The sequence below is a fragment of the Glycine max genome, chromosome 6, assembly GCF_000004515.6.
Source record: "Glycine max cultivar Williams 82 chromosome 6, Glycine_max_v4.0, whole genome shotgun sequence".
NCBI lineage: Eukaryota > Viridiplantae > Streptophyta > Magnoliopsida > Fabales > Fabaceae > Glycine > Glycine max.
Window position 1 is genome coordinate 16,858,112 of NC_038242.2, and position 144,179 is coordinate 17,002,290.

Consider the following 144,179-nt stretch of genomic DNA (forward strand, 5'->3'; position numbering starts at 1 on the left):
TTCATTATTAATAGTTATAGATTATTATTATTATTATTATTATTATTATTATTATTATTATTATTATTATTATTATTATTATTATTATTATTATTATTATTATTATTATTATTATTATTATTATTGCAAAAATTAAATGTGGTTGTCTTCTTATTCCTAATGATTTTGTTATTTATTTTGATTGGTTGTAATTTTAAAATTTGTTTTTTTGTTTTAATGGAAAATAATATTTAATTACGCAGGATATAATTTAACCATTAATTCGCTTCATCAGGTTAGATAATCAGACAAAATATGAGATATAAGATTGAACTAGTAAATTTGAAGGGGGATTAAGTGTGAAGAGAAGGAAAGAAGGAGATACGAATCTAAATTCTTCCATTAACATTTTTAATAAAACTATCCGATTAATTTGCCGATAAAAAACCCGAAATAAACAAAAACCAACGAAAAAGCAAATTGCATAAATAAAGTCAGATTATTGATATTGTTAGAAAGGAAACAAACCCAGTCTCGTGTAGTCACATAGAAACTCAATGATTATAATGCGAAAAATCGCATTTTCAAAGGAAGTGGGTTCTTCAAAGAAGCAAAGGAAAAATATAAAATTTTAACAAAGTTTAAATATTTTTTTATTCCTATAATTTAATTTTTTTTTCATTTCCGTCCTTGAAAAAAATTTGTTTTAGTCCTTTAAAAAATAGTTTGTTGTGTTTTTTCATCTTAAAGAATTTCAAATGGCATTTTTTTACTGTTTAAAATATTATCTAAAACACTTTTAGGACAAAAAATAAAATAAATATATTTTATAATGATTAAAATTAAAAAATTATAAAGACAAAAATATAAAAATACTAAATTGTAAGAAAAAAAATATTTAAATCTTTTAACTATTATACCTATTATGCAAGCATTATGCCAACTAAAATCACCGGGGAGTTCATTAGCAAGGGAAGATGGACAGAATGTTGGGCATAGCCCGTACAAGTGGTCTAGGATTGGGAGTTCTACGTGCATCCAACATTATTGCTGGGGCACCCAGCAAACAGTGAAGTGGCGAAATTGCCCTTCAAAAATTCTTCTTCCGGAAAAAGTTTTTTCGGAAAATTTTCGGAAAAAGGTTTTCCGGAAAGTTTCCGAAAAAAAACTTCTTCCGGAAGAAGAATTTATGACTTCCGAAAGTACCAGAAAGTACTTCCGGAAGAACGTCATCCGGAAGTTTCTGGAAGAACCTTCTTCCGAAAGTTACCTTTTTAAAAAAAATTATTTTGTAATAATTTAATTTTAATGGATAAACTAAATTATAAAATAATTAATATTATTATACATAAATAATTAAATAATTAGTGAACGTATGTAATGACGAAATGAAGAAAAAAGAAATTTTATTTTATAATAATAAGTAAAAATAAAATAATATTTAATGCGTATGTAATGACGATTTTGCCCTTGTGTAATTTTCTTTAAATTAACGCGTACACGCTTCTTTTTACTGTGCTTTCTTCTCTGCTTGTTTCTTCTCTGCTTTGTTTCTTCCATTTTGGTTGCTTGCTGTTGTTTCGGTGGTCCCTTTTGCAGTTTCCATTGGTGGTCCCGTGAAGTATTTGGAGATTCGGTGGTCCCGTGTTCCGTATTTGAAGTTTTGTTAGTGGCTGTTCTTCCTATTTCGTCGGAGGTACGCTTTTATGGGTATTTTTTTTTCTTTTTCGGCTAGTATTTAGAGAAGAAAAACAGTAAAAAAAGTGTATCCGGAAGAAATTTTAGGCACAACTGAGGCGCATTCCGGAAGAAGTGCTATTTGAAAACACTTCCGGAAGACCTTATTCTAGAATGGGTCTGAGTAACTTCCGGAACCCATTCCGGAAGAAGGTCTTCCGGTCAGTAACTTCCGGAAGAAGATTTTCTGGAATGTTTTATAATTTATATATATATATATATATATATATATATATTTCTGTTTTATAATTTTTTTTATTTCTGTTTTATATATGTTGTGGATTATTGATTTAATTAGGTATAATGGTATAATATTAAATGATTTAGGTAACTTAAATGTATAATGGTACAAAAATGTTTTATTAGTTGTTTATTATAGTGATAAGTTTAGTTTAAGTAAATAATATAGTTATAAATTTAAAATATATTTGTATTAGTTGTTAGTTAATAAGTAGTCAATTTATCGATGTGGTTATATGATAATTTTAATATAGTCGTGTATAATGCATATGTGCTATTAATATGTTTGTTATTTAAGGTGTAGTAAATTTTTGGATGTGGTTATATGATAATTTGAATGTACTTGTGTATGATGCATATGTCCTTAAGATGGATGAAGATCAATGGAGGTATGACTTTGCGATGTCACAAGAAGTTCATATGGATTATGATTATGATAATCAAGAAGAATGTGGAGTGAATGAACCACATGTCGATTGTTCAAATGCTTTTAATACATCTCAGGTAATCATAGATAATTTGAGTCATTGGTTGAATTGATGGTTTGTATGAAAATTAATATGTTAGGGTTGCGTTGTAGGTATTCGCTACTCGAGATGATGTTTTGCAATGGGCTCGAACAGTTGTCCATGAAAATGGATTTGTTGCAGTGATTATGAGATCTGACACAGAGACCGGTAGCAGAGGAAGAAGTTCATTTGTGTTAATTGGGTGTGAAAGGAGTGGTACGTACAAGTGTAGAAATAAAGAATTCGTTAGAAAAGACACCGGGAGTAGGAAATGTGATTGTCCCTTCAGGCTTCGTGGGAAACCAGTGCATGGAGGGGAAGGTTGGATGGTGAAGTTGATCTGTGGGATTCATAATCATGAGTTGGCGAAGTCCTTAGTTGGACATCCATACGCCGGGCGATTGACTAAGGAAGAAAAAAAAATTATTGCTGATATGACAAAGTCGATGGTGAAACCGAAAAACATCTTGCTAACGTTGAAGGAACACAATGCCGACAGTTACACCACAATAAAGCAAATTTACAATGCAAGAAGTGCATATCGTTCTTCAATAAGAGGAGCTGATACCGAAATGCAGCATCTGATGAAGCTTCTCGAACGTGATCAATACATTCATTGGCATAGATTGAAGGATGAAGTTGTGGTGCGTGATCTGTTTTGGTGTCACCCAGATGCAGTAAAGTTATGCAATGCATGTCATCTGGTATTTTTTTTATAGACAGTACCTACAAAACAAACAGGTACAGACTCCCACTACTTGACTTTGTTGGAGTGACACCAACGGCGATGACATTCTCTGCTGGGTTTGCATATCTGGAGGCTGAGCGTGTTAATAATATTGTATGGGCTTTGGAACGATTTCGAGGCCTATTTTTAAGACACGATCGCCTCCCTCTTGTTATTGTCACTGACAGAGACCTAGCACTGATGAATGCAGTGAAAACTGTGTTTCCCGAGTCTACTAATTTGTTGTGCAGGTTTCATATCGATAAAAATGTGAAGGCGAAGTGCAAATCTTTAATCGGGGAAAAAAATGCGTGGGACTATGTAATGGATAGCTGGGGTACTTTGGTTGATTGTCCGTCCGAATACGAGTTCCATGAGTCACATCAGAAGTTTCAAGTTGTTTGTTCGCCTTGGCCAATGTTCGTTGACTATGTTAACGACACATGGATTATCCCCCACAAGGAAAAATTTATTACAGCATGGACGAATAAGGTCATGCACCTAGGCAACACAGCAACAAACAGGTATTAACAACTGATTTTATTTGTTAGTAACGATTAGTATTTAATTGTTGTATATTTTCATGTTTGTTGTGTATTTTAAATGTAGGGTTGAATCAGCTCATTGGGCTCTCAAAAGAGTACTACAAAATAGCGTTGGAGACCTATGTAGTGTTTGGGATGCCATGAACAACATGATCACGCTGCAACACGTCGAAATTAAAGCATCCTTTGAAACCAGTACGCATGTGGTTGGCCATGTATATAAAAAAACCTTATACAAGAGGCTTCTTGGGATGGTTTCGAGGGATGCTTTAAATCAGATTGCTTCTGAGATTGACCGTCTACGTTATCTCGGCAACAATCTCTCTTCTTGTGGTTGTGTGATGAGAAGCACGCACGACCTTCCTTGTGCATGTGAGCTTTCTAGGTATACTGCTGGCAGCATCCCATTGGAGTCAGTCCATCTTTTTTGGAGGAGACTTTGCTTTTCAGACCAAGGGTTATGTGAGATGGAAGTCACCATCAAGGAAGAAATAAAGGTCATATCTAAAAGGTTTGATGAACTTGATGTGGCTGGCAAAGTAACTCTGAAGAGTAAACTTCGAGAAATTGCATACCCTGATCATAACTCTATGTGCCCTCCTCCGTCAAAGGTGAACACTAAAGGTGCACCGAAGAAATCGATGAAAAGAAGTCAAACATCCACAAAGCGTGATCCGTCTTACTGGGAGTATGTTGATGCTTTTCATTCTGTTCAAAGCAGCAACTCTCCAGTGAAACGAAGTGCATCATGTTCTCAACCGCGTCAGCCAACAAGGATCATCCCGATGTTGGATCAATTTGCGTCATTCTTTCAAGGTTTCATTCGTGACGTTGTGGATGTGAAAGCGGATGGTAACTGTGGATATCGGTTCATTGCCGCTTTATTAGGTATGGGGGAAGATTCGTGGCCGTTAGTGCGTAATGAATTGCTTAAAGAACTTGGCAGGTGGTCGCATGAGTACATGAACCTCTTCGGTGGCACAGAGAGATTTGAACAATTAAAGTTGTCCCTACTTGTTGATGGCTTTTCAAAGGTATGTTTTTAGGTTAATTTTTTTTAATAACAATGTTTAAATTACTTATATGTGTATGTTTGGTTCATTCAGGTTAGTGTGGACAAGTGGATGGATATAACAGACATAGGATATGTGATTGCTTCACGGTATAACGTAATCCTTGTATCGTTGTCCCAACAACAAAGCATGACATTTTTCCCTCTTAGAAGTCAACCACCACCTGACTCTTCTGGCCACTGCATCATATGTGTCGGTCACGTGTTTGGAAATCATTTTGTTCAGGTACATTGAATATAGTTAGTGTAACAATTATGCAATGACTTCGCTGGTTTGTTTGGCACGGTCAGCGCATGATATAATGTTTGTTCATGTACAACAGGTTTATTTGAAAGACCATTGTCCGTTGCCGCCTCCAGCGCTGTTGTGGTCAAGCAATTTTTATTCTCAGGCAAAGCAGTGGGCAATTCCATATATTAGTAGAATGCAACAATACACAAGCTTGATGTCATTCAAAACACACTATGTAGACCTAAATGAAGACTAAACATGCATTGTTTATGTAATTGTATTCATTATGCGATATAATTTGTTGTAACCCGTTACTAACCAATTAATATTATCAAGTACTCGTTTGGTTAAGCAAGGAAATTGTTGGTCCAACAAAAATCATTTACGCGTGCAGCATACATCATTGTCATAATTGACAACACATAATGACATGCATGCGTATTACAGTTTGAGCGTGACAACACATTGGCTGACTTCAGTACACATTCTGAAACTAGCAGTCGCTTGACAACACATTGGCTGACTTGACTAGACATTACCGACAACACATTGGCTGACTTGACTACACATTTACGCGTGTCTATTTTTTTGTAAACAAAGTTAAACAAAGGCTCGGTCACAACCATCTATATATATGGCAGACTAGGCTACTAAATCACACATTATCTTGCTTTCAAATAATCTCCCAACTGATACACAAACTATGGCATTTCTAGGAGAAACTAGCAGTCAGACGATTGTCAACTCAAGATTGGCTTTCATTTATCCAAATGGATCGATTATTCACAATGATACTGGGGTTTACTTCCAAACTTCAACTCCGGTGCCCATTCGAGTACCAAATAGGTGTGATTTTGCAAGCCTAAAAACCAGAATACACAATACCCTTCAGCTATCCGACAAACAATTTTTGGATGAAATTCACTACCGGAAGCCATTCACCGATACAGGTAACCAAATTCGCTTTGAGTGTATCAAATTGATAAATGATGACGATGTCAACACAATGTTAATGTGTAATGATCAATTTTCTTGTGTTGGTCCGATTGAGTTATTATGCACCGTTGGAAGAACACCAGATGGAATAATAAACTTACTTGAACGCACTATGCCTCGTATTCATGACGCGATCCTGTATTACAACGGGAAATGGAACATGCCACCGCAGAACAAATTTGTTGGATGCGCGTTCATAGGAAAAAATCCTAAGAAATTTCAAATTCCTTCAACATGTACCATCGATGAACTGAAGAATTTAATCAAGCAAGTTGCACCTAAAGGGATTCCTCCTCTTGGAATTCACGAATCACAAACGGTAAGACGATTGTTTTTTCGCCAACCAGCTCGGTTTGAGTATTCAGATACGGTTATAAAATATGAAATAAAGGAGCTGATCACCAACGAAGAACTGCTGAAGGTCTTAGTACAATCTAACTACTGAAAAATATGGACCAATAGAAATTTTAACTGTCTTTACTAAATATGTTGAAGACGAGGTCAGTGGGATGTCGCTAAACAACTGAATGTGATGTTTAATTTTTTGTTTTTTCGTTGATGTAACCTTTATCTGTTTACGGCGTGTTTAATTCCCATAATAAAGTTGAATGTGTTGTTTCAGTGGTCCAAAAAATTACTTGTTAAAAGGGTCCATTTCCTATTTTTTTTGGATTTTGAGGCTTTGTTTTGATGTGTTAGTTGACGGAACCGGGGAACGGGACTATTTTTTTTGGGTTCTTTGACATCCAAACATGACAAATGGCTGCCCTCCATTGTCTCAGGGCACTGGCACACCCACGCAAAAAAATCCCAAACATGGGTACTTGAACATGGAAAAAGGGTCCATTTCCTATTTTTTTGGATTTTGAGGCTTTGTTTTGACGTGTTAGTTGACGGAACCGGGGAACGGGACTATTTTTTTGGGTTCTTTGACGTCCAAACATGACAAATGGCCGCCCTCCATTGTCTCAGGGCACTGGCACACCCACGCAAAAAAATCCCAAACATGGGTACTTGAACATGGAAAAATGATCCATTTCCTGTAATTCTTACAAACAAAACTCATGATTCTAAAAACTTATGTTTTTTATGTAATTCTTACAAACATGGAAAAAGGGTTCATTTATGTAATTCTTACAAACATGGGTACTTGAACATGGAAAAAGGGTTCACTTATGAATTATTAATCATTTAAAAAACTTTTATTTTTTATGTAATTCTTACAAACAAAACTCATGATTCTAGGTTCCCTTTTTTTAAAAATAAATTTAAAACAACCGTAAACTTCGCTTAAGGACCACAAACAATCGAAATAATAAACTATATTATAAAATAATAAACTGTGCAAAACACGTCTACTATATTAAACAAAAACTGTAATAATTACAAATATTCATATCAACTACAACACAACAAAATAAATACAATGATCAATGGTCCGTGCGGCGTCTCTGACGAGCCCTGACCGTCCTATCAGCACTGGGTCCCCCTCTAGCGATCGTCAGGCAGTCCTGCATAATGTCATATAACTTTGTGCCTGCAGTGACTATCCTAAGGTTGAGCACACGCTCCAACCTCTGTGCAATCGCCTCATATCCCTCGTAATCATCCTGTCAAAGTCATTAAAAATATTTATTATGAAATTTAAAATAAACAACAACTCATAAAACATTAAACGCGCAAATATACTTACCACATGTGGAGGGGGGTCAAATGCCACTGGAACCTGGGGGCTGGGCGGCTGTATGTAGTCCTCAGGGTCTACAGCTGGTGCACCCCTCTGCTGGTCACCTGCCTGGGTCGGTGTCATGAAAGGGTGAGATATGCGGAAAAACCACTCCATGTAATCCGCAGATACCTGCCCAGGCACTAGACAAAGCTGACCCGCAGGTAGTAAGTGATCCGCAAACTCCATCCACTTGTCATCTATCTGATCGTGTGACAATCGTGCACTAACAGGCGGCGGAGGGATGCTCTGGATGTAACCGAACTGGCGTACCACCCTCTCCGGTCGAACTGTGACGATCATAGGACCCCATCTGAGTGGACCCTGGAACGATGAAATCTCCTGAAATGCCCTAACCCCCCGATGCTCAGTGTACGGCAACCAGGACACATCTGTGACAGTCAAACCATCACAACGTGCCCTGTAGGGTGCTCCTGTGATGCCCTTCATGTGCGCCTTCGACGTCAACCACCGGGAAGCACGTGGGGACGTCTCCTGGTATGTATCGTCAGTCACGCACTGGTGCACACTAGGGAAGTGCTCATAGATCCAGCACTACACAATAATTGAGGTTAACATAACATAAAAACATGTTTAAATCATAATCGAACCTAACATATTAATAAACATAAAATTTACCTGAAGTAGCGTCAAGTACCCCGCAAGCTGTCGGGTGGTGGTCGTACAAGCCTCATCTAACTGGTCATACATATGAACCAGCGCGGCAACCCCCCAAGCGTAACCACCACTATGAGCGAGGTCCCGGAAAGCGTCAAGGTGGACCACATGCACGTATGTTGCACTCTTATTAGCAAAAAGAGTGCAACCGACAAGGTGCAGCAGATAAGCGCGAGCTGCGACAATCCACCGCCGGGCCTGACATCTGGTCTCATAAATGTCACGAACCCATCCTAATCGTACATATGCTCCACGTGTGAGTGCTGTCTCGGCTCTGACCTCCTCGGCAGACACTTCCAGCAACTCCGTAAGCAAGAATCTGGCCTCCTCCGTAGAAAGAGCGTGGAAACTGTGCAAGGCGCCAGTGATGGGCAAATGTAGGATGGACGACACATCATCCAATGTGATCATCAGCTCTCCTACAGGAAGGTGGAAGGTGCTAGTCTCACTGTGCCACCTCTCCACAAATGCGGATATAAGTCCAGGATCGCCAGTAATAACTGAACAATCTATCAGTGGACTTAATCCTGTGGCAGCCACCAGGCCTTCAATCTCAGGCACTGGCCTCCCAATCAGTGTCACCTTCCTCCCATGTGACACTAACTTCAAATCAGGACGTTCCTGATTTGAAGTACAAATTATACAATTATTAAAAAAAATTAATCATAAACAAATAAATAAACAATGACAAATAATTAACAAATTAAAATACCTGTCCACTCCACACGGCATGTGCAACATGCTCGGCAAATGATGTGAGCACTGACGGGTCACGTGGACCACCAGGGAATCCCTCTGCAGCATCATCACCATCTGACCCCTCACCACTATCAGCACCCTGTGCATCCGCACGCATCTCAGGTGCCTCCGTAGGCTACTCAGGGACATCATCAATCATGTCAGCGACGTCCTCAGCCATATCACGTCCCTCCGTAGTCATCTGATGAACGCGTAGCCTACGGGCTGAGGCAGTAGGCCTACGACTCTCGGGAACATCGCCAGCATCCTCGTCAGCAGCTCTATCTCGGCCTACAACTCTACCTATGGCACAACCTAAACCTCGTGTTCTGGCCATGATCTGTAAATCATGTCGAACACGTATTTTTTTCGGTCAAAATATACACAATTTTCTTTATAAAAAAAACAACTTTATTTATAAACAAATAAGACTAACTTAAATCAAATTATTTTCACACATACACAACCTAATTTTAAAAAAAAAATAAACAACTTCATTTATATAAAAAAAACAACTAATGTAAAAAACATTATTAATAAACATGCACAACTTAATTTTTTTAAAAAAAATTAAACAACTTCATTTATAAAAAAACACAACTAATATAAAAATAATTCATTACTAAACATCCACAACTTAATTTTTTTAAAAAATTAAACAACTTCATTTATAAAAAAAAAAACACAACTAATGTAAAAAAAAAAATTAGTAAACATCCAACTCTTAATTTTAAAAAAAAAATAAGAAACTTCATTTCTAAAAAAACACAACTAAATTACTTAGTAAATATCCACAAGTTAATTTTTTTTTAAAAAAATAAACAACTTCATTTATAAAAAAAAAAAAACACAACTAATATAAAAATAATTCATTACTAAACATCCACAACTTAATTTAAAAAAAAAAATAAACAACTAATGTAAAAAAAATTATTTAGTAAACATCCACAATTTTTTTAGAAAATAAAATACTTCATTTATAATAAAAAAACTAATTAATTATAAAAAATTAGTATTTTTATAAAACTTCCAAAACACACAACTTTAATTATAAAAATAGACAACTTCATTTTTAAAGAAAAAACACTAATTTAAAAAAATAAACAATAAACAAAAACAAACACAACTACTTTTATAAAAAAAAATTTACAAATTAATATTTAGTAAAAATACACAATTTAAATTATAAAAAAAACATGATATCAAAAACCCAAACCTCATTTTTCATAAAATCTAAAAAACAAAATAACCAAAATAAATACAATAATTCATTTAAAAAAAAACAAAACAATTCCTGTTTAAAAAAAAGAAAAAAACAAAAAACAAAAAAACCACTTCCGGAAGAAGTGGTTCTTTCGGAAAGGTCTTCCGAAAATTTGAAAGTTCTTCCGGAAGAGCGCGTCTTCTGGAATTCTTCCGGATGAACCACTTCTTCCGGAAAGATTCCGGAAGAGGTTTTTCGGGAGTCTTCCGGAAGAAGTGTTCTTCCGGAAAATGTTCTTCCGGAAGGCTCCGCCGTGAGCCTCCTTTCCCCATTTTTTTGGGCGTCCTCTCCTCTCGTCTTCTACCCTAAGGTTACTATCCTAAGGTAACTATCCTAAGGTTCCACTGCTACAACAATGTAGTATCATACAAGCAAAGGGGAGTTAGGGAGACTAACCTCGTTCGCGGAGAAGAAGAAGACGAGGTTCGCGGAGAAGAAGAAGCAGTTCGCGGAGAAGGGAGAAGAAGCAGTTTGCGGAGAGGGAGAAGAAGCTTCGCGGAAGGAATGAGCAGGAAAGTTTCTTCCGAAGAGGGGGGGCTTTTTATAATTTTTTATTAAAGGGCAAAATTGCCCATTCCTAAAAATTGTTGGGTGCACCAGCAATATTGCTGAGTGCACCTAGCATCTCCCTCTAGGATTTCATGGTACAAGAGAATAAAACAGCCCAATATTGAGTAGGCTTTGAGGTCAATGAAGCCCAATACCATCTTGGGCATTATATATTTCCCTCTTTGATATTTGGAAATTCTGAATTCATCACATCACCCTATTGTAAAATACATTATTTGTTGTCCAAACATTTGAAACCTTAATAATCATGTAACAGTTGGATTAGAAGAGTGTAACATGTATCCTACCAGATCAATGCAATTTGACTAATTGAATTAGAAATGGACACAAAATGTCTAGCTTTGTTGGTTGATCAAATTATTAGAAAATTCTTCAATATTTATTTTCGATTCTTATAAATAAATAAAAAATTAAAAAGTGAAGTCATTGGCTCCTTTTTGCATGCAATTTCACTTTTTTAAAGATACTATTTTTGTGTTTTTATAATTTTCTGCAAAATATTTTTTTCATAAATTATTTTTTGGAACTTATTTTTTATAATAGGTAGGCATTTTGAAATCTAATTTTTGGATTTAATATAAGTTTAATTACTTTTTGTCCCTATAGTTATAGTCTAAAACTGCCTAACTTTATTGCATCTAGATCCTTCAAAACTACTACAAAACTGAAACTGAGAGTGAAAAACCTGCTAAAAAATTTAAAAAGTTCCAATTTTGTGGTGGTTTTAGCCAATATATGCATAGCTATATTATACGGATCAAAATGCTTAATTAGAGGCTACCGTATTCGTGATGGAATTCCACGTGTCAACACGTACGATAGAGGGGATTTCTTCTATAGTAGTTAGTGATGATTAATGATTCCTTTCTGTTTACTACGAGTCCTACAATTTAGGGCTATTTATAAGTTCACGCAATAAATATGCGTACTTAACTATGACCAAACATTAACCAAAGTACTTAGAAAAAAGTTGCCAATTACTGTAGCAATATTTGTTTTTATATCTCTATTCTCTCGAGTATAATCATCAATCTCCAACTATATGGTTTGCTTTTGTCCATTTCCTAGCCCCAAAATAAGTGAACACCTTCACTAGTCAAGACTTGGGATCGAATCCGCTTCCTATTGCAAAAGGAAACTTGATAGTTCCAATGGGGATCGTTAATTATGCAACCCTTCTTATTTGATGCTAAAACGAAAGCTGGCCAGAATAGAATCTAACTGTCAAATCCCCTAGTGAGACAAGACTTAGAAATTTTTTGCATGATTCTGATTTTGCGTGCGTGTAAGCATTCTAAGGACTATACATAGAACTAATATAAGCTACGATTTTATTTTTCTTTTTCATTTTTGTGTGACTAAAAAATATGAGGCTTTTTATTTGATATTCAACTAATTATTCTTCCCCTAAATTAGTTCATTTCAAGATAAATTGATATTTCCAACTACGGTTTTATGTTCAAACTTAAGATCAGATCTTAATTAAGAAACCTAAATGATCAATTACTTAAGTCAACAATTTTTTCTTTCAAAAAAGAACTAGATGCTTTTATTCTTGATTCTTGAATGATAATAATTCCTCTATTTTTTTTTTCTCTTTTGGCTTTACCCCGATAGACCATCACAATAATTGTAGCTTGTAGCTAGATACTATATATACATCACTAGTTCGTTGGACTCATACTGTTTCATCTTTCTTTCTATAGGGCAATGTCACTATCTTGTTGTGGCGGATACGCAACCATATTCAAAAATACAAGATTATTCTTTTTGGTTAACAAGTCCAAGATATATATCACATCATATAAATTCCCATGCATTTAGTACCCTTTATTTTTATTTTTCCAAGTCATGAAATATGAATAGTTGAATGCTAACTCAACGGAGCATCATAGCCATCACCATATCTCTTATAGACACGGTTTGTTATTCCCATCAAAGCATGCATTTAAAGAATATATATACACAACTCATTGAAACTTTTTCCACTACGTACGTGTGCATTTGCTTCAACTACGTACCAAGTTGGGATCATAAGCAGGAATGAAATTCTCATGCTTTGATTTCGTTTTCTTCACAAACGCAGACACGTAATTAAGAACATTAATTAGTTGCTTCCTAGTTGGCTGGTTTCCCATGTTCACTGCCGATCTCTCGCGTGCTCAAGAATGTAAGTTATGCTTCTTTTCTTTGTGACTAAAGAAGATTCTCTGCTCTTGCTTAACGATGTCGTGAGGAAATTATTCTTGAAAGTGTTTTGTTTAAGAGAAATACCAATCAGTCCCTTAAGAAATAAAAAGTAGAAAGATTTTTATTAAGATGTATAAAATTGTGTTGTTTATAATTTTTTATTGTGTTCTTTTTTAATTTTTATAATAAACATTTTTCTTTTATAATTTCTTAACTATGGTACTGATTAACAAGATTCTTTGTTTATTTCAGGTATATATTTACAATATTGAAAAGTTGTCGATGAAAAAACAATATTGAGAATTTGGAATATTTATCAATTGTTTGGTTTAAAAGATAAAAGGTGAAGAAAGGGATTTTAATGGAGGAAATGCAAGGGAAAGGAAAAGAATTTTAATTAAAAGGAGGGAAATAACTCTCTTTTTGGTTTAGTTCATGAGAAGAGATAAGGGATTTTAAAATTAATTTACTTTTATAGTCTTGTAATTTTAGATTTCAAAAGATAATACACTTAAAATGTTTTAATCTCCTTCTTTTCCCTCCAACCCACCAAATATTAGAGAGAAACAAAAATTAGATGAGAAAAATTTATACTTTCCTCCATTCTTCTTTTTTCTAAAAAAATTAACCAAACAATTAAGATAAAGATTTAAGAAACCCCTCTTCCTTCCCATTCCCTCCCATCAAACATTATGTTAATATTATTAAAACATTTTTACCAAGTTTTTCTTATAAAAATATCATATATACTAATTCATAATTAGTCATTTTCTTAATTTTAAAAAACATGATATATATATATATATATATATATATATATATATTAATAAATAATTTTATCAATGTAAACATTTTTTACTTAACGGAGAGTTAATAAACAAAAGAATATTATCCTCTTGGTTGGACTTTTTCCCGTGACCCTCTCTCTTTACCTTCTTCGTGTTGATTATAGATGTTCTCTTTCCTCGTGCTTAGCTAGTTTTGTCTTTTGTCTTAGTCGTTTTTTTTTCCTTTTCTCTTATTTTTTTTTATTTTTTATGATAATATTGGTAAAAGTAATTTTTATTAAAAGTGGTGATTATTTTTTTTAAATAATGAGTACACGTAAGATAAATATTTTAATTTATTGTCTGAACTATTTGGTTAAAAAACAAAAATTACTACTACCACTAGTCAATCATTATTTGTTCCTTTACGCTTTTTCTATTATGTAACCAAAAAAATTAATATTCTCACGTTGGACAATATCTAGATTTCATCACAAACCTAATGTTATAGCTGAAATAAAGCGAAAGAAAATAGAAAGGATAGAAACGATTTAAAAATATAAAATTTCTATCATTTATTTGAGGGAAAAGTAAGGAAGATGAGAACTTATTTGTGAGTCTCACTAGGAAATAGTTTCCCCAAAATTGAGATAAAATAGGAGAGAAATAATCTATCTTCTTTTTTCTATTTTTTGTTTTAATTTCTTAAAAACAAAATGTTTTTATAACAAATTTAAAAATATTAAACATTTTTTATGTTAAGCAAAAATAATGAAATAAAAACTTAAACTCTTCAATTAGTATAAAAAGTACTTTTTATTTAATTTATTTATTTATTTCCAATCTCTTTTCTATCCATCCAACTAAGTGGAAAGAAATATCTCCACTTATTTCTCCTATTTTTATCTAATAAAACAGCACATTTTTTTGTTTTATTATTTATCTTATGTAACCAAAAAACACATTTTTACTTTATTTATCTTCTATTTACTTTATAAGAAATGCTGAAAACATACTGTTATGAACACTCTCTCTCATTAGTTAGTTAAAATTTATTAAACATTATAAAATTTAATGGTCTCACATCTTATTAAATGAATTTTCTCCTGATTTTATAGTTTTCAACTAAAAAAAGAATAATTTTTAACCAATAAAAAAGTGTGTTAAAAAGATTTTACTAGAGAGTATTTCTAGCAATTGTATTTATAACTTTCCTATTTCTTGCCTCTTTATTTCATTCCGAATCCAAGCAAAACATAAAGAAAAAACTTACCATGCAAAATAGTATTTTTTTTTTCTCAAACCACTCTATTTAAAATCAAAGATCAAATTTATTTGGTTTAAATATGATTTTAGTTTTTATAAAATTAGTGAGTTTTTTTGTCTCTATAATTTTATTTTTATTTTTTTTCCTTATAAATTTGCCATAACTATTTTTTATTTCTGTAAAATAAGTGATTTTTTATTCTTGTAAAATAAGTGAATATTATGTATTAAACTCTCAATTTCTAAATATGCATTTTTATAATATAAAATAAAATTTATGAAAGTGAAAGACCAAGCCACTTATAATTCTAATTGAAAAAAAAAATATCAAAATAATTATAGGGATACAATCTTCATCTAAAACTAATTTATGACTCACTACATAAATAATTTGTTTGTTATCCATAAATTATTGACAATCACATTTTTCATCTTAGAAATTATTTTAGACTAATTATCATGTTGACTTTCACGCAACATTTTAATGTTAATGTGGATTGTTAATTTAGTATCACACATGACATTAACATGAATCACTCACATGTTGACATGACATTGACATAGAGAGAGTTTATGATTTGGAAAATGATAAAGGTGGTAAGAATGGGCTTTAGAACATATGACATCCTTTACCTTGTTTTTCACCATTGAAACCACTAAATCATTTGGCTTTTTGAATTACAATACAAACATTATTTTATGAATTTAGTTTTTAACATTTTTTAATAGTTGAAAATTTAATTTGGTTGTTCGATAAACAAATTGTTTTAGTAGTTTCTCAATAAATTGTTTTAGTAGTTTCTCAATAATCTCTAACGTTTTCTGAAACGTTACTTGAAATAGTATTTTTAAAACGTTAACTTTTAACTTTTTATATTTTCTTTCACTTTTATCTTGGATATATTTATTAATCTTGTTACCTTTTTAAAATAAATCATGATATTATTTATTGTCATTTTACACTTTTCAGTTATTTCTACAACTAGTTTTACTGAATACATATTCTAATAAACTAGTTTTTCAACTTTTATCTTTTGAGCTAGCTTTCAATTTCCAACTAGCTTTCCGGCTAGCTTTTTAGCTTCCAACTAGCTTTCCAGCTAGTTTTTCAACTAATTTTGTCAAATATAACCTAACATTCATTAATCATGGTTGTTGTTATGACTGTTAAGATAATTTCATAAAGGTCAAAAAACTTATCATACATTATAGTTTATGATTGGATGAAACTGTAAAAATATTTAATACGGCCAATGTATAGTTTTTTTTCTCTCATCTTATGTATAACAATATATTATATATAACATTCTAGACAAGTTAATTGCATTTTTAAAATATGTCAGATAAAAAACTATATAATTTATTTATTACTTTTTATATAAATTTATTATTTTTAAACTAGATTTAACATTAAATAAGTATTTTAAAAATACAGTTAACTCATGCAAGAATGTTATGTATAGTATAATTTTTATATTATAACTTAAAAGACTAAAATTTGTTTCAGGTCTTTGATAAACTAGTGAATTTTATTTTGAGTGTTTGATAAATGCCTTATATGCTTATATATCTTGGCATTTATCTTATATTTTCATGACATAGAAATTTGTTTAGTAGCTTTTACGTTAATCTAGCTATTAATTAGGAGTATGTTTAGTATTTTTAAAATTTTAGAACTTTTATTAGCTTTTTTATGTTTTATTTTAGGAAAAGAAGAAGAATCGAAGATTTTCAAATTTGGAAGTTCAAGGCAAACATGCTTGGAAGCATATTTTGAAGCCAAAAGCCAACAGTTTTCCCTTTTGCTTGGTGAGGTTGGGCTTGAGAAATTTGAGGCTGAGCTTGAGAATGAAGAAAAGTTTCTTTGCTTGAAGTCAACTTGAGGTTGTGCGTAAGGACCTTCATGTTGTACCCTTGATACCAACTTGAGGCTAAGCATGAGAAAACTTCAGACTAGGCGTGGAGTACTGACGTGTGTCCTTAATGAGGCTTAACAAATGGGGATAAAAACCTAATTTGAGGGGGATTTCAAACAACTTTTGTTTGGGGAGCTATCTAGAACATTGTGAGAGGTTGAGAAACTGTCACTTTTTCTCTATGGCTTCCCTATCAATTCTCTTCATTTTTTGCTTCTTCTTCTTGTAGTTATGTAGTTAGGTTCACCCTTGTTGGGGTTGATGTAGTTAAACCCATCTTCATGTCTACATTCTAGTTATTAATCTATGTTTATTATTCATTATTAAGTGTTTTTTCTATGTTTAATGCTTGATTTAGCTTGATCACCCTTTGCTTAGTTTTGTAGTTTGAATATGATTGAAAAATATATTTAAACCTGTCAGACCCTAATTTCGTTTGGGGACGATCATTTGCTAAAGTTGTGATCCTTGCTAGCCGAATTGAGCTACTTGACACCAGTTGTCGCGCGATACGAAAGGTTTTTCGATGTTTCGGTAAAGAATGCGGAAAATACTCAAATGGGAGGGCAAAAGGGTCATTTTTGAACTTTTTCTTACCCCTGGCTCGCCTAAGCTAGCCTCTGGCTCGCCCAGGCCCCCAAATAACTTAGGGGTGAAGTAACCAGCTCGCCTGGGTGAGCAAGGTTACTTCAGGTTGAAGCAACAGCTCGCCTGGGCGAGCTGCAGATCAACCAAGTCCCCTCATTTCCTATAAATAGGCGTGAGGGGGCTGAAGGAAGGGGTTCGGCCTTCATAGATTGAAAGGATTTAGTGAAATTAAGGAGAAGAAGGAGAAAGAAGAAGAAAAAACGAGGGCGAGGTGCTTCCGAATCGCAATCGTGACCGATTCCTACATTGTTCTTATTTCATCAACTGGTTAGTATTTATTTTAAGGTTTTGAATTCGCTCTATGCACCCTTAGGGGTCCTCCTTGTTTCCTTGCACCTCTTCATCTCATTCTTCTACCATCAATGATCTCATTTCTTCACGTAAAGCGAATTTCAACTGATCATTTGTGTTGTAATCTCATTTTATCCTTGAAAAATAAAATTTCAACCGATCATTTACCTCACAAGTCGTCTTTTAATGAGATTGAAAGTAAATAAGCAAAGCCAAGATAAAATCAACATGTGACCAAGCTTTCTATCCACGAAAGTCGCTTGAGTCTGTTCAAGGTCCAACGCCTTAACGGTCTCTTTTATTTTTGTTGGTTAAAATGAACCTTTCAAAAGTTTAAAATCAACTATGAACATAACTTTCTTGCTTTTAAAGAACTACGTAGATCTAAGTTCCTTATCACACTTGAGGATACATAGGAGAAAGGGTCACGCTCTTGTCGACCCCAAAAAGTTAAAAACATAAAAAGGGAAAATAAATAAATATTGAAGTCATGATTTTGCACACTCGATTAAAAGTTGTTGTCCCTTGTGACGGACGCGTAGGGTGCTAATACCTTTCCCGCACGTAAACGACTCTCGAACCCTTATTCTTAAAATATGCAAGCTCCCTTTTGGTTTTTTAACGTTTTCCTCGAATAAACATTAGTGGCGACTCCCGCGTGTTTTCTTTTTTGGGAAGACGCACCCTTGAGTCTCGTGTCGCCCTCCCGCAGAAGGGTAAGTTGCGACAAAACCTAAAAATGGGAAAAAAAAACACCTAATGGGGTTGGTTGCTAGGAATATAGCAAAGCTTGTTAGTCATCTTTTAACTCGGGTTCCTAAAGTAAGTCATTTGGTTAGACTATGCAAGGGATTGATAGTTTAGTTAAGAAACTTAGGCTCTATCCATGCAAGGAATTGGGATTTAAGAATTTTATTAATTGATGATAATAATTGAATCTTAAACTAGATGAGTGACCTTTGTGTGTATGACAAGATGGTTTGGTGAAGTCAACTCCAACACTTTTATCCATTACTGTTTAAACCATTTTTATTGTTCCAAGTGTTTGTAAAAATTACCCAAAAAGAATATGTTTATGCCTATGTTTATGTACATGTCATGTTTTATGTATGTTTTGATGAGTTTTATATTGTTTGGACTTATGTGGATGGGCCTTGAGTCAAGAGAAATGGTGTGTGAGTTTAGTAAAGTATGGGCTGTGAAGAGAAGAAATCTAGAAAGTCATAAAACCTCTCACAACCCCTTGTAAATATGAACCAAACTCTAGACACTCTTATTTTGCCCTTTTCTTCCTCTTTAAGCAAAAATCCCATTGAAGAGCTTGAGGTCTTGAGTTCCTTTGCTCAAGACACCATGTGAATAAGTTTCCTTCAAGTTGTGGGCTAATTAAATGGTAAAGAACTCTTCTTTTCCCCCGTCTCATCTTCCATTTTCGTTTTCCTTCCATGAGCATCTTTGGGAGCTTACAAAAGTACTCACAATGAGGTTTTGATGTTGATTCTACTTATTTTTGGGGTTTGGGTGTTGCTGCTTGGTGTGTGTTGTTATTAGGGTAGAAGAAAGCCATCATCTTGGATCCAAAGCCTTCTCCTTTTCACTTTCTCCTTCTCAAAGTTAAATCCTTGGTTTGTAGAGATAAGGAAAGCTTTACATTGATTGAATGCTTTGTTTGACTGGTTGGTGCTTGAAATGTTGTTTTTGGGTGTGGAATAACTTGTATGTATGATATATGATGTATAATTGATAACGGTTAATTATGAGTATATTTTGGGGTTAAATTATATAGAATTTTGCAATTTTTTTCTCTTAATTTTTCCTTTTTGAACAAATAATTGTTAAATTAATATCATTTAAGTTTTTGTGCAGAGAATATTAAAAGTGATGGATTTATGATGCTTGGTGAGTAAAATAAAGCCCAAAAAATAGGATAATTCAGGAAGACAAGAATAATTAAAGAAAACGAGTAAATTAAGGAAAATGTGGCTAATCAAGGAAATGAGGCTAATTAAGAAAAAGAAACTAATTACGGAAAACAGACTAATTAAGGAAAGCATGACTAATGAAGGAAAGCAGACTAATTCAGAAGCCCGCTAATATGCACATATAAAAGAAGAAGAGAGTAGAAGGAAAAAACATACAGAAATTCCAAGAAAATACAATTCCTTATAAAAGGCAAAGGCTAGAAGAATGAGAATACAATCCCTTCATTCCCTTTCTTATCTTCGTCCCCTTTACTAAATATTTCCCGCTTGCAATTATAATGGCTCCATGACAATGAGAGGCTAAACCCCATTTGTTGGGAACTTGACAACCAACTACTCTTGATTTAATTTATCTTCCTATCTATTTCTGAATATTACATTTGCATTATCTTTTTTTATGCTTAATATTATTGTTTGTGGCTTGATCACCCATTTGCATGGTAAGTTTTAGGAGTAGCATTGGAAAACATTATTTTCTAATAGAACTGGGAAAGAGTATCTAAATAAAGTCATCACTAGGGATAGATTGAGATTTGTTTAGCCTGTTATACATCTTTATTCTTAATGCAACTTACTATTTTAGTTCTACAAAGGGATTTGGGAGAGAAAATAGATAAATTAGGTTATTTCATGCGGGGGATCAAAGTTAGAGTATACTAGTAGATATAGATGTAAATTGGAATAATTATAAATAGAGAAAAATTATTAACATTACATCAAAGATTTGATCTGGTAAACTAAGTTCCCAACATTCTCATCTTCTGAATTTCCTTCTACAATAATATTGGATTTTCTCGTCTTTTCTATCTTTAATTAATCAATTTAAATTCTTGTTTAATTTATTCTCTTGTTTGATTTAATTTTCTATCAATTTAAATTATTATTTTTCTCATAACCTTTTCAAGTCAATTTTCTTTAACTTCTGTTATTAATAAAATATTCATCTACCTAAGTACAAACAAAGTGTCTGTGGATTCAACACCTGGACTTCCATTTTAACTTTACTACTTGGGACGAATTGATACACTTGTCAATCCATCAGCAATAATTTGAATTGAGTTTAATTTAGAGGCAATTTGAGGTCTTACTCAAGAAATTTGAAGTTTTGCAAATGTTTACACATAAACCAATAGTGATTTTTATTTAAGCGAAAATGTCTATAAAGAAAATGTGATTGATGGATTTTAGGCTTAAGCATAGATGAATCTAAGCTTAAGAGTGATTAAGCTTAAGCATATGTTGATCTAGGCTTAAGTATGAACTAGGCTTAAGCATAATGTAGGTGTTTGACAAGTTTCCTTTGGTGCATTTCAATTGAAATTCAATCTTAAATGCTTCTTGAGGTGTATGTGAACCTTAAATGGAAGGAATGGAGTTGATATATCTTGTTATTCTTATCTAATTCTCATGCATATGTTGATATTGGTGTGCGATTATGAGAACTTGTGGTGTGAAAAGTCTCATGATGTTTAGATTAATTATGTGAGAGTTTATGATTGGTGAATTGATGATGAATTGATAATAAGTTGAATGAGATGTTGTTTTATGATTAGAGTTGATTTTATGTTGAGATTCACATTCATGAGTTTTTGGTGAGTTGCTTGGAAGAATTTAATATGTTGAAATGTCTTGCTATACTTATTGAACTAAAGGTGGGATCATGAGTGTGATGAACATATGAATGTTGAATTTATGATATTATAACCTATTATGGTGTTGAGATTGACGAATGAATTTGTGATGGCGTATAATTCTTGTGGATGATAATCTTGTTTTGAAAACCATCCATACATGTGAAAAAGAGTTAACAATATCCTTTGAGATGTTTTTACTATTGTTGGGAAATTTTATTCTTGGGAGGGTGATTTTCATGCCAGGACTTTGTCTCACTAAAGCGACCTGGGGGTCTCTCCTAGTGGGGTATCTTCTTGAATATCACCTCTATGTTTTGAATTTGAATGACATTTTGAGGTGTTGAGAACTAATTCCTAGGGGGATTAGTGACCTTTTAATGTATATGAGATGAATTATTGTTGATGGTGAAACTTGGATCCTTGAGATCTCAAAACCTCTAAGAATCTAAGTTTAGTTTTTGGTTGTGAATAGGCTCATAAGTTGAGGGTGTTAAGAAGTTCCTTAACCTAGTGTTGGAGGTTGTCGGCGATGACTAACGGTCAAAGAGCCTATAAAATGGATGGGTGAATGAATCCCTAAATAAGTTAAGGTCTTTGTAACCCTGGTCAAGGTAAGACACTACTCACACTCCTCCATTTTCAATAAAATCACACTTCCTTCATAAGGTTAATTTGAGTTTCCTTAAATGGTCAATGTGTAACTATGTTAAGGGATGTACTCGGGTTAATTGCTCAAAAGGTGAAATCTTCATGGAGTCAAGTATATTTTTGTTGTAGATGATTGATGGATTGAATCATGGTGATAATGATTGATTGACTGATGATGTTTGATGGTTGATTCATGGTGATGATGATTTAACTGTTAAGTTGCATATTGTTTTAGTATGCTTATTTTTTGTAAGTTTATCCTTGCATTGTTACACGTGCGGGTCGTGCTTGTGATGATCCTATATCTGACATACATGGGAAGCAAATGGATAGGAGGTGAAGCCGCATCTTTAGAGACTTCATGGATATGCATATCTGACATAAAGACGTATTATATTTTTTTTTTCCTCTTTAGAGTTATGTATAGTGTTGACCAAATCAAAATTTATGTAATTTATCCTTATAGTTTGATTTATGTTTATATTTGGTTTACCCTTTGGCTTTTGAAACGTGGAAAATTTGCAAATACTTTTATAAATAAATAAATTAAAGAGTTTTATATGAATTAAAATAAAGTTTTTTGTTTGAGTTAGTTTTTAGTTTCATATAATGGAGGCGGATCCTTATACAAAAACAACAATATTTTTATTCCATTAAATATTCACTACTACAAAAAAGCATTTAACGACGGTTATTAAAGGCCTTCAACGATGGTTAAGAACCGTCTTTATATCCAACGTCGTTGAAAGTCGAGATCTTTCACGATAGTTCTCACAATAACTGTCATAGAAAAGTCAATCTTTCTAAGATGATTCTTACGGAAGAACCGTCTTAAAAGACATCTCTTCTAAGACGGTTCTTTCACAAGAACCGTCGAAAGAACCGTCTTAGAATATATACCTTCTAAGATGTTTCTTAGAAGAAAAAAAAACCGTCTTAGAAAGCATGTAACAATAAGATATTCGAAACTATCTTCATATGCACAATAACCACTTAAATTGAAAACACATGTAACAAACATATTGGAAATAAAATTTCCTAAGCATAGTATAGTCCAATAAGATACTTGAAACTATCTTCACATTTCACAAACCTACTAATTTCCTAAGCATAGTATAGCCAACAAATCTGGTTTCGTTTTATCTTTTTTGCTAAGTACTTGAAACCAAAGAGATCAAGATTAACGTTGAACCATATAAAGCTAAGGTGGGTTTCTGTCTAGTGATTAAGATTTTTTTTTTCTTTTTGGACAATCATCTAGATATAGGGGTCAATAATCTCTATCCATTTATATGAGATTTAACTTGCTAGTAATGAAACTTGTTCTTGGAAGGAAACTCAAGATAATTATAAGTTTCCTATTTTAGTCTAGGTCTACAATTTAAAATATTTCTCCTATATTTTCCCTTACCAGGTTATGCTTACAGTTTTGAGATGCTTGGAGTTGGGTGATGTACAATATTTGCAGTTACATCCACAAATAAATATAACTTGCACATTGAATTTTCACAATGTGCATGCCAAACTCACAATATGTAATCTTAACAATTTCTACAATTTTAATTTGAAATTAGCTGAATATAAAATTGTGATAGTAGACTATATGAAAATTAACAGGGTAAATCAAGATACAGAATACAAATGGAATACACTTTTTGTTTCCCCAACAAGTGGTAACAGTCCATGGCTCCATGCAAAATCAAATTAACAAATGACAAGAAACAGATTAAATCCTAGCCAAATAAATGGTAAAGATCCACAAGCAGGAAGTAATAGAGAAAGTTAAATAATAACCCATCTAATTGAATTTTATTCTTACAGAAACATCAAAAACCAACACATTACCTTCCAAATAACTTTCTCGTGGCAAGTGTTTTTCCTTGAACATAGTAGTCCACACTTTCAGTAACCTCACTCAGAAGATCAGTAGTTTCTAGTACCTAATCACAAATGGCCAAAAAACATGTTAATGTATCTTCGTGAGTAAACAATAACATATTACCATAATTTAATTTCCAATATTTGTGATGTGAGCAATTCCATTGAAGTGTTAGAATATAGAAATCAAGCACACAGAACCACCATTAAAAAATATAAGATAACGATCAAAGAAGCATGAAGACAATTAAAAAGGAACAAAGATAACACATGGGGGGAGCTGCTAAGCAAGAATGAAGCCTCAGTCTAGCAAACTTTTGTAGTTAAATTTGATGTTGATGCTTGTTGTGCCAATGTTATCAATCATAGGATTGTTTTATTAGTTTTGTATTATTGCCCAAAAATAAGGTATTTGGTTGTGCCTATGATTGAGTCTTCCCTTCAATTTACCATAAATATCAAAACCCAAATTTCACTGGCACTGGCAGACCAATTGAATGCCTTTCCTATTGCCAGAAAATGGATCTTTCCTAAAAACTCACAAGTTGATTTTTAATTGCCAATCTTTCAACACTTAATAGAAACTCAAAACTAATGGTTTGTGACATATGGCCAAAAACCTTGTTTTTCAATTTAGATAATTGCAAATGAACGTTAACCCACTTATTAGTACGTTATTTTTTTTTATAGAAACCTATTAGAAAATTACTCCCATTTTTTAAGACTTCTTAATATCAATATTAAATAAATTAAGAGTTATAGCTAATATTATTATTTATATATTTTTAATATATATTTTTTAAATTAGTATATATTTTTATTCATCAATTATATATAGTTATTATCGGTGCATTAAAATATACAAAACATTTAAAATATACAAAACATTTGAAATTAATTAATGTGCATCATAAGAGGATGTCAAATCAGTGCATGAAAAGTGAGAGGTAATGTCAAATAATTGTAAAAGTCCATGCCTAGAATTATTTCATTTTATATGAAGAGTACATGAAAGAGAGAAAGAATCACCACCTACTATCAAGTGTAACAACATAATTGTTCAAGGCCAATGCACAAGAAGCAGACTGCAAAAATAACCTATATAATTAGCTTATTCCCTATCTCTTGTAAACCAAAAACAGTAAAATGTAAGAATGCACACAAAACTACAATTAAATATCTTTTCAATTTAATAGAAACTGAAAAGACATTGCATGATTATGCCTAGGCAACATGCTTACCTAACTGTGATAATGAATAGTGTTAGCACTAATTACAACAATGCCACCTATTGGTGCAGACATGTTTGCCAAAGATGGTTTCTATTTCATTTTGTTGCTTTTGGATTAGGCCCCATTTTCATCCCCCTCCAACACACCACAAAATTAAAAAAGAAATAAGAATACTCATATTTTTAAAGAAACTTTTAATATTGATGTTACTAGCAACAACCATGATTCTATTTTTTTTTTTTATCAAAAACTAAATCCAAATTCCATCTCATGAAAGCTAGTATTTTTATTTTTTTACCATATATAAATACATACTTAAGAGACAAACAACAACAACAACAAAACTTTATCCCACTAGGTGAGGTTGGTTACATGGATAACACAACACCATTCAGCACAATTAAAAATCAAAGTTATAGAAATACATACTTAAGAGACAAGATGATAAATATTAATATTCTCTTAAACTCACCATGAACAAACGTAAAATATTTTACATGCCTCATATCCAAGTCACATAGGTTTATCATATAAGATGACTCAATACGAGCAGCAACTGCTCTTGAAGATCCCAAGGCATCATCCTCCCCAACTAAACCAGAACCAATCTGACAACAATAATACATGGATAAAAAAATTAAAAGAATTTTTTCCAAGAGTAAATACACTAACAAAATGAATCACAATTGATTTATAATCAATTAGATTTTAGAAGTTGGGTGGATTACAGAATGCAATGCTAGGTTACAACATTTGCAGTTAAGAGCATTCTGGCTATGATGTAGCTTAAGCAATAGGCATACATGTATCAGATCTTTTCTATAGTTGTTGACCATTCAAAGAAAGATGTGATAGATCTGCACAGTCAAGAAAATTTATTATTATGGTTCAATAAAGTCTTTGTCACTGATCTTTAGTTTCATGGTCAAATTTTATACAATAGCTCCATGAGTATATGCAATGTATTGCAATATGAGAGGAAATAGTTATGATTAATTTATACGATGTAATTTCATTTTGAAAACAGTAAAGTTGATTGGGTCATTAAACTACATACAATTAGTTGTATTGAGGATGTGTAACATATTTGATTTTAAGATCTCTTGATTCTTGAGAATGTACTATTAGTATTATGGTAATTTGAGTCATAGCTTCGCTTTTCAAAATTAGTAAACAACAGTTCAAGTAACTATCCTAAAAAATTATGGCATTCCTCTCTAACCAAAAGCATAGTACCAAATAACTGCTCGTATAGCACACTAATGGGATCTTGCTATCTTAACTCCTAGTCCAATCAAAACCACTAAAATGGCATGAGAAATTGCTCTCAAAGACCTAAATCCTTTCTGGAAATCCAGTTTCCCTAATTAAATTAAAAGTTTAAAACTAAAATGTCTGCACCATAAATGTCTTACTGCTGTACATATATTTTTTTGATTAAAATAGATTTCTTAAGAAAAAAGGAGAGATACATATGCAAGAGGATAAGAAATTCTCAAAAATTATACCAAGTTCCTAGACCCAAACCTCCTCCTTTATGGGGATTGCAAAATTCCCAACTAAGAAAAGAAAGAGAGACATAAAAACAAAACAAAGATGTCTCTAATTAACCCATTAACCCCCTACCAAAGAAGACCCTCATTACTTTCTCTATACATTGTGCAATAACAACTGGTATGCATAAAAAGAGAGACATGGTACAGTAGGATACTATATAGAGAAACCTGACCAGTGAAAGAAATTTACAAAAAGAAAGCACCCTTCAATATGTGAAAAATGTAGCATACTTTATCATAACTAACATGTTCTCTCATGCATTAAAATTCTGGATTCTAGCATGAATAATTCTTATTGTCGTCTAGCATGAATATTAAAGCTGCTATGCTAGTGTCCTTACAAATCAATTGAATCATAGATTATTGCTTTGTCATAAAGTTATGCTCCCGATGGACCTGTGGCAGTAGGTTCAACACTCTGCTCAATATTCTTGGTAGAACAGGAAAAGGAAAGAATCAAAAGCATGTTCGCGGTCATAAGTCTATAATGTCAAAAGACATAAGAAAGAATCAAAAGCATGCTCATGGTCCAAATGGCTTTCTCTTCTTTATTAGGTAGGAATTAAAAGAAGGAATTACACGTTTTCTTTCTTCTTCTTTTTACTATCTTTATAAAGAAAGGAGATAAATAATGTCGGTGAGACCACATGGGTAATGGTATCTCATGAGTGCATGTTGTTTGGAATGTTTGCTCGAGAAGCATAAGCTTCAGAAACTTACCATTTACGATTACACTTCACATGACCCTCTTCCAATTAAACAATCCTCCCCCATTGGTTAATTTATTTAATGTTAATTAAAATGATACCACTAATAATAATACACTAACACACATACTACCCACCCCCATTATCATCTTGGAAAGCAGCCCACTTCCCACATCAACGCTAATCACACAACTAACACTTCACTATAATATCAGCAATACTATTAAAATAATATTCCCAGCCTTCAAATTAAAATAATCTAAATTCCACGACAACAACAGCAAGAGCATTAATTCAACACCCACAAAAATTGAATATTCAATTCCCCTAATGAACACAATGAAATGCCTGAAAGGCAAGAGCAAATTAAATACAGTATTCCTACACCAGAACAATCAAATTGCATGAATTCAATAATTAATTAACTATAAACTCACACAATTAAGTAGCAAGGAAAATTCATCAAACAGATAAATGAATTAGGGATTTCAACAACATCGTACCGTGTAGTAGCGCAGACAAGCTCCCAGCGGACATGTAATCATAAACGAGCAATTTCTCGTCCTTGGAAAAGTAAAAGGCTTTGAGAAGAACCACATTCTCGTGCTTAATCTTCCCCAGAACCTTCATTTGCATCTCAAACTCTTTCTTCGTCACCACAACATCCTTCGGCCTCTTCACCACCACGGTGGTTCCTTCCTCCAGCACCGCCTTATACGAAGTCCCCACGCTACCCTTCCCCAACACCTCCATCGAAGCCCTCAACAAATCCTCCAAAACAAAACTGTAAATTCCCCCTTCGAAGAACATGAGCTTGTTCCTCTCCGCCTCCACCAAACCCCCGGTTATATCCTCCTTCGACGACAACGTCCCCGCCTCCGCCGGCGTGGCAACTCGCGCAGCCACCACCGACTTCGGCGACTTCACTAGTTGTCTCCACCGCCACCTCAGACACAGCAACAGCAGCAACAACGCCAAGCCGAGAACAGAGCCCACAACGATTGCGACGTATCCATGGCTGCAGACAAGTTTGTTGGTTCAGAGTTAGGGTTGATAAGTATAATAGCTGCAAATAAAGGGAAAAGAGGGAGCAGTCGTGACTTTATTTCCCTAACGTTTAAAAACAAAGATGGTCCTATATAAAATCTGTCATTGTATGCGTCCGCACAAATACATCCTAAGGCGGTTTTATAAATAACCATCTTAGAATAGCTCATTGCCTTTGTTTTAAATCTCAATATTTATAAAAATGTCACCAACATACTTTCTAAGACGGGTCTATAACAATCATCGTTGGAATCGCGTCGTACAAAATAGTTTTTTTAGTAGTGATTTCTTAATTAGTGTGCATTAACATTAAACAACTAAAAAAATGGGATGAAAAGAGTAAAACATAGTTGTTTAAATTTTTTAATTAATTTAGTTGACAAAAATATTTTATCAGCAATATTTATATGTATTTTATTATATTTGATGATGATTATATGAAATATTATTTTAATTTAAATTAAAAATTTAGAAAAGGAGTTATAAAGTAAAAAATATTTAATTATATGAAATTAATTAATAATATATACACTGTTCATTACCAAATATAAAAATGCAAATTTATTACATAAAAATAAGTAAATAAAATTATGTTTTAAAATGGAAATTTTTTAATGGAAAGTTTTCCAAAAAAATAATTTAAAATTACATTTATGCAATTAAGATTAGTTTGTTTTAAACAAAATGAGTAAGAGTACTATAAACTAACAGTCTGATTAATTTTGAAAGAAAAAAAAAAACAAACTGATTAATTTATCTACAAAGTAGATAAGAACAAACAACGTTGACATTTCTTTGTGGAAAATAATCATTAATAGTTAAGTAGATCTGTATTGGTACGTTGCTTTTCTATTTTCTTCTTTAATTCACAGAAGTTGCTTAAATATACCAATTCTTATGATTGTGACGGTTGAAAGGGAGCAAAACCTGCGATATATATTTTAAGTACAACATAAACTGAAACAATAGTATTTTTTTAACTTGTAGTAAAAAACAATAGTGATTTTAAGTAGGACTTAAATTAAAATAATAGTTCCTTCAAAAGATAAATTAAAATAATAGTAATTATTTTATTTGAAGAAGCCGATATTAAAAATAATCTAACACTATAATATTTGGTAAATAGAAAGTAAATTTACACATAAAATATTAGATAGAAGATATACAAAAGATTCAACAATTTTGGAAAAAAAATAAACAACACTTTTAGAAAAAACTTAAATGTGTTTGAGGTTCCAAATAAATGATCGATTTTATTTTGGGTCTTCAATAAAAAAAATTTATTATATTGAATTCTTGATATATATTGATTCTCAATCGTCAATTAAATGATGATGTAATATTACCTCAATGACTAATTTATATTGGAGAAATTTGTTTTCAAGGTTACACGTTAAATTGCTTATATAAAGACTTTTACCTTTAAAGACCTAATGAAATCATTGTGCATTAGGACATGCCCAAAGGACAAACTAAAATCCCATGAATAAGTTGTTATATATCCCTTAAGTGAACAAAGCATCTCATGTGGATATGTTGTTACACTCCTTGAGAATTAAACTAACTCATGTGGATAGGTTGGTATATCCTTGAGAACTAAATCAACTCAAGTGGATAGATTGTTATATCTCTTGAGAATCAAATCAACTCATGTGGATAGTAGTTTATATCCCTTGAGAAATTTTCTTACCTCTCGTGGATAGGTTGTATCCCTTGAGAAATGAATAAATTCCATATGGATAGACTATCACATCCCTTGCTAAGGGTGAACAAGCACCCATCACCCATGTATCCCTATATACTATTGAAATAGTATAGACTATAGAGTAATATAATAGTGGTAGAGATTACATGCAAAGCTTTTTTTGTCTAACCTTTGTTAATGTGAATGACCAATAATGTGTTTTTGTTATCCTTCCAAGGCTTTATCTTGTTGAGTGTGTGCGAGATGATATTATAATATTTGTGAATTATTGCCTAGGTAATGTCTTTATTTAAATTGTTGTACATTGTAATGAGCTATGGATAAGATAAATATATGTAAGATTCGAAAAATTGATGTATGCATAGAGTGGAGGACTATAACTTGTGCTAGCATACTTTTGTATGTTCTTGGGTCTTCTGGTTGAGTTTGTACGTTTTGTCATAGTGGAAATGTTTAGCCACGTATAAAGAAATTGTATGGATGTGTGAGAGTTGTCACCAAAGAAAAATGGTCTCTTTCTAAAGTTGTAATGTTAAGTTTTCTCTTGTTTTTTTCTTCTTACCTATGGCCTTACATTATTAGAAAATAGAGCTTCTAAATTGATTTTATAACACATTTTATGACGGTTCAAAAATCGTCTTTGAAGTCATTATCAACTTAAAAAATCAATTTTCTAAGATGATTTTTTAACAACCGTTTTAGAAAACATTTTTTTCATTCAATACACCAAAATCATAACCAACCAAAAATACCTACTATCATTTCATTTGGGTTATTAACTCAAATAATATCTCACTTTTGTATACAATGTTTTACACTTTTAGAGATCAAATCATCAAAATAATAGTTTACTCAAGCTTGAATTAAGTTGCAAAGATACTAAGTACTAACCAGAATCAGGTCCTTCTTTGTCATCGGTGACAATGTACTGTGATGACCCTGTGATTCCAGGCACTCACGTATTCCCAATGCACCTTCTACACATCCAACAAAATTTGGATTCAATTTAGCATATTCATTCCCTTTGTAGAACACCCCCTCAATCTTCTACTTTTCACCTGAGGCTTGTTCTCAATCATAGTGGAAAAAATAAAAATTAATCACGGTTATCATGCATAAACAAAGTTTTGAAGAATTAAATATTAATCATAGTCACGTGTACAAATAATTAAATAATTCAGGGTGTATAGTTATGGTTGTGTGTGGTAACAACTGTTTCGTGTGTTGTTGTGTGGACTTCGACTAGGTGCGGTTGTGCTAGTGTGGGATCACTCATTTTGAGGGTAAAGTTTGATTAGGATATAGCAATAAAAATGATACAGCAGAGAAACTAAGAAGAGTAGTAGCTAGTGAAATATTTGTTATTGGAGTGAGTGTTGGAGAGGAAGTGTGTTATATAGAAAATTGGGGTTGCTGGGTTATGACACGTACATGTGAAATGGTGAGTAGGCCTTTGCACGATGAACATGTTTCAGTTAGGCCCCAGTTAAATACATCAAAAAAACTAAAATAGATGACATAAATAAAGACAGACAAATGAGAATAATATATTTTTTAATACATTTTTTGCTGAGTGAAATTTGATTTAGAAGTATAAAATTATGGGAATTCAACTCTTTATTTAATCATTCCCTGACTTTTAATAAATTTTAAATCCCTTGGTTTGGTGCTTGCAGCCTCCCCTGAACAAATGAGAATAATAATAGGGTCAGTTTTTGGTGCCTTTCAATGTTAGAAGTATAAAATTATGGGAATTCAACTCTTTATTTTCAATACCCCTGGACAAATGAGAATAATAATAGGGTCAGTTTTTGAAAACATTATTTTAGGCAGCATGATTCTTGTTGGGGTATTGAAAATAAAATACATTATTTTTAATCTATTTTTTTAATAATTTGTACACAAAATAATGTTTTCATTATTTCCTCTCTGTAAAATCATTAAAATTAGGAAAGAGATTAAAAACAAAGTAACGGTTTTATAAATTTAAAATAAAAACAGAAAATAATGTTATCTAATGTTTATATACAAAAAAATGATAATAAGAAGAAATATTGGGAGACGGAAGAACACAAAAGTGAGAGCATACCTCGCTTCGCTGGCTTGAGAAGGGATGAACTAACCCTTTGAATCATTATCAAGAACCCTTTGCAAGAGAAACTTTACTCGCAACCCCAACATATAAATGAACTATATAAAAAAAACATATAAAATGAATAAAGCCAAAGACTCAAATAAAGAGTCATGAATTTTATATTTGTCAAGACCTTCTAATTAAGTACATTTCCTTTGAAAAGTCCATAGGGCACCTAACATCAGTTACCACAACACTGGCAACATTATCTCATATCTTCTTGCACTCACACTTTGTAAGTTCCGCGAATATCTTTATGTCTCTTTCTTGTTGAATAGTTTATTACAATAAACAACACCAGCTACAGCTGTGCCCTCTGAGAAAAAAACCAAGACAAACTTGATTATGATCACTTTTAAGCTCATTTATTTCCCTTATTCTCCCGACAATATGACTGGTCTAGTGACCTTTTAAGATTTAATCATCTTTAAACCTCCCAAATCGAATAACACTTGAGAATTTGAAAGTGAATAAAAAAGATAGATCAAAACAAAAAATCAGAAACCAACCTGTTCTAGGAACATAATTGTGATTGTTGCAAAAAAAAAAAAAAAAGAACACCTGAAAATGGCTATAAATGAATATAAAAAAATTGTCTAAAATTTTAGGCACATATCCCATAGATGAACAACACAGGCCTTAAGTCTCCATATGTTTGTTTCCTAGATTCACGTCCTTTACCAAATAAAAAACATTTATTTTAGGCAACTCCAAACATAGTAATTAACCTCACACTGCAATTTATCAATTGATTTTTGGCAAAATTCCAACTACTTTAGAGTTTGAAAACAATGGCTAGAATAACATATTGAATGTATTGTATGCCTGTGCATGTTCATGAAATAGAAACCTTAATCACAATAAACATCTTTTAGCCTAATTCAATAGATAGATCTAAGAAGAGTAAGATATGATAAGTATCATTTCCAATAAACATTGCCCAACCTAATCGATAGATTAAAAGCAAGATACAATAGACATTATTTTCAATAAACATAGTAAATTATAGCAAAACCAATACGTGTAGGCTAAAGTAAAAAATAAAATTATAATTATGTCAACTATATAAGGAAAACTTACAATTTCAATCCAATGATTTTTGTATTTACCATACCCATCTTTATCACCCCTTGCTCTCTCTTTCTTCAGAAAGAGTTGAACCCCAAATCCTCCATATCAACATAAGCTACAAAGCTTTTGCAGACATCAACAATTGGTTTACACCAAGAAACATGCATTCTTAAAATTAGAGACAGAGATAAATAAAATAGAAAAGTTGGATAATGGCCTTTGACTCAACAAAACAAAAGTTACGAAGCAACTTGAAGAATGGGAATGAGACCGTGCAACCATGGCAGCCACAATAGCGAACCCCAAAAAATAGTCAGAAAGCACAACAACAATAACAACATGAGATAAATCAAATCCAAATTAAAACTGAAAAAAAAAATAGCCATATTACCTGAAGAAATCAAAGGGAAAAAAAATGAAGTAATAGGTACACAAATAGAAAATAACAAAGTTTACAATGATAATTTAACACACCTCTAGGGTTTTGCATAATTTTTGTACTGAGTGCCACCGCTTCTTCCTCTTTTATTCTCCTTATCCTCCTCCTGAGCACCAATGATGTCATTTCTCTCATTTTCGTTCATGTTGTTGCCGATGGCGCATCACAACCATGCATGGAGGAGCACCACACTCCCAATCTCACAAATCCCTCTCCCTTTCACCTTGCCCCTTCCAATTTAAGTTAACACTTCAGCAAAAATAGTTTGAGAGAAAACTAACCCGCAATAGCGTAGAGCCCCCGAGAGAGGAAGAAAAAAAGTGGCGCGAGAAAAGGAAAACACAAAGCCTTGCTTCCTCTGCGTCTTTGCGGATCTGAGAACCAACACAAACCTGCAATAAAAAAGGTGAAGTAAGAAAGAGTGAAAAATAAACATTCGGAGAGAAAACAAAGAGAGAGAGAGAGAGTGTGTGTGTGTGTGTGTGTGTGAAATCGAACTTAGGTTTGATTGAATAGTGAGCTAGCGAGTGCGCAAGATGCGGTTGACATCGAGGAGGGTGTGGTAGGGCTCTGGCGAGATGTTGAAGGCCAACGGGAGCTCTGATAGGATGATGATGATGTGGTCCTCGTTGTCGTAGTGTGCATCGTTGTTGCAGGTGAAAAACATACAAAGAAATTAATTAAAGAGTGAGAGAGAGATAGATAGACAGAGAGGGATACAAATAGGGTTTTAAAGCATTCGACAACAATTATACAAATAATCGTCATTGAACACGACCTTCTAAGACGGTTTCTTTAGAATCATCATTGTTGAAGTTGATCATATTACAAAATTACCACCACACACACATTCTAAAATGGTTATTGAGAATTATTGTCGTTTTCCAATCATAGAATATAATTTTTTTAGTAGTGCTACTTGACAATAAGTGGTGGATGGAAGGAAGGCAAGACATCCGAACTACCCTAGGAACACCAAAGGTGAACAAGGTATAAGGCACAATGAGATCATAATGGGGATAGTGGAACTATGAAAGGTTAATACAACTTCCCTAGTATTCCCCTACTTTAGTGACTCTATAATGTTATATATTGAGAATACAAATGTCACTTTTCCTAGCCATTGAGGTTAGCAATGAAGGTCATAGTTTAGTATGCATATTAGGAATGATAAAGATGTCACTAAATATTTATTATATCTTATGTATCATCCTCTATTGGGATGGGTCTAGTAGTTATGTTGAATGGTTGAATTCGATTTCAAACATTATAATTACTTAAATACTTCATTTGGTCGTATATTTAAGAAACAAACAATTAATTCATTAAGATCAATAAAAGTATGTAAGTTAACTAATTTTCATTAATAATGTTGGAAAGTTAAATTTTATCCCAAAAATATCCATAGAATTAAATGATTTAAATAGTGGTAATATTTAATGACACTATACATAAATTTAAGGGATGATTTTTATTCACCAATGAATGTGGCTTATATTGCTAATGGGTTAGCAAATGCATCCACCTCCATTAAGAATGAGTGAACACCTTATTAATAGAATTCACAATAAATTAAAGGATATAAAAAGAGAATTAACCATTAATACATTTAAAAGTGTGTCCATGTTTCTTATTATTAGACTTAATAATAGAGTCAATTGTTTGGTATAAAAAGGACCGAAGGAAGTATCTATCTATAAACCTAATACTATTTATTCACAATTGGAGCATGCATATAATCTTTTGTGTTTTTGATAAATGTATATTATATGTCCATTCCCTAATATCTCATACAATTTCTTATCAAGTAACAACGAATAGGAGATTTATGTTTTACAATATTTACAAATTTACATTTGAGAAACTTCTTTTACTTTTTTTTAAAATTGAAACACACATGTGTGTAGATTGCTAACCTACTCTCATCTCTTTTTTATTTGAAGTATGTTAGCAATCTACACCTAAAGTTTAAGACCAACAAATCAAAATCTCTTTTATTTTAATTAATTTATTTCAAGGATAATACAAAAATTTAATTAATACTGTCTTTATTTCTATTTATAAGACTTAACTTTTTAAATCTAGTTATTCTTTTATATAATACTCAATCAATATTAACTCATGCATTAATTATTCCGACTAAAATATCTCTAATTAAAAAAAAAAAAGAAATTGTATTGATAAACATTTGGATAAGAGATAATAATATTAATTATAATATAGTTTTAAAAAAATGTATAAATTTAGGACATATTTATTACCATAAAGTATATTAATTATTTTTCTTAATATCAAAGAAATATGTAATATAGAAATAGAGGTAATATTTAATTTTAAAGAAACGGATTTCACTATTTTGTCTCATATCACGATGCCATCAACGGCCCCAACACGTCGCTTGCTACCATTTACGAACCTCACGAGTCTTTATTCATCTCATACCGTTGTGCATCCGGAACGAACCTCACACTGCTAACACCCTGCAACCAGAGCACCATTCATCCATAACATAGAATAACCAGAGCCAACAAAACCACTAATGAATTTATCACTACCATTTTTTATTTATTTATTTTTTGTTTTCGTAAATTAAATATGAATCTTATTCTATTGGTAACATAAATGGAGACAATAGAAATGATCGAAAACCAAAATTAACGTTTTCACAGAGGATGATTTTTGCTGGTATTAATTTCAAACACTATCACAAACTCTAAATTTGATACTATAAAATCAAATTTCACAGATGTGGATAATGCTTAGTGTGTTGCTCATTCAGCTCCTAGGTGGGTTTCTTGCATGTATTTAGTCTGCAGGGTCTCAAATTACTCTTCATGTTGATGGTAGTTGTCAAGGCAATCCAGATCCTACTGGTTATGAAGGTTTGTTGCATGACTCTAATGGGGTCTGGATTCGCGGATTTTTTTTAAGGATATAGGGATTGCGGATATTGTTAAAGCTGAGTTGATGGCCCTGTTTCAAGGGTTGAATGTTGCTTGGGAGTTCGGTTATGCTGACATTCTGTGTCTCGGAATCATTGCTTGTTATTCATCTTATTAACCTGCCACTTCTAGGGTTTCATCATTATTCTACCATTGTTGAAAACATTATAGACTTCATGAAGGAGGATTGGAGGATTCAGTTGGTCCATTCCTTGAGAGAGAAATATGTGTGCTAACTTTTTTTTATTGAAGTTGTAAATTCTCCCTTGTACTTGCATGGTTTGCTTGTAGCGGATGCTATGAAGATTCCTATCCTTAGGGAGTAGTTTTGCTTTCTTTGGTTTTTTGTTTGCACCTTTCTCTTATATTACCCGGAAAAAAAAGTTTAGCAATTCAAAGCAAGCAAACTACAATCATGAATATCGAAAGTAACAGTAAAACTAATATTAAAACAATTACTCTCTTTCTTTCTTTATTTTTATTAGTGCCCACATTAACAAAAAATAACAGGTAAATTGTTTTTAATGTTTTAGTGGTCGATGGCATCGTGAGAGAAGAGAGAATAGAATGAAGAGTGAAATCAGTTTTAAAAAAATTAAATATTGGTTAAATTACTTTATTATATATCCCTAAAATACATTAATTAGAATAAAAGAGATTGTGATTTTTCGGTACTTTTAGTAGAGGTTGCTAACATACTCCAATTAAAAAAAAAAGGTGGAAGTATGTTACAAACCCCATACATGCCCGCGTGCGTGTGTAAATTAACTATTAGGTACTTGCAAATGTAATCACTAAATGTGGTCAATCCTTTGTTTTTCTTTACGCAAAAGCACACAAGCTGAACTTCTTTCAAAAGGTTCCATGTTTTATAAAATATAACTCAAGTCTACATAACTTGTGAAAATTTTATTTGCATTTTCATTAACTAAAAAATAATAAAGGCTCATTTTCTTTACTTTTTGAATCAAAGATAAGTTAGGTTCTATTCGTGACTTAACGTTGTGTTTGGTAGGAAGAGAACAAACGAAAAAGGAAGTTGGTAGATGAAAAAAAAAGTGAGAAATAAAAGTTTTTTTGTTAAAGAAAAATAAAGTAAAAATGAAGGGGTAAATATTTAAATTAAATTTGTTTGATATGTAAAAAAGGAAAAAAAGAGAAATAAATTTATAATAAAAAAACAGTTTTACCTTCCATAAAAAAATAAAGTTTTTCCTTTCAACATGTGTGCCTTAATTTTTTTTTAAAGCATAGTTTGACTCTACAACTTGAAAATAGGTCATATAATTGATTATGTATATGCTATAATCAGTTATATGACTTTGATAGAAAGTTTCAAAGTTTTGCAATATCAAAAATTAAAAAAAGACACAATTTCAACAAATAAAAATTGACTATGCTGCAAAGCATAATTGATTATGCTCAAGCATAAGCATAATTGATTATGATGGGGGCAATATCTACAAGTAACATCATGAGGGAATAGGTAACAAGAGCAAATAAGTAATCACACAAAAATTGTTTTCTTTGCATTTTGGAGTAGATATGTTGTAGTGTGGGACTCACTATTTTTTAAATAATTTGATCCAATTTCAATGTTGCTAAACGATTGAAATCTTGTCATTCTCTACTCTTCCTTATTATTCATTTTTCGTTCTATTTCTCTCAAAACAAACAATGTTAGGGTGCTAGAATATCGCAAGGTTTTATTAAAGTATGTTGGAATACAAATATGAGGTGAAGTTTCATATCAGGTAAGAATGGAAAGGTTGAATACTATATAAGTGATAATAAGACCCATAAACACGAGTCTTAAGGTTTTGAGTTAAAGTGTGATGTCAGATTCATTTATGTGGTTATCCGATGGCTCATTGGTAAAAATTTCTCTGATGTTTAACTCCCTTCAAAATTTATAACAATTGGTATTAGAGTCGACGATTTGACTTGGTGACTGACTCAGACAAATAAGATGGTGATTGTGGATTCATGGACATGGGATCTCTTTTATCGAAAGTCTTCCTAGTGAATGAATCCATGTATGGAGGCCAAACACCGTGTCCTGTGGCTATAGCTTGGTGGAGAGCACAGTGACACAAGGTACTAGGGCATGTTGGCGACAGTGGCCAAACGAATTGGGCAACCACGATTAACCTTTAAGGGTTACCATTTTGATACTTATGATTGAAAATGATTTCCACTGGAGGGGAGGATTAACCATGGTCCTTTGTTTGATGAGAGAATTGTTAGGGTACAACCAAAGTCTCACATCAGATAAACAAGGGATGAAACATGAGTTTATAAGCACAAATATGTTTTAATTAGTATGAGGCCAATCATGATGTTTTTCATTCAAAGTAAACAACATCATATAAGTGAGGATAAGGCCTACATAAATTCTTAAAAAAACTTAAATTGTGATGACAAAAATACTAAATTTTTTATTAAGAAATAAAAGTTAAGGGTGATGAAGTTGTAGAAGAAGGAGGCAAAGAGGAGTGAGAGAGAAGGGAAGGGAAGAGAGGAGAGAATGAGGATATTGTTGGAGGGAGAAAAAAGGTAGGAGAAAAGAATACAGAGAGCAAATAGGACGAAAGGGGGAGTTTGGCAACAACACGTGCCATAAAACAGCCGTTAACTTTGCCATCCCACCAGGTCAGGCCGCAATCCAAACGGCGACTCCCACCCATCCCAATTACCACGTACACCCAACCTTCGCTTTATTTTCTTTTCTTTGTCTTTTTTATTTTATTTTTCTTTTTATTATTATAAATAAACAAACAAATCTCACCCTTGCATCGAGTGTTCTATTGACACAACACGAAACACACACATGACACAGCAACAACAGCATAGCCACAACACAACCAAATGACACCCACAAAGGAGGAGAGAAAGAGAGACGCTACTACTACTACTACTACTACTACTTCCCCCTCTCTCGCACAGCCCTGAAGCTCCAGAACCCCGTTTTGGAATTAATTCGCTTCTCTTTAATCTAAATTCGTAAGCTTTTCTTCTCTGTCTTTGCTTTTTTTCTTCTAATTTTTTAGGTGGGGATGTGGGTTAATTCATGTGTTTTTTTTTTTTTGGCTTTTGAGTTTTATTTTGTTGGGTTCTTTTTTTCAGTCTTGGAACTGGAAAAGGGGAAAAGGGTATATGGGGTTGCTGCCAATTTAAATTAGAAGTGATCTTCTTTACTTTCTTTTCAATTTTTTATTATTTAATTTTCTTATGTTGATTTGTTGGAGGGTGAGAAACTTTGTGCTTTGAATTTGGGCATGCACGCTGTCATCTTGATTCTGGTTTTATTTTTATTTTTTTCAATTCGATTAATTCTTAAAATTTTACCCTTTTTTTCTTAGATTTTTATGCCGATTCGTCTAATGAGATCTGGTTCTTGGATGTGTTGTTGGAATTTTCTTTCTGGTGATCGTGTGTGGTTGGATGTTGTCAACGTTTTCTTGTTCATAGTCTTGTTTCTGATCTGTGTTCATGCTCTAAATTTTTGTGCCAAATCATGATGGACCAATAGGGTGTTTGTGATTCAGTATACACTTTCAATTAATGGGTGAAGATTGTTAATCTGTCATATTTGTTTGATTATTTGATTGTTGTGAGATGTGCATGTCTTGTTAATGGATATTATTCTTTGTGGCACATTGAAAATTGATGTTTGTGGTTTCAGCTTAAAATTGTCTTATGGTTTTTGGAAGTATTTTTGTCATCGGTATATTGGAGTTGTCCTGCTTATTAGTTTTAATTTTGATGGATGAAAATTGAAAAACAAAAATTTTTTTGGTAACCAGGTTGATTCTTTCCGTTGACATGTTGGAGGGTCCAACCTTTCTTGTTTCGAGGGACTTACCGAGCTCATGTGAGCAAGAGACCAGGTGGATTTACAATTCCTTCTGTGTGATGGAGCTCGCGAGCAATAAGCGTCAACTGGAACTAGAGGAAGAAGCTGTGCTGACAAAGTCATGCAAGCTTTCAGATGCTCCAGAGGAAGGAGAAACGAAGATGAACTTCCAAAATCTTTCCCTATCAGTCAACCAAGCAAATGATCAAAACCATTCAAGTGATCAGTCTGACTCAAGTTCACTTATCTTCCAACTTGGTCGGGACATCTCAATTAATTGTCTCCTACGATGCTCAAGGTCTGACTATGGTTCGATTGCCTCATTGAACCAAAGTTTTCGATCTCTTGTCCGAACTGGAGAGCTTTATAGGCTGAGGCGACAGATGGGTATCATAGAGCATTGGGTTTACTTCTCTTGTAATCTCCCTGAATGGGAGGCATTCGATCCAAACACCCGTCGATGGATGCGCTTGCCTAGAATGCCCTCTAATGAATGCTTTATCTGTTCAGATAAGGAGTCATTGGCTGTTGGTACGGAGCTTCTTGTCTTTGGAAAGGAAATAATGTCTCCTGTCATATACAGATATAGCATTTTGATGAATGCGTGGTCATCTGGTATGATAATGAATGTTCCTAGATGCTTGTTTGGTTCTGCCAGCCTTGGAGAAGTTGCCATATTAGCCGGAGGTTGTGATCCACGTGGCAACATCTTGAGCTCAGCTGAGCTTTATAACTCAGAAACTGGAACGTGGGAGCTTCTCCCAAACATGAATAAAGCAAGGAAAATGTGTTCTGGTGTATTTATAGATGGGAAATTTTATGTCATTGGTGGGATTGGAGTAGGTAACTCAAAGCAGCTAACATGTGGTGAGGAGTTTGATCTGCAGACAAGAAAATGGCGAGAAATACCCAACATGTTCCCCAGGCGACATGGAGGAACTGAGGCGACTGAGGTATCGGCTGCTGCCGAGGCACCTCCTTTGGTTGCAGTTGTAAATAATGTATTGTATTCTGCTGATTATGCCCAACAAGAGGTAAGGAGATATGATAAAGACAATAATTTGTGGTTCACTATTGGAAGATTACCTGACCGAATAGTTTCAATGAATGGCTGGGGATTAGCTTTTCGCGCATGTGGAAATCGCCTAATTGTTATTGGTGGGCCAAGAGCTTTAGATGGAAGGGTAATTGAAATCAATGCTTGTGTCCCAGGTGAAGGTGTGCCAGAGTGGAACCTGCTTGCTAGCAGGCAATCGGGGAGCTTTGTGTATAACTGTGCAGTGATGGGATGCTGAGGCATTTGCTTTTGGTGAATAGTGTTATATGGATTTATTCTGAATGGAAATTAACATTCTTCAATTTCAAGGAGAGATGATTCTGGCTCTTGGGTAATCAGCCCACCTTTTGGGGTAAATGTTTAGTCCTATTTAGAGTAACAGATACAGTTTTAGAAGGTTCACAAAACTGAGTCTTTTCATTTTAAGTTATCATGATGGTTTTTCAAATGTTGACACCATGACTGGTGAATAATTAGCTCTTGGTACATGTTGGGGTTGCAATCACCTTTTTCATAAGTTCAATTGAAGTGTTGCAGAATTGTAACTGGTCTCAGTTTTTGTCTTTTTTTTTTTTTTGCTTTCTGTTACCCCTTTTTAAATATGTATTCTAATTGTCTTCAGATCTTCCCAAACCCTGTTTGTGTTGCCTGTTATTCACCTTCTCCTCCCTAAGTTGCAGAAGAAAATGAGACATAAGGAATAACCTTTTCTTTCTTCTGTCTTTTGACTTTTGCTTTAGTATGTCTTGATTGTTTCAGATGACAGTGCTTAATTGCACCATCCAAGCCGTATCATTCTGTTTGTCTTAATTTGAGACAAACAGAACTCAATCAAGATTGTGTGTGCTTCTATTCTGGTAAATCTAGGTGAATCAATGATGTTATTTTCAATTTAATTAATCATAAATAGCCCCACAAATTGTAGGTTATAGAAAGCAAATAAGGAGATTTGGGGGGTGTATTTTATTTTTGAACATTAATTATCAAGATGAGGGCCAATGAAGTTAGTTGTAGGCCATAGCACTTACACGCTTCAAAGATATAAAGCTGAACATGGAATGTATTTTGGATGAACATAGATTGATATTATTCATACATGATCATGATCGTGATCTTGAGTTCATAATTGATAAGGGATTGTAATTTTGGGTTATGAGGACAACAATCTTCTAGAATTTGTAAACACTACTTTGGCTTTCTTCCTTGCTATCTAGAGATTGCGTTTATAGAACGTATTTGATGATTTTCAATGAAGTTTGTGCTGATAGGATTGAATTTCAATAAATGTAATACACTGGCTGGTTTGTAGGAATAAGAGTTAAATGCAGTTAGATATTTTGAAGAGAAAGTTTTTCTGTTAACAGTTGAAGCAACCAAAATATAGTTTATTCAAATCATCTGGATGTAGAATGATCTGTTTTGAAATTAGCAAATAGATTGATACCATATGTCTATTAGCATCAACCAGACAGAGTTCATTGAATGGTCGAGTCAATAATTATTAGAAAATATAAGACTTAATCAAATTTCTGTGAAGATTCTATTTTTCAGTTCGAGCTAATACTAAGTTTGTTTAAGTGATGGTTGTTTTGTTACTGACTCAAGCAGCTTTTTTATTATGTATAACCTGTTATGGATGTAGGATTAAATGCCTGAAAAAAGGTCTGGCATGCTGGAAATATACTTATCATTGATCACGTACATTTCTGTGCTGGATGATAATCCATTGTACATATTGGAAAGCATTATTTTAAGCTAATTAGTAATAATTACATTAAACATGATAATATAGGTACCTAAGTTTATTGATTTTTATAATATATATAATTTCCTTTAAACATATACGGATGATTTTTTATTGGTTGATAGTGTAAAATCTTTTATATCGACAGTATGTGTCTATTAAACTATTTTCACTAATGCTTGCTTTCTGTAGAATTTCCTATCTATTACTTGAGTTCTTGATTTGCTGAATTTATTTTGGTTCCATGTAATTTTTTTTGGTTTCCTCTTGATTTTCTGAATCGGTTGATTTTATGGTGCACCTCAAATCCAAGCACCAAGTTTGAAAACATAAAAATTCTTATATGAAGTTACACACACCCACATATCTCTTTTTCCTTTTGCTTTTTGTTTTCTTTTTTCCTTTTACCGGGTTGGATAATGTGTGAAATGAACAATTCCCGCATACAAAAAAATAGTAATAAATAATATAGTTGTTGCAGACAACATGGGAAGTACATATTGTACAATGCAACTATGCAAGTAATGGAAACAGACGGTGATGTGTGCCCCATCTACATGTGCACAGACCCATGATGAAACTGTTACAGTGACACGTGGGAGGGGGGTGGTTGATTATCATCTAATGCTTCGCTCATGTTGTGAACCTTTTTTCTCTCTACTATCGTACTAGCTTTTGTATTTTGTACTTCACTATCTGGGAGGTGTTGTTTCAGATTTTGTCTAAGGCTGATTCAAATTTTATAAATATAATAAAGAAAACAAGAAGAATAATAAGAAACATGCAAAACACATAAAAAGAAGGAAATGTAAAGAGACAGCACATAAACCCAAAACCAACAGGAAAATTGCATTACGATGCCTGTTGTTGTGTTCAGGACGTAGATTACTTAAAAGAAAGGGAGAGACATGGACAAGGGTAGTTGTTTTTTTCTTTCTTTTGGAAACATAGATTAGAGTAGAGACTATGAAGTCTTATTTTGGATAAACTTTTTGCTAGTATTTATAAGAGAGAAAAAAAAAAGATAAAATCACTTGAGTTTCTTTCATAAGTTAAAGTTAACTTATATACTTAACTACCATAAAATAATTATGTACTTAATTTTTATTAAAAAAATCATTTAACTTCTTTAAAAGTTTGGAGTATTTTTAAGTTGGTTTTAACTTAAGAGAAAAATTCAATTTATTTGATCTTATTTTCTTTTATTATAAGTGTCATGCAGAATTTTATCCGGATAGGATCGGAGCATTTTTAAGATTTGGGTCAATTTGTTACAAATTAAAAAAAATGATTTCAATCTTATAATAATTTAGTGATTATTTAAAAAGCTGATTCATGTTTATTTATAAAAAAAAAACAACTGATTTTGAGAAGTTATTGTTTTAATCAGATTTTTTTATTTCTGATTATTTTGAAAAATTAAACAAACACATGAAAAAATTTAAAATAATGATTATATTTTAGAAATAAGTGATTCTCCTCTTTATTATATATAAAAAGGTTGTTTTCTTGTTTGTCCATTGAAATTCGGTTTACTGTATCTTTGGATGAGATTCCTCTTTTTGAACTTCGGTCGCAACAGTAATAATGCCATGGCCCAAAGCCCGTTTTACTGAAGGAAAACGTTTTTTGTGGCATTCTACGGTTTGGAGCTTTCGAGTTAGAGAACCAGTTTTAATGTTTACCTTGGATCAATATCGTTACAATCCTACAATGAGTGAGGAACTTGCAAAACTGCTGCATTTGAATAATGTGGAATTGGATCATAGTCATCAAAATGTTCGTAATTATCTGAGTGAAAGAAATCTTGAAATATTTTAAGATGCTAGGGCTACTATCAGAAAAATTCAAATGGATCACTGTTTTTCAGTACACTTGCTGCTTTCAAATTATTTAGGTAAATTATATTTTTCATCTCTGTAAATTTTATAAATCCGGCTTTAGTTCTTAAAAAAGTATGACTTATTTTTGTTTCTTTAATTTAGAAAATTCAACTTTTGGTCCTCAAAGTGTATTTTTTAAAAGTTTATAGCTGTCATTAAATATTAATTATAATCAATTTAAGAATAAAAAATGAAGTATTTCTAAATTAAAGAAAGAAAAACAAGACAATTTTTTAGAACCAAAACCGATTTAAAAATTTAAAGAAAAAAACATATTTTACCCCTTTATTTATTTTCCTGTTTATTGTGTGCATAGGCATCTATGGTCTATGTCAAATTAGACACTACTCTTTTTTTTTGTTTTTTTTTAAATTACAATTTTGTTCACCCTTCTTGATTTAGAATTTGAGTTTCTTTAATTTTTCTGCAATTTTAATCCCTACATTTAAAAAAATTTATAATTTTGATCAAATCCTCAATCTTATGTACACTAATCATTTAACTTAAGGGTTGACCAATGATGTATCAATATTGTGATGAGGTAAAAACTAATATTTAATATTTGAAAATATTTTAATTAATTAAAATGTAAAAAATTTATGCAAAATTGAGTATTAAATCAAAAGTACCAATTTTTTAAAATTTGTAGACAAATTTTGGAAAAAAAAAAATAGAGAAACCATAATCTCGGATAAAAATTAAAGGATGACCAAAAATTACAAATTAATTTTACTTGAGAAAAGGGTGAAATTTCTAAATTCTTATGCTACCTTGTTTTTGGAAGTTACACTAAATTCTTAGGCTACCACCTGTGCTACTTGTCAAAATCATAAAAGCATTTGTTAAGGAAGTATTTAGAATACTCTTTATAAATCTTATTGGAATTTATGAAAATAATCATTATTTATATATATAGTCTAGACTACAAATATTTTTATTCTATTTGAGTCAGGTAAAATTATTATTGGTTACAAACTTCTCTCTTCAAATATTTAATTATTTAAGGCATTTGTATATCTAAAATATTTAAGGCATTTGTATATCTAAAGCTCTTTAACTTGAAATAATCAGTTAAGCTAAAGAAAGCCTACACTTATTTTAAGTATTTATATAAGTATTTTACCTATTTTTGATCAAACTTGAGGTAAAATTTAAGTTTAAATATATTTTTATCCCTTTAATTTAGTGTTTTTTTACTATTCAAAACACTTTTTTAATTATTTAAAGCACTTTAAAAATAAAAAATTAAACAAACATATTTCTTACAAAGACTAAAAATGAATTTTTTTCAGAGACAAAAATAAATAAAAAAACTAAACGAAAAAATTTATTTAAACCTAATTTTTTTTTATGTAAATTCAGTTTAATGAGGTTATTTAGTTAAACATAGTTTAGAACGTTTTATGAACACACATTTGTCGTAAAAAAAAAACGTTTTATGGTGTCTAGTAACAGATGATATAAAATTGACTGCATGGATATTACAGAATTTTTTTTTCCAAATATTACACAAAACTTACATGGCATGATTTCTACCAAGCTACTTAATTTTTTTAATTTAAAATGTATCCAATAAAAGACATACATTGTGTTTGTAATTAAAAATAGAAACAACTTAAGATAAACAAGTGTTATCCATCATGTCAAATAAAATTTGTAAAAGTTTTAGAAGAAAAAAAAAGTAAAAGTTTATAAACATTGGATGCAAAGATAGGTATTAATTAAATTTAAAAAAAAGTGCCATATCACGTCAAAAAAAATTCCTACAAGGCTACAATAGATAAAGAAGTCTATTTCAAATTTTAATATTATAAATTAGCATATTGAAAAGTAAGATTCTGTTTTTTTTTCACTGTCTTAATTATATATATATATATATATATATATATATATATATATATATATATATTACACCCTATTATAATAATTGATTAAAAAATTCTCTCTTAATTATCTTAAATTACTTTTTTATCTTTATTTATATCTATTTTTTAATTGTCCATCTCTTTCAATTTACCATGATTTTTTTATCTGGATTTCTAAGTTGAATTTCAATAGTTGTTTTAAGAATTTTTCAACAATTGAAAATAATCTTATATCATCATTTAAATTGTTAATTATAAACCTAAAATATAATATATATTTAAAATTATTAATTTATTATAAAATTTAATTATATCAAAATAAGCATTTATCCTACCCAAACTAAAATATTTGTTTTATTTGGTAAAGTATTTTTTGAGTTGAATATAAGTTTCAGAAGAAGTTAAAATTCTTTTCAATACTTTATTAAAATAATTTTAAAATTCTTGACAAATAAATTGGATATTTTAGAATTTAAAAGGAAAATTTTATAATTACACGTTAATACAAGTAACGTAAAACAAGTTAAAAAACCTTGCTCTGCTTCCTCTCCACGAAAACCCCTAAAAACTTTCCTATCTTTTTATGTCATGAATTCATCTTTATAGCTTCATCTTCACAGCATCCAAGGCTTCAGTTTTACAGTGTTCGTAGGTTATTTTTTCAGGTTTGTTTTGTTCTTGCTTCTTCGTTTGATTTTTTTTCTTCTTTCTAATTTCATATTATTTATTTCCCCCTTATATGAGGTTTTTCTGCCTCTCTAGTCAGAAATTCCCTTGTATGATATGAAATACGCACTTGTTTCTTTGTTCATGATGGTTTACTTTCTGTTAACATCTTTTTTGCAATATATTTGGTTTTTTCCAGAAACTGTTTGATGTTTGATCTGAATCACGGAAAAATATATTGCCCACAAAATGTGTTTGTCACTTTCCTAGAAACAATTTGTAATTTTGGTCCAGTATCCACATATTGATGCTTGCTTGTAGCATTGAGGGCATTAATACCCATATATACATGGTACATCCGTGGATTACGTATCCAATCTAATGTTCAATGTGCCAAAGTAGAATATTTTTCATCCACCATCATCAATTTACTCTGGTTCCAAGGTTCCACTTCTCTGTCATCAATGATTTATTCCTGTAAGCTTTGTTTGAGTTGAGTCCTTCATTGGCTGAAAGCTCTACCTTAGATGTGTCTTTTCCCCCATGTCTATTCTCTTCAGAGAATTCAACTACTTTAGGAAGCAAATAGTCCTTCTCATTGTGGTTAAGATCCTTATTTCCCTCAGTCTGGTTTCTTGCTGTAGCTTCTTCAAGCAACTTAGATAACTACTCAATCTTGTTAATAGATAGAAATTTCCTAAATCGAGTTGAAGTTCGACATTTTCTTAAAAAACATTCTGAGACTCTACTTCAACTTCACACCCTTAGCCCTTCTTTAAGGGCTTGAGGTATTTAATTGCATTGAGTACTGTTTGTATTAAATTGTCTTTATAGATGGATGAGCTAGGAGAAGAGAGAAACCTTGAATTGTTTAGATGGAGAAAAAGATGTTGAATAGGCATCAGCTAAAAAAAAGAAAAATCCATTGATAGAGTTGATGTACGCTCTACTTTAGAAAGAAACCAAAACAGTACTATCTAGTTAAAAGATAATTTCATAGATTCTGAGGAGCAACTAATCCACACTTTTGGTTGACAAAATCATTAAAACCACTAAAACTGTAACCTATATGCATAACAAATATATTCCACATTGTATACAATTAAAAAGACGGTCATCCCCAAATTAATCTATTGGAAGCTTTTTGCTTATTCTTATTTCCTAATTATAATCCCACCCATGACTATCTCAGGGCTTCTGTTGCCATTAATAAATCTGCAATGCTATGAAGGTAGCGTGAGCATCTTACTCAAATATGATGGTATTTACTTGTTGATTCTGCATTTTTAGGAATAGTAAAAAGACATGATGATTTGGAGTTAAAATTTATCTTCCAAAATATGTTAGTAAATAATACATCCTTTGATTTTTAGAAGAGATAAGCATTACTGCAATAAATCTTTAGATATCTGTAGCAAACTAATGATACAATTATTGAGGCACAACTATGGGCATAACAAGTTCTGCCTGGCCCAAGACTGCAATTGAAAATTATTTGCAGTCAACTGATCAATTGCTCATTTTTGTCATGCCCAAAATGAATCTTTTGACCTCAATGAATGTGTCTTCTTGTTTCCTCAATTCCTCCTTGTCTTTTACCCCTTGTTTGTATGTTTTCTACTTGGCTTGCTTCATTTCCTGGATATATATAGTGAAATAAGAGTGCAACTGTGCAAGAATAGGGTACTAGGGTGGTGTCGTGATTCATAGGAGTATGTACTAACATAAGATTGAACTTGTAATTGAATTTGAAGTTTAGTTGATCAATACTTTCATTTTTCTTTATGAAGCTTCCTCTACATTTATCCCAAAGGGATCTTGGACTGTCAAATATTTAATTTGATGTCCAATGTTGTAACAATCTTGGGCCTTTGACTAGTAAAAAAAGTAGTCTTGAGAAACAAAAGCCAGTTTTGAAGTGGTTTCTGGATTTATAATTAGATTTGGATAAGAATATGGATTTATAATTGGATTTTTTTTTCTTTTGATGAGCAGATTTATAATTGCATTTGACTGAAAACTAGTTTGGTCAAAAGTTAAAACCAAACCAGTTTTGAATATAAAAGTAAATTGGTTTTGAAATCCAATACATATAGTTGGCTTATTAATGGATTTGGTTTGATTTTATGCCAAACCTTTCCATATCCCTACTTTTCTCTCTGAGGCTGTTGTTGTAGCAAAAAAAATGGTCTTCTCATTGTGTTGAAAGCTACAAATAAAGTCCCTTTTTTATCATTAACTCGATTCAGGTTCAGTAACTCATTCACAGAAGAAGAATCCAAGCTTGTGGATTAGAAGGGGTTCATTTTGCCGATTCCCAAGCTATGGTATGTTAGTATCTGTCTTATCTTGTTTCTTCCTATCAAACTTGTTGTCTGGTTCTAAAGGGAAATAGAGAAGTGAAATTTTTTGTGTATTCTTTGTTGTTTAGTTTTTCTATGAATAACATTAAGGGAATAATAAACTCTTCCTTTTGATTTTTATCTATTATGAGTATTATCTCAAGATTTATTTGTAGAATTATGGATTGGGTTCTTTGCAGGTATACAATTTTTTAAGAGCATGTTTCTAATTTATTGTTAGCCAACTTAGATTGATTTATTTTCATTGACTGTTATGTGACTTTTACAATACCCAGAAGTTCAGCTAGTGCTTCTTTGCCTTGTGTTCCCGAGCTTGCCATTTGTGCATAATTATGCTGTGATTTCCATTTGGGCATGGCTCTGTTTGTTGGGGGAGTCATAGGTTCAAGACAGAGACATAATAGTAATTTTTTTTATGTATGTATGAAATGGAAAATAAATAAAAAAATCAAAGAGGAGAGTATTAATTGAGGATGTGGTCTTGGAAGTGATCTTCATCTGCTATCCATGAATGATCTTTGTACAATGAATTTTCTGGAACATTCCCTTTTTCTGCAAAACTTCAGCTGAATTGTTTATGCAGGCTGCTAAGCTTCTTGCAAACTTAATTGTAATTGGTGGAGGAATAATGACAAGAGCATTTGTTCAGGCATATCGTCAAGCACTTTCTAGTAAGCTTTTTAAATGTGACTATGGATAGATATGTGATTTGTCTGACAAGCATAATATTGCATTCTAATTTACTATTCAATAATGTGATGTCTAGGTGTTGGGTTTAATTATTGTTTGTTCTTGTTAACATATATGATATGAAAATGTTGGTTAAATTAATGTCCAACACCAAAATAATTTTATACTTAGTTTACTGTTCAACACTTCAGTATCTACACTTCTTTTAAGAATTTAGTAGCCAAGTATCTTATCTAGAGATTTATGGGAGTCCCACGTTGGAAGTATGAGATTCTACTGTGGAATTTTTAAGGCTTTGGGATCTCCATTCTCCAACTACAACATCTTGTTTTTGTGGTGTGGTTCTCCCAAGGTTCTTATTGGAGAGAGATACTGTTTTTCTTTTCTGCCCAGGTTGGAATAGGATTTAATGGGCTTCCTTGGGCAATAAAGTTGACAAATTTGAATCATTACATGGGAAGCTTTCAAAATGAAAATTTCAGTGCAATTGGTTATCTATGGTATGTGAAGTCCTCGTGTTTGGACAGTGTGAAATAAAATTCTAGTTTCTTGGAGTTGAGTAGTATTTTGGGAGAAGAGCTTAGAATAGGTTACATTCTTCATATTGAGCTTGTAGACCATTATAGTTGGTCTCTAAAGGGAAGTTCTCCTGCAATTAGGTATGATGGATAGATATATTAGCTTGTGAGGGTTCTATATCTGAACTCAAATAGGCTGACAATATTTTTAAGGGGAGATTAGATGTTAATGCGGTGAAGGTCAGAATTCCATGAAAATGCTAACTAAGGAAGAGGATACTAATTTCAAACACTTTCACAGAATTGCTAGCAGTAAAACTGTAAAATGAAGAGAAGTGAAATTAAAGAGAGAGAGAGTGAAAAGTGATGGCTTGGCTAGAGACCCTAATTTCATTGAAGAGAAAATGTTTTAATTTCCTCATGCAGTATTCAAGTACCTGAAATTAATTTCTCATCCTTTTTCGCCATGCCTAGGCTACATTATAGATATGGATTTTTTGTTTATTTTGGGAGAACCATTACATTTGTTAGGATTTCTTATGTATTCTGATTCTTTTCTTTGTCTTTATCAAATTTCCCAGATCTTATTTTTATCATTCCAATCTCCATGGTTAAGATTGTTTTAGAAATTTCATTTTATGATGTTTTTATTAATACTCATTTTAAGGGAACCTCACTGGTACTACTGACCTAGATTGATATAATTACTCTTGTTTCTCTGTTTTGACAAATCGATGTATTGTGACCTGTCAAATATAGAACCTTTGTCAGACTTCACCTAAAATCTTAAGCTTTTAGGAGAGTCAGTCCTTTTCATGATCCTTCACTTAAGCTTATGCTTTTAGGAGATTTGAGCCTTTGGACAGATTTGTTTCTTTTAGCTGTGTATCCTATTTAGTATTTACATATCTATCTCATAATCAAACTACTCAAATGTATACTTTTTGGAAGATTAAGGCGCTCCTTTGTTACTGAATTTATCACCAATTCCATTTTTATTTGGGACTACTCAATACACCCATTTTCCAACCCCAAGAGATAAGTCAGATTCAGTGCATCCTAATTCAGTATTTTAGAGCTTTTGATTCCTTAAGAGGTTTAGCTAAGGTTAAAATTTTTGTTTGAATTATTGGATTGTACGTAATAGAAGTAATACAAGTGGTTTTTCAGACTTCGACCTCGCATGATGACCATTTCGCTTGATGTTTGTATTTTGAATTTTTGAAATTCAGAAAGTATTAATTATCCCTTTCTGTATTGTGTGGCTTGGAAGCTTCGGAATCGGTTTAGTGTTTTGGTCAGAAAGAGTGTAAAGCCCTTTGGCTGTAGAGATTTAGGCTTAAGGGTGGAATAAAATGGCTCAATATTCTTTCTCAGCTTTGTGGGACAAAGTATTTTCTATTTGTGTCAGCCTTGTTTTAATAGAGCATAAGCCACCAACAATCAGATTTAAATGAAATATAAAAATAGTATCCAGCTTGCTTGATGTTAAACTTATTGCGATCTAAAGGAACATCTGCCAGCTAGATACTATTTTTATGGAGTCTGATTGGCAACTTATATTTTATTATGACCATCCTTTTGAGATTGTTCTGAAATTTCTGACTATGTTTTGCTTTTACTTATAATATTTTATTTTGGAGCATGTAGGACTCTGCTCATGATTACCGATTAAAATGTTGATGGTGTTTTCTTTTATTATTTCTAATGTTATTTTATTTTCCACAATCGGTATATGTTACAATCTAATGTTTTACTTGAGTTTTGATGCACTAAAAACAAATTCACATTTTTGTAATCAAATCAATTTACCATTTTCAAAAAATTAAAATCAAATCCATTTAGACCTAGTTAAGCATTTTTCAAGGTGATGTTCTGGAAATGGGTGTGACAACCTGCGAAATTTGTGATTGCCTTAAACACATCCATATTCATTTGAATTTATGCTACTGTATAACAATAGCTTTATCCCATATATGAATTTTTGCTACCCTCATTGTAAATATCTAGTGAATGTCATGAGGGATTTTAATTATGTTACAGGCTTTCTCAAAATCTGGATATTGTATGACGATCTTTCTTTCTACTGTGTTAACACTCAGAGCATTCCCCGCTGATGGATAAACTTAGTAGTCAATCTTCTAGGCAGTATCCAAACTGATTTTTGATACACTAGACTCCTTCTGTAACATCTATTCTATCACCTGCTTCTGTAGTTTCATGGTGACTTATCACATTGGATCTTTCATGTTTAGAAATTTTTTGGATGTCACCTTTCGTCATAAAGAGCTAAATGTTTCCTTCATTCATTAGGCATGAACTAATTTTAGTCATGTTTACAAAATGAATTTTTGATAATATGCAGCATTGCTTTGTAAGCAACTTAAGTCTCCATATCCCAATAAACATTTAATCATCTTTGTCGAATACCATGCATAAGTCCTTAATTTGTGTTAGGTCCTTAGTTTTTCTTTCTCATATCGTGTCGTAGCAAATCTCTCTCCCCCTCTCCCTTTACACATACACATAGCAGCGGCTCTAGATCTTCTCATTTTCTAAACATTATGTTATATTATTCCAGATGCCTCAAGAAATGGTGTTGCACAAGAGACAATACAAAATACTATCCGCAGAGCTAGCAAAGGGATGACACAACAAGAGGCTCGGCAGATTCTTGGTGTTACTGAGGAAACTTCCTGGGAGGAGATTGTGAAGGTTAGCATATCATATAATTTGTGCTGTGGTTATATGACCCTTTTGTGTTTGAAATTTAAATGTATTTCCCCCCAAGGGGAGGAAGTCGTTTTTGAAGAAAAAGTACGAAGATATACCTTTTTATTAGAAAATCAATGACTAATAGTCTAATATTAGGATAAAATATGTGCTCATATATTAATATATAGAGTAAATTACATTAACTACCTCTGAAATTTTGTAAAATTGCACAAACTCTCCTACTTTTATCTACCCTATACCAACCCTCTTAATTTTTGAAAAATATATACTGACAATCCCTTACATATATTACATTAACAACCCCTTTTGTTTGAAAAACATTACACCGTTCTCTCCTATAAGAGAGGTTAATAAAAGTAGGAGATACTTATGTAATTTCACAAAACCTTAGGGGTGATTTATGTAATTTACTCTAAAATATAATAATTCTAAAATTTACTTTCTTGATTTTTGAATTGACATTATAACTTCACGTTTATCTTTTTAAAGCGCATCCTTTGCTTTGGAGGAGTTAAATTTTTGTTATAATAGTTGTTTAAACATTTTTCTTCCGTGCAGAAATATGGTAGTTTATTTGAGAACAATACCAAGAATGGGAGTTTTTACCTCCAATCCAAAGTTCATCGGGCCAAGGAATGTCTGGAGGCTGTCCATCAAGGCAAGAATCCGGGTACCCCTTGTTGAGAACTTGGTTTTTCTTTATCTTATAATAACTCTTGTGTAATCATTTTGGTTTTTCTGTCATATTTTGCTGATTTTCGAGTTGATAGGATGTATGATAATTGCCAAGGCTTGGTTTAGGTCATCAATTTCGCATTAGTTCAGGCAATGCCTTATGTTGAGCCAAATACAAGAGGTTAATGATGTTCCAAATATCAAGAGTTCAATTGCAAAAAATAAATGCTATTTGGTACGTTAGAAGTATGGATTCTACTAGTGCACTTAGGACTTTGTAGAAAAAAAAATTATAACCATTGGAAAATTAAGGACTGAAATTGTGATTAAACATGCTATGCATATATAAGTGCTTGTACAATGTGTGGAATTATTAACAATGGTTGACACAAGTAGTAACCACTTATGTCCCTTAATTAACTTGGTCAGGATTTAAATCATTGTATTGTTTATGTAAAATAGTATCTATTTAGATGAATCCAATTGTAGCCAGAAAGCTATAAGTATAAATACAATACAAAAGAAGCACGGCTGTAACATTTTCAATAAAAAAAATTGTTAGAATTTGGTTAATTATTTCATTTTTTATAATTTACGGAAGCCTAGCTGTAACAAATAGCTTCAATAACTATTTTTCTCATACCAAATAAGACCGACCCATTTGCAAAACTTGATTGAATATTAATTTTGTAGCCACATGTACTATATATTGCCCCAAAAAATACTTGCCTGCACAGTTAAATAAAAGGACACTTAAAAAACATTCGGATGTGTTTGAATAACTTTTAAAAGAGTACTTCTATATCATTTTAAAAATGTTTTTCAGATGAGGATTAAAATTGGGCTCTTATTTTAGTGATGGGATCGAAGAGTAGAGAAAACTCAATTTAATCCTTGATAGATTATAATAATTTAATTTTTTGAATACTTTTAAATATTTTACATCAAAATAATTCAAATGTTATAATAATAATATTAAGTTGTTGTTTGCCAAAATTGAATTAATGAAATTTCATACTAATGAATGTAGGCTTGATCAAAACAGTCCTTAACTAAAAGGTTGATTTCAGGTTATAATTTGGACTTTCATAGGTCTTCACTCTAATTCCAAAGAAGTTAAAAAGTGACAAAATTTCAGGCCATAAGTTGATTTTTTCTGACTTGTTAAACTCGGTATCTATTAACTTATAAATTTGTATGATTTTTTCTGACATGTCACGCCTTTTTATTTCCAAAAAATTCTCTAATTTCGAAAGCACTACTTTGTTTTTTTATGTAGCCTAAATGACAAAAGCAATTCTTAACCCACCCTTTTGTGGCAAATCATCACTTTGAGGTTTCAAACAGTAATTGAATTTATTGCGAACATCACCGTCTCTCTCTATCTCTCTCTTTTTTCTTTTTTCTTTTTTCTTTTTTCTTTTCTTTTTTTGAAAATGATCACCCTCTCTCTTTTTCTAATTTTCTAATATGGGAAAATGAACTCCAACCACCTCCATTGTTATTATTTATGGGATTTCCTACTCAATTGGGACCTCATAATATACAGTTGTGCAAAAAGCCACTTATCTCCATAAAATAAAACCATATATATAGACCACTTTGTCAAAGACCTTGACAGCTCCATTGTTATTATTTATGAGATTACATACTCAATTGATGGAGACCTCTTACAGTTGTGCAAAGCTAGCTACTTTGCATATGCATTTCTCTTTCTCAAATTCTCTCACATGCAAGGCTTTAGTGATCCTTATGTGATCCCTTGTCCCATCACAGTAAAGTAGTATTTAGATAGTTGATCCCTGCAGCTTGGCTAGTAGTATTGCAAAGACAATAAGAGTAATTATGAGTTTTCATTCTCACTTACAAACTCCCATTATGACCATAGATCTTATTTTACAACGAAATTAAAAGCCATTGTAATGAGTATTCAATGGCTGGTCCACCAAAACTTATCTGGATATATCATATATGATGATTCAGTAATACAAATGTGTTTTTCATTGGATCACCCGAACGACATTGCATCCATTTGTCATTGGTCATTTTATTGACTGCAAGGGAAAGTAGGCCCATTTTAGGCAACCAAAATATCTTCAAGTCGAATTTGCATTTCCATTAAATTACTTAATTCATATAAAAATAATCATAATAATAGTACTGGTAGTAATTATTGTCTATATAAAATAATGATTAAAATATTTTTTATCCTCATAAAATTAGAAATGGATGTTTTTGTTTCTTTGTACGTTTTTTCTTACTTTGTAAAATTAAAATTATCATTTTTTATTTAGGTATTCATATTTATGATTATGATTTTTTTACATCGGTTATGCATATGATTAATGTAAAAAATATTTTTTACATTAATCATACATATAACCAATGTAAAAAAGTTATACACATAAATTCGGATATTCTAATCTTGTTTCATGTTAAAAAAATGACAAATTTTAACTTTACGAAAAAGAAAAAGAGATTTAATCCTAAAATAATTTCTTCCCGTTCTTTCTCATTTTGTTTTCTTTCTTCAGTATTTAGTTTTGCCTCTGATATTTTTTTGGGTTTATTATTGTTTTGATTCCTCATTTTTTTCTGAATTTTCATCTTTATTCTCTCAAAGTAATTATCGTATATATAAAATAATTATTCTTTATTAGTGTATTACTTATTTAACATTTTTCATATAATTTGACATTAATGACAAATACATTTTTTTAAGAGTATTTTTGAAAATTAAATAATTTTTTTAAAACATTTTATCTTTGATAACTAACATTTAAATTTATTGTGGTTAATATTATATGTAATAATTTATATGAAAATCATCATTGGATTAAATTTTTATTAACTAAAATAATTTTTGCATATTTTAAGTATTTTTTTAAACATATCTACTTTAATATATATATATATATATATATATATATATATATATATATATATATATTGTTTAAAAATAAGTATATGTTAATTAAATTAAATTTACATAACATTTTTAGTTTTATAAGTATACTCTTCCATTGCGTGAGTTTACTAGTTTTAAATGAAATACAGTTTTTAAAACATTTATTGAATATGTTTTAGCTTAGAAGCTTTTAAAACAAAAATTTAGTAAAAAAAATTATCAAATAGATTCTACTTTATTTTTAAAATATTTTTTTTAACTTTAACTGTTAAATAATTTATATATATATATATATATATATATATATAGAGAGAGAGAGAGAGAGAGAGAGAGAGAGAGAGAGAGAGAGAAAGAGAGAGAGAGAGAGAGAGAGAGATAAAAGTAAAGGATCAAGGCAATTTAGTTTAATTTGTTGAATAAGGAGTGTTATTGTAAATCTCACAACATAAAAGATTAATTAAATGGTAAATAATTTCTATAGTATAAAAATGAACATCAAACATAATAATTATATTTATTAGATCTATTTTTGTATGTAATAATACTATAAATTCAAAATTAAAAATTTTATTTATGTACATATTAAAAAAATTAAATAAAATACTAAACTATATTCGTACTATGCACGAGTTTAAAATCTAGTGTTTATTTTTTAGAAAAAATGAACTTTGACAAATCCCATAGTGTAGTTTCGCCGTAAACTTTGATTTTCTATTCAGATTCTTGTCTTACTATACTTATTCAATTGGACATGAAAAACACGCGGTGATAAAAAATAAATGAGTAAGACAATTTGTGGAGTTAGCCCATAGGAAAGCATTTTATAAACTTTAAAGACATTCAGGCGAAATAGTAAATTAACTTTACAGTAAAAAGCTAATTCAATTCTTATCTTATTTTCAAGTTGTTTATTTTTTTGACAAAATCTCATGATATAGTGACTTTTTTTACTGCAACTAGAGGGGGTTTTTTATTATTATTATTAAATCTCGTCTAATGCAATTTTTTTAGTAGGTACGTAATCAACAAATTGATGAGGAACTGAATTTGGATTGACATAGGATTTTAGGCTGGACAAGTTAAAGTTGGGTTACATATCCCAAATAAAACAGGGGCCAATTATAACTTCTTTTTATTAGACAGAAAGAATTATAACTTCTTCTTTTTTCATAGAAAAGAATTATAACTTTTTAAAACGTTATAAAAAGAGCAAATAATACATTTTTTTTATCAGTATGTTACTAATGTTATAATAAGTAACATACTGAAAGGTGCGAATTAAACAGTAGTTGATATAATTATCCTTTTTTTTTTTTACTTTAGCAGTCATTTTCAATGTAAATTTAAAATATTTCCAAACTTTAACTGCTTTATGGTGACATTATTAGTTATATTTATTTTATCAACATGTCATTTTTCAAGTGAAACTAAACTTTAATCCTCCAAAGTGAAGTCTCAATTTCCTTAAAAAAAGTGAGTTTAATTCCGAGTATTATAAAGAAAAAAATATGATTAAGAGAATTTTTTTTAATAAAGTTGATTAGTCAAGATTTTTAAGAGAGATAATCTTTGAAAAAATTGATAAATATTTTACACCAATAATAAAATTACACAAAAAGGTTTTTTTTAGAAGTAAATATATTGGAGGATTTATTCAGAATCAAAATCTAAATTCTGTAAATCAAACAATATATAAGAGTCTATCTGCTGATGAGGATAATCTCCATCCAATCAGCATTCACTAATCTGAAATAGAATATTCATTACAACGTTCTAAGATTTTTTTTGTTGACCATTAGACAAAACACTAAAACAAAGGGGTAGGCAGTTTCTGATTTTTAGCCAAAACTGCCCCACCAAACCTAACATGGCCAACAAGTTTCGACGGCACGACGCTAGCTGGTGATCTGGAATTGTACACATAAACCTAACAGTGATAACTTAAAGTAATGCATATGAAATCACATCACATGATTAAAAAAAATAAAATAAAAAATCTTGGCTCACTATTGTTTTAGTTCTATATTAATAATTTACAGTTTGATCTAGTTGTCACTGGTCTTCAAATTTAAGCTTTTAACGCATAATTTTGTCGGTAAATTCCTTTATATGTATGGCCTACACATTTTTTTACTTGGAAAATATGTTGATAAGATATGCATGTTATTTTGTAGAATTTATAATGTGATTAGAAGAGAAAAAAAATGAGATGTTTCAGATGTTTAAAATAATTTTTGTATCATTACTTTTTATCTTTTCAAATAATTTTGTTGTGATTAAGAAATTTAGTTGATACTTTTTCGATTTTTTTCCTATCATATGGTTAGTATAAAATATTTTTCGACTTTATTAATTATTAGTAAATATCTATCTAGTTTTTTTTTTTTCTCATCATATTATCTATCTCGTTTAATCTTTTATGTAGCTTACTTTATTTTCTTCAAATGACACCACCCTGCATAGTTGCACGTGAAATGATTAGAATATACTTTTTTTTTGTCTTTTATCTTGATTTTTTAGTTTAGTTTTCTATATTTGAAAACTTTTGCTTTTTTTTTTTCTGTTGGACTAAGTTGATTTCTTTTTTAAATTTATCATATTATTTTGATTAACTTAATGATACATATGACAGAATAGACTGTGAAAAATACCTTATCATATATAATAGACCTTTTTATTACGTGAGTATAACATAAGACTATTGATACAAATAATTCAAGGAATGACTAATTTAATTTAATTTAACAAAAAAACTTTAAGAAGGGAGAGGTTTGGATTCATTATTTGATGGATTATTTTTTTGTCCTAATTTGTCTAATACAGTACGTGGAGGACACCTACATATTCCATTCAGGGAAATGAACAGCTGTGTGAAGAGTTCATGCTCATGCAAGCAACGTGTACTGGTAGGCTTGGATTCATTATTTGATGGATTCTTTTTTTGTCTATTACTAATTTCTCTAATACAGTACGTGGAAGACACCTTCACATTCCATGCAGGGAAATGAACAGCTGTGTGAAGAGTTCATGCTCATGCAAGCAACGTGTACTGGTAGCAGTTATATTATATAGCATAATAGAGGTAATCATTTAATGTAGGGGCTTTAATAAGTTGTAGGGCTCTTATTATGTTTCTTAATGATTGCTTTGAAGGGATATTAATTTTGTAACGGCAGGGCTTTTGTTTTCATTCCTGGAACATTAATTGTTGTTTTGTAATTTTTGCTAGGTGGTTGGTACTGCTGGTACATGTTAGTTGAATATTCTTTTTTTGTCTGACAAAAAAGAAACTTTAAATGATTAAAAGTGAAAATTTTAAAACTAAAAAAGCTAAAGTTAAACAAGCAAAATAAGATAACAGGTCAAAAACATATTTTAGATTAAATATATTAGGAATTGTCATTATCTTATAATTTTTTTCATTTATTTTATGTTCATCTTACAATAATTCAACTTTAATGATTTAAATTTTTTTTTTCTAGTAAATATATCTTAATGATATATTAAAAAAGGAAATAAGAGTGATGACTTATGCATGTACGAGTGATGAGTTTAATCTACATTTTTTATATTATTCTATTTTTAATGTATCTGTTTTAATTGTTTTTATATAAAATTCACTCAACCACAAACTTACATGTGCCTAGAATGAAAAACCATTGGTGTTGTTACAAAGCTGAACCTATAAGAAGAATACCATATGCCATCACAAGCTAACACCACAAATTCATCTTCGTCACAAAGCTCAACCTATAAAAAATATCAACTTATAGTGTTTATGTCTGGATTGGCAGTTACAATTTGTTTTTCAAACGAGAGAAACTTATTATGTTTAAATTCCATGTCACCAGCAGTAAATTGAAACATATTAAAGAATTGAAACTCACAGGAGCTTAGATTAATTAACTTACATTTGGCTCAGGAAGTAAAGTCACTTGAGCAAATACCTCATTTGTGTCTGGCTCCACCTAAAATTTTTTTACCCAAAATGAAGCACCATAACATCAAAAACAAATTCATTTTCAAACTTAGTTATTGAAAAGCAAAGAAAATTAAGCGCTGGTCTCTTGAGCATGAAGTTGATAACCCGACAGAGGATCTTGGGTGGCAGATCGTAAACTGACATGTCCTCAAGAAAAGTAGAATATGTGCTTTCCTTCTCTAGGCAATGTCACCAGAGGACCTGCACACACATGCCACAACTCCCTGTAGAGCGTAACTTCCGCGTCTGAAACCAAAAAAATACCTTGTTATTGTCATGTCAAACGCGCCAAAGGCACACCGGAGGAAACCGCATTACCTTTCAACCACTCTTTCTCTCTCTTTTTTGCCTTTGTTTCTTTGTCTCTCTTTATCGTCATTGAGGACCTCGATGAAGGTGTGGTTGACACAGTTCTCGAGGCCGAGGTTGCGGAGGCCGACATCAACGTCGATGGCAACCACAGAGAAGCCCATGATGACGAAGAAGAGGTCGATGTTAGTGATGTTGATGATCTTGTCCACACTGCCTTTGTCGAAGGTACTGACTGTAACGCACAGGATGGAGCCGAAGAGCTCGATCGGGCTTGCGGTTCCAATTATGGAGGGCAATGGGGGGTTTGGGTTTGGCTTTTTTCGGGGTTAGGGTTTTGGATGGGAGGAGAAGGGAATGGGGGCAGAGGAGAGGAACGGGCGCAAGGGGGGATGTAATGAAATTAAAATTGTCCACATCCAAAGATGGTTTCGCGAAAACCATCTTTAAAATATTGACATTTTTTATGAATTTGTCACCGCTTCAGAATCGATGATGATTTTTTGACAACCATCTTTCACATTGCATCATAAAAATGTGTTTTTTTAGTAGTGATATGATGTAAAATTTTATATAAAATCTAAATTTATAAAAATGTAAAAAGAATACAAAAGAAGTAATTACACACGGTGTGATTATCATATCATTTATTACATCAATTATTTTCTTTTTTTTTTATGTCTCTTTTATCCGCTTCACACATGCAAAAGACAAACAGAATTGAGTTGTATTAGTTAATCATTATTAATAAATACATGAGAAAATATACGTTGATGATGATGCACTATTACAATGTCATTTTTTAAAAAATTACACATATGTGATAGGTTTATTAATTTTTTCATTAATTATCATAAAAATTATATCAACTTGTAATTAAATATTCTTAAGATTACTGTACATCCATGGCCGTCAAAACTCAATTTATAATAAAATGCAGTAAAAAAAAAGAAAAAAAAAACTGAATTCATTCATAATATAGAGTAATGATTAGTACAGACGACGAATCTAGATTGGTCCAAGATTGCCCCTCTTGAATATAAAACCCATTGCATATACTCATTTGAGTAAGTGAGAACTTCCATTAATTAATATCTCTATCTTCCAATTCTTCCCCTCCAAATGGCAGACTCCACCCCTCTCCTCTCCCAACCCGACTCATCATCATCTCCGGACACACAAAAACCACAACCACCACCACCGCCACGAAACCAACAGCATCCCTCTCTGGGGTCCACAGTCGAACTCTGCATAGGCGAGTTCAACTGGTCCCAGTTCCTCCAGTCGATCCTCGTCTCCCTCGCGTGGATCTTTGACGCCCAGCAGACCTTCATCAGCGTCTTCACCGACGCCCCGCCGGCGTGGCGCTGCACCGAGCAGGCCGGCAATGCATGCAAGACTGCCAACACCAACACAGTCTGCAACCTCCCAGAAGGCTCGTGGGCCTGGGACGGGCCCACACAGGCCTCCATGGTGTCGGACTGGGGCCTGGAGTGCGCCAACTCCTCCATCACGGGCCTTCCCGCTTCGATGTTCTTCGCTGGCTGTTTGCTTGGCGGCTTCCTGCTGGCCTCGCTGGCTGATTCGTCGCTCGGCCGCAAGAACATGCTGTTCTTCTCCTGCCTCGTCATGGCCATCACTTCCTTTCTCGTCACTTTTTCGCCCAACGTCTCCATCTATTCTGCCCTCAAGTTTCTCTGTGGCTTTGCTCGTGCTACCATTGGGACCTCCGCGCTTGTGCTGGCCTCGGAGCTCGTTGGGAGACGGTGGCGCGCCCAGATTAGCGTCATTGGCTTCTTTTGTTTTACTATAGGTAACCCTATTTAGCTTTAAGTGCAAAATTAATTATATAATAACATGTGTTAGTTAACTTTTTTGTTGTAGTCAAAATTCAATTTTAATTATGGAAACTCAAATTGTTAATTTGAAAAGAAATATATTTTTTCAATTAAGCCAACCTACTATTACTAATCATGAAGGGTCCACCCTCCTCCTTTCTCTCTCTTTTTTAAAAAAGAACAATAAGGTTGGGTACTATATATTCTATTTTTTCTTGATACACTTTTTATTTTATTTTTTATTGTTAACTGAAATTTATTAGAAAAATACATAATTTTACTTTTTCATCCATGTTTACTTGTTTGTCATGTGGATATGTAGGGTTCTTGTCCCTGCCAGCCATGGCTTACATAAACAGAAGTTCTTCATGGAGGAACCTTTATCTCTGGACATCCATCTCAACCATGCTCTACTGCATCCTTGTGAAGTTGTTCGTTACGGAGTCCCCAAGATGGCTTCTAGTGCGAGGAAAAACAGAAGAAGCCGTGGAAACACTAAAGTGCATCACATCAATCACCCAAAGCAACCTCAATTTGGCCATTAATAACATGTCCCACGAGGAAGAAACATGTGACGTGGACATCTTCTCAGCCCTCAAAATCTTGCTACAAAATAAATGGTCTTCGAGAAGGTTATCATCAATTATGGCAATGGGAATAGGCATTGGATTGGTGTATTATGGCATGCCACTAGGGCTCCAAAACCTCTCCTTCAACCTCTACTTGAGTGTCATATTCAACGCCTTATCCGAGTTACCATCAGCATTGATTGTGTTATTCTTCATAGACAAGTTCAACAGGAGAATCACACTCCTCCTCTTCACTATTTTAAGTGGTCTTTTCAGCGTGATGTCAACCGTGCAAGTGAGTAAATCATCATCATCATGGAACAACAACGTGCAAATAGTGTTTGAGTTAGTTTCGTTCTTTAGCGCTTGTACTTCGTTCAACGTGTACCTAATTTATACCACAGAGTTGTTCCCGACGTGTGTGAGGAACTCGGCGCTGTCGATGGCGAGGCTCGCGGTGGTGCTCGGTGGCATGTTCAGCCCGCTGCTGGTGAGTGCCGGAAGAGGGAACAAGTTTTTGTGTTATGGGGTTTTTGGGTTGGTGATAGGGTTTAGTGGGGTCTTTGGAATATTCTTGCCCGAGACAAAAGGGAGGGCATTCTGTGATTCAATGGATGAAGAAGAAAACAAAGAGAAAAACATGGCTTGTGGCATGTTGTTGGCTTGAATTCTGCGGGTTTCGAAAATGGAAAAAGAAAACATCGGGTGAGTGTGGTTGGTGGATTTACCCCAATTGGCAAGTGTGAAGAGAGACTTGTTATGTAAGGGTCAAATGTGGGAATACTGATGTTACATGTGTGTATAAAGTGTGGTTCTTTTTGTTGATTAGAGATAATCCAAAATCAAGAAAGTTCATAAAAAAAATAATAATTCCATAATGACTTCATGAAACGTGCATTTTGGCGCTCGTTTGTTACAATTTTTTTATATCACAATCACTTTTTTTTTTTAATCACTAGTTTATTTTATATCACAATCACTTGTTTTTTTAATGACTATTATTAGTTTATTTTATATCACAGTCACTTATTTTTTTATGTTTATTTTATATCACAATCACTAGTTTATTTTATATTAATAATTATTTTTAAAAAAATAAATGTATCAAATTAATAGGCCTTTATTATAAAGGCTTGTTTGGGTAAATAGGATTAAGGACTTAATAATTAAATAAGTGTTCATCATAAAAGTACTTATGCATGGATTGTTTATATAATCGAATAGAAAATAAGATTATTGAAATTGAGTCGAAAATAGATAGATCTATTTATTTTCCTCTATATATAAATTAAACCAAGTTTTTTAAATATTTTTATGTGTGTGCTTATGTAATAAAATATATTTAAATAAATTATAAATATATTTTTCCAATCGCATCCTAAATATTGGATATTCTAAATTTTAGTGAAAAAAGTTATTTGTTATATATGTACTAAAATTGCTTTCAAATTTAAAAAGCAATCTTTTAGTCCTCAAATTTAGAGATAACTCATTTTGGTTCTTCAAGTTGATGTTAAAAAATTTGTTGGCGTGAATAATAATGTATTTACTTACAATTTTTAGAAATACGATTTATGAAAATTTTAAACTTTCAAAATTTAGATTAACCAATAATGTTTTTAAAAATATGTTTTGTGGAGGTTTTAAACTCAAAAATCCAGTAAACACAAAAGAAAAAAAATGACAATGCAACAACAATCTTTCAATGTCCAACTCAACTTCTCAATCTTCAATCTTTCTTCTTTCTTTAATTTCAGCCTCTACATCTTTCCTACATCAATAACATTTGTCAACTTCTTTGTTTGCCTCTTCCATTTCTATTCTCCAATTTCACCCTCACCTTTTCTCATGCTCCCTCCTCTCTCTTGCTCTTCCCTTCTCACTTCTCCCAGCCTTGATGACCACTACCACCATTATGACAACATGGTCCCATCTCATCTATCTTATTCTTACATTTGCTTGCTCATTCTCTCTTTAACTCCTGCTCATCCTCGCTCACCCTCCCATATAAAATGGGGTAGATTACATGTTTCAACTTTCAATCTACATCTCTTAAACGGGTTCACTTAGTCCGATTCACTTTTGCCAAGATGATAGAGGGCATGCCAAAATGTGCCATATAATCTGTTACCACCACTAATCGCAAGTAAGTTATGGTGCATGTATAGGATTCGGATAAAGTATTTTATGATAAATCTAGTTAAAATGTTACAAGAGGCTTAAAAGATTAGTATTTTGTTGCTTAGTCATAAATTGAGATTTATTAGTACTATATAAGTTTGTTAAAATAATTTTCCTTAAAAATTAAATTTTATAATAATAATTTCAAAAGTATCCTGAAATTGTTTTAATGTAATTTACATTACATACTTTATTAAAAACAATGTTTGGCATATTTTTTATAATTAAAATGGAAATATTTTTAAAGAATTGTTTTGTTAGTCCCTAAAATTTGAGAATTTTTAAATAAGTTTCTAAACTATAAAAATTAATTTATCCTTAAACTGAAAAAAGTATGTCCTTGTTTGCTTTTGGTGATCAGAAAGTATGTCCTTATAATTTGTTTATTTCGACTTGAAATTGAAAGAAAAAAGGACAATTTATAACGAGTTTAAAATCTTATAAACCAAATTAAAAAAAAAAATCATGATCAATAACAGTCTTAAAAAAAGAAGTTTGAAGACCTATTTAGAAAATTTCAAATCGTTTAGGGCCAGTTGAGTAGTTTAACGATTTTTGAATTACACCTGAACACCAGGTACGTAAAAAAATAAAACAAAACAAAAACACTTCCTCTTCCTCCTTTCCCCCGAAAAACCCTTAAACCACGACCTTCATATTTGCAGTGCTAGTCTGTTTATTTCTTCAGGTTTGTTTTCTTCTTTTTTGCTAATTTTCATAGCGGATCTGTTTCCCCAGTACCTATTATTGTGATGCTTATGAACCTTAGTATTATTCTTGTATTTATTTCCCACTTTTATGGGTTTTCTCTGTCTCTCTGGCTGGAAATTTCCTTTGTTTGTCCACGATGTTTCACATTATGCTAACATTTTTCTGTCCGCAATATATTTGATTTTGCCCACAAACTGTTCGATATTTGGTCTGAATCATGAAAAAAACATATTTGCCCACAAATGCGATTTAGGGGTCCAGCATTCGCATTTTTTTTTTTGTCACTTTGTCCTGTATCCACAAATTGATGTGCACATGTAGCACTGTTATGGGTGTTAATAGCCATATATGCATGGCACATGTGTGGACTATGAATCCAATACCATGTTGAATAGATTATTTTTCTTCCATCATCAATTTTCTCTGTTACCAAGGTTCCATTTCACTGACATCAATTTTCTCTTGTGACTTATCTGAATATGTCATCTTGTTTCCTCATTTTCTTTTTCCCCTCATCTGTGTGTTTTCTACTAGACTTGCTTCATTTCCTGGATATATATGAAGTAAGAATGCAACTGTGTAAGGGTATATTGTATCAGGTGGCATCTTGAATCTTAAGATTACTGTTGGAGTACTAGTGTGAGGTGAAGTTTCACATTGGATAGGAATGAGAAAGTTGAACACCATATAAATGAAGGAAAAACCCATAAACTTGAGCCTTAAGATTTTGGGTTTTGGACATATATGGTGTAGTAACAATTAAATAGTAATATAATATTGAACTTGGAATGTAGTGAAACTTTGTTGATCAATATTTTCATTTTGTTTTAGGGTTGCTTCTCCCTTTTAAGATAAGAATGTCCTTTCACTAATTTTCATTTTTTTCAGTGAGTTGGCCCTAATCCATATGGCCACTCTGGGCATTAGGCCTTAACCTAAGTGGGATAGGGTTGAATAGGATGGCTGGCTGGCACATACTGATAGCTCTATGACTATAAAACCAACCCAACCCCTGCATGTGTGGGTGTAAAAGAATAGAAGCCATGTCTGCCATTGGATTTTGGAATTCCAGAGTTGCACTTTCTTCCCTTGTTTCTTCCCACTCACCTGCATGCTTTCCAAAATGATGGGGTCTTTCAATTGTTGCTTGATCATACTCAATTTTGCATTGCCTGCAAAATCCATGTAAATGTGATGTACGGAAATATTATATTTGATTTTGACAACATTGGCATTTACTTGTCCTCTGGTTGCATACATTGTAATCAATATGATTGGCATTACAGCTATGTTTTTGTCAAGAACACTTGGACGAACACTCTTTGCTGCTGCTGCCAGATCAAAACAATATGCCACTACAGCAGCTGCTGCTAGCAGAGAAGGACACAACCCCCTTCAGGAGTTTTTTGAGGCAGACAGGAGCCCTGAAGATGACAAACCTGTTGTTTATGGTATGCATTATGCACCTCTTGTTTTCATTTGGTTGTGAATGAAAATTTTCACTGATTTTCGTTATAGCAACACCTGTTCAGTACAACCATAATTCATGATTTTCACCATTGAGATTTGAAGGTTGTGCAACCTTTTTTCTGGCAATGGGTTTGTCTTCTTTTATTATATTTTTAAGTTAATGTTGTTATTAGGTCGGAGTTGGAAGGCGTGTGAACTGCGTCTGAAGTCTTGGGATGACCTTCATAAGTTGTGGTATGTGTTGTTAAAGGAAAAGAACATGTTGATGACTCAACGTCAAATGCTTAATGCACAGAACCTGCGTTTTCCTAACCCAGAGCGCATCCCTAAGGTATACCTGACCTCTTCATTGTTCTGCTTTATGCAATGGTGCTCTTGTTAACCGTAGTTACATGGATGTATAGTATAGAACAATCACAGTGGTTTTGCTTTTTATAAAACATATTAGAGAGAAATTGAATGTTGAATGTTAAGCTGTGTATGGGGGGAGAAATTGACCTCTTTTTATTGATTTGTTGTTACGTGAAATCAGGTGAGGAAGTCAATGTGTCGCATCAAGCATGTACTTACTGAGAGAGCAATTGAAGAACCAGATCCGAGGAGGTCTGCTGAGATGAAGAGAATGATAAATGCTCTTTGATGGCTTAAAATGGACCTGTTCCTTTAGTAGCATTACTGGGTATGTTGTTAGAATAGGACCTCTACATTTGCGGATGTAAGGTTGCTAACTTGAAGCATTGTCCTAATATATTGTTTACGAAGGAGTTTACCTGTGAATGATTTCTATTTCTTGATAAAGTGTTAAGTGGGTTACATCCCAAATATTTTGCTGTCCTAATTTCTATTTCCTACTTTTAGATGTATCAAGCAAACAAGTGTTATCATATTATCGTGTTAGAGGTTATGCAAAATGTTAGGGAGGAAGGGTTGTTCCTGCTTTCATGTAATAAAAATGTTTTTCCCTGTTACTTTAAAGGGCAACCTTTGAAAAATGAATAGTATAATTTTACCTGCTAAATAAAGATACTAAAAGTTTGCGAAGAAGCAAAAGTAAGTCATTAACATTGATTGTGAAGACATGTTAAATTAACTAAAACTGATCATCGTCGAGAATTGGAAATGATAATTTGTGAGTCATTTTTTTAAAAGAATGAACAGAAGTTATGGATAAGACAATTGTTAATGTATTAAATAATACGTATACAATTGTGATAGGCATAATTGAAACTTGAGGGACAAAAAATAATCGAGCATTTGCAATACTAATTGATATAATTGAAATATGAGAAATCAAAATTGCATAATTAAGATAATACTAATTGATACAATTGAAATATGAGAAATCAAAATTGCATAATTAAGATACCTAGAAGACCAAAAGTGTAATTAAGCCAAAATAAAAAGAGAAGGAGATAGGGAGAAGTTTTATGGTGTGTCAAGTCAAAACTCTGAAGCAGTATTAATAGCTTCTTCTTTGTTCATTGAAATTTGGAATAACATGGTGAGGGTAACTCATTTGGAACTTCTCGACTTGGAGTCAGTTTTTAATGATAACGGCGACTCCCTGAGAACAACATCGTTAAAATGCTCCTATGAGCGAGGAACATGGAAAACAGGTGCATTTGAACAATGTGGCATTGAAACAGAAGCGTAAAATATTCTTATTTATGTGACAAGAAGAAAAATCATCACTAACCAAATCATTGTATTGTATTGTTTCCAGTACTTCATGATTTTGCTGGTTTATTCACTTGTGCAGGTATCTGCTGATAATTTCATTAAGGGTGTGTTTGAATTGCCAATGGGTAATCTAAACCTCTATTTGGAGAAGCAACATCACTCATGCTTCTGTGGTGAAGCGATCTCGAACTTCATGCTGCCGCAAGTGCACTGGAGAAATAAACACACACTAACTTGTCTTTTGCATTGCCACCAATGCTAAAATTAAGATTCCATTAAAATTTGCTAGCTAATGATTTAATATTTGAATACGGCTAAAATAAGTCAAGTAATCTGATAGGGTCAGTGGGAAAATTGATGAATTAGGAGGGAATGTGCCTATGTTACTGAGAAAACAATCTAAAGTGCCAAGCATTTGGAAAGTGTATTCTAGGAGAGGCGAGCTAGGTAGTTAGATTAGGTGGCATTCGGTTAGGATGCTGGTACGGGAACACTTTCTAAATTGTGAGGAGAACCCGAAGAAATATAAGACACCACACCAATTAAGATTTAAGAGGTCTTGGAATATAATCTGAAATTACATTTTTTTAAAGAAATATATGACATCAAATAAAGTTAGGAACGTTAAAATATAACTTGAATTAATATTTACAATATATCGAGTTTTTATTTATTTATTATCATAAGTATTTTCTTTTAGAGACAATTTTATTTAAATATAATCAGATGTAGATATCTCCTTCAATAAAAATTTAAACCTTAGTTCTTATAAGAGACTAGTTTCTTTTGTTAGACTTAACTCCATTGATAGATATATCTAGTTTAATCTCTAAATTAAAGGAAACATATCATCAACACTGTTAAGTAAGAATTTCATAATTTCAAAATTCAAATTGTTGAAGTTATAATAAGAAGGGTTCATTTGGAGATCCACCTTCACTTCAACCCAACCAATATTAACTAACAAAACATTCTTCAACACACTCTTGCTGGTTAACATTTATTAAAAATCACAAAAAGTGTGATATTTACTAAATAAGAGATGAGACACAATTTTTTATAATATTATTGTGTTAAAAAAAGTGTTAGAGAATATATTGTTAAATTTCTCATCCACTAAACAAAAGTTGGTCATTATTGTTTAATCGCCCTTTAATATCAATCTACTGTGCTTTTACAGTTTAGATTGGGTCAGATTTTGATGGATTAACTAACAAATGCTCCATAACCGAGGACAACATTACACATTACCGTCGGTAGTGATTGAAACCAACGGGCAAGAACATAACAAAAGGAATATTACGCAAGCAATGAGTGAGACAGCGAATGCAATGTTTTGCCAACCTTAATTTTCTCACAAAAACAAACAACAAGATACCCTTTGATGTGCAATCCACTCCCAAAAATATTAAGAATGTCCTTCAAGATTCATGCATGTCAGAAATAAGTTAAGTTTGTGACTCATCATGGTGTAGTATATTATAAGGATTATATTAGGCAATGGGTCTCAAAACCACTGTAACCGTGGGCCATGTACTTAGAATTGGGTGACACTAACAATTTTAATTAGTTGATGTTTATTTGTAGTCATCTAATTCTCACTGTTCATAGTGTCAACAAGCCTAATAGATTATAATATAAAAACAGTCTCTTCCACTACCTCTTTTTCCATTTAAGCATAAGTTAATTTTTCAGTTTCCTTGATGCAAATTCTCAAATCACACTTGAAGCAAAGGTCAAAGTGAGCACAATTACACAAGTGCAAACAACTTTCAGCATGTCTGGCCAGAGAAACTTCAGAACTTCAAAATTCACGGAAAGTGAGATTAATGATCTGATGTTGAGGCTACAAGCACTGCTACCACAACTAAACCAAACAAGAAACTCAAGGGTATGACATGCCAAGACATGTAAACATTTGATGTTTTGAACATTATCTTTCTCCATTCTCAACATTATTACGTTTTTTACAATAGTTCATAGCCAATTCCACAAGAGCACTTAATGTAACCAGACAGTTAAGGTAATAATGGTAATTGCAATAGTAATTCATTAAGGCGCCCTATTTGGATAAACATGTTCATAAGCACTTATAAGAAAAGAAAATAAGAAGATAAAACGAATTAAGCATATCTCAAACTAAAATCAATCTATGCTCTGGACTTTTATAGAAGTCCTCTCATAATTTCTCTAAAAGCTGATGTGTATAAGTTGTTTTTAGTTCATAGAAAAAGTTCAATTCTTCTTGCCTTCTTATTTTCTTCTCCTATAAGTGCTTATAGAAAAATTTATCCAAATAGGATCTGAGATAAAAACAATTTCTCTCAAGTCCTACTGCATTCATAGTGATTATTGATCCATAAGTTTCTGTATGTTTTGATACAGGCATCAGAAAGCTTGATGAAGATCATGAAGGAAACTTGCTCTCACATCAATAGGCTACAGAATGAGGTGAAAGACCTTGGTGAAAGGCTAGCAGAGCTGATTGATTCTGTAGACCTTAGTGACATTGACGAGGAGTGTCTTACAAGACTTTTACAACAATAACAAAAGTCTCCTTTTACTACCATTCCATCACCAGCTTTTAAGTTCAAATTTAAGTGCAGTCTTTTAGTATTTTTGGTGTTCTCTGATAAAAATTAGAGTTTTATCTCGATAACTAGTGTCAAACTTTAATGACAACTTTTATTGCATCAACTACAGAGATAAAACTCTAATTTTAATTAAAAATAACACTAAATATTTCCTAAGTTTTGTTTTTATTACTTGTTCTTCCATCAATTTAGGTTCCCATAGAGACTGCAGTTGCTAGTTGCAAGACTCCAACAAAGCACCATATAATACGTGACGTGTAGTAATATGCTATCTTAGGGTGATCAAATTGCTCTTGTCTGGTTCCATGCATGGTTATAAGAAATCAATGTCTTTCCTTTGATTTATATGGAAATATTTGGAACTAAAACTTCCATGCTTGCTATCCTACCACTCCTATGCCCAAATTACTTGAAAATAGTATTCTGATTATTGCTTTTTTTTATTTTTATAAAACTCTTCTTAGAGCAACTCTAACACTTAGGTTGTGTTTGGTTTAGAGGATGAAAATAGAAAAGAGAAAAACAAAAGATAAATTCTTGAATTAAAGTAGAGTGTAGAAGGTGTGGATTCCACATAAAAAAAAGTATAAAATTTCTCTCCAATATTATTTATCTCTCCTATCTGCCAAACGACCATTAGTTACTCTTGAAAGAGTTACAAGACAAAACTAACTTTGTCCTATCAGAGTGTTTTGGACCTTGTACCAGCATCTTGGCAGGTCACTTGACCAGCACATTAACCCGATCAAATTAAGGCATTTAGGAACACTATATAAGATCATAAGATTAAAATAAATGAAAAAAGAAAAACAAAGTTAAAGAAAAAAGTTAAAGTTTTAAGTCTAAAATGCATTAATATAAAAAGTTAAAAAGTAGTTGATCAAGTTATGTTGGTTCAAGTTGGAAAAATATAAGTCCAAGAATCAAATCAGTTATAGTTGATTTGATTTGAATTTGAAGTACAATGAATAAATTAACCAAACTAATTTAATTGATTTGATTTGTATTATTGAGTTTGAGTAAATATGATCCGATGAACACCCCTGTTAGCCAGTTTTGAAGGACATCACTTTGACTTCGCCCTCTAGCACTAAACAGTAATAGTGAAGCCTACCATTTATAGACACACTTGCATTGTATTGTGGTTGATCACCTAAAATACTGGACCAATTCTCATTCTGGTGTCATACTCTTCTTTTTGTTCTTAGCAGTGCATTATGGTTCATCAAATTGGTTTCATTTACTATATATTCTTTCCCACCCCTATAATCAGAATCAGCAAAATTTAGATGTTCTAAAGCCAATATCCTGCACAATCTTCCCCCTTAATAGTTATAACTTATTGCAAAATAATCACATTAAATTGCTTGTATAATAAGTAACTTCAGTGTTTTAATTTCTGCCCTCACTTAAATTTACACCAACACATTCTAATAAATCGAAATTAGTTAATTAATACTCGATGATACAACAGTTTTAGTCTTTTAGATTCTATTATATATGCATTTAATTTTATCACAGCTCTCATTTGAATCAACAACTGTAAGTGGCTAAGTGCACTCTAAAAATATGCTTACTCACTTTAGGAGGATTAATTCCCTGCCTGTATGTGAGCAAAATATATATCATCTCAGTTCAGAAGGGTTGCATTTGTAGGATTGGGAAGATATTTTAGTGTATTTCATCCAATGATAGCCCTGATCTATGGGACAAATTGGATAATTCGACTCCATTTAAACCCTCTAATTCATCCAAACACAACGATATACTTTGCAATTTAGTGAGGCCAACCATTCAAATTCACAGACATACTTGCGTTGTTCTGTTGTCCACTTAAAATACTGAACCAATTCTCTTCGTTGGTGACATTCTGGTTTAAAACTCTTTACTGTTCTTCACTGTGCATTCTGGTAAAATTGTTTATATAACGAGTAACTTCAGATTTCTAATTTCTGTCCATTGTCATCACACAATGTAATAAATCAAGAGAAATTAATTAAAAGTGTTAATACAACATTTTTCGTATAGCCACATACATATTATACAATTAAATGACTAATTAAGCATCACATATTCACCCACCCAATACACAAAATCCATATATATATATATATATATATAAAACCACAAAAAAAAATGTAACGAATTGAAAATCTTCAACTTCAACTTCAATGTAGCGCCATGTGGAACCGTTGTAACAAGTTGCGAATATTAGCGACAATAGCCAAACTGTTACTGGTGTACTCGTTCGACCTCTTCATCATTTTCTTCATCTCTTCCATCGCTGCCACGTCACCGACCTCTTCCAATCCGTCGAGGCACGTTTGTTGGTCGGTGATCGCCGCGCTCACCCACGTCTGAACGTCGGAGATCTTCGCCTCCGTCAGCGCCGCCGCGGCCGACAGCGCGTCGTTGAGTCGACCCAGCGCGTCGTCCAGCTGGTCCCTGCAGTCGGCGAGCGCGCGTGAATTCTTCGTTCCTAGCGAGGAATTGAGGCTCTGGAGCGCGTGGAGCGACGCGCGGAGGGAGAGGGAGAGGATCGCTTGGGGGTTTGTGGCGTTGGCGGAGGGCGGGATGGCGGCGAGGCACGCGCCAGGGAAGCGAGTGACGTTGCAGACGACTCGGATCGACTCGGCCGAGTTGAGAAGTTGTTGTTGTGACTCGGTGTGGTGACTGTGGTGGAGCATGGATGCTAGGGCGAATGCGAAGGTGAGAGTAAGGAAGAGGATTGCGAAGACGGAAATTGCGGCGATGAAGGGTTTTGAGAATTTAGGTTTGGGTTTGGGGTTACGATGATCTTCGAGGTGGTGTTCTACTTTACCATAACCTTTCAACATCTTCAGAGAATCCATCTCTCTCTTGTTATGCCTTTTCTCCTCTTTCTAGTTTGTGAATAGGAGCTTCTTATTTTGTTTCTTTTAGAGAAAGAAAAAATAATAATAACAATTGCTGGGGACATAGAATAGCTTAGTCAACACGGTAAGTTAATATTAATTCATTTATTAATATAGATAAAAATATTCGCAACCTAGCACATAGTTTTTTTAATCTAAGTTATTCTTTCCATTAAAAGTCAATAATTAATATTAAGATTTATTTAAGAAATTTTCATCTTCCCAGCCGATCATCTTATATATGCAGCAATGGATCAAACACATGACTATATATGCTTAAAAGATAAAATTATTTACTAATTATGTTAGCACATAAAATTATCATTAATAAAATAATATGTATTTTAAAAATTAATTAAAATGTTTTGTTATTTGATTATGAATTCTTTATATAATTAAAACTTGTTAAAAAAATTATAATAATTATTTAACAATCACGCTTAAACTGATTTTTAAGTAGTTGATATTATAAAAAAAATCTTATATTAATAAGTTATTAATTTTAAATACTATTTTTAGAGCTTTTTAACGGGACAAAATACACTTAAAGAAAGAGGTAAAGCTATTTATTTGTAAACGTTTAAAATCCATGGTTTTTTATTAGGGTGTAAGTTGAGAAATAAAGAAACCGTGTTTTCAGAATTGCGATTTCAAAATCAAGTGTCTGGGTCAAGGATTCGGCTTAGTATTTTTTAATGGAAGGAAGAAGTTTATGTATTGAACAATTGGCAATTTTTTACACAATCACTTTGAGTTGCGGCAATGCAGATGTACAATTAATAGTGTTACGTTACATCCCCTGAATGTTTAATTTACCCATTGTTTTATTTGATGAGAAAAATTAAATGAAAGAAAATGGCGTAAAAGGAAAAATTTACAAAATTTATCTACAAAACTCTTCATTCTTTTTTACATTCTGTTTTGGAGTATTCTTCAATTTAACTAAAAAAATTGCATGAGTGTTTATGAATCTGATTTTAAATAACTTTTATTTTGCAAAACTAATTTTAGTTAAAATTAAGTGTGGAATGAAATGGCTTGTATTTAAAAAAAAATTGACTTATTTAAACCCTTATAGTATAGTGTTTAGGCAAGTTTGATCTTCCAATTTTCAATTGCTTGATTTTGATGCTTATATTTTTAAAATATTCAAGGAAAATGTTGATGAGTTAAAAGAGTGCCGACATGGGATTGGAATTCTAATAGAAGTGCTAATATTAGTTTTCACATTTTTTAAACATCCTGTTTTAAAATAAATATCAATTTTATATTTGATAAGCTAATATTATCTTTGACACAATATCGTTTCAGGAATAATTATTTTGGGTAAATATTAACTTTACATTCGATAAATCAACATTGTCAGTCTGAAACAATGTTAATCCAAAAACAATTATTTTATGATAAATATTAATCTCACACATCATGAATATGTGACATACAACCTGATACATGAGGAATGATTTAAAAAGATCATAAGTCAGATATAAATTCAAGCAACCCATTAAAATAAGAAGTGTCCTAGTGACAAACCAACTTTGGACAAATTTGATGTAACATTCAAAATAGAATATTTGACATAAATACTTATAATAAGTCACGTGACTGTCACATAGGCAAACACTATAAATATATATTTTATAATTAAACACAACACAATTTAATACTACAAGACTTTGAAGATTTTTCTCTTTGATTTTTTCCTTTTTTCTCAACTTACTTCATGCTGCGCAAAAGTTAAATCACACTTTGTGTCTTCCACCATAACACATCCAACATTTAAAAAATGCAAATTATTTTTATTTAGTATTGAAAAGTCTTATATCATTGGCCTCAATTCTTTAATATAGTTTAAATATCTGTTAAGTAATTTATATCAATTAGTTTTAAGACAAATCTAACCCGATACCACATCTTACCGTCCATTTTCATGTACCATCTATTCTATTAAACATCACCTCTAATGGAAATACTTGTAGAGGATGGTTTAAATACCTATCGGATAACTTCACTTAATTGAAGAAAACTAACATCCAGAAAATTCATGAAAACATTGATGTCCTAAATAACTGACAACGCCATTAGCAATTGCTGCTACCATGATGCTTTCCAATGTATAATTCAGTAATTTCATTTTTTTCCAAAAAAATGGTAACGATTGATGAGGTTGATACACGAATTCTGGTAAAAATAAATGATAAGATCTGGTGGCTGAAATACTGCTGTAAAGATTTCATAGATCTTATTCCCAAAAGAACGCTGCAAACCTCATGCAATGCATAGCAAAGTGATACAACACAGTTGAAGGAGCTAACAATATGTAATATCCGCACACAGCATAAGCAATTGGAAATCAAAAATCAAGAGAAATTGGTGAATTGGAAAAAAAAAAAAAAAAAACCCGAGCTTTTTCGTCTCAATAAACATAAAAGACATACAAAGGTCATAAACATAACTAAAAGAGATGTGCATTTTTACCCTTACTTTTTAAACGTGTTACCTATTTAGTCACTGTTATTTTTCTTATGTACTTTTAATTTAGTCCAAACACATTCTTAATTTGGTCCTTATGTGTAAGGCATTTTTTAATTTGGTCCATACATGTATTTAGAGAAAGAAAAAAAATGGTGATGCAGGTTCAAAACCAAAAGAGAAGCCAAGATCATAGCTCCCTCAAGTTGTAGGTTGAATCTACAGCTAAAGTTCTATCAGTTTTATCAATTTCTTTCCAGTATATGGTTGAATTTATTTTGTCTTTTGCTTGGGCTGTGAGGTAGATGTAGATCCCTTAGGTGCCTTAGAAGATGAATGAACTGTAAACATTTTATTTAACAACAACGATCTTTTGGCATCTATTTATTCCTGCTCTATATCTTCTAAATGTGATTGTTAGAAACTTATAAAAGTTTAGCCACACAAACCTTTATGATTCCTGTCACTAAATATTCCACTATATAAATTGATTCGTTCATACTTCATCATTATCTTTCTTAAACCAGGTGACAATGATGCTCGGAAACTACCAAGCCCTTTAGGAGTTGATGACAGAGGAAACCAATCAACGACCATCAAAATTATTTAATGAAAATCTTAAATACTTTAAAATATCTAAGTTCACAAAAACATAATGTCACTCAATATTATCTCAAACAAGGAACGGAAGGATGAAAATGTATAACAATAAAAAAACAATAAACTAGGTACGCAAAGTAAAAGGTGGCATAAGGTCTAATAGCACTAGAAAAAGACATGATTAAAAGTTTAATCCTCGTCTTCCTCATCTCCATCTCCACCTGCGGCCTTCTTAGCAGCAGCCCTTTGGTTTCTTCTCTTCACTCTTCCAGGGCGACCACCACCAAGGGGACTTGTAAGTGAAAAGTCAATGTGCTTCTGTGAGTCAACCCTTACCAAGAAAGATGGGATGTTCACCACTTGCCTACCAACCCTGCCAATCCCAAATCACACAATCAAAAGGTCATTCTCCAAAAATTGAACTTCATCTTGAAGTGAATAGACTTTAAAATACAAAAAAGAAGGCTGATAAATCTGCATTCAGTTCTAGCAAAACAAATGATCCTTGTATTAGCCATAGAAAATTGAAATTGAATTTTTCCTAATTTGCTTGATCTTATTCTGGTTTATCATATGACATGAAAGACTTGTTTAGTAAGTTTTTGAGAGCGCTTATGAAAACAGCTTATGATATATTAATAAGTAGTTTTGGGCTTATCCAATTATGAACTCTATGAAAAGATCATACAACTCATCCAATTATGAAAACAACCTAGGCCCTGTTTGCATAAATTTCTTCATAGATACTTCTTAAAAAAACAAAAGGTACAGCAAATTAAACTTGAACCACAAGTCAAGAGAATAACATTGCAAAAATTATAGAATTTGTCATCTAACTTTCCCAAAATCTGTGGTACATAATGTTGATTTTCTTTGAAAGAAGTTCAAATTCTTTCAAACAAAACATCAACCCTAAATCACTCAATTGAAGTAATTTATCCAAACAAAACCTTATTCACAAATACTTGCATAAAACAGGCATTTATTCAACAAGTCACTTAATTATGCTACTTACACAAACAAACATCAACCCTAAATCACTGAAATGGGGCTTCATAACAAAAAGTGCATACAGTTCAAAAAAGCAAGAATAAAACGAAAATCCACAATTTAATTCTTAAAAAATACAGCAGCCCCATAGTATCCCTGAAAATATGAAATTTCACTAAACAAATTCCAATTAGTCCCCAACACAATTAACTCAGAAACTAACACAACCAACATCAAAATCTGAAATTCCACCTAACATTTTCTGATAATTAGTCCACAATACTATAAACTCACAGATTCCTATAACCGACAATGACATCCACAATGCATATGAAGAAAAGAGGGCATTTTTTTTAACGAACCTGATATGTCTCTGCTTGATAAGAACCCTAGCATGGTGGATGGACTTGGCCATGCCGGACTTGAAAACAAGGGTCTGGAGGCGGCGCTCGAGAAAGTTCTCGACGGTGAGGGCGAGGACGTAATCAAGCTTGTTCTGTGTCTCATCGAGGAGACCGTAACGGAACATCCTTCGGAGCAGCGCCTCTCCCTCGAAGATCCGGCGCGGGTTCTTCTCGTCGAGGGTGAGGAGGTTCCGCGCGTTGTTGCGGATGCGGCTGAGCGCGTACTGCACCCTCCACAGCTCTCTCTTGCACCGAAGCCCGTACTCACCAACCAGCTTCAACTCCGCGTCGAGACGCTCCTTCTCGTACGGACGACGCGGCTTCTTGAATGTCTTCCCATCTGACAAACAGAACAAAATAAAACAGATCAATGGCGTTGTTAGGGTTAGGGTTTTCAAAACGACGTCGTGAGAAACTAGAACGTGGATCGGTTTGTGGACTTACAGTTCCTGTAAAAGGAGACGTGCACCATGGTTGTTTTCTTCTACGGCGGCGGTGCCGTTTTCCCTCTTCTGTGCTGCTCTACTCTGCGCCTGCGACGACGGGATCTTTCTGCTTTGCTTAGTTTTGCCCTTTTTAAATGTGCAAAACCCTAATTCTTAGTGCTTGCCATGTGTGTAGTTGAGCTTCAGTGACGGGCCCAGGCCCAAGCCTGGGCGAACACCTTATACACCACAAAATGAAAAATTTGGGCCCAAATCCTTCAAAGCAATGTAAGGCTTTTTCTTCCTGCACCAGCCATTTTTCTTCTATACCAGCATATTTTTTATAATTTCAACATTGTCCTTAGGTATACTTATATGGATTGTTAAAAATATGTTTTACAAAATAATTTAAAAGTAATAGTCCATGCAGATATCAAACCTGTGACTTTTGCATTATTAGCACAATACTTTAACCAACTGAACTAATAGACCAATTATGTTATAAAATAAATAATGTTGTATATATAATACTAAAATTTTTAATATATATTTAATACACATATAAATTTATATAATAAATTTTGTAATAATTAATTTTGATCTAATAATGTATTTTTTTACATATATAAATTTAAACAAAAATCATATAAGAAAAATAGTTGGTACAGGAAGACAAAGCCATAGTGTAATGAGTAATGGCCTACAATTTTGGTCTTAGAAGTAAAACTACTAAAGTGTGTGTGTTTTTCTATTGTGACACGTATATTTATAACAAAAAATAAGTTGGAACCCCTTTTTCTCTTTTGAAAATGTCTTTTTTTTGGAATAACATACATATTCTAGAAATGTATTTCCAAAACTGGTGAATAGTTCTAAAAATACATTTTTTGAAAATTAGTATGTGTTATTTTGGAAAGATATTTTTGGTAGTGATAAAATGTACCTTCTTACTTAAGAGTCATAGTTAAAGTACATTCATAGCTAATCTCATCTATTATACATCTTAATTGCAAAGTAAAGCTTTTGATCGCAACTTTTCTTTTTTAAGTGAGTTCAAATAAGTATGCATTTTCTAATTTGGGTTTACAATGTCTTTATGGAAGAGAAAAAAAGGTTCCAAGGGGTGTAACCCTTTAAGGAAAAAGAGTATAATGGGTAATTAAAATATAAAAACGTGGATGGTGTGCCTAGTGAAAATTGAAGTGTAAATAGCAAATAAATAACTTATTGCAAGAGTAAAACAACTTGGCCCAAATTTGGGTGTTGCTAGGTGCACCAACAATATTAAAAAATCCCTATTTTGCCCCTCTGATTATTTTCTTTAAAAGGAAGGTTGTGGTCCCTCCTCGCTTACGGTTTCGGCTTTGTTTTTTTGCGTTTTTTTTTATGTGGTCCCTACTAGCTTACCTTTTAAGTGTCTTTTTTCCGGTTTGGTCTTGTTGTTGTGTTAAAGTATGGTTTTTTGAAGCTGTTAGAGGGTTAGTGTTGTTGTGTAGTTGGAACGTGCTGTTTTCATTTTGACTCGACCAAGGTATGGGGTGTTCGTTTATTTTTTTGTCGTTGATGAAGTGTTCTTCGTTTAGCTTTTTAGGGAAGAAGCTTTTCCTGAGAAATTTGAACATACGAAAGAAGTTATTCCGTAGGATTCATATGGAAGAACTTCTTCCATAATGCAAATTTTATACATACGGAAGAAGTTCTTCCATATAGAGCACACGGAAGAAGTTCTTCCGTAACTTTCTACGGAAGAAGTTCTTCCGTACATATAATTTTTTTATTACGGAAGAACTTCTTCCGTATGAATCATATTCATACAAAAGAAGTTCTTCCGTGGAGCCTATATGGAAGAACTTCTTCCATAGTTTTAAAAATTACTTCATACGGAAGAAGTTCTTCCGTATGAAGTTTTTTTTTTGTTTTTCTTTTTTTAAAGATTAAATGTTAATATTTTAAATTTGATAACATTTTTAAATTTTTTATGCCATATTTCATCAATTTGTGGATAATTGGTGAATTAGGATAGATTTATAAAGTATGTAGAAGACTAAATTACTTGGTAGTTTTTGTACCATGTATTAATTTTGACAATTTATTTAGGTAGTTATGATGTTCAAATTAGGTAGTTAAATGTTGAATTAGTTGATAAAATTAGGAAGTAAAATGAATTAGTTGATTTAGTTGATAAATATTGTTAGAAGTATTTTTTGTGAGTTTATTTGTGTAGTAATAGTGTTAAAATAGGTAACGAAATGTTTAATTAGTTGGTATTTTTTTGTATGATGTATTTATTTGACAATTTATTTAGGTAGGTAGTTACGATGTTCAAATTTGGTAGTAAAATGTTGAATTAATTGATAAAAATTAGGTCATAAAATATTTAATTAGTGGATTGTTAAAATGTTGAATGAGTTGATAATTATAGTTTGAATGAAGTTATGGATGATGCATATTTGTTTGTTTTTTAGTTTTCGTTAAGATGGACGAAGATCAATGAACATATGATAGTTTGATGTACGAAGAATTTGATATGGATTTTGAAGATGAAGAACAATATGGTGTGAATGAATGACATGTTGATTGTTTAGACGCTTTTAATACTTCTCAGGTAATGATGTTCATTAGTTTCAGTCGTTTGGTTGAATGTATGTTTTGTATAAAAAATAATATGTGAGGGTTGCTTTGTAGGTCTTTGGTACCCAAGATGATATTTTGTTGTGGGCTAGATCTGTTGCCCATGAAAACGGGTATGTTGTAATTATTATTAGGTCTGACACAGATACTGGTCATAGAGGAAGAAATTCATTTGTGTTAATTGACTGTGAAAGGAGCGGTCAGTACAAGTGTAGGAATAAAGAATTTGTTAGAAGAGACACTGGTACTAGGAAATGTGGTTGTCCCTTCAGGCTGCGTGGGAAACCAGTGCGTGGAGGGGAAGGTTGGATGGTGAAGCTGATATGTGAGATGCACAATCATGAACTAGCCAAGTTCTTAGTTGGACATCCATACGTCGGGCGATTAACGAAGGATGAGAAGAATATTATTGAAGATATGACAAAGTCGATGGTGAAACCAAGAAACATTCTCCTAACATTGAAGGAACACAATGCCAACAGTTGCACCACAATCAAGCAAATTTACAATGCAAGAAGTGCATATCGTTCTTCAATTAGAGGAACTGATACTGAAATGTAACATCTAATGAAGCTTCTCGAATGTGATCAATACATCCATTGGCATAGATTAAAGGATGAAGTTGTGGTGCGTGATCTGTTTTGGTGTCACCCAGATGCAGTGAAATTATGCAATGCATGTCATCTGGTGTTTTTGATAGACAACACCTTCAAAACAAATAGGTACAGACTCCCACTGCTTGACATTGTCGGGGTGACACCAACATGGATGACTTTCTCTGCTGCTTTTGCGTATTTGGAGGGTGAGCATGTGAATAATATTGTATGTGCTTTGGAATGATTTCGAGGTCTATTTTTACGAAAAGATCGCCTCCTTGGTGTTATTGTTACTGATAGAGACCTAACACTGATGAAAGTAGTGAATACTGTGTTTCCAGAGTGTACCAACTTGTTGTGCAGGTTTCACATCGACAAGAATGTAAAGGCCAAGTGCAAATCTTTAATCGGCCAAAAAAATGCTTGGGATTATGTGATGGATACCTGGGGTACTTTGGCAGATTGTCCTTCGAAAGAGCAATTCCCTGAGTGCCTTCAGAAGTTTGAAATGGCTTGTTCACCATGGTCGATGTTTGTCGATTATGTCTGTGAAACGTGGATTATCCCACACAAGGAAAAATTTGTTATAGCATGGACGAACAAGGTAATGCACCTAGGCAACACAACAACAAACAGGTATTAAAATGTTCATTGGTTGTAGTATGGGTTAGTAGTAAATGCATGTATTTTTTTTAACCGTTTGTTGTGTGTTTTAAATGTAGGGTTGAATCTGCTCATTGGTCTCTGAAAAGAATATTACAAAATAGCCTTGGCGACCTGTGTAGTGTTTGGGATGCCATGAACAACATGATGACGCTGCAGCACACTTAAATTAAAGCATCCTTTGAAACAAGCACACATTTCGTTGGACATGTATATAAAAAAACCTTATTCAAGAGGCTTCTTAGAGTGGTTTCAAGGTACGCTATAAATGAGATTGCTGTTGAGTTGGACCGCATACAGTATTTTGGCAATGATCCCTCTTCTTGTGGTTGTGCTATAAGATCCACGCACGGTCTTCCTTGTGCATGTGAACTGTCTAGGTATGCTGTTGTCAACATCCCTCTGGAATTGGTCCATATGTTTTTGGAGGAGACTTCATTTTTCTGACCAAGGGTTATGTGAGGCAGAAGTCAGCATCGACGATGAGATAAAGACCATACGTAAAAGATTTAAGGACGTTGATGTTGGCGACAAAGTTACTTTGAAGAGTAAACTTCGAGAAATTGCATACCCTGAGGAAAACTCTATGTTTCCTCCTCCGTCCAAGGTCAAGACTAAAGGTGCACCGAAGAAACCGATGAAAAGAAGCGAAAGATCCACAAAGCGTGATCCATCTTATTGGGAGTACATTGATTCATTTCATTTTGTTCAAAGCAGCAACACTTCAGTGAAACATAATGCATCATCTTATGAACCGCCGAAACCAACAAGGATCATCCCGATGTTGGATCAATTTGCGCCTTTTATCCAGGGTTTCATTGAGGATGTTGTGGACATCAAAGCGGACGGTAATTGTGGATATCGTTCCATTGCCGCTTTATTAGGTATGGACGAAGAATCTTGGCCGATGGTTCGCAACCAATTGATCAAAGAACTTGACAAATGGTCGCATGATTACATCAACCTCTTCGGTGGCACAGAGAGATTCGAACAATTAAGGATGTCGCTACATGTTGATGGGTTCTCCCAGGTATGTTGTATTTGCTAACTTTTTTATAAAAAAAAACAAAATTTTAAAATAATTACATGTGTATGTTCCTTTGATTTAGGTTAGTGTGGACAAGTGGATGGATATAACATATATAGGATATGTCATTGCATCTAGGTATAACGTAATCGTTGTATCGTTATCCCGATAACAAAGCACGACATTTTTTCCTCTGAGAAGTCAACCACCACCAAATTCTTCTGTGCACCGCATGATATGTGTCGGTCACGTGTTTGGAAATCATTTTATTCAAGTACATTGAAGATAATTATTGTAATTTTTACAATTATGCAATGGCTTGGGTCGTTCATTTGAGTTGATAATGTTTGTTCACTTACAACATGTTTATCTGAAAGATCATTGTCCTTTACTGCCTGTAGCGTTGTTATGGTCAAGCAATTCTTTTCCTCAGGCAAAGCAGTGGCCAAGTGCATACATTGGTAGAATATAGCAATACATTAGCCTAATGACAATTAGAAGAGAATATGTGGACCTAAATGAAGACTGAATGTAATTTGTTGTATAATAATGAATCATTAGTTATTAATTAATTGTTGCATTATGGAATAAATTTGTTCATGCATCTAAAATCATCTACGCATGTATGATACATCGTTGCCATAATTGACAACACATAATGAAATGCATGTTTTTTAAAGTTTGACGTGACACGACAAATGACTTACTTGACAACACGTTCTGATGCACGATAAAGCTTCTTGATGCGACATTGGTTTACTTGGGAACATAAACACGAAACATGTTCACACGTGTGTATTTTTTTTTAAAAATAAAGTGAAGCAATTTGTCGGTGAAAACCATCTATATATATGACACACCACAACTCGCTAACAGAATCACACATCTACCTGCTTTCACATTCTCTCCCAATTGTTACAACAAAGTATGACATTCTTAGGAGAAACAAGTAGTTAGGCGATTATGAACGCAAGGTTGGGTTTCATTTTTCCAAATGGATCAATTATTTACAACAATAGTGGGGTTTACTTCCAAAGTTCCACTCTAGTGCCCATTCAAGTACCAAACAGTTGTGACCTTACAACGCTGAAAACTAGAATACACATCACCCTTAATCTAACCCACGAACAATTTTTGGATGAAATTCACTACCGGCAGCTAGTCACAGAGACAAGTAACTATTTTCGCTTTCAATGTATGCAATTGAAAAATGACGACGACGTCAACACCATGTTAGTGTGTAATGATCAATTTTCGTGTGTTGGTCCGATTGAATTGTTATGCACTGTTGGTAGAACACCAGATGAAATATTAAACTTACTTGAATGCACTATGACCCCTACTCATGACGCGCTCCTGTATTAGTACAGTCTAACTACTGGAAACAAATTGGGCCAATAGAAATTTTAGTTGTTTTTACTAAACATGTTATGGAAATGGAAGACGATGTGGCTACGTCGCTAAACGACGGAATGGAAGGTTAATTTTTTAGTTTTCATGTAAGTTTTATCTATTTACAACGTGTTTCAATTCCAGAATAAAATTGAATGTATTGTTTGAATGCAAGTTTCATTTTCCAGTATTTTGAAACAACACGTTGGTGTCCATATATTTGATCATGTATTTTTTTTTTGAACTCTTTGACGTTCAAACCTTAGGCATACTTTGAATGGTCCAAATCCAATTTTTTTGGATTTTGTGGTTGATTTTTTAGGGCGTATTTGATGGAATCGGTTCACGATATTATTTTATTTGAGTTCTTTGACGTCCAGACTTCATAGAAAGCGCCCCTCGAATGTTGTTATCAACTCCCACATAATTTTAAAAAAATCGCAAGTAGGGCTACTTAGACATAGTTTGAAGGGTCCAAATCCAATTTTTTTGGATTTTGTGGTTGATTTTTGAGGGCGTATTCGATGGAATCAGTTCATGATATTATTTTATTTGAGTTCTTTGATGGCTTTTTTTATCAATGGGGGGTAAAAAAAATTTGGAATTTTCCATTCGGGGGTATATTTTAAAAAATTACCCAAAACGAGGTAAGTCGTAACAAGTGTTACGACTTCTGAGTTAGAAGTCATAAAACTTGTTACGACTTTTTAATTTTTAAATTTTTTTTAACTAAAATCGTAAAAATATTTACGACTTCAGTGTAAATATATATTTTTTACAACTTTAAAGTCGTATTTTTTTTAAAAAAAATCAAAGTCATATTTTGTTTTACGACTTTAAAGTCATAAAACTATTTTATTTTTTAAATTTTTTTAAGGTATACGACTTCAACGTTGTTTTACTATTTGCAGTCTGTTTTCAATTTGTTAACCTACTTTTTTTTCATAAATTTGTTTTTTTGAATTTAATAATGTTTACGATTTTATTTTTATAAAATAAAAAAGTTAAAAAAATATATTTAAATATATAATAAATAATATGAAGTTGATTTTATTAGTATATTTTTTGTGATTTTATTTGATATGTTATTATTTTATTTTATTGTTTAATTATTTAAAACATGTTATATATATTTTTAATATAGTTTACTTTAAGTGTTTTTTATTTAAAGTTTAAATAATCTATCAATAAAAATACATTAAAAAAATTGAAAGACTTTAAATTAAAAATTGATTATATTTAAATAAAAATTACATATTTGTTGAACTAATAATGAAACGATGTCCCACAACGAGTTCTTCTAGATATGCGTCTGGGTCTCTCATCTTGTTGGACTGGATTTGTTTGTGTTTGTTGTCCTCTCGGTCTACGGCCTTTACCTCCTCTTGTTCTAGGATGCTGACGTGTAATTGTCCGTTGTTGTTGAAGAACATGATGACCACTGTTGTCATCATCATCAACACCATCACCATCATCATCGTCATCATTTTTATTATTGTTATCCTCATCCTCGTTCTCATCTTCGTGACTCATGTCACGTATTTGAGTAGGTAATGATGGACGATAACAAGAACTCGATGGTGCAAGATTATATGCAGATGGTGGAGTGTTGAAAGTGGTGGCAAACATTTGTGAGGAGCCATAAAAAACATTTGGGGTAGAAGGGACTTGAAATGAGTATTGAGGTATATACTATGAGAACCCCAGTGGTTGAAAACTTTGTTGACATCCTTGAGACGCATGACCAGAAAAACTTGTTGATTGATATTGTGCTTGTGATGGATGATGTTGGGACATAAATCCAAGAACATTCACGGGAGGTACATTAGGTTCCGCATATGATTGATGTTGGTGATGACCAGGATAATACTGTGATTCGAATTTATAAAGTTAGAAATAACAATGAATAATAATATCAAGAATGATTATAATTGTAAAGTAGATTTACAACCTATATAGATACTGCTCCTTCACGTGATATATATCCTCTAGTTCGACATATATACCATTACATGTATTCTGAATTTTCATGTAAAAGACCTTGATCCATTTCACCATGAACAATATAATTATTCCAATGATTCCATTTGAGAATCCAGTGACGATGATGGTAAGGTCAAAAAATATCTGTTCTCTCTCTCATATCTATGTCATGGATTTGATCTAGGTTTGGTGGGTCATCTGGAATAATTTTTCGCAATCCAAATTGTCTCATGACTTTGTCTATTGGATGTCATTCGACAATTGCAAAACATATGAGAGTGACTTTTGCCCGAACAATCATTGATACCTCTACATCCTTATTAATGGCCTTATTTCTCGTGTGTCATAAGGAATCCACAAGAACTATAACACATACATTATTATTGTAACATATTTATAATGGAATAGAAAACCGAAAAAATAGTTAATTCATGAAAATTAAAAAATGAACCTCATTAATATGTAGTTTATCAAATATGATGCGTATCAATCTCACTGAATTGGTGGGAATATTTGGTCCGGTCCTTGGACGAGACCACCTTCGTGCAAGAGGAAATTTGAGTCCTTCTTGTGCTTCTTCCATGGATAGGTGATCTATCTTCGGGGTAATACATTCAATTCGGTCCCACGCTCATGACTGTAGCAACAACAAACATCCACCGATTTCTGTTTGGTCTGGCTTTATAGCCCGATCTAGAGCTCAAAAAAGGGATGCTAATACTGCTACACCCTAACTATAATGACTTGCCTCAGTTAAATTTGATAATAAAAGAAGATACATAAAATGAACTCTTGCACCCGATGTATCTGGCATCAAACAACCACCTATAATCATCATTATATAAGCTTTAGCATGTTGTGCAATGACAACATCATCAGCATCAACGGGAAGTTGCTGAAAATTTTGCCGCAACCAAGTTAGGTAAATCATTTTACCTTTTACATACTTATCAGGTGGAGTTTCCCCGAGTAATGTTTGACAAGCAACACGTACATCGCCAATGATGAAACTGGTTACCAGCAATCCATCAATCTTCAAGTCCAACTGTAGGACCACATCCTGTAAGGTAATGGTTGCCTCTCCATGTGGAAAATGAAATGTGTGTGTCTCGATTCTCCAACGTTCAACCAACGCACTAACCAAATGCTGGTTAATATCAACTTTTCCAACATTTATAATATGTCTAAAACCAGCTAAATTGATTAGATTTTTTACCCAATTATCTATTTGATCCAAGTGAGTAAAAGCCCAAACAGAAGTATACCTCAGACGAATGATTCTCTCTTGGCCTTCCCACACTTGATTTGAAATATGGTTGTCTTGTAAGCGCAACAACGAACAATCAACTAGTCCGGGTTGTGCGTATGCCATTGGTAAATGGATACAAGGATGAAAATAAGAATGAGAAAAAATGAAAGGGGGGAGGTATGAAAGGAGGGTGGTCCATGCTCAATAATTTTTTAAGTCTAATATGTTAACTTGTAGAATATTGCTCAACAATTTTTGAAGTCTAATATACACAATGAAGTTGGTACGTGCTATGATAAATCATTTGTACAAAATAAGTTAAATTTGATTGCTTTATTACTTTCTGTCAAGATTCCATTCTATGATAAATCATTTCACCATGTAGGTTGCTGGTAGCCGCTGCAAGATTCCCATGCTATTATAAATTGTCCATTGTCTATCATAAATCATAAAAGTTGGATTCCCTTACATACACACTTTTTGAGTGATTTTTATTTGACTTAAAATTAAGCAATTAAATATTTTCAAATAAATGAATAAATCTAATTTGTAAGCTTTATATAAATTAATAAATACATGATTTTATGATGATATAATAAAACTTTATCAATAATATATATATAACAATGATAACAACATTTGATTATTCAAGTTAATTAATTGTATCTATAACCTCTTCTAAACAACCTAAAAATTTATTTATTTTATTAATTAAAGTTAAAAATATCAATTTAAGTTATTTAATTAAAGGACCAAAGCTAGGCGTGATTTTAAAAAGAAAAAAAATGTATAGATGTTTTAGGTCATGTATTTATATATTAGCATTTGTGTAATCATTTTTAAGTACAAAAATAATTTTTACAAAAATAAATATTTTTGTAGTTAAATTTTCAATTCATAATTAAGGACAATATAATTGAAAAATTATATACCTAATCAAATTTTAAAAAAATGGTATGAATTATTCCGACAAGAAAAATATTCAAAAATATTTTCAACTTCTAAAAGTTGAAGTAGCATATAACACTAATATTCTAAAATATTTTCAACTTCTAAAATATGCTTCATAACTACTTCTATCCAAATACACCAAAGTACAACCATGAAACAACTATAAGTGTTAATTATTGCAAGTTTGAAATCATGTAAGCATGTTTCATGACTACTATTCATGCATGTGCAACCTTCGTGAGTTCTAAAGCTATTCCCTTGCCTGCTGTTTTCTGCTATTTCAGTGCTGCAACATGAGTGAAGAATACACTGCATTAATGGCCTTTCAATTTTTTGATTTTTTTTGCTGTTTATTTTCTGCTTTTTACTTTGGAGTACGACTTCACTATTAATTCATGAGACAATTGTTGAATTGTTGAAGTCGTGGAATATCACACGACTTCACTATTAATTAGTTTTGCATTTTTAATATCACTTAATTATTATTAATTTATGGTTTAGTGTTAAATTAATTTTGGTAAATTATTATTTTGTATTTTTGAATATTAGTGTTTAGTTATTATTAATTTACAGTTTAGTTAGATAAATTATTATACATGTTAAATTAATTTTGTTAAATCATTATTTTGTGTTTTAGAATATTAGTGTTTAGTTATTATTAATTTACGGTTTAGTTACATAAATTATTATAGATGATAAATTAATTTTGGTAAATTATTATTTAATGTTTTAGAATATTAGTGTTTAGTTATTATTAATTTACGGTTTAGTTATATAATTTATTATACATGTTAAATTAATTTTGTTAAATTATTATTTTGTGTTTTAGAATATTAGTGTTTAGTTATTATTAATTTACGGTTTAGTTAGATAAATTATTATACATGTTAAATTAATTTTGTTAAATTATTATTTTGTGTTTTAGAATATTGGTGTTTAGTTTTTATTAATTTACGGTTTAGTTACATAAAATATGATAGATGATAAATTAATTTTGTTAAATTATTATTTTATGTTTTAGAATAATAGTGTTTAGTTATTATTAATTTACAATTTAGTTATTATTTTGTGTTTTAGAATATTAGTTAGACAAATTATTATTACACTGTTCACTCTCGTGAAACCTATAATAGGAGGGTTCATTCTCACTTCAGTGCATCTGTTGCATCCAAACAATCAGCTTGATTCTATGATTTTGACGTGTTTCTTAGAGCCATACTGACATAATTTTTTAGTGTTACATACATGAAAAATGTATTTAAAAAGGTTTTAATTTTTTACGTTACATATAATCCAATGATTCCTTACTAATCAATAATTTTTTTTACATATGGCTACTAAAGAACCCATAATAAGAGATAATGTTAGTGACTTCAGTGATGAGAGCAACAACATGATTTTGATGAACATGGTGAACCAACCAATCAAAGTAAGTCATCTTCATATTTTGAAACTATTAGTAGCCAACTTTCTGAAAATCAAGAGTACTCAAATCCTTATCAAAGGACAACGAGTGTTAGTACAAATGACCTTTATGAAGGGTTGACATTTGAATCAAAACAAACCGCTGTGAATGCCATTAAACAATTCCATTTTATGCATTCATTTAATTTTGATGTGGTCAAGAACAAGAGTGACAAGTACGTTGTCATGTGTAATCAATATGGTAATGGATGTTATTGGAGGGTGAGAGTATCGTTAAGCAAAATACGCAAAAGGTGGGAGTTAAAGAAATTAAACGATATTCACACATGCACAAATTCTACCATATCACAAGATCATGTTAGGTTAGATTCTTCTGTAATTGCCCATAATATTGTTCATTTAGTGAAAAAAAATCCGAGTATCGAAATCAAAATCTTGATTGTAGACATGCATCAACGGTTTCATTATATTGTTTCATACAAAAAAGCATGGTCAGCTAAACAAAAGGTTCTTGAAATGGCATTTGGAAGTTGGGAACAATCATACAGTTACCTGCCTATATGGTTCACAATTGCTCAACACTTTGTACCAGGTACTATAGTAAAATACAAAACTTCATCTTCAATGGAGGAAGGTGATGATAACCCTCCTAGGGTGATTCTTAACTGTGTATTTTGGGCGTTTAATCCATGCATTGAAGGCTTCAAATATTGCAAGCCACTTGTGCAAGTAGATGAGACATTTTTAACTCGCAAATACCAGGGTACTTTGTTGACTGCCATCAGACAAGATGGTAGTAGGAACAATTTTCCACTTGCTTTTGCAATTGTTAAGAGCGAGACTAAAGAAGCTTGGATGTGGTTCTTGCATTATTTGTGAACATATGTTACTTCGCAACCAAATTTATGTATTATATCAGACAGGGGAACCGATTTGCTAGTAGCTTTACAATCCAAACGCGTTGGCTGGAATGGACCAGATGTTTTGTTTGTGTATTGCATTCGCCACATTGCATCAAATTTCAACAAACAGTTTAAAAATGTTGACTTAAAAAAATAAGTAATCAATATGGGTATGTTTCTTCCTATTTCATGCATCATATTCTTGCTTTATTACATGTTCACTAAATTTATTACTCATTATTTTATCTTTTCGCACAGGGTATGAGATGAGGAAACCACGATTTGAGGCTAAGTTGCTCGCTATGCGAGCAGAGTTTCCACAAGCAGCATTGGTTGGATCAAATTTCTAAGAGTAAATGGACTCAGGCCTACAATGAAGGAAAATGGTATGACCATATGATTACCAACCTTGCTGAATGTATGAATTCTGTTTTGAAAGGAGCCCGAACATTACCTATTACTGCCTTAGTCAATGAAACATTTAATAAAATAAATGATTCATTTGTCACTAACGACATCAAAATCATGAATATGATAAAGGCAGGGCATAGGTACTTCGAAGACATATATGCCATGATGCAAGAAAATCAACACATTGCTATCTCACATTATGTTCGCATGTATGTTCGAGAAACATGGGAATTTGAGGTTCGAGAAATTGCAAATACGCGACTTGGTTGACGAGCAATGGCATGCACTATCAAATTGAATGAATGGTCGTGTGATTATGGACAATTTCAAGCACTTCAACTACCTTGTTCGCATGCAATTGCAACGTGTGCTTTTTGCAATTTAAATTATGATGACTTTGTTGACCCTGTATACAAGTTGGAAAATATTTTTAAAGTTTATCAACATCATTTTTATTCCCCTGGAAGTGAAGACACATGGCCTCAATATTTAGGTCCACATTTTGTGTCTGATCCTTCAAAATGGCGATAGACATCAGGCAGGCCGGCCACTACTCGAATACATAATGAGATAGATGAACCAATTCCAAATAGGCCTAAGAAATGCTCATTATGTAGAACTGAAGGACATAATCGGAGTAACTGTCCATACAAACAAATACATGACTAAAATAACTTGTAATTTTTATGTTTTTCTTTCATTTGTATTGTGCGTTTAATATTAATGTATTAATTATGTTGTTTTTAATTTTTATTGATAGATTATTTAAACTTTAAATAAAAAACATTTAAAGTAAACTATATTAAAAATATATATAACTTGTTTTAAATAATTAAACATTAAAATAAAATAATAGCATATCAAATAAAATCACAAAAAATATACTAATAAAATCAACTTCACATTATTTATTATATATTTAAATATATTTTTTAAAATTTTTTATTTTAAAAAAATAAAATCGTAAAAATTATTAAATTCAAAAAAACAAATTTACGAAAAAAAGTAGGTTAACAAATTAAAAATAGGCTGCAAATAGTAAAACAATATTTTTTTTAAAAAAAAAGCAGGTTACGAATTTGAAGTTGTATACCTTAAAAAAGAAAAAAAAATAAAAAAATAGTTTTACAACTTTAAAGTCGTAAAACAAAATATGACTTTGGTTTTTTTTTTAAAAAAATACGACTCTAAAGTCGTAAAAAAAATATATTTACATTGAAGTCGTAAATATTTTTACGACTTCAGTTAAAAAAATTAAAAAGTCGTAACACCTGTTACAACTTACCCCGTTTTGGGTAATTTTTTAAAATATACCCCTGAATGAAAAATTCCAAATTTTTTTACCCCCGATTTGTAAAAAAGCATTCTTTGATGTCCAGACTTTGGAGAAAGCGCCCCTAGAATGTCATTATCGACTCCCACATAATTTTTAAAAAATCACAAACATGACTACTTAGACATAGTTTGAAGGGTCCAAATCCAATTTTTTTGGATTTTGTGGTTGATCTTTGAGGGCCTATTCGATGGAACCGATTCATGATATTATTTTATTTGAGTTCTTTGATGTCTAGACTTCGAAGAAAGCGCCCCTCGAATGTCGTTATTGACTCCCATATAATTTTAAATAAATCGCAAACAGGACTACTTAGACATAGTTTGATGGGTCCGAATCCATTTTTTTTGGATTTTGTGGTTGATTTTTGAGGGCCTATTCGATGGAACCGGTTCACGATAGTATTTTATTTGAGTTCTTTGACGTCCAGACTTCAGAGAAAGCGCCCCTTGAATGTCGTTATCGACTCCCACATAATTTTAAAAAAATCACAAACAGGGCTACTTAGACATAGTTTGAAGGGTCCAAATCCAATTTTTTTTTTATTTTGTGCTTGATTTTTGAAGGCCTATTCGATGGAAACGGTTCACGATATTTTTTTTTTACTTCTTTGACGTCCAGATAATAGTAAAAGTGCCCCTCGAATGTCATTATCGACTCCCACATAATTTAAAAAAAATTGCAAACAAGGATAATTAGGCATACTTTGGAGGGTCCAAATCCAAACTTTTTTTTTTATTTTGTGCTTTTAAGTTCTAGGCGTAATTAGATATTAATTTCAGTAATTTTTTAGGTTAGTCATAAACACTACACGAAAAATAAAATAATGAAACAAATAATTTACAAAAATTGTATTACCAAAATAATGTAATAATTACAATAATGTTATCAAATACAAAAGTAATACACATGATATCAAAAACTAATCTATGCGTTGTGTACGTCGCGCCCTAAGACTTCCATAGGCGTCACCCCTAGCGATCCGCAAGCAATCTTCCATGATCTCATGTAACTCTGTTCCTGCAGCGACCATCCTAAGGTTGAGCACACGCTCCAACCTTTCTGCGATCGCTTCACAACCTTCACAAGCAACATGTGATGGTCATAAAAACACAGTTATTACAGAATATTAAATAAAAAACAAATTACAAAACACTAAACCAAATTAAAATACCACTGAATGTCTGGGGAGATCAGCTACGACTGGAACCTCCGAGACATGTGGCTCAACGTATGCATCCACATCTGGGGCAGCTGGCTGTTTGGGCTCATCGTTTTCCTAGGTCGGCGTGACGAACGGGTGAGATATATGGAAAAATCACTCCATGTAGTCCGCTGATACCTGGCCGAGGACAACACAAATCTCACCTGTGAGTGCTACATGATCCCTGAAATGCATCCACCAGTCGTCTATGTCCTTATACGACAACAGACCAGTAACCGGCGGCGGAGGGATGGTCTGGATGTATCCGAACTGTCGTAGCACCCTCTCTGGTCTGACATAGACCACAACATGACCTCATATGAGTTGCCCCTAGTAGCATGAAATAATCTCGAAGCCCCTAACTGCCTGGTGCTTATTGTAGGGCAACCAAGAAACGTCTGTGATCGTTAGAGCATCTAAACGTGCCCTGTACGACACTCCCTTGATCCCCTTCATGTGCGCCTTCGTCTTAAGCCACCTGCAGGCACGTGGGGTCGTCTCAGCGTACCCATCATCAGTGACACACTGATGAACACTGGGAAAATACTCATATATCCAGCACTACACAAATGAAGTGAACATAAGATAAAAAACATTTACAATTCATTATCCAATTTAAACCTATTTACACATTTTAACATTTAATTGTAATAGCGTCAAGTACCCACCTATCTGTTGTGTGGGGGTCTGCGAAGCTTCATTTAGCTGGTCATACATGTGAACCAGCACAACAACTCCCCAAACATAGCCCCTAAACTGACCCAAGTCTCGAAAACCCTCCAGATGCACCACATCAACATGGGTTGCACTCTTATTAGCAAAAAGAGTGCAAGCATGTGCCGCTACAATCCAACGTCGGGCCTGGCATCTGCTCTGATAGACCTCACGGAGCCATGACAATCACACGTAAGCCCCATGAGCACCTATGGTCTCAGCTCGAGCCTCCTCGCTGAATACCTCTAAAAGCTCCATCAACAGCAAGACCGCCTCGTCCACGCCCAGAGGCTCAAACCTGTGTAATGCCCTTGTGATAGGAAGATTGAGGAGACACGCCACATCGTCCAGTGTGATCGTCAACTCCCCCACTAGAAGGTGGAAGGTGATGGTCTCCCTATGCCACCTCTCTGCAAATGCGGATATAAGTCCAGGATCGTCGGTGACCATAGAACACCTGATCAATGGACTTAATATGGTGCCGGCAATAAGGCCTTCAATCTCAGGCGCTGAACTCCCAAATTTATCAACTTTCCTACCATGGGAGACCAGCTTCAACTCAAGTCGCTCCTGAGTTGAATAACACAACATAAAAGTTAATTAGACATTCATTATCACAAACAACACAACAAAAAATAAAAAATTAGTAATTATAATTGATATTTGATTTAATTTGTTGTGTTATTTTATCCGTTGTTATTTTTAAAGAGGTGAATTTAGTTAATAGAGAGGTTTGGGTAGATAAAAATCTAACTTCTCAAAGAAGCCTCTCAAGAAAGCTTCTCAAAGAAGCCCACGAGGAAGCTTCTCGAGGAAGCCGCTTAATGAAGCTTCTCAAGGAAGTTACATGAAGTTGTCTCGGTAAAAAATTTTCCTAGCCTTCATTAACCGTTGGATCTTCTCGAGATTTTGTCTGCAGCTTCGTAGAACACTTTTCCATGATCTGACCGTTGGGATCTTTGAGAAGACGTCTGGGGTGTGCGCGACGATTCTGTTTCCCGAGGGCATTAATCACTTATGTGTTTTGAGCCTTGTAGTCCGTGTAGCTTTGGAAAAATGCCATTTCTTCTCTTCCTCCTTCCCAAATCCATTTCCAACGTGCCAAGCTTCTTCTCCATCACCTATAATCACCATTAGCCACCATGAATCGCCATTGTCATCCGTTGAAACTCCAGAATGAGAGGAACCCGTCGATCGAAGTGGAACCGTCCGACTTGGCTCGCGGTTTCGATAGAGAATGAAGCCCTAATCTGACCTTTCATTTTCCTTCGAGGTATCCATGGTTCTACGCTTTTTTCTTGTTAGTTTCATCTTACCTTTGCACCATTTCTGAGTTTGGAAACAGTCATTGCATGTTTTACGCTTCCTCTGAAAAACCTTAGAGCAAAGAGACTTTGTAAAACGTTATTTTTGCATGAAATGGGTGTCATTTTCGTGACCTACATTGATCCCCGGTCACATTGGAGTGATCGGAATTTCAAAATGACGTCCCTTTGTAAAACCCAAAATGCCCTCAGCCCTTTCATGTAGTGACGTGGGTGTTTGACCCAGAGCATTGTTGTTAGCTTTGTTTCTGAAATCCACATTAAGTCTCTTTCGTTTTGGCATGGTAGAGGCTTGCATGGAACCGACGAGCGGGGACGAAAAATAAATCTCCAAGTGATGTGATGAGGAACCCGCGGGGAGCTCACAATAGGTGATGAGAGTTTATTATAAAAATTTACCATTTTAACACCATAGTTAGGGTCAGGGAACCTAGCTATGAGAATAACAGCCTGCCCCTGTTGCATGCTGATTTTTCCTTTATAGAAAATAATATTTTTAACTAATGGGATGCGATATAATCGTCCTTGATGTGCATGCAGGTTTTCCAAGAGAAACAATGTTTTTAACTAATGGGATGCGATATAATTGTTATTGATATGCATGTTGGTTTTCAGGAAAAACTATGTTTTTGACGAATGGGATGTGATATATATTTATTATGATGAATGAAATTGTTGTCTTTATTTGATCTGTGTTGTTTGAAGACTTGGGGAGTGTGAATCTCAGGCATGAAAGAAATATGTATGTGCGGAATACAATTTATTGTTGATGTTGCTATTGATTATTTTAATTGATGTGTGGTGATGTTGATAATTATGATGATATTGATTTGAGATGATGTCGTTAATAAAGACCATGTCAACATGAATTGATGTTATTGTTGATGATTATGTGAATATGAAATGAGGTTGTTGTTGTTGTTGATAACGTCATTGAGACGAGATGATGTCTATGTTGAGAATGATATGAAAATGGAATGCTGATTGATGTTGGAAATGCATTGGCATGTGCATGTTGTGTATGTTCATGGAGGGTGCATTGACCTTGTCGGACGACCCATTCATGGGGGACTAGAGTGGTTAAAGAATTTAAGCATTTCTGAGGGGATGCTTAGGCGCTTTAATTTGTCCATGGTCATTTCATTTGATGGTGCCCATGTTCGATATGTTGGATGTTGTGTATGTTCGTGGAGGGGGTGCATTGACCTTGTCGGATGGCCCATTCGTGGGGGACAAGAGTGGTTAATGAATTTAAGCATTTTTGAGGGGATGCTTAGGCGATTTAATTGGTCCATGGTCATTGCACTTGATGGTGCCCACGTTCATACATCGTATGTAGTGTATGTTCATGGGGGGTGCATTGACCTTGTCGGACGGCCCATTCGTGGGGGACTAGTGTGGTTAAAGAATCTAAGCATTCGCTGTGGGGATGCTTAGGTGCTTTAATTTGTCCATGGTCATTGCATTTGATGGTTCCCATGGTTCATACCTCATACGACACAACAAATATAATAATTGTGGCAGAGTGTACTTTGTACTAAGGGGGCGCGTCACTTGGTAGAGAACTCCTTGTGGCCCCAAGCTGATCACCTAGGGGGGAGTTACGGTGCACGACTGGGTGGTCTCGACGAACTCTGCATGGTTTTCTAAGTGAGGTGTCGTGCGAACACACTTAGGCTATTTCCTGGGATTAGGTTGTTGGTACGTACCACATTGCATCCGAGTAGTATTGATTGGATCCATGGATGGATGTTGAGTGATTGTGAAATGTGTGAGTTGAATAATGAATGTTGTGTGAGCTCATGATGTTTGGCTATGTTGTATGTTAATTGTGAACATTTGGATTTGGTATTGGTTCTTTTTATAATGAACTCACCCTTGCAATTTTGTATCGTGTGGTTGATACCTGTGATGATCGCGAACATTGTTCGTAGGAGCAGAATGACAACAATAGGGTGCAGGATGGTGAGATTCAATTGAGGAGCCGCCGAGCCGACATGTTGACATTGGAATTAATTGGGAGAAAGTTGTATTTTGTTTGTCAACTCCTCCATAGTTGGGTCATCAGTCATTTTGTTGAATCAAAGATGTAAACTTCAGATTTTAATTATATGTATGAACAGATTTAATTTTCTATCATGTGGATGACGTGTACTAAGTTGTTGTTCCTATATATATATATATATATATATATATATATATATATATATATATTCACCTAAGTAAATGTGTATGGTTTAGCGAATGTATGTTGGGATAAAATTACTTCTATTTTCATAAGCAAATTAAGAGAGTTTTTTTATATAAAAATTAAAATTATCGCATATTAGAGTGTTGATATCGTAGCGATAAGGCGGGTCGTTACAATGTGTCTCGTGGCCCACCAGGGAATCCCTCGCCATGATCAGCAGGTGACCCCTCATCACCATCAGTAGCTACGTCCACGACATCTACGTCTACAGTCGGAATGTCCTCGTCCACATGAGGAACATCCTTTGTCACATCAGGAATATCCTCAATCACCTGAGGAGGAACATCCTCAGTCACCTGAGGAACTTCCTCAGTGACATCAACCTGAACCCGTTGCCTACAGGTAAAAGCGATAGGCCTACAACGCCGGGAAACATCAACATCATGCTCATCCCGACCCATGCCTCTGTCTGTACCACTACCTACGACACGTGCTAAACCTCTTATTCTAACCATGATCTGAAAATCATGAAGAACAATGTAATTTTTTGGTCAAATTAACGATTCATATAATTGGTAAATAAGGTGTGTCAGTACTCATTTGGTTGAAAATTTTCTAGCTAATGCAACACAAATAGGTATGTCGTGCAATTTTGAGTATGTTGGTTTCAGGAGAAATAAAAAGGATAAGTGGTTTTAATAAAATCAGTACTTTATGGATTCTCTCTTATCTCAGCAATGGCAGTGATTAAGTAACAATAACATGATTGGATTGGGTTTGTGTTTGTGAAAATAAAAATTAAAATGTGGCGTTATGTGATTAAGTAACAATAACATGATTGGATTGGGTTTGTGTTTGTGAAAATAAAAATTAAAATGTGGCGTTATGTGGGTGGAATTTGCGATTGGCTATCTTTATCTTTCACTCTAAACTCCCTCAGCATCAATGGATCCGAGAGGCACAGACTATTATGGGAATATTTAGTTATAATAGCATGCTTGGGTTATTCATATGTGAAGAAAATAGAATCCATTCTTGGATTATTCATAGGTGAAGAAAATAAAGTCTTCATAACAGAATAATGATTGTTTGATTGCACTATTAGAGTCAAGAGTGCTTCATTTTTCTTTTGACTAACCTACTTTTGCTGGTTTAAACCTTGCCTAATCAATTGATTGCCATAGCTATAGAAACCCAATTGATTGGTATGGCCGAGAAAATGCTACAAAATAGGATTGCCAAATTTTCGGAAGAGCCAAGCACAGTTCGAGACATTCTTCTCCATCATCTAATTACTTTAAGAATAACAAACCACATGCACTTGAACAAGCAATCCCAATGTATGATATTTTTTTTAACTGTTCTCACTCGTCAAGTGATTCAGACAAGTACTTTAAGTACTTATCAAGTACTTACAAGGTCATCTAACTAACTACCTTTGGCCAAGGCTTTTAGGATTGTTCTTTTGTATTTTTGCACCTTGTTTGCATGATCATAACGTCTTTTAGTCTTTTGATGGTTTTTTATGAATCTTTTTTTCATTTTTATGAAATTTTGGTTTAATTTATTTGGGATTGTTTTCATGGTTATGCAATTTTGATTTAGGCCTTTATACTCTTCGTTTCTTTATAGAGTTTAGGTGAAGAAGATGGCTGGTGAATCATGCCATCATTTTGGTCCAATTGCTTGGTTTCTAAAACTTAAGTCATTACTTCTTGTTGACTTCAAATACATATATGATCCCATTTGAGTTTATAGTAATAGTATAAAGTAATGAACCATTTCCAGATTGAATGCACTTGAACAAAATTCATGTAGTAACTTGTGAGGGAATCAGATAATGATATTTTGGGTCTATAATGATTATATACAAGGAGAGTGGATTATTCTAATTATTGGACTTAACATGTGAGAATGTATTTGATACATTCAAGTTATAAATATCTATGGTACTTTTCTTTGTTTGTATGGTCTGTACATGTGTGTCCCATGTTTCTTTTATTTGTATGTATGCTATGTATGCATGGGTGTATACATTCTAAGGACATTCATTCATTATAGGTCTATTCAACTAAAATGGCAACTTTGGGTCATCAGCAAAACATTTTATACTAGAGCTAAAGGTTGTTACAACTAATAATAGTAATTGTCAAGATTCATACGGAAGAACCTTATTCCATATGAAGGAAATCCTTCATACGGAAGAAGGTTCTTCTGTACGAATGATTCTCTTACTATGGAAGAAGGTTCTTTTGTGAAAACATACGAAAGAACGTTCTTCCGTATGAACGATTTTCACACAAAAACACCTGCAGAAGAATGTTCTTTCGTGTTCCAAAAACTCTTCGTCTCCTATGTGGAAGCAATGTCTCCCAAGGTTATTTTGATGATGGCAAAGAATCAAGAGTTAAGCAAATTCCAAAGATTCAAGAATCAAGTTTCAAGAATAATCAAGATCAAGATTCAAGACTCAATCAAGATAAGTACTAAAAAAGTTTTTCAAAAACATTGAGTAGCACAAGAAGTTTTCACAAAATCATTACCAAAGAGTTTTACTCTCTGGTAATCGATTACCTGAAGGTAGTAATCGATTGCCAGTGTTTTAAAATGTTAAAATTTCAAATTTCAAGAGTTACAGCTTGTGTTTAAACATTTTCAAATCATTTTAAACTTGTGTAATCAATTACACAATACTTGTACTCGATTACCAGAGCTTCTAAACGTTTTGATTTTCAAAATTTAAAATGAAGAGTCACATCTGTTGATATGTAATTGATTACACCTTAATGGTAATCGATTACCAGTGACTGGTTTCGAAAAATAAATTTCCAAAAGTCACAATTCTTCAAGTGACTTGTTTCTGAAGATTTTTTTCAAAAGTCACAACTTTTTAAGTGACTAGTTTTAAAGAAATTGCCTAGCGTCACAAACTTTGACTTGAGTCATCAAGAGATTATAAATATGTGACCATGGCATAAATTTCATAATCATCATCTATCTTTCAATCCTTTTTCAACATCATCTTTCAACATCTTTCAATCAATCTTTCAATATCTTTCTACATAATTTTCTGATTCATTTCTCTTCATCTTTCAAAAAGTTTTTGATCAACACTTTCTCTTCCAAGAAAAGTTCTTTGTTCAAAAACTTGTGTTATTCATCTTTTTCATTCTCTTCTCCCTTTGCCAAAAGAATATAAGAACTAACCGCCTGAATTCTTTTGTGTCTCTCTTCTTCCTTTGCCAAAAGATTCAAAGGACTAACCGTTTGAGAATTCTTTTGATTCTTCCCTTCCCCTTAAGCAAAAGATTTCAAAAGACTAATCGCTTGAGATATCTTTTGTTTCCCCTTAAAGATTCAAAGGACTAACCGCCTGAGAATTCTTTGTCCCAACACATTGGAGGGTACATCCTTTGTGGTATAAGCAGAAGGTACATCTACTTGGGGATTGTTATACTGAGAACAAGAGAGGATACATCTCCTGTGGATCAGTTCAAGTGGAGGGTACACCCACTTGGTTATTCAAAGAGAACAAGGGAGGGTACATCCCTTGTGGATCTTTGGCTTGTAAAGGATTTTACAAGGTTGAAAGAAATCTCAAGAACCGTAGGTTGCTTGGGGACTGGATGTAGGCACGGTTTGTGGCCGAACCAGTATAAATCTTGTGTTTGTCTTCTTCTTCCCTACACTTTTTAATTTCCGCTGTGTTCTTTTATTTCCGCTTTACTTTTGTCTAAGTTATTGTCTTTGTTCTTTACATCCTCACAACTTAGTAGTAAAACCTAATTGAATCTAGTAACATTAAGAATGATAGATTTTTAATTAGTCAAGACACACTCATAATTAATTCAACCCTCCCTTCTTAATTATTCCGAAGCCACTTGATCCAACATCCTACCTCTCTCTCCCATGGTTTCTTAGACCCAAAAGCGAGAAGTCTCCTACCATAAAACCACCCTAAACTACATTATACTAGCAAATAAAAGGGGAGGGGAGATAGAAACTACTAACCTCGATGGCAGATGCATCAAACGCACCAAAAAAACTTGAGCAATGACCGACAATGGCAGAACTGGTTGGAAGGCTGGGTGCGCGGAAGAAGAAAGGACACACGGAAGAGAAAGGAAGAAATTTTTGAAATGCTGGGTGCACGAGAAGACTAAGGCTTGTGGAAGCAATGCCTTCCAAGGTTATTTTGATGATGCCAAAGAATCAAGAGTTAAGCAAAGTTTCAAGCAAAGATTCAAGAATCAAGTTTCAAGTTTCATGATTCAAGAATCAAGAATAACCAAGATCAAGATTCAAGACTCAAGACTCAAGATTCAAGAATCAAGAGAAGACTCAATCAAGATAAGTATTAAAATGTTTTTCAAAATATTGAGTAGCACATGAAGTTTTCACAAAATCATTACCAAAGAGTTTTACTCTCTAGTAATCGATTACCAGATTATAGTAATCGATTACCATTGGTTTTAAAACGTTAAGATTTTCATAATTCACAATGAAGAGTCACATCTATTGATGTGTAATCGATTACCAGTGACTGTTTTCGAAAAATTTATTTTCAAAAGTCACATTTCTTCAAGTGACTTGTTTCTGAAGATTCTTTCATAAGTCATATCTTTTTAAGTGATTAGTTTTTAAAGGAATTGCCAAGAGTTACAAGTTTTGACTTGAGTCATCAAGAAACTATAGATATGTGACCTTGGCATGAAACAATTCAATTTATCTCAATCATCTTTCAATATTTTCTTTCATCTCTTTCAACAGTTTTTCTGTTTCATCTTCTCTTCATCTTTCTAAAAGTTTTTGTTCAAAACTTTCTCTTCCAAGAAAAGTTCTTTGTTCAAAAACTTGTGTTATTCATCTTTTTCATTCTCTTCTCCCTTTGCCAAAAAGAATTCGCCAAAGACTAACCGCCTGAATTCTTTTTGTATCTCTCTTCTCCCTTTTCCAAAAGAACGAAGGACTAACCGCCTGAACTCTTTTGTGTCTCCCTTCTCCCTTGTCAAAGAATTCAAAACGACACAGTATGAGAATTCTTTTGATTCTTCTCATTCCCTTATACAAAAGTGTTCAAAGGACTAACCGCCTGAGAATTCTTTTGTATCCCCATTCACAAAGTATCAAAGGTTTAATCGCCTGAGATCTTTGTCTTAACACATTGGAGGGTACATCCTTTGTGGTACAAGTAGATGACACATCTACTTGGGTTTGACTGAGAACAAGAGAGGGTACATCTCTTGTGGATCAGTTCTAGTGGAGGGTACATCCACTAGGTTCAAAGAGAACAAGGGAGGGTACATCCCTTGTGGATCTTTGCTTGTAAAAGGATTTTTACAAGGTTGAAAGAAATCTCAAGGACCACAGGTCGCTTGGGGACTGGACGTAGACACGGGTTGTTGCCGAACCAGTATAAAAACTCTTGTGTGTTTGTTTCTTCTTCCCTACTCTTTTACTTTTCGTTGTGCATTTAATTTCCGCTTTTACTTGTTATTAAGTTTCTCTTCTACTCCTCATTCTTTTTAACAATTTAGTAAAAGCCTTAGAAGAGTAATTTTTAATTAATAAAAGTTTAGAAATAATTAATTCAACTCTCTCTTCTTAATTATTCTGAGGTCATTTGATCCAACAAGACTTTTTTTAAATATTTTATTATAAGAGCAATATGACCCATTCATATAATTGCTGGGTACAGTAGCAATATTACTGGGTGCACCTACCAACATCCCCCAAATTTTTGTAAGCAATGTGATGGTTTGCTGTAGTTCTTCTTCTCAAGAAAAATGTGAAACAATTGATTGTTTGTAAAACCACCAAAAAACAAATTTATTTCTCTAAAAAATATATGTATTACTGCAACACGTGGTTTGATGTACAATTTTATAGTTAGAATTATTTTAGATAAGTATTTTAATACTTTCAGTAGTTTAAAATTAATTCCATAAAATTAGTTTTATCTAAATTTAAAAAAAATAGATTTTTTTTGAACATGAAAAACACAAATAGATATTAGACAGAGACATATAATGAAATTAATTTTTTTAACAATTGATTATCTCATGACAAAAATGCAGTGCAAGATAATTAGTGGAGGTTTCGTGCAAAACCGTTGCGTCTTCGATTTATTTTTACAAGTGCCTTGTAATCCATGATTATCTTTCCTTCAACCCACAAATACGTATTAAATAAAAAAAATAAAGCTTAAGGCTAAAGATCTTCTATTTCACTTCAGACATTTCACTTTGGGTCACTTGAGCCGTATAAAGTTTCATTGTGATTTTATAAAGAATAGTACAAATACGCAATATTTGTCTTATTGTTTACATGTATTATGATTTATTTTACATTAGTTTTTGTGATTTTCATAAACTTGAATTGACGTTTATTTAAAAACTAAATTAATTTAATAAGAACCTAATTGGTAAATCTAAGATACTGGCCTGCTGCTCATGTTTCACTGGACTTTGTGAAAAGGTTATGCTCTAACTAGTAACTAGTCAAATAAGGGTATAGAAGACAAATTATCTTCCTTGGAATCTGTCTCTCATCTCTAATGATAGTATTGGAATAACTAAATACAGTTTTGTTGAAGAATACATTTTTTGCTTGGACGTAATAAAAGTAGCCCTTATTTTTAGCTTCAAATCTGAAATTTAAACTCACTAAAGTACTACGAGATTTTGTTAGTTGGTATAATATTTTAACTTGAAATTTCACTTCTACTATTATTATTATTATATAAAAACAAAACATGAAATTTGAAACTTATCTCTAAGATAGTATTGTAATTAACTAAATTCATTTTTTTATTGGTAAGTTGACATAGTACATGTCTGGTTTAGCTTAAAAAATGTGTATTACTACATTATGCAATGAATAGAAATAACGTAAAAGCAAGTTTTATATGCATCTATGTAATACATACCTTTTTGAATGAGCAACCAAAAGCACTAATAAATATTCACACAAAAAATTATGGAATACAATTGATTATGGGCTCTAGGATTTCAATGAGTGGCATGCAATTTTGAATTGAGCAGCCCAATAATTTGTACTTCATAAAATTTGGATGAGTTTGACTAAATTTAGAGGAGGTTGGTGTTTCTGAAATATCAATCGGAAAGAAATGTATTAACAAATTTTGTTATTAACCATCATTGTAGTACCATTCACTTTACTTAAGCTAAACAAAAAACAATCGAAGAAACAAGGAAATCACCTTAAGTTATGTTTATATTTACATTATTAGAACACTTAAGATTTGGCGAGGTTCTTTCTGTGGTAGGTTACAAACGTTTAGAAAAGTCCGTTTACCTTATACGTACAAAGAGTCCTTAGAATAGCACTTTGGTGCAACTAATCTAATAATTTACAATTCTCATTGTCCTTTGGATTAAACATTTTTCCAATTAAAGACTTTATCTGTGAGGGCCCGCAACTTCTTTATTGCCCCCTGCGGAATAAGACAACACATCCAAAGGATCCCACATCCTCACCCTTTTTCCTAAAATAACTTATTATATATTTTTCCACTAACATTTAAAAGGGCAAATTATTAATTTAATTAATTAATTTAGTGACAAATCAAATTTAATTAATTAATAAATTAGTGTAGAGATAGAAAAATAAAACGATATTAGGTGCAATTTAGAAAAGCCAATGAAAGTATAATTTGTTCAAAGTTTAATTTAGGACTGTACCTTAGTTTTGTTTTCTTTACTGCTACTACTGTACCTTTATTTTTTCTTTTTTGGGTATAGAGTACATACAATTATTTTTCTATTTCTACACTAATTCCTTTTATGTTTTTTGAAAAAATTACATGTGTACTAATACTCTTATAAAAAATATTAGAAGCATTAAATAAGCAAGAGTACTGTGAGCAATCTAAAATTCTTCTTTTTTATACTAATTTCTTTATTTTTTTTACCCAACGACTAACTATAGATCTAAATTCAATTCATATATAATATACATTCGAGAAGGGACAAGAAGCTTGAGACACACTTATTAATTTTATAATCAACCCAAAGAGAAGACATTTGTGAAAATATCCCGAGGTCTCACCGAAAAACTAAATACTCTAATTAAATGCTTTAAGTAGCATGATTGAAAAAAAAATCTATTTTTTATCACATGAACTTTGTCGATAATTAATTATATTTTTTATGTATAAAACTTAAACCCAAAAATTAATAATAATAAAAAAAGAGAGAATTCAATACACTGTCCCAACAACATATTAATGCAATCTAAATTTTTTTAATAGATTTGAACTAACAACAGTAACCCACAACAAACAAGATTAGTTTCTTATACAAGAGTTGGAAATCATGTTGATCTCTCACGAGGGAAAAAATAAATGAATAATAGATTAAATTGATGATTTAACCTTTATAAAATGATTAGGAATGAATGACACAAGAGAACGTTATCATATTTCCATTTGGCACCAAATTTCGGAACGGCGTTATTAAATAACAGATCAATTAATTAATTAAAACAATTCATTCGGAAATTAAATTTAATATTTTAAAAAACGGGTTTTCCCACTCCCAGTGGCCAGAGCATTAGCATTTAGCAAACGTTATATGTGTCGGAAGGAAGAGAAGAGTGTGTGTGTTGTGTGTGAGAAAGAACCTCTCTCTCTCATTTGTTTCGGTTTGGTCGTGCCCACTGTCCTGTTTGTTTCGGTTTCTGTTTTCCTTTGAAAGCAGAAGAATCAAATCAAATCAATCCTTCACCGTTCGTTCATTCGTTCAATTCAATTGAATTCCTTTCCTTCGGTTTTTCTTTTTTTTTTCCCCTCAAAAATAAAAAATCGGAACTTTGCTTTAAACGTGGAACCCCACCCTGAGATTTCGCCCCCAGAATCTTGATCCCTTTATCCAGAAGGGTCCTTGTTGGTTTTTTTCCCATTGGGGTTCTTGTTGTTGTGGTTCATTGCTCGTGGAAAAGAAATGGCGACGAGTATAGGGATAATGGATAGCGCTTACTTTGTCGGCAGAAACGAGATTCTCAGTTGGATCAACAATCGCCTTCAACTTAGCCTCTCTCGCATTGAGGAGGTAACCCTTTTGGTTCTTGCCATCATTCAATGAAAAAAAAAAACTTTTCATTTTCTTTTCTGTTTTTTGTTGTTGGTTGAGAAATGGGGTTTCTTTCTTCCTCTTGTTTCTGTGTTTGATGTCATTTTCTGAATGCCGGTTGTATTTTTTTTATTTATATAGTTTTTGTAATCTTCGTACCCCATTGCCCGGAGGCTCTTCGCTATGCGAAGATATGGAGGAGGGATATTGTACGCACCCTTACCCTTGCATATGCAAAGAGGCTGTTTTCGGATTCGAACCCATGACCAACAAGTCACCAAGGCACAACTTTACCGCTGCACATCCGGAAACAGCCTCTTTGCATATGCAAGGGTAAGGCTGCGTACAATATCCCTCCCCCATACCTTCGCATAGCGAAGAGCCTCTGGGCAATGGGGTACGAAGTTTTTATATAGTTTTTGTAATCTTGTGGGTTTTTTTTTATACTTGTAATACATTTCATTTTATTGTATTCCTCTCTCCCTTTTTGTTTTTTGGTTCATACAAAATGGCATTTTCAATTCCTCATCTTAGTTAGGGAGAATGTGATCTCTATTTGCGTTTTTTTTTTTAAATGTTTGGGTCCTTGAAGAATTAGAATCTGGTTTTGCTGTGAATTTTCTTTTGAAAAACTTGCTTGGAAGGCTCAGGGTAGAGTTTTCTTTGATTTTTTTTTCGCTAATGGAGTTTGCTTTGATGGTTCTGCTGAATGTGGTTGAATAATTAAGTTTCTAAGAATTATGCCGGTATCGGGGAATGTTGATTGAATGTGAATCAGTGGATTTGTGTACCATCAGCTTTTGTTTGATCTGTTTGTTGGAGTTTACGTGTTCACATTGTGGGTTTTGAGCGAAGTTATTCAATGATACTAATTTAAATGATTATTACTTGATATGTTGGCTCTTTATCTTTCTTTTTTCATTTTTTTTTTTTTAAATTCAATCCTTTCTTTCTGCTTAATTTACGACAAATTGTCTAAATGTGTACACTTATGCACCCTTGGTATGAGTTTCAAGATGTTGATAATTACTTTTGCCGATGGCTAGTGTTAATGGTGTGGTCAATTTTGAACATTCAGTGAAACTAACATTGTTTTTGTTTCATGCTTGTCTGATTTATTTTCCTTTTTCAATCAGGGTAGAATTTTCTTTCATTACTAGATAAAAGGAAAAAAAATACAGAAAAAATTATCAGCTAATGCTAAAGTTAATTGAGTCTATTAAGTATGATGCAAATCTATTTTTTTGTCCATTCCTTCTTATTCCTTATGCACTTGGCCAGGCTGCATCCGGTGCTGTACAATGCCAGATGATGGACATGACATATCCAGGGGTTGTTCCAATGCACAAGGTGGCAACATGATTTTGCTTTAACTTCTTTTATGCTTATTTTATTTCTACGAAGGGTAGTTTTTTTATACTTGGAGTTTGTTCTAGGTGAATTTTGATGCAAAGACTGAGTATGATATGATCCAGAACTACAAAGTTCTACAGGATGTGTTCAACAAGCTGAAAATTGAAAAGGTATTTGTTCTCTCATCACAATGTTAAGCAGAACACTTGGAAAAGAGTTTTGCTTTAGTAAATATGAAAGAAAGAAATAAAAGTGGGATGATTTCTCACTCATAAATTTTTGTTGTAGTATCAAATCAACATATCTTCTTTAAGATTTTAAACTTCAATGGAATGACTTAACACCGGTAAATTTTAGCATATGTGTCAAGACCTAGAAGTTCTAATGAGTTGTAAAATTAATGGTTTGATTCCATTCCAATTCCACATTAGTAAGATTACTTTTTTTTTCCTCTGCCCTTCCTCTGCCTCAGTTTACACCCTTACGTTTGCATTGCCGGTGTACTACAATTTTTGTGGTGTTATCTTTATGGCTTCGTGTGCATTCCGAGTTTATTGCTCAATCCCAGCTTCCTCATTTTCTCAGGCTATGCAATACCAGTTTCATTGGTTGCATAGGTGTTTTATGCCAGGGTTTGCATTTCCTCTTGATTTAATAGTGAATATATTTCAGATTATAGCTTGAGATTGAAAACTTTTGAACAATCAATTGTTGATGTTTGCACATATTGGGCTAACTTGGCTTCTATGTGGCAGCATATTGAAGTTGGCAGGCTTGTTAAAGGTCGACCTTTGGACAACCTGGAATTCCTACAATGGCTGAAACGCTACTGTGATTCTGTAAATGGTGGCATTATGAATGAGTATGTTTTCTGAGTTCCTTCCAATCTTTTAAACAGTTTTGATGATCTCTGTTTCTACATTACTTGTAGAAATACATATTCTATCATTTCTTGTGATATATGCCCAATGCATGTGGAGTTTATATACAATAATGTCGACCTATTAATAAAAAATAAAAACTTTTTTGTTTTAGTTTCTCAAATGAAAGCTGTTCCAGAGTGACTACTCCTGAAGGTTTATACACTCAGTGAGTTCATTTGTGTAATCCAAATAGAAAAAAAAATGGAACATGAGAAAGTGATTCCCAAAACATGTAGAAAGAGTTTGCAATCATGTTAAAGTTTTTTTTTTTCCCTTTTTTGGTGTGTGTGTGTGAATGTAGTTGCATTATAGAAGTTATTGGAAGGTGAAGCCATTTGGTGTTTAGGTGAGTATGGCTCATCTGTACCTCTAAAGATAATACTACGATAAACCTGATCTCATTTTACTAAATATGAAGTCTGGTGTTAGAAGTCCTACATTGAGTAGAATAAACTACTTGATGTGTACTTAAACCTTGAGGTTCTCCCTCCTGATGGACTAGTTTTTTGGTTCGGGCTCTCTTGTGCTTAAGTCCTAACAATTGGTGCTCTTGTTGAGAGTTGGGCCATGAAAAGGGCTACCTATAGGCTGGATTAAGGTGCAAACCAAAAACTTATAGCTGAGTGAAGCCGTCCAAGGGAAAATGACTATCCACTAGGTCAGTGCCGATAGAATGAAAACCGCCGTGGACATCGGCCCTTAAAGGGGGTGACAATGTTAGGAGTCCCACATTAAGTAGAATAAACTACTTGATGTGGTACTTAAGCCTTGAGGTTCTCCCTCTTAATGGTCTTTTGGGTTAGGCTCTCCTCCGGTGCTTAAGTCCGAATCTGGTCTACAGTAAGCCACCTGCTTGTGTAAATGCATAACCACAATCTCCCAAATAGAATGATATGTTAAGACATTAGTCTTAAAAAGAAGCTGAAGTTTTGGGGGCTGGGCTAGTTTAGGATAGCCATGGTAGTTGGCGTTCTTTAAATAAGGGGAATTTCATTCTGATCTATAATATCATGGAACTGACTTATTGTATATTTCAAAATTAAAAGTTTGAGGGATAGTAAAACTGAAAAAGGTTTGAAATGTTGTTTTGATTTTAGTTTTACATTTAAACTTTTCAAATTAGTATGTATATTTATTTTTTGAACAAATTAGTATGTTTATTGTTTAGTCCTTATATTATTGAGTAAATTACACACGCACCCTTGTGTTTTTACGCAAATTGCACCTGATATCCCTCCCTTTTTTTACATTACTTTTACTCTCTTTCTGTAAATATTGTTAACTAACGTCGATTGAAATATGTGAGCAGATGAAATTATCCTAACATCTTTGTTACACTCGCACCTCCTGTGTTTTTCTCAAATTGTACCTGATACCCCTCCCTCTTTTTACATTACTTTTACCCTCCTTCAGTTAACGTCATTAACTAATGTTAATTGAAATATGTAAGTAGACGAAATTGCCCTAACATCTTTGTTAAATACTCAAAATAACAAATTAACAATTGACCCTGTGAATGAACCTTTCTTAAGGTAATAGTAGTTTTTCCTTTAATATTTGACTCTTATTTCATTCTTGCTAACACTTGAAGAAGATTCAACTCTTGATTGAGACATTATATCAAACATCTAGTCATCAATAATAAATATTTCAAAGAAAGGAGTTAAAAACACAAATGCAGGAACAAAACACTAAAATTTGAAGCAAAAGACCATATTCAATCAATAGACATTGTTGGGAACACGTCCAACAAAAACGCAGCAACTAAACGATCCAACACACACCAAAAAAATTGAACTAAAAAAAAGAAGAAGAAGGAAGGGTGTTAACACATGCTTACCAACAAGGTGGGTTCACGTTCAACAAAAAGTTGTGTTCACGTCCAATTAGAGAAAAAAGAAAAAGAAAGAAGAATGTTAAAATATTTACAGGCTGAAAATGATGTCATGTCTTTTATGGAGTTAAGAGGAAGAAGATAAAGGTATTTTAGACATAAATTTTCATTAAAAATCATGTGACCAGCATGTGTCTATTTTTTGTTAAATTATTAAATGGTGTTTAAGAGGGAGGGGTATCGGGTGGAATTTGGAAAAAACAAAGGGGTGCGAGTGTGAGGAAGAAGATGAAGGTATTTTAGATATAAATTTTCATTAAAACTCATGTGATTAGCATGTGCTTATTTTCTGTTAAATTAAACGGTGTTTAAGAGGGAGGGGGTCTAAGTGTAATGTGAGCTTAAACAATTAAAGGGTTTTTTCTTGGGTGCAAAAAAAGGAGAAATGTCGGGTGTAATTTGAAAAAAACACAGGAGGTATAAGTGTAATTTACTTTATTTTATTTTAATGACGGTGTGGTATTTTGCCATTCACCGTTGGTCTTTTCTATAATAAGATCATCATTCAAATTATTTAAACAAAGCATATTTTTACTGATATTTGGATATGCAATATTAAGCCATGCTGGCCATGCATACAATGTTATTGTGAGTATATTTTATCAAATCCTTTCCACTTTTTTTTAATAGGAACTACAATCCTGTAGAGCGTAGGATTAAGGGTGGAAAGGACCGGAATGTTAAGAGTCTAAAGAGCTCAAAATCACTGCAAACAAATACTATGAATCATTCTGGTTCAGGCGACTCACTCAGTACGAACGAAAACTTTAGTTTGCTTATCAGCGTCTTTGATTCTAAATTGTTTTGCATTTCTCTCAATGGTTTTTCCATGTTAATCTTTTTCCCCCCTCATCCTTTTCTGTTTTCCTCTTTTGGTTTATGACTTTTTGAGTGTAGGGTCCAAGCAATTGAGGTCAAGTGGAGGAGCTGACGGGGTTAATTCTTCAGCAGAGATACAAGCTTTGTCCAAGCAGGTATGACTATGAAGATTAGGTTCTCAGTGTTTTCTGTGCCTGCAATCTGCGATGGCTATAGAAATGGCATACAAGATAAACCTATAAGTATTGAGGCATAACTTGATACATATTAAATAGCCAAAGAAGCCTTTTAACTTGTAGTAGAATTCTATATCAAGGAAAATGCTACACGTATGTAGTATGTAGACATTGTTAATTTTCCTGATGCTTGCACCTGATGGCATATAATATACCCATGTATTTAATGAAAAAGTTATTTACCTTTAGTTTTTTTCATTGTTCACTTTCATTTTCTGTTTTCTGTTTCTCAGGTTTCTGATCTTAAACTCTCAGTGGATCACTTGGAAAAAGAAAGAGACTTTTACTTTGCAAAACTAAGGGATATAGAAATTCTCTGCCAGGCTTCAGAACTAGAGAACGATCCTGTAAGAATTCTAATGAAGGCTTGCATTGCAGTTTAGTTATTTTATTTTTTTATTCACAGTGAATTTGAGAGTTCTATTACTTTTTGGTTTGCTTGTGATCATTTCTAACTATATTGTGCTTCAGCATAAAATATCATATTCTATTCTCATGATCTATTCAATGATTTTCTTTTATCTAAATTCCTAATACCTTAAGAGTGTGTTTGGATGAGGAAATTAAAACGAGTAAAGTAATTATCCAGAGGATTTAAAATTCCTCCCACCTAAATAATCTGTTTGGATGCTCATTCAGAAGAAATTTAAAATTTTGGCATTTTAAAATGGAATTTGTTTTTAACTATAAACTTAGAATTTTAAATTCTTTCAAAAACAAAGAAATTCTAAAATTCCCAGCAGCTTTCACAGAAGGCCTCTGCGGGGCCATGTTCGCGATCAGCGGGGGAGGTGAGGTGGTCGACAATGACAATCCAGGCCTTGACGTGGGGAGGTAGCCGGAGCGGAGCATGAAGCGGAGGAAGGAGGCAGTGTAGAGCGTATGGTTGACCTTGGCGACAAAGACAGCGAGGAGGCTGAGGCAGTTGGCGTTGAGGCGGTGCAGCTGGCGTTCATTGCGGAGGCGCGTGACGATGGACTGGGCGCGCGTGAGAGAAGAGAGTGTGTTCTGGTAAGAGAGTTGAAAGACCAAGCGACTGAGGCAGGTGGAGTTAGGGAGGTGAGTGGAGTGGGAGTAGGCGAGCCAAGCTTCTTCAGTTTTGTGGTCGTGAAGGAGGGAGAGAAGCTTGTGATCGCAGGTTCTGAGGAGATTGTGGCGGTGGCGCGTTGAAAGGGAGAGAGTGGGGGTTGTAAGAGAGTGATGTTCATGATGGCTATTCCTCCATTTGGGATAAGTTCATCTAACTATCTACCAAGTCATCTTATTATCCAAACTAGAAATTTTAACAATGAAAGGATATTAATTAAAGCAATTAAAAATTTTAAAATTTAAAATTCTTTAAATTTCCAAAATCTCTCATCCAAATAGACTGTTAATGACTGGAAATTGAGAAAAGAAGCAATGTGGAAGTGTTTACTTAAAATAAGTCTGGTTTTGGCATTGACAAGTATTTTTTTGTGATACTAGAACCCTAATTAAAAGGGTCTATGTTAGGAGGAGGGATGGGCGAGCTAATGATGAGGCTCAAATAAACAGAAGTGTTGGTTAGTACAGTTTGAAGGTTTTTATCATGGGTGGGAATCTGTTATAGATTGTTAGGAAAGTTATGAGTTTTATTAAACCTAGCTGGTAGAGAATTATATTTTTTAGTGTGTAGTTTGGATTGTTAGGAGGGACCAGAACCCCTTGAATTCTTCTAATATAAAGAAAATTCTTTATTTTCTTCAATAAACTCAACTCTTTTTGAACCACTTGTATCAACTGGTATCAAAGCTTTGACTTTGATCTAGGAGCCATGGGCATGATGAGACCTTGATTGCGAAGAGATGTTGACAAACAAAGAGCTGGAAGCCCTGAATTTGTGAGGTTAGATGGTGCAGTACAGAAGAATTCAAGCACTCAGGAACTAGGAGGGGATCTTCAACCTACTCCAAGAGTGATAGTAGTTTAGTACAGAGTTTGGTTGGGTTGGTGGACCTAACCATAAGAGAAGGAATAGAGGGGAATAATAAAAGAGAGAAAATTCAGGCAATTGCTTAATGTGGTCTTGCTCTTCATTTAAGGGTGATACCTTCTCTTCCAAGTTAAGTGGAAGAGGGAATTAACAAGGGACAAATTCAAGTATGTGAAATCCCAAGCTGATAAGAGTAGAGAGGTGGAATTTCTAGTGGGTGATTGGGTGTATTTGAAGATTGAACCTTATAAGTTGAGAAGTCATTAGCTAGAAAAAGGAATGAGAAATTGGCTCCAATGTTTTATGGCCATTATCAAATTGTGGAGAAGGTGGGGTACTGGGGCAGTTGCTTATCGTTTGCTGCTATTAGACCCTAGCAGAGTCCAGTGTGTGCCTCTTGAAAAGAGTCATTTTGGGCTCAATTCAACTCCAACCACTGCCAGCAGACTTGATCAATGTGGAAATGCTGATCAAGTGGCATAGCTTGCCAGATTCTGAAATATCATGCGAGCTGCTCAGTTCTATACAATCTAGTTTTCTTAATTTTCAACTTGAGGGCAAGGTGAAACCGTGAAAGATTTAGTGTCGATAGAGCAGACCCCTAACTAAAAGGGTCTATGTTAGGAGAAGGGGGGACAGTCCCGCTAGAAATCTAGTTTAGTACAGTTAGAAATCTGTTATTGATTGTTTCAAAAGAGTTATGGGCTATATCAGACCTAGCTGGTTTAGTCTGGATTGTTAGGAGTGACCAGAACCTGTTGAACTGTTCTGGAGCATTGTGCTACATCGGAAAATTCTTTCTTCTTTTAAATAAACCAAAATCTTTTTGGACCAGTTGTGTAGAAGTTGTTTTATTTCATTCATGAGTTTGGTCAAGTGGATGGGATAAGATATGGTCTCCTTTGTGATCTAAATTTCTATAGTTTAGTCAAATAAGAATGATTCTTCATAGGGTTTGGAACTCTAGTATTTTTTGCTTTCTACCTCTAAACTTGACATGCATTTTAATCCCTCTATGGAGGATGCAATTTTCTTCTGCTGGAGGTGGCTCAAATGAAAGGTTTAATGGTCAAAAGCTGATGGAGGATGCAATTTTCTTCTTCTGGAGTTGGTTCAAACATTTGGAAAAAGGATTTGATATTCCATTTCACTCATGGGCTAGCAACATAAGGGTTGGGTTTTGTAATCAGGGGGGGATTGTCCTATAGGTTTTTGATGGAAGGATGTCTTTACTAATTCACACCTATGGAATGTTAATTCTTGCAATATAGCTTGAATTAGGTTTCCATAGGTCTTCAAATAGTATGGACACAATGTACATATATCAGTACCACTTGTACTAATCCCTTTATAATATTATAAATTAGTTTTGCTTATAAAAAAAAAACAATTAATCCCTCTATACTCCACCTTTCCTAAGCTGTATACGTTTGTTTACTTTGGTATGATTCAGCTGGATGACAGTGTATGCATTGGTATTGGAAACCACCGCTTACAGTTCTTTTTTATATTTACAATCTATTCCTAAATCTAAGTTAGTAATCCAAAACAGATAAAGATTGTAGTTGATCATAGAGTATTTTGACAATCGGGAGTTTTAAAAAGTAAATTGATTATGCTTCTTTTTTTTTTTTTTTTTAATGCAGATGTCTCTAGCAATCAAGAAGATTCTGTATGCTGCTGATGCAAAAGGATCAGCATTAGATGAAGCTCAGGAGTACCTTAATGATGTCATCAATGGCGGTGAAGATGAAGCTGAAGCAGAAGCAGAAGCTGAAGTAGAAACTGAAGCCTGATTATGATTACTCTTACAAATAGATCCTGGCTGGTCCTTGTTAAACAAGCTTAGTTTCATCTGTGATGACTGAGACTGGTAATCTGCCATGGCCATGAATTACCTAATGACATAGATGTAGTTGTATGGATCCTTTTGTTTTCTTCTTGTGAGCCTGGATGGATAATCAGATATTCTGGTTGATGTTTCCAATAAATAAAGTTTTATCTCATTGTCCTTTATATCAATTCAAAAGAACTTCATAATGAACTTTGTTTTGAAATGGATGTGTTCAACTTCAACCAATGTATTTCGTATTTCTTTTCAAATTTAGCCTGAATCAAATATGCATAGGTTAAGTCATTGTGACAACAAAGGTGCACAATACAGTTAGCGTATGTGTTATGATGTATTATACTTTCTATAAATTTGGATTGAATGTAAGTGATTTCACTTGAGGTGAATGCTAGAGATTGGCAATTTGTGTGCCACTTGAGGTAGTTAGGAGGGTGATTGATTACTATTGTTTAAGAAATTGGTAATGAAGATGTTATAACATGTTTGAATAAGTTTATTCAAAAACATGAGAAGAAAATAAGAAAGAAAAAATGAAATGAGTTTTTTCATAATTTAAAATTAACTTATTTTAAAGAAGTTATATAAGAGAATTTTTACAAATTAACTTATATATAAGTTAATTTTAGCTTATGAATTTTTTTAAGAGAAGTTTATCCAAACCATTATGTACCAATAAAATGTTTGAAATTCCGAATATTTGTTAAAATTTTATATTTGATGTGAGAATTCATGTCTGATTGTAATTCTGTTCTTTATGCTATACTTATAAAAGAGTCAATCCGTAATTGTAAGTAATGTTTGTGCTCATGACTTCATAGAGGCTGTCTTCTATTTTTCAATAAAATATTGATGCCACCATACTATGTTACTAGAAAATTGATGCGAATATGAAAGGATGGTTAAAACACATCAGGGTGTTGAAGTTTGATTTGTTGTTAATGTGCATTTTTCTATCATTTAATTGTGTTAATATATTATTAATTATTACTTTATTTTTCTACTATTTAGGATGGGAATTTTTAATTTTTTTTTTATACAATTGACATTATTTTGTCAAAAGAGAAGAAAGAAAAATTTAATACATACTCCTTTTTATAACACATTGTTTTGAATCTTTTTATAAACTCTTTTCTAATTGCTTCCTGTATTAATTATTTTTTAACAAAATACAATTAATAATTCCAGTTCATAATAATAAATGCTATAAATTATATTTTTCTTTCTTACAAGGATTGGAGAATAGAAAAGTTTAATTTTAAAAATGAAAACTCCACTACTAATATTATTTTTTTTATTCTTATTTATAACGCTCATGTTTAAAATGATGTAAATAGAATGAGCAATAAATGTAACCCTCAATCATTTAGCAACTACAAAAAATAAAAAAGTCTTAAACGAATAACTCATTGTCAATTCTATACTATCCACAAAGTGAATATTACAAGTTCATGACTTAATAAATATTGATCTAATAAAAAAAGTACCCATACCGTTTGAAATGTGCATACGTGGTAGAATTTGCCAAAATTCACACCTAACAAATTTTGGTTGATTGATGGTATAAAGGTTTTTACGTTAATAATGCATTATGCATAGATATTAAACTTTTTAAATTTTATTGTTCTAACTATATTATTACCTTTAAATTTAAATCAAATTAAATATGATTTTTTAAGAAGAAAATATGTTTTTATTATATTAGTTTAAAGAATATAATAAAGTAAGTGATTTTAATTTATATAACTTAATAATTATGTAAAAAGTATTTACCTTTTGCATTTGCATGAGTTAAAATGCTAGTTTTACATGGAAATTAACTATTATCTTATAGTATGCAAATATGTATCAATCATGTAAAAAAAATTTCACTATTATCCAATTTGTTAATTTTTATAATAATTATCTTAAAATTATACCAAATTAAAAAATAATTTCTTGAAAGTGTAAAACCTTTTACTGAGTGCATATCTGTTAGACTTTTATGTTTTAATCATCTTTGTTAAATATTGCACTAATCAGAATGTACCTAATGTATGCTGAAAGAAAATAATGTACCTAATGTAAAAATAAAAAATCAGAATGTACCTTTTGCCCTTAATTGTTCTATAACTAAAAGTACTAAAGGGACAAAATTCCTGTTATTGAAATTGAAGACTTAACTAACAAATACTATATTGGCAAGAGAGATAACTTCTCAACCGAGCTTACATTCATCAATTGTCATTCGCCACATAAGGGTTTTTCAAATCACCGCAGGGTAAATTGTGTAATCACTAATCACAGACCTGATTCGCCAACTATCTTGATGTATATATGTTTGGATTAAAATATACAAACTCAGTTTGTAAAAGTATTTCGAGTCTTACTCTTCAAAAACGGAGTTTTTATGTAAAATTTTATTCTTCAACATACTTTTGGAACATTCCGACAGTCCCACCAAAAATCCAAACATACCATTATGCTATCGAGTATGAATTAGTTTATGCACAAATTTTAATGAATTTAAATTTGAACAATTCACCCGAAAGATATGCAGTTCATCTCGTTTTGTGCTGTATATTTTGTACCGAAAATCATTTTCAATGAATAAATATGCAGTTTCTTGAAGGCTACCACACAACAAAATAACAACTGAGTTACTAGTTACGTAGAATGGACCAAAACTTATTTGGCTATTTTCATGGGGGAGAGAGGGGGTGGGGGTGATTGAGGTAAGGAGTAGTGTGACAAGAAGGAAAAACAAAAAAGTCAACAAACTGATTTGTATTGTACCTCCATTATATATTATCTATATTCTATAATTCTATATATGATAATTTGGCACATACCATAGTTGTATATCCTTGAGACAAAGAGAGAGCCTGATATAATTACACACTAACAAAAGTTAAGCCAAAACATCATGTACATGCACTCCTTTATCCCAAACATGACAAAAACTAAGCTACCAGATTGCATTCAATAGCTTCCATTTGCATGCCTGCTACTTTTCCTAGATTTACCAGCCTGCAGAGTGATGAGCACTATTAGTACAAAAGGTCAGATACTAAGAGCATGTTTGAATACAAGGCTAAAAGTCCTTTTGACAGCTTTTGAGAGCTTTTCTACTGGCAAAAGTTTTATATTTCAAATAGAGAAGCTCTCAAAAACACTTATACATTGTACCCAAACAGGCTCCAAAGATAGCATAAACATGTGATAACCAAATTGAACATATGAATGGAAGTACCCTGTCAAGCAGATTCTCAAATGCTTCAGTCCCATGCTCTTTGATGTACTTCTCTGCGGCAGTGAGAACGTCCTCTGGCTTGCCCGAGGAGTCCTTTTTGCTAGGGACATACCAGATGTTAACATTCTGAGAATTGACAAAGAAAGGTCTAACATAGTGCTCGTAAACATAGGCCGCACCGCTGAAGTAAGGAATGACCAACCAGCTGGTGAGGATCAGCTTTGCATATGGCCATATAGGAATCCTGTAATAGATTGAGACAATTTAATCACAAGAAGTTTAGTACTTTCCCACAGCCTAATCATCTCTCTACATATAATCATGACAATGTAAATACAATAGAAATGCAGATCTCATTAAAAATGGGAATCCCATTTTCCATATGATGCTAGCAACACACTCTCCAACACTCTGTTTCTAATGCACTCTCTTATTGGATGGAATTCATGTGGATCTCATTAAATATGCGGGTCTCATTTCTCATTTGGCGGATTTCATTCCCAAAATAATGAGATCCACGCGAATTTCAATCAATTGGAGAGGTTATGTTGAAAAAAAGAAGTGTGAGAGAATGTATTGTGCACTGCTCTACAAAACAAGGTTTGTACAATGCAGATAATGTACCACAGTTCACATGAATCTAACTACCTAATAGTATAAAAGCGTGTCTGGAAAACCAGTGGAAGCCCCTCAAATGTAGGTTGAGTCCAAAGACCAAAAGTATCAAAAGGGTTCCCTTTGCAAACCTAGGTTTGGTTGGGATCTCCAAATGGGGACCCAAACATGCACTAAGTATATTTTCATTGTTATTATATTGCATATCAGTATAACAGTAATCCCTTTACGTTAAATGTTTACAATTATACTCTGCCAAAAAAAAAAAAGTTTAAAATTATACATTTATTACCGCATTTTCTAAGACTATTACAATGGCCAAGATAAGGCATAGATTTTGCAGCTAAAATAGTCAGAAAACTCAACAAAATCAAACTCAACATTCAATTTCATTAACGTCTTGATCCCCATATTCCATGTAAAATAGAACAGATTGTAGATCTTTAGATATGATTGGAGACTAGAATAACACTTTTACTAACACCACAAAAGGTATATCTAGTATGAATTGCATTGCTGGTAAACTTATCTACCGTGGCACTTAACTAGTAAGTAGTAGCAAGCACTTCTTAATAATAACCACTCCGGGTCAAAATCGCTGGTTTCTCATCAAATTTATTGATCACTCGGATCAGGTAAATCACACAAGAAAAACCATAAAAAGATTCAACTGTAAAGGCAAAATTACCATTCAAGAACTTTGGCAAAAGTAAGTTCAAAGAGGGTGATCAAGGAATAGAGAACCCAATAAGTGAGCCATTGCTGGTCATCAACAGGAGACTTGCTCTCAATTGCCCTAACTGAGGCATATCTGAGGCATTGTTCAAAGAAATCATAAACCATGAATCAATCTATTCTCAAACAATAGCTTAAAACATAACGAGCCAGCAAAATAAAAACAAACAAATTAAAAAAAAAAGGTTTTCGGTGTTTTTAGTCCCTAGCAATTTTCCAAATTTTAGTTTTAGTCCCTATATTTTTTGAAATACTCAAACTTTGGTATCTGTACAGAGGAAAAATGTTAATTCTATAGACTAAAATTTGAATAATTTTAAGAAATACATGGACAAAACTATTGGTTCTAAACATCAGGAACTAAAACCAAAACTTCAGAAAATTTTCAGAACTAAAAGCACAGTTAATCCTTTAAAAAGCACAAGTTGTTAGCATGTACTGTGTGCACTTACAGAGGATAGGCAAGACTAAGCACAGGCCTGAAAGAGAAATCCAATAGCCAAAGGTATCATCAGTAGTTAATACACAAAGAAAAAACACACTGAACTTGAAAAATATGGTAAATTTAGTCATGGGTTCGGTTGTGAAGCCCTGTGGCACATAATCAAAATTCATTTTAGAAATAATTTCAAAGATAAAGAGTAGTGTGTTTCACAGAGGGTATGGTATGTAAGAGCAACAAAAGAAAAGTGCTTTTTCATTTTATTTTATTTTTTTGGAAGAAAGGAAAGTGCTTTGTTAGAAAAGTAGGAAAAAGCAAAACATACCCAGCAAGAACATCAAAATTTTTTAGAACCACCTTGAGGAAACTTCCAGCTCCCATGTTTGATCCTTCTCTCTTAAAAGGAGTGTTAAGTGAATGAAACTAAGGCTGTGTTGTTGTTGGTTGGAGAGTGTACTTAGGATTTGACACAGGTTGTCTGTGAGGGAACGAAGCAACCAAGTGAAAGAGAGAGATTTATGTGCTTCTGGTGAATCCAATCTCACCGTTGGATTAGCGATCACAGAATCGATTTTATTTATTAGAGGAATGTTATCCTTTTACTCTTTAGAAAAATAAGTATATTTTTCTAATGGATGATAAAATTAATAAAAAATTGTTTTAGAAAGATTTTTTTTTTTTTTTCATTTATGGAAGTTCCAAGGTTCGGTATACCATGGTCATCATGTCCTAATTTTAGTTTTAGGGATTGGCCACGTGCGCTGTTGATATAGGATCGATTTCAAAGGTATTGGACATCATAACTAATACGAGTTTATTTGAATATGAAAAACATAAGAGTTTAACGTCATTAATTTTTTATTAGGTTAGGTGTTAGGTATGACTTTTAATTTATTGAATCAAAAATTAATTTTATTTGTGATGTGACATTCAAAAAAAAAATTATATATGAACAAAATTAAATATAAATTATTTTATTAGATAGATTAATTTTTCACATGTATAAAATGAGATATTAATTTTTATATCACTAAGTAGTTGGACTAACCCATGAGCTAGAAAAAGAGTTTAATAGTTTTTTTTTATATAGAGTTGCATAGAATTTAATAATTATGTATTGTTTAATACTATTCACCAATGTTCACAAAAAAATATTATCAATCAATAAAAATATTAAAGATTATATGACTTTTATGAGACATTTGGTACAATTAAAATTTTTTATGTATAAAAATCATGAATTTTGATAATTATGATTCCTAAAAATGAATAAATTCAATTAATTGATTATTAAATAATTTAAGAAGAATAACAATATTTTACTTTAGTTAAACTTATTTTTTAACTCGAGAAACTTAGGACACATTTGTTTTATGGATAAATCTTTTAGTCTCAGAAATACATGAAAGGAAAAAATTATCTTGTGTTTGTTATAAAATAATAAAATAATTAATTTTAGATGTATTTTATACCATGAGAATATTTTTGTTGAGAACTTGACCAAAAAATCCCCAGGAAACATTTTTTTGGAAATATTATTTAATTATTTTTTAAAAATAAACCAACACATGAGAAACTAACCTTTCCATATTAATCAAAGGATCTAACTTGGTTGGTTGAACATAGAACATAAGTGTTGTGAATCTTGACATTGTGTTTAATTTCTGATTAAAAAAAAATATTTGTATCTTAAGATTCTCGAAAAATTAAAATTTTTCTTTGTACGAGACCCTTCGAAATAATTATTAAAAAAGTTAATAATTCTATTTTACATGATAATTTACTATTAAATAAAAATGTATGAATTAACATAATTCTCAATATTTAAATTATATTTATTTTGTAAAGTATTGATAGGTAGATATTTCACTATTTCAAATATTCTATTAACATTCATTATTTTTGTTATCTTTATCTTCATATTACTAATCAATTTTGTTTTGAGTTTAATAATTATCATTTTTTTAATTGAGACCTTACTTAAGGGACACAATAAATACTATTCAATATTGAGAATTTGAGACCAACATGACTTGTTAATTAGTAGGGATTGAAATGAGTCGAGCCGCTTGTCAAGGGCCTATGGTTCGGCCTATTTAAGGCTCGGCTCGGCTTGTTTCCTATAAAGGCCAAGTTCAAACTTTTTAAAAAGTTTTTTTAGATAAAAAGGCCAAAGTCAAACTATAAAATTTTTTTTGTTAAACTCGACAAACCGGCTTGTTTAAGTAATAATAATAATAATAATAATAATAATAATAATAATAATAATAATAATAACTATTATCTATACCATTTTTATGGCATTATGAATGACAGGATGAAGTGACATAAAGTACTTAGATAATAATGCAACGAGATTAATACTTTCAAAGAAAATAATGTTTTGTAAAGACATTTTCAAATAATTTAAATATTTTTATTTGGCTATATTAGTATAAATCATCTCTAATCCATATATTTTTTAATATTATGCATTTTTTTTTCATTTTCTTTTGATATACTTTGTGTTTAAATAACTTGAATTCAATATAATTTTGTTTATCAATTATTTTTGGATTTGTACAGGAAATTTTATAAGTTTTTTTTCTTAGTTAGTATTTTACTAGGTTTTAAAACAATTAATTGGTTAAATACGTCTTTAAGTAGACTTTTAAATAGGCTCGTAGGTCAAGGCATACTCTTATGTAAGCCGAGCCGAGCCTTTAAAAGAAGCCTATGACAGGTAATGAGCCAAACTAAAGCTTTGTGTATTCAACTCAAGCCTAGTAAAACTTGGCTTGACTAGGCTCATTTCCACCCCTATTAATTAGTATCTATTATCAATTTAAAAACTTTTACATGGTCAGCCAATAACTATTCATCACTATAATTTTTAAGATAATAATTATAATAGTAAACAAAATTATCATATATGATAATTTATGATTGAATAACAATTTAAAATTATTTTACAATTAGTACATAACATATTTTCTAATTTTTTATTATAATTTTTTTTGTAAATTAATTATTTTAAAACAATACAAATAAAAACTTTTAATGAACACTTTAATATATATATATATATATATATATATATATATATATATAAATTCATATATTTAATAAACAAATATTTTATTTAAATTTAAATAAATTAATTATATTAATAATTATAATATTTGATATTTTTAAAATGTATTTTATATTTAATAAATGAAATAATTAAGACCGTATAAGAAAAAATAAATTCATGTATATATTTATTAAATACCACATTTAGAAAAAAATATTATATTAGTAGTGTATATATATATGTATATATATATAAAAATAAATATTTGAATTATTCAATTTTAAAATATGTATTATAATTTAATAAATAAATTATATTTATTAATATAATATTGAATATTTATGTTATGTATAATTTATTTATTATATTTTATAAATACAATAAATAATAAATAACTACATATAAGAAAATGTTATACTTATTTATATATTGATACATACATCCCACAAGTGAACTAAGTCTAAATTCACTCAAAGATTAAGGGTCCTACACTTTGGGACTTAAAGGGGTGAATGATGAATTACACCCACTACGTAGCACCCCATTTTGGTGGAACACTTTAAAAAACCTTATCACATCATCTTTTATCAAATGAGAAGTGTTTGATGAATATAAAATTTAAAACATCCAAACCCAAACTCTTCAGACTACCACGTTCCTTAAGAGTCTCTTTTATCTCAATCTCCTCAAATCTCCTAACAACATATTATTAGCATGCTCCAAATTTTGTTTGAAAGAAACCCCATCAAGTGTTGGTCTTTGCCACCTTTGCTCACTAAACCTTTTCTCAAAATCTTGAAGCATCTTCCTTAACTCTCAAAGGATCATCAACCTAACCACCTTCAATATGTAAACCTCTAAGCACATTTTTACTTCTCCTCCAATTCACCACATCATGAAAAAATTGTGTGTTGCAATCTCCTTCTAGATTCCACTTCATTCTTGCCTTTTTTCAAAGGAGCGATTCATTATGATTGGCTACCCTCCAAAAATGCTCTTGAAGCTCTCTCTTCCTTTTTATTTCTTCTTCATCAAGGTCCAAAAATTCACCCTTCATTCTATTTCATTCATCTCCCTTTGTGATGTAAACCTATTTGCACAAGGATTGAGGATGGATCTTCGAAGGTTTTTCTTTCTATTTTTTTGTATGAAATTTAGAAAATAGAATGGATAAGGAGAATGAAGAAGGTGGTTGGAAGAATCACTCCTCCGGAATCGGTATCACACACAAGGTGGTGTTCCTTGATAAACTAATTTCTTGAATCACTCAAGTAACTAAGGAGATTTATTCTCACACTTTAGAAGTTGATTAAAACTCAATTCAAGGTCTGTTTTTTTATTAGAAAATGTGCAGCCTATAAATAGGAATGACATCAAGTTTGTTACACAAGTGAGAAGATGAAATTATCACCAATAACAACAATTGATGGTGTCATTATACCTACTTAAAACTATAATTAAGACACAAAAGCATATGGAAAATTGTGCAACTCCTTGGTTAGCCAAGAGGCAACCACAATCCTAGAGTTTTCACCTTATTAAACCTTAATTTATTTAAATTAAAATAAGCCCATAGGTGATGCAAATCCAAAGAGAATTGACAGTCACTTTAACACAAGTTTGAGCCTTTATTTCAACTAAGAAAATGCTAATAAAATCACTCAACAAAAGTGGCACCCTCTACTCTTCTTGGAACATGATGCAATTGACAATCTGAAGCTTCTCTACTTGTAACGTGGGCCTAAATTCAAATAGCATGGTTAACACTTGTTGAAGAGCTTCCTTGGCCTTCTTTGTTCTAGCCCTTGTCATAAGTCCTCCAAGTCCTTCTAAAGGTTCCTTGCCCTTATTCCTTGCCTTGTCCTCATCACTTTGGATTGCAGGTTGTCTTTTCTCTAACATACCAAAGTGCTCTTTGTTCTATACCTAAATTCACTCTTCATACCCTTTATCTTCTCGTTTAGGACACAAGCTCCCACTCTAAAAAATGTAGTCTACTCCGCACCTCCTCCAAAAATTTGTCAAACCTCTTGTCTTCAAACCAACAATTCAAGACCCTAAATTGTTTGGGTTCCCAATCCATAATCACATTCTTTAGGACCAAAGGAAAATGATTTGATATGCTTCCTTCCACTAAATGTTGAGAAGCCCCCAACCATTTGTCAAGCCATTCTTTATTCACCAATATTCTATCAATCCTACTCATTGATTTCCCATTTGACCTACACCAAGTATATTTTTTCCCTGGAATATCCACTACCTCCATGTCTTCAATAAATTGATTAAATTCACTCCTTTCCCCTCCTTCTTAATATTGTTCCCCCTCACCTCTCCTTTCACTTCCCCTTCTAATGCTATTGAAATCTCCCGCCACACACCAAAGTTTCGCATTGCTTTGGGATTTTTTGAGCGTTAATTCTTCTTATACCTTTCTTTCTGTATCAAGTCATAAGGAGAATACACATTAGCTATAGCTACTATACATATTTCTTCCTCCCACACTACTTCATCCAAATCAATCTGGTTCCTACACATAAATTATTTATCTCCATGCTATTCCTTAGTCCAAATACAAAGCAACTCATTGGCTGAATTTATTGCAAGGCTAAAAAGAAATTAACTTCTCTATCACCCCATAAAGCACCACAAATTTCAAGATCGATGCCCCCTTCTTTGTTTCTTGAATGCATAAAAATTTTATTTCCTCCTTCAAAACCAATTGCCTAATAGCCTCTCCCTTTGGCTTCCCTCTAAGCCTTCTCACGTTATAAGATAGAAGCTCTATTTAAACACTTCACTGATACCCTATTATTGTCCCTTACCCTTTACTATTGCTTCTTTGACATCCTTAGTCTCTAAATCATCCATCCTTTCAACCATATTTTCTTCTTTGCTCCCATATGAAATACCTATTCCCAAACCAATCTCATACAATTTTTGTGTTTCAACAAAGACTTTCCTTAACCAGAAGATTTTATTATAGTTATAAATGTCTTTATCAGAAACCATAGTTACAGTTCATCATTTTCCACTCATCCTATTGTTTCTTGTTCCAGTTCCGAGATGAAGGTGCATCAGGAAGACTAATAAAGGGTGAAATAGTGGGGCAAATAGATTTTCTAGAAATAAAAGAGTTATAATCAACAAGCTGAGATAGTTTCTCTCTGTAGAACCTCTTGAAAGAGGAGAAAAAGGGTTTTCATGGTGAGATCATAAAGCTCAATAGCTCTCATAAGCATGACACAAGGAAGCAAGGAAGCACAACACCTCTACCATTTCCTCTCCTCATCCTATCAAGAGGTTCTACCATCTTCTCCTTTCAAGAGGTTTTACTTGAGGTTCTCTCTCTATACCTAAAATGCCATCTGTTAGGGCTAGCTTGTTGATGCATAAAATTAGTACATGCACAAGGGCAAGCGTATCCTACACAATAATAATAGTATTGAACTCAAAGGACCAATTGTGTTTCCAAACAATTAATTTTGTAAAACTAAACAATTAAAGTTAAATTAAATGAAAGATAGTTGTGGTCAATTACTGCATTTAGTAAATAAGAATCAAAGTTAGAAGAATTGATGTGAAAATAGTTATAATAAGCAACCTAGAATTGTGATGTCACACTTACCCCAATTCTAATTCTAACAAAACCCCAAATATAGTCAATGACTAGTATTCACAAATCTAATTATTAACCTTTGGTCATAGTTTAATAATGCTTTTTTATCCTAATCAATACTCAATTGATCATAGAAATATCGTATTAGATTAAAGGATTAAGTTCAAAACCAAGGTGATCAATTAATTAATCTATCATAATTTCTCATAACTAGTTTGATTATGCAAGTTACATAAAAACAATCTCTTCCTAAGTCAATCAATTACACACAGATGATCACTGTCATGCAATAGATTAAGATTCTGAGTAATCAAATCCAAATTAACAATAAAGAATAAAGAAGGGATTTAATCAAGAACAAGAAATGCCCCCGTGTTTTGTGGTATTAGAGTATGTGTGTTTGACGTTGAGACATCCCAGTTTTACTTTTTTTCAATGTTGGCAATTGGATTGAAAGTATTTATAGATCTTTTTAGTGTTTCCCTAACAATATACATTTACTACTTGAGATGGTAAAGGTTAGGCTTGTTGTAGTGATTTAGACCAAGTGTTAATATATTGTTGCATAACTTTCATCTCTTTCCTGCAATGACATTCATGTATTTTGCTGCCAATATCTACTGTAAAGTGTTGATAGTAGGAATTAAAAACATTACAGATTTCTAATTCAGAGGTTGTCTTTGGTAGGAAGTTTATTCAACAGCAGCCTCCAAATTAGAAAAATTTCCTTTGGTTGTACCTTCAATTGTCAAATATTTTGCATCAAAACCAAACTTTGTGATCCCACCAAATCCTAGTGTATCACTTTGTAGGCCGATTTAACCATGAAAGAACCCGATTAGTCCATCTCTCAAGTCTAAGTATCATTACGCTCCATCTCCCGATGAGTCAAAATATTAAGAAGCTCATGTAATTAATCATTCTCCCATTCAAAATACTCCTTCTCCACTCAAGACACCACACCCACTCACCATCTCTCCAATGTCACATTTTTTTATACGGTCATTGGGTTGTGTGGATAAAATAAATATTCTATGGAATTTTCCAACAAAGCTCACCTCCCCTCCCAATTATCAAGCCAACTTCTATCTTCTACCTAATATTTCTATCAAACCACCTATTAAAGCTCCCCCTCCACATGACAATTTTAAATCTATCCACCATAAAGATGAAGATGAACTACTATCCCTATTCAAGAGACCTCTCCACCCTCTATATTTAGACTCCAAAACCTCCACCCAAAGCATTTCTTACTTACAAAACAAAGTCCATCTCCATTTTCCATCAAAGCAATATTGAACAAATAAATATTCTTAATACCAAGCCAACCATGCCCCTTCAGACAACACACTCTATCCCAATAAATCTTCCTTTTTTCCTCATCATCTCCTACGTACAGAAATTTTCTTAGTATAGAAATAATTTCTTTAGCAACAACATGTGGCATTTTAAAAAAAAGATAGGAAAAATATAGACAAAGAGGTTGACACTGAATTTATGGAAAAGGACCTATGTTTCCAAGGGGCTAGTTTCTTTTTAAACTTTGCAATAATAGGCTTCCATGTTTCCTTTCTTCTAGGGTTGGCTCCAAAATTGGTATTCCAAAATATGTAAAAGGCAAGGAAATAAGGCTACAATTTAAGACTTTTGCAAATCTCACAACTTCACATTGACTACAGTGTAAAAGTCAAGAAGAATACACTTTAGTTGTAGCTAATGTACATCCTTCTTCCTTCCACACTCCTTCAATCCAAATGAATTTAGTTCCCGCACATAAATTATTTATCTCTATGTTATCCTTAGTTCAAATACAAAGCAAGCCACCAGCTAGATTTATTGAGGGGCTAAAAAAGAAATCAGCTTCTCTATCGCCCGATAAAGCACCATAAATTTCAAGATCGATGCCCCCCCTCTATTTGTGTCTTGAAAAATTATATTTCTTCCTTTAAAACCACTTGCCCATTAGCCTTCCACTTTGGCTTCCCTCCAAGTTGTCTCACATTATAAGATAGAAGCTCCATTTAAACACCTCATTGATTCCCCGTTGTTGTCCTTTACCCTTTACTGTTGCTTGTTTGACACCCTATTCTCTAAATCACCCATCCTTCCAACCTTAATTTCTTCCTTGCTTTCCCTCATATGAAATGCCTATTCCCAAACCAATCTCATATAGTGTTTGTGCTTCAATGAGATCTTTCCTTAACCAAAAGATTCTATTAAAATTACAAATCTCTCTATCAGATAACCTAGTTCCACTTCATCCTTTTCCTCTTATCCTTCTGTTTCTTGTTTCAATTTCTAGATGAAGGTACATCTAGAAGGCTAATGGGGTTCCTAAGGATGGAATGATGGGGCAAGTAGATTTTATAGAAATAAAAGTGTCACAATCGGCAAGCTAAGATAGTTTCTTTTGTTAGAACCTCTTATAAGAGGAGAAGAAAGAGTTTTCGTGGTGAAATTATAAGGCTGGACAACCCTCATAAGCACGGTATAAGAAAGTGTGGAAGTATAAGTTTGCCCTAACAAGAGACATTGTAGGTACATAACTTAGTTCTTTCTTTACCTACAATGTCTCCTATTATGGCTAACCTCTACTTCCACGCTTCCTTGTGTCATGCTTCTGAGAGTTCTAGAGCCTCATTTTCTCACAATGAAAAACCCTTTCTTCTCCTCTTAATTTCAAGAGTTTCTAAGAGGAGAAACCATCTCAACTTGTTGATTCTGATAGTTCTATTATTTCTAGAAAATCTACTTGCTCCACTATTCCACCCTTAGGAATCCCGATTAGCCTTTTAGATGCACCTTCATCTTGGAACTAGAACAAGAAACAAAAGGATGAGTGGAAAAAGTTTCCTCTTTCTTGGTCAAATGCACCTTATTTTGAAGTTTTTTTTTAAGTATAAACAAACTCACCAATTATCTCTTTTGAGAAAAAATAATCCTTTTTTTATTTCTAAAAGTGAAAATGTTATCTTTTTTTTTATTTTCTCTTTTCTTCTAAGTATTTGTTTATTATCTCCAATTTTTTACAACTTCAGTTAGTTTTTATGATTGCCACAAAATAAAAATAAATAAACAAGTGTAATGACATTCTTCACATGTGCATTTATGCACATTTTAGTAAAACCCATATTAGTTTACTTTGTTTTTAAATTATAAAGTTATATATATTATTTAAAAATATTTTATATTTAATAAAATCAAATTTAAATACACTTGTTAGCGAATACATAGACCAACTAAGATGTGATTATTTTAATTTAACTAGTGATCTTAAATTTAAGTTGTATGTAAACAACAATATTAAATACTTGAAGTAAAATCTTATTACTAGTTATTAATGTACATGTATAGAGCAAAATTGCTTTATATATAAAAGATACATGTAAACTAGTTTCCATGCATAAAACAATGGTTAAATTACTATAAGAAAAAATGTTATTATCAAGAGAATATTTTCCATGAAATTTAAGAAATATTTGAGTTTTCGATGAAATTTTTTAAGGATTATATTCCGTCAGAAATATTTGAATTTTTGACATTTGCCCACAAACAAATTTTCTGTTGAAAAATATAAATTACCAATAAAATTTATACACGGATTTAGGTATGTAAAAAATTTAATTTCTTTCCAATGGATTTTACCAAAGGAATACGAATCAGAATTTAAAATTATACCCACATAAAAGGAACCCAACCCTAGCCCTCTCTCACTCACGTTTTGATCTGACATCAGTTATGCAGTCGCACTCAGTGCATCTCCCATGTCACCACCGCTCGCTGTCGTCCTGTCATCGACATTGTCACGCCTCCGATGTGAGGCCACACCGCCGACATCGTTTCAGTTTTCACTGTAGTGTAGAAGTCAAGTTTTATTCTACCTTGCTTTCCAGAATTCTGCTATGCATTGTTACGTTTATTGTAGAAGTGCTGGCTTGGGGTAAGCCTTGGAGGTATTTCGTTAATTACGTTTAAAAACTTGTGGGCTTGTGAGAGTGATTTTTTGATGGAGAATCGACCATAGTCGTAATCTGGGGTGGATTTGCATGCAATTCCCGATGAGACAAAAGTGGTGGGATTTGTGAGTAATTAAGAAACAAAGCTTTGAAGCCATGTTGGTTTGACTGAGAAAAGAGTGAGTTATTGTGTTGATTTGTGAGTGTTGGTTGATTGTTAGCTTTGGTTTGAAAACTAGTTTCGTGGTTCGATTCTGTTTGAACCTTCCCCAATAATATTCTCAATCTCCATTTACTTCAATTCCACGCTTCTAGTGCAGATGCAAAAAAGCTGTAAGGTTTATTCCAAAATGAATAAAAGAGGACTTGGATTTAGTTAGTTGAGGTGGTTGGTGGTTAATTAGCATTTTAGGCAAATATTTCACTTGATAAATTGATTTTTTTACTTTAAAAAAAATAGACATAGACTCTTGCCTGTGCTTCATTTTGGGCTATATATTTTTTTAAAAGGCAAAACACATTTATGAAGATTGCCACGAAGTGTGGTAGTGAGAACAGTACAGGGACAAAAATTATAAACAGAAGCTATCAAGAGCAATTCTTTTTTGTTTGTCTCAAAACATTTTTAGTGGATAAAACCACTCTAAACAAGAAGTTCATCTTGGGGTGGTTACCATTAAGAAGTTCATCTTGGAATTACTTTGCATGTCTTTCTGATTATTCAATCGAAGAAGGATGATAGAAAAATTTCTAGAAAAAATTGTTGTGTAGGTGATACCCTTCATATGGATGATTTAGAATCTTAGTGGAAAACTGGGAATTCCTTTCTATAACAACTTTGAGAGATTTGCATACAAACTAGTTATGTGTAACATTTGTTATAATGCTACGTTTGAAATTTTGAATATATTATATTATATTATTTGAAGGGCATTGTGGCCATAATTTTATACGTTATTAACAAATGCACCAAATTGTCACAAGTAATAAAATTAAAACGGAATTCACAGGAATTTTGTTTGTACTTGAGTTGATGTATACCCAATTTGTAAGTAAGAGATAAGAAATTGTAATGGAAAGAAGAAAGAAAGAATTAGAAAATAAAAGACAAGTAAAATAAACAAGATTAAATGAAAATGATAACTTTAGAATTTAAATATGTTAGAGTCTAGCATGCCTTACTACCCTTGATGCAATATTAATGTGTTTCTCTATTTAATGTTATTCCAATTTCCACCCACATCAACTAAGATACTCAACCCTGATTCCTCATAATAAAAAGCCTAATTTATCTATTCTCTCTCCCAAATTCCTTTGCAAAGATAAAACAGTAAATTGCACAAAGTTTGGAGATGTATGCATAGGCAAAACAAGATCACTCTATCCCTAACAATGAGTTGTTGAGACGTTCTTTCCCAGTTCTTTAGAAATTAAACATTTTCCAATGCCTAATCCCTAAATAGATACATGGATGATCATGCCATACAATAACAATAAAGCATAAGAAAGAAAAAACAAAATTGGCATTGCATTAAATAAATAATAAGGAAATATTACATTACAAGGACCTATGGCTGCTAGGCTCTTAACGATAGGAGTTTAGCCTCTCATTATCATGAGAGGCTTTACACTTTAGGGTTAATGTGGATGGGAAAAGAAGAGGGATGGATAAAGGAAGAGGGGAGCATGGCCAGAGAGAGAGGGTTTTCGCTATGAGAGATGTTTAGGCTTTGGGTGTATTCAATAGAGAGCTCTAAGTCTCGGTGTGTCTTTCCCTTCTGCTTTCTACTCCTTTTATAGGCCTAAGGTAGCTTAAATTCACGTAACCTCACGCTAAGCGCGCACTTCTGGGCTTAGCGGGAATGGCGGTGTGATCACGCGTTGAGCATGGCAATGTCTGAGCTTAGCGAGTATGACGGCAATCACGCGCTTAGCGCGAGATTTGTGCTAAGCGCGCCTTTGGGCTTCCTCGTGGGCCTTCTTTGCACTAAGCGTGAGTTGGTCGCTAATCGAGAAGACACATTGAGCCTATCTTGTACGCTAAGCGAGCCGTCTCAATCTTCAACTTTTCTTTAAGGCTCTTTCTTCAAGTTTTTGCATCAATTTTCCTCCAAAGCACTTGAAATTTCTTCTTTTGAATCATGCTGGTAAAAAATTAACATGATATTAAATTTTTCATTATTTCATTAAAAACGATAATAAAGTAAAGAAATTATAATCATTCTTAGTCAAAATTGACTATCAATTAAACCTAAATTTCATAGCTATCAACTTATTTTAGTTTATTTAGCTCATTCATGAGACAGTAACAAGCCAACCGAGGCTTGCTATAATTAAGATGGCACGTTTCAAAGTTGGTTTTAAGATCCCTTACGATCATACATACTTTTTTTGTCCTAAACCAATTCTTCAAAGAATCAATTTAATTCTAGAGCCTTTTCTAATGGTTTCATTTTAAATCTATTTTGTTCCTCCTCCACCTCTATTTCTAATTATTGGGCTATCCTTTGTTTGATAAACTCTTTTGACTTTTTTTAATCTTTTTCTCACATTCACAAACCATTTGAATGTGAAGTCCACTATGTTTTTCTCACTAGATAGTAGGCATTTATCCATATATCTATGCTTTTACTAGTATTAGCATGGCTATGATTTTACTAGTACTAGTGTTGGTTGTTCCCTATTGAGCTCACTCAAATTTTCTTTTTCTTTTTTACTGACTGACTCACTCTATGTGTGTTTTCCCTATTATCCACATATCTTTTTTTTTTACTGACTGACTGAATGACTCACTCTTTTTTACTGAATGACTACCATCTAGAGATAGTATGTTATTATCTATCTCATCCCTGTCTATTGTATCTATGTCAGTCAGATCTTTCAATGATGCACCTACATCATCTCCACCTCCGATTGAGGTTAGACCATCTCCATCTCATGTTGATGCACATGGACCGTCCCCGGTACTTACATTCACACCATCCCCATCCCCGGATGTAGCCAGCATGCCTATTGATGAAGACGTTCCAAATTTGGCCATGGAAGACCCCTTCCTCACCTCAATGATCGTCCTATGGTTACATTTATCAATGGAGCGTAAGTGTTACAAAATTAATATAATTATCATTATATATAATACATCATTTGATCTTTTTACTTTTTCATGAGTTATTTTTTCAATTTAGGTTTCGTCAATCTAAGGTTGCGGCAAAGGCTGTCACATTGTCCATTAGGCAACAATTTGATCACCCATGGCCTACATGAGGAGCAATTCCAAAAGATCATCAAAAACTTTTTTCCCAGGATTTTTAGGTAACTTATCCTTTTGTTAATGAATTAGTTCAATGGTTGAAATGGATAGTAATGTTAATTTTGTTTTATTTGATTTGAAATTTTAAAATTGGTATCTTGTTAATTGTGTAACATTTCATAACTTTGTCATACTTTAGAGAAAATTAGTCGGGAGACTTGAGGAAGAGAATGAAATTAAGAAAGCTTTTAACTTGGAAAGTCTCTCATAGACTTTTTGAGATGTTTAAGGATGTCTGAAATGAAAATAAAAGGTCATATTGGATTGGAGATTTTGTCTAGAACAATTTGTTACCACATTGGAATGCACCTGGGTATCGTTCCAAGTGTGCACAAGCAAAAAATAAAAATAAAAAAATTGGGCATCTGAAGAAGGGTGGGTGTATGCGCATAGGTGGTTCTATTAGCTTGGAGTATCACACCATTCGCTTTGTATGTACGTTAAAATTATAATACATACTTCTTTGTACTTGTTTAATTTACCACTTATTTTTTTATTTTATAATGTTTGTTAATAGTCAGAGACGCTTGGTCGATTGGCATACACATATGAGCTCTTTCAGCAAACTCATTTACGAAAGGATACTGATCAATTTGTCGATGATAGATCTAGGCAGGCATATGTCAAACCATTATCTTGCATGTTTTTTTTAAAATATTTATTATATTTATGAAATAATAACTGTTGATGAATGGCAAGAAGAATTTGAGGCTAGACTATCTCAAGCTAGGTCTGATGTTGCATCAAGTGTTGGTGAATCACAACTTACTCCTTTAGACCCTGTTGAAGAACAAAGACTTAGGACTCAATGTTGGGTTGCAACGGTTGGACCAAAGTGATGTGATTCTTATTAGGAGCGGATCGCTTGGTACAGGTCACGAAATCAGATGACGCCACTTCCAGAGATGGAAGATAAGTTAGAGGTAGATGCCACAAGGGTTCAACCTTGATAAGTCTCAAATTGATTCGACAAGGAACCCAGAGAGAAGCTATCACGAAATACACAAGTATTTTATGAAAAATGCCAAAAGTCCATTCCTTCAAAATGAGTTGAATACATATAGTGTAGCATTAAATTACTAATTTAATTTAAATTGGTGTAGCTGAAAAGACATAGGATTCAACCACCAATTTATTTAATTAAAATTACAAAAATAGAAAATATTGGATATGGGTCTTCAAATTAGTTTGGGCCTTCAACAATCAAGATTCTTGGGAGTGCCTCTGGGCCTTCGTCCTTCTCTACTTGGGCCTTGTCAACTATGGCCGCTACCATTTGTTAGAGGATATCCTCTGACTGTTTGGTCCTACCCTTGGTCATAGGTCCCTGTATTTGGGCAGCTTTGGGATTCTCATCACAAAGCGTAAGGGATGTCTTTATGGTACTGGAGATCTTGCTCATTCTTATAAATGTGGAGATGACAACTTCATGCAGCGTACACAAGGATCTTCCAGTCACGCTCAAGATTCAGCGGAGATTAACCGACTAAGGGAGAAGCTTCATCAATCAAAGGAGGAGATGCATGTATTTATTTCAGTCAGTCGTCCTTCAGTTCCTACCTCCTAAAGCACGAAACATTATTCATTAACATCAACAACCTTTCTAGCAGCATCAGGACCAACACCAGTAAGACCAACAACAGCAACAAGACAATGACCAACCAAATGATCAATAGCTAGATGACCAGCAACAAGACGATGACCAACAAAGGCATTCTCCCATTGAATATTTTGATTACCGACTTAGCAACACAAAATTACTATTGACATAACATTGTGCATTTCTTTTAGATTTATTTTCAATTTAATTGAATGATTTATTTTACTATTTATTTTTTATTTATGAATTTGAGTATTTAGTTAATTACATGTAAGTGTTAATTAAAATTTTAACGTTAAATATTATAAATGTAAAAAATAATTTCTAAATAATCGATGTTAAATAATACAAATGAAAAAAAAAAGAAATAAACAATTCTTGATATTACTGACGGATTTTTTTCTGATGGAATCTTTACGGAGGATATTTTCATTTGAAATTTCCAATGGACAACAAAATTTCGTCGGTTAAAATTTTTTACGATCATTTTTCTGATAAATTTTGGTTCGTCGGAAATCCATCAAAAAGTTTAAATTACCAACATATTTTTGAAGTTATCGATGGATTTCGACCATCAGAAATATTTTTTTTTTATATAGTGAATTAACCTGCAAGACTCTAAACTATTTCATATTTTTGTAATGAAGTTTTTTATTTTTTTTTCAATTACGCTCCCAAATTGAATTAATTTTTTAATTAGGTTCCTGTCATGGATCTAATTAAAAAAAACAAATATAAGTTTACAACTTAATTAAAAAATAATTAAAATTCAGGAATCAAATTAAAACAAATTCAGAAACTTAATTAAAAATTTGGTGAAATTTCAATGGCCTGCGAAATTATTAAGGTTACGTGAATTTCGTGAAAGCGAAAAAAAAAAATCAAAATACACTTACTTTTGTGCTAATATTATCATGTCACTCATGTGGGTTCTCGAATGCTCTAATTTTTATTTGGAGTTATTAGTTGTCCGTTTATTGTTTTATCCAATTACACTTTCTTTACAACATTTTCCCAAAAAATTTGTAGGGCTAGGGGTTTACTGACAAACAGTTCATTATTGTCTTAAATTTTAGGCTATATGCATCGCCACAAATTCCATGCAGTTATTCAATGAATTGTGCAACACAAGCCGAAAGTGTTTGAAGTTACAAGACAAAACGAGTTGAACAGTCAACTCCTTTCATTCAACACATTCATGACATATCTTAGCTTGTTTTTGTTCTTTTCTTTCATTCTTGTTGAATTATCATATTTCCACGAAAATTCCTAATTTAGTTATGTTTGGTAAAGTAACAGTATAAAAACCACACTTTTCACATATAAATTTTTGTAGGCTCCTGAATAAAATTTCCCATAAATATTTATAAGGAGATTAAAAATATTAAATAAATTAAATTTCTTTATAGTAAACTAAAATCAACTTATCCACTTTGATTTCTAGAGAAATTAAATAAGATAGTTTCTATAAAAATTAACCATATAAATTAAATTTTAACTTGTTTAAACAGCTCAATGTTGGATTGGTTGACCTATAAAAGTTAATCATATAAATTAAATGAGAGAACTTTTATAAAAATTAAGCATGTAAAGGGTTTTTATAATTTTCAGTATCAATCAAATAAAAATTAAGATAGGTATATGACATTTAAATATTTTTATTAAAAGTTAATAAACTTCAACATGACCATTTCTAAGTAAATAATAGTATAAAACTTTTTTCCTTATCAATCTATATTTTTTTTTCAATTTTCTATTACTTATGTTTTTCTATGTATTTTCTCATCTTTCCCACGTCTATTCTTTAAAAATTAGTTTATAATTTTTTCATAAAATATTTTTAAAAACTAAAAAAATAAAAGAGTAAATAATCTATATATCCACAGTATAAATTGTTATTCAATCACCAAATTCCAAATTTCTCTAGGGAGAAAAAAGAATATACAAAAGCTCCTGAGCAGCAGAATTTCCATATTTGATTTGTTAGACACAAACTCAAATATGATCATGACCACTAGAGAGAATCCATTTTCATTACTCTACACCTTAGCATTATTGTTTACTTGAAGTTGGTTGCTCTGCAAGCAGCTGTAATGGCCATGAATCCATTGGGGTGGGATACCTGGCATGTGGTTTTCTGATAGTGGAGGTGGGTTTTGGAGTCACCTCAGCAACATTATGAGTTGATAAAGCATCTTGGTGTTGATGACTTAAGGGGACAATCAAAACTTCATGTCCTTGCTGCAATGTAGGTTCTGTGGTAGACAATTGGAGACTCTCTCCTGTAAATTTTGTTGCCTTTTCTTGTTGCTGAAGTTCCAAATGAAGAGGTGCATTCAGGTCAGGTCTAGATTGGGTTACTCTTGCTTTTATCTCACCTAGAAGTTTCTCAATTTGTGTTTTTAGAGAAGAATTATCCTCCACCATCTCAGTTTTCTCCATAGTCACCTGCCCAATGAAGATACTTTCATGAATTCATAAAATATAATCAAATACAAGAACACATTGTGACATTAATAGTAGTTTCCAATGTTTGATGAAATGAAATTAAGGGCATATTTGGATATCTGTTCAAAAAATACTTTTGAGTGTTGTTAAATGTACTTTTGAAAAGTAAACTCAGTTTCGTGACATATTTGGTTATCCTAAAAATATGTCTGCACATTAAAAATTTTGCTTGGAAACTGAGTTTTATTTAAGATTTTAGTTACTTTCGTAGACTCAGATTACAAACTTAAGTTTAATCTAAAGTTAAGTTTGGAAACTTCAATCAAAGCATGCATTAACTTGCAGTGAAAGTAAACCTGTGGCTTGTGCATTTCATTGATCGAGAGACAAAATATATACAAGTGAATACACTGTCAGTTACATAGCATTAGGAGAGAAATAAGTTAAATCTCTAGAAACTACACAACTATCTTTCCTATATTAAGTAGGTATCCTTATTTAAGCTAATTACAATATTTGACAATAATTACAATCATATCAGATAGTTGACTGAATGATTAAAAATATATCAGAATCAAATCCTTGACTGAGTAATTAATATCATATCATAATCAGATCCTTGATTGTGTAACACTCCCCCTGAAGCTCAAGAACTAGGAAGGTACATGAGCTTGGAAATTAACTGAGTATGTGAAGCCGGAAGAAGAGCCTTTGTGAAGACATCTGCCAATTGCTGATTTAAGGGGACAAATGTGGTTCGAAGTTTTCCTTCTTGAATTTTATCTCGAACAAAATGACAATCAATTTCAACATATTTTGTTCTTTCATGAAAGACTGGATTGTTTGCTATATGGAGGGAAGCTTGATTATCACAAGATAAAGTTGCAGGATATGGTGGAATACCCAATTCATGAAGAAGAGTGTGCAGCCATGTGAGCTCACTAACCGCATTTGCCATGGCTCGATACTCCGCTACGACGGAGGAGCAGGAAACTGTTGACTACTTTTTGGTTCGCCAGCAGAGGAGACTTGGACCCAAAACTATACAATAACCAATGGTTGATCTTCTAGAAGTGGGGCAAGAAGCCCAATCCGCATCACAATAAGCATGCAAGCGTAAAGAAGAATCAGATGAGAGTAGGATACCATGGTCCGGGACAAATTTGATATATCTCACCGCTCTAAGTGCTGCCTGCCAGGGTGTGTCACGAGGAGAAGACATAAACTGTGACAGTAAGTTAACTGCATAAGTGATATCTGGTCGGGTGACTGTAAGGTATAATAATCTACCAACCAATCGCCGATATGAAGTAGGGTCAGATAGGACTTCACCATGATCAGCAACCAAAGTGTGATTGTAATCAAGTGGAGTTGTGACTGGTTTACTAGCAAGAAGGCCTGTGTCTTGCAAAATTTCTAATGCATATTTCCGTTGATTAAGAAAAATTCCAGCCTTGGAACGTGTCACTTCAATTCCCAAAAAATATTTCAATGAGCCCAAATCTTTTATGTTGAACCGGTTGCAAAGGTATTTCTTTAGGAGTGAAATGACCAACGCATCATCACCTATAATTACAATATCATCAACATAAACAAGTAAAATTGTTATATGTGATGCACGGGTAAATAAGAACATAGAGTAATCGGCCCTTGACTGAGTAAAACCGGCCTCAAGCAAAGCACTCCAAAAAGTAGTGAACCTAGTGCAAGGTGCTTGTTTTAAGCCATAAACTGACTTGTTGAGTCTACAAACTCGACTCTCCCCCTGTTTATGAAACCCGGGAGGAAGCTGCATGTAAACTTCTTCATGTAAATTGCCATGTAAAAAGGCGTTGGAAACATCCATTTGATGAGTTGGCCAATTTTTTGTTGCTGCAATACTAAGAACAGTCCTCATAGTAGTTAAT

The 144,179-nt window shown here is 32.8% G+C and overlaps 11 protein-coding genes and 1 pseudogene across 17 annotated transcripts; 7 read left to right on the top strand and 5 right to left on the bottom strand.

Moving 5' to 3' along the window:
- Positions 1 to 23,520: 23,520 nt before the first annotated feature.
- LOC121175067 (probable inactive receptor kinase At2g26730) lies at positions 23,521 to 28,877 on the bottom strand. Of its 4 annotated transcripts, none has more exons than XR_005892047.1 (4): positions 28,232 to 28,877; positions 26,194 to 26,322; positions 25,938 to 26,073; positions 23,521 to 24,295 (listed from the first exon to the last, which is right to left on the bottom strand). XR_005892047.1 is itself a non-coding variant. In XM_041016601.1 (2 exons), the coding sequence occupies exons 1-2, from the start codon at positions 28,536 to 28,538 to the stop codon at positions 24,279 to 24,281; spliced, it is 324 nt and encodes a 107-aa protein (XP_040872535.1). In that variant the 5' UTR covers positions 28,539 to 28,877; the 3' UTR covers positions 23,538 to 24,278. The 4 variants fall into 4 exon arrangements, 1 of the variants encoding a protein (XP_040872535.1); XR_005892048.1 differs by having other exon boundaries at positions 23,522 to 24,295; positions 26,269 to 26,322; XR_005892046.1 differs by lacking the exon at positions 26,194 to 26,322 and having other exon boundaries at positions 23,531 to 24,295.
- Positions 28,878 to 39,549: 10,672 nt separating this feature from the next.
- Positions 39,550 to 42,518, top strand: LOC100788507 (F-box/kelch-repeat protein At1g74510). Its single transcript, XM_003527019.5, has 2 exons — positions 39,550 to 40,069; positions 40,873 to 42,518. Exon 2 carries the CDS (start codon positions 40,892 to 40,894, stop codon positions 42,215 to 42,217), a length of 1,326 nt encoding a protein of 441 aa, XP_003527067.1. The 5' UTR covers positions 39,550 to 40,069; positions 40,873 to 40,891; the 3' UTR covers positions 42,218 to 42,518.
- A 5,462-nt stretch (positions 42,519 to 47,980) lies between these two features.
- Positions 47,981 to 55,556, top strand: LOC100789034 (mitochondrial import inner membrane translocase subunit PAM16 like 2). 2 transcript variants are annotated; one of them, XM_003527020.4, is made up of 5 exons: positions 47,981 to 48,136; positions 50,387 to 50,464; positions 51,084 to 51,171; positions 54,290 to 54,423; positions 55,003 to 55,556. In XM_003527020.4, the coding sequence occupies exons 2-5, from the start codon at positions 50,462 to 50,464 to the stop codon at positions 55,126 to 55,128; spliced, it is 351 nt and encodes a 116-aa protein (XP_003527068.1). In that variant the 5' UTR covers positions 47,981 to 48,136; positions 50,387 to 50,461; the 3' UTR covers positions 55,129 to 55,556. The 2 variants fall into 2 exon arrangements, with proteins under 2 accessions (XP_003527068.1, XP_014632052.1); XM_014776566.2 differs by lacking the exon at positions 50,387 to 50,464 and having other exon boundaries at positions 47,985 to 48,136.
- Positions 55,557 to 63,259: 7,703 nt separating this feature from the next.
- LOC100809734 (organic cation/carnitine transporter 3) lies at positions 63,260 to 65,611 on the top strand. Its single transcript, XM_003528140.5, has 2 exons — positions 63,260 to 64,131; positions 64,479 to 65,611. The coding sequence occupies exons 1-2, from the start codon at positions 63,441 to 63,443 to the stop codon at positions 65,390 to 65,392; spliced, it is 1,605 nt and encodes a 534-aa protein (XP_003528188.1). The 5' UTR covers positions 63,260 to 63,440; the 3' UTR covers positions 65,393 to 65,611.
- Positions 65,612 to 67,444: 1,833 nt separating this feature from the next.
- LOC100500208 (ribosomal protein L29) lies at positions 67,445 to 70,052 on the top strand. Of its 2 annotated transcripts, NM_001251576.2 has the most exons (4): positions 67,445 to 67,594; positions 68,904 to 69,068; positions 69,261 to 69,418; positions 69,620 to 70,052. In NM_001251576.2, exons 2-4 carry the CDS (start codon positions 68,906 to 68,908, stop codon positions 69,725 to 69,727), a joined length of 429 nt encoding a protein of 142 aa, NP_001238505.1. In that variant the 5' UTR covers positions 67,445 to 67,594; positions 68,904 to 68,905; the 3' UTR covers positions 69,728 to 70,052. The 2 variants fall into 2 exon arrangements, with proteins under 2 accessions (NP_001238505.1, XP_040871904.1); XM_041015970.1 differs by lacking the exon at positions 67,445 to 67,594 and having other exon boundaries at positions 68,898 to 69,068.
- A 2,380-nt stretch (positions 70,053 to 72,432) lies between these two features.
- LOC100810266 (transcription factor ILI4) lies at positions 72,433 to 73,729 on the top strand. The gene is made up of 2 exons (XM_003528141.5): positions 72,433 to 72,658; positions 73,153 to 73,729. Exons 1-2 carry the CDS (start codon positions 72,545 to 72,547, stop codon positions 73,312 to 73,314), a joined length of 276 nt encoding a protein of 91 aa, XP_003528189.1. The 5' UTR covers positions 72,433 to 72,544; the 3' UTR covers positions 73,315 to 73,729.
- Positions 73,730 to 75,529: 1,800 nt separating this feature from the next.
- On the bottom strand, positions 75,530 to 76,213 carry LOC100789567 (pectinesterase 3). Its single transcript, XM_003527021.3, has one exon. The coding sequence runs from the start codon at positions 76,211 to 76,213 to the stop codon at positions 75,530 to 75,532; it is 684 nt and encodes a 227-aa protein (XP_003527069.1).
- A 3,119-nt stretch (positions 76,214 to 79,332) lies between these two features.
- Positions 79,333 to 81,271, bottom strand: LOC100790098 (40S ribosomal protein S9-2-like). The gene is made up of 3 exons (NM_001289256.1): positions 81,166 to 81,271; positions 80,680 to 81,061; positions 79,333 to 79,700 (listed from the first exon to the last, which is right to left on the bottom strand). Exons 1-3 carry the CDS (start codon positions 81,191 to 81,193, stop codon positions 79,517 to 79,519), a joined length of 594 nt encoding a protein of 197 aa, NP_001276185.1. The 5' UTR covers positions 81,194 to 81,271; the 3' UTR covers positions 79,333 to 79,516.
- Positions 81,272 to 93,579: 12,308 nt separating this feature from the next.
- On the top strand, positions 93,580 to 93,942 carry LOC102666368 (uncharacterized). Its single transcript, XM_006582475.1, has one exon. The coding sequence runs from the start codon at positions 93,580 to 93,582 to the stop codon at positions 93,940 to 93,942; it is 363 nt and encodes a 120-aa protein (XP_006582538.1).
- A 15,734-nt stretch (positions 93,943 to 109,676) lies between these two features.
- Positions 109,677 to 119,430, top strand: LOC100790624 (microtubule-associated protein RP/EB family member 1B). 2 transcript variants are annotated; one of them, XM_006581903.4, is made up of 8 exons: positions 109,677 to 110,214; positions 111,517 to 111,585; positions 111,672 to 111,758; positions 112,344 to 112,450; positions 115,036 to 115,157; positions 115,303 to 115,379; positions 115,694 to 115,807; positions 119,061 to 119,430. In XM_006581903.4, the coding sequence occupies exons 1-8, from the start codon at positions 110,107 to 110,109 to the stop codon at positions 119,208 to 119,210; spliced, it is 834 nt and encodes a 277-aa protein (XP_006581966.1). In that variant the 5' UTR covers positions 109,677 to 110,106; the 3' UTR covers positions 119,211 to 119,430. The 2 variants fall into 2 exon arrangements, with proteins under 2 accessions (XP_006581966.1, XP_040872536.1); XM_041016602.1 differs by having other exon boundaries at positions 109,696 to 110,214; positions 116,204 to 119,074.
- A 2,584-nt stretch (positions 119,431 to 122,014) lies between these two features.
- On the bottom strand, positions 122,015 to 124,808 carry LOC100527841 (uncharacterized). Its single transcript, NM_001251354.2, has 5 exons — positions 124,613 to 124,808; positions 124,298 to 124,324; positions 123,799 to 123,921; positions 122,496 to 122,739; positions 122,015 to 122,272 (listed from the first exon to the last, which is right to left on the bottom strand). Exons 1-5 carry the CDS (start codon positions 124,666 to 124,668, stop codon positions 122,225 to 122,227), a joined length of 498 nt encoding a protein of 165 aa, NP_001238283.2. The 5' UTR covers positions 124,669 to 124,808; the 3' UTR covers positions 122,015 to 122,224.
- Positions 124,809 to 139,802: 14,994 nt separating this feature from the next.
- LOC100810788 (transcription factor bHLH47-like) overlaps positions 139,803 to 144,179 on the bottom strand; it is an 11,328-nt pseudogene continuing 6,951 nt past the window's right edge.

Coding starts and splice junctions, on each gene's coding strand:
- LOC100789034 (XM_003527020.4), top strand. Junction 51,172..54,289: donor ATATCGTCAAGCACTTTCTA/GTAAGCTTTTTA, acceptor ATATTATTCCAG/ATGCCTCAAGAAATGGTGTT. Junction 54,424..55,002: donor CCTGGGAGGAGATTGTGAAG/GTTAGCATATCA, acceptor TCTTCCGTGCAG/AAATATGGTAGTTTATTTGA.
- LOC100789567 (XM_003527021.3), bottom strand. CDS start 76,213: ATGGATTCTCTGAAGATGTTGAAAGGTTATGGTAAAGTAGAACACCAC.
- LOC100810266 (XM_003528141.5), top strand. CDS start 72,545: ATGTCTGGCCAGAGAAACTTCAGAACTTCAAAATTCACGGAAAGTGAG. Junction 72,659..73,152: donor ACCAAACAAGAAACTCAAGG/GTATGACATGCC, acceptor GTTTTGATACAG/GCATCAGAAAGCTTGATGAA.
- LOC102666368 (XM_006582475.1), top strand. CDS start 93,580: ATGGCATTTGGAAGTTGGGAACAATCATACAGTTACCTGCCTATATGG.
- LOC100500208 (NM_001251576.2), top strand. CDS start 68,906: ATGTTTTTGTCAAGAACACTTGGACGAACACTCTTTGCTGCTGCTGCC. Junction 69,069..69,260: donor TGACAAACCTGTTGTTTATG/GTATGCATTATG, acceptor TGTTGTTATTAG/GTCGGAGTTGGAAGGCGTGT. Junction 69,419..69,619: donor ACCCAGAGCGCATCCCTAAG/GTATACCTGACC, acceptor ACGTGAAATCAG/GTGAGGAAGTCAATGTGTCG.
- LOC100527841 (NM_001251354.2), bottom strand. CDS start 124,668: ATGGGAGCTGGAAGTTTCCTCAAGGTGGTTCTAAAAAATTTTGATGTT. Junction 123,922..124,297: donor CTTAGTCTTGCCTATCCTCT/GTAAGTGCACAC, acceptor ACAATGCCTCAG/ATATGCCTCAGTTAGGGCAA. Junction 122,273..122,495: donor TTGAGAATCTGCTTGACAGG/GTACTTCCATTC, acceptor ATCACTCTGCAG/GCTGGTAAATCTAGGAAAAG.
- LOC100809734 (XM_003528140.5), top strand. CDS start 63,441: ATGGCAGACTCCACCCCTCTCCTCTCCCAACCCGACTCATCATCATCT. Junction 64,132..64,478: donor CTTCTTTTGTTTTACTATAG/GTAACCCTATTT, acceptor GTGGATATGTAG/GGTTCTTGTCCCTGCCAGCC.
- LOC100790098 (NM_001289256.1), bottom strand. CDS start 81,193: ATGGTGCACGTCTCCTTTTACAGGAACT. Junction 81,062..81,165: donor CGTCTCCTTTTACAGGAACT/GTAAGTCCACAA, acceptor TCTGTTTGTCAG/ATGGGAAGACATTCAAGAAG. Junction 79,701..80,679: donor ATCAAGCAGAGACATATCAG/GTTCGTTAAAAA, acceptor TGGGATTGGCAG/GGTTGGTAGGCAAGTGGTGA.
- LOC121175067 (XM_041016601.1), bottom strand. CDS start 28,538: ATGTTCTTCGAAGGGGGAATTTACAGTTTTGTTTTGGAGGATTTGTTG.
- LOC100790624 (XM_006581903.4), top strand. CDS start 110,107: ATGGCGACGAGTATAGGGATAATGGATAGCGCTTACTTTGTCGGCAGA. Junction 111,759..112,343: donor ACAAGCTGAAAATTGAAAAG/GTATTTGTTCTC, acceptor TCTATGTGGCAG/CATATTGAAGTTGGCAGGCT. Junction 115,808..119,060: donor CAGAACTAGAGAACGATCCT/GTAAGAATTCTA, acceptor TTTTTAATGCAG/ATGTCTCTAGCAATCAAGAA.
- LOC100788507 (XM_003527019.5), top strand. CDS start 40,892: ATGTTGGAGGGTCCAACCTTTCTTGTTTCGAGGGACTTACCGAGCTCA.